Source organism: Microchirus variegatus (genome assembly GCF_963457635.1).
Source record: "Microchirus variegatus genome assembly, chromosome: 5".
NCBI lineage: Eukaryota > Metazoa > Chordata > Actinopteri > Pleuronectiformes > Soleidae > Microchirus > Microchirus variegatus.
This window is the reverse complement of record NC_139806.1, coordinates 36,621,050-36,736,062: the sequence shown is the minus strand read 5'-3', so window position 1 is coordinate 36,736,062 and position 115,013 is coordinate 36,621,050. Positions and strand designations below refer to the sequence as shown.

The 115,013-nt window shown below is 39.1% G+C and overlaps 4 protein-coding genes across 4 annotated transcripts; all 4 read right to left on the bottom strand.

Moving 5' to 3' along the window:
• Window positions 1-2,335: 2,335 nt before the first annotated feature.
• On the bottom strand, window positions 2,336-10,555 carry LOC310926919 (solute carrier family 22 member 4-like; the record flags this gene model as incomplete). The annotated part of the gene is made up of 11 exons (XM_083889131.1): window positions 2,336-2,438; window positions 2,652-2,787; window positions 4,031-4,213; window positions 5,385-5,599; window positions 5,772-5,872; window positions 5,942-6,068; window positions 6,248-6,419; window positions 7,216-7,370; window positions 7,525-7,628; window positions 8,831-9,034; window positions 10,346-10,555. The coding sequence occupies 11 exons, from the start codon at window positions 10,553-10,555 to the stop codon at window positions 2,336-2,338; spliced, it is 1,710 nt and encodes a 569-aa protein (XP_083745257.1).
• Window positions 10,556-16,542: 5,987 nt separating this feature from the next.
• On the bottom strand, window positions 16,543-40,723 carry znf385b (zinc finger protein 385B; the record flags this gene model as incomplete). The annotated part of the gene is made up of 10 exons (XM_083889285.1): window positions 16,543-16,806; window positions 17,026-17,127; window positions 17,261-17,445; window positions 18,054-18,440; window positions 18,565-18,739; window positions 20,795-20,905; window positions 21,149-21,285; window positions 39,286-39,375; window positions 40,315-40,458; window positions 40,588-40,723. 10 exons carry the CDS (start codon window positions 40,721-40,723, stop codon window positions 16,543-16,545), a joined length of 1,731 nt encoding a protein of 576 aa, XP_083745411.1.
• Window positions 40,724-68,534: 27,811 nt separating this feature from the next.
• cwc22 (CWC22 spliceosome associated protein homolog) lies at window positions 68,535-84,763 on the bottom strand (the record flags this gene model as incomplete). Its single annotated transcript, XM_083889758.1, has 20 exons — window positions 68,535-69,448; window positions 69,826-70,010; window positions 70,318-70,419; window positions 70,573-70,700; window positions 70,831-70,983; window positions 71,745-71,822; window positions 74,321-74,381; window positions 74,582-74,663; window positions 75,309-75,404; window positions 75,498-75,560; window positions 75,652-75,858; window positions 76,226-76,361; window positions 76,490-76,543; window positions 77,064-77,232; window positions 77,664-77,792; window positions 77,939-78,193; window positions 78,722-79,065; window positions 79,246-79,439; window positions 79,765-79,821; window positions 84,703-84,763. 20 exons carry the CDS (start codon window positions 84,761-84,763, stop codon window positions 68,706-68,708), a joined length of 3,297 nt encoding a protein of 1,098 aa, XP_083745884.1. The 3' UTR covers window positions 68,535-68,705.
• Window positions 84,764-85,849: 1,086 nt separating this feature from the next.
• Window positions 85,850-105,749, bottom strand: LOC310927462 (protein ITPRID2-like). The gene is made up of 16 exons (XM_083889757.1): window positions 105,694-105,749; window positions 102,785-102,844; window positions 102,528-102,675; window positions 102,326-102,386; window positions 93,830-93,937; window positions 93,266-93,632; window positions 91,963-92,179; window positions 91,811-91,862; window positions 91,211-91,293; window positions 88,861-90,774; window positions 87,996-88,055; window positions 87,702-87,826; window positions 87,499-87,595; window positions 87,074-87,139; window positions 86,675-86,980; window positions 85,850-85,975 (listed from the first exon to the last, which is right to left on the bottom strand). The coding sequence occupies exons 1-16, from the start codon at window positions 105,732-105,734 to the stop codon at window positions 85,868-85,870; spliced, it is 3,813 nt and encodes a 1,270-aa protein (XP_083745883.1). The 5' UTR covers window positions 105,735-105,749; the 3' UTR covers window positions 85,850-85,867.
• Window positions 105,750-115,013: the final 9,264 nt, after the last annotated feature.

Sequence of the window (115,013 nt, the reverse complement as noted above, 5' to 3'; positions counted from 1 at the left end):
AAACATTTTGGGTCAAATTTTTTCTTTCAAATTTTGGACCAAAAATTTTGCATCAAATTTTTGGTCAAATTTTTTTTCAAATTTTGGACCAAAAATTTTGCGTCAATTTTTTTTCAAATTTTTGACCAGACATTTTGGGTCAAAATTTTTTTTTCAAATTTTGGACCAAACATTTTGCATCTATATCTTTTTCAAATTTTGGACCAGACATTTTGGGTCAAAATTTTTTTTTCAAATTTTGGACCAAACATTTTGCATCAATATCTTTTTCAAATTTTGGACCAGACATTTTGGGTCCAATTTTTTTTCAAATTTTGGACCAAACATTTTGGGTCCAATTTTTTTTTTAAATTTTGGACCAAACATTTTGCATCCATTTTTTTTCAAATTTTGGACCAACAATTTTTGGGTCAATTTTTTTTCACATTTTGGATGACAGTATAGTAGTGGAAAGTGGAAATGCTGGTCCTCACTTTGTCTCTTCTTTTACCCGGTCCTCAGTATGCAGCAAGTACAAGAAGGTGTGTGTGTGTGTGTGTTCAGACATTTTGGATGTTTTAGTCTGTGACTGAAGGAGCTAACCTTGTATCTGTGGGTGGAGGCGGTGTTTTTCCCCTCCAGATAACTTGAAACTTTCCTCACATTGGTATAATGTTCTCAGAGTTTTATCGGAGCAAAATACGAGAAAAATTAATGATTAAATTGGCCAATGGGAGTCTCTCTCTCTCTGCACTGCCCTGTGATTGGTCAAATCCTCATATAACTACAGATTTAGATGTGAGGCTGCACAAAAGTCATCTCTCAGATATATGGATCTATATTATGCCTAGGTTATTATGCTATTCTTGATCAATAACATATATCTGTGAAAGGTGATATATAAATATATTTACTTATTAATTAATGTAATTTTTGCAAACCCGGACCTTATTTAAAAAAAAAAAAAAAAAAGAATAGTAACAAAACATATTATAACTGATAGTTGCAGCAGGCAACAATACTCATATTATAACTATTAATTGCATATTAATACTTGTATTAACTGTGCTTACTTGGCACAAAGAATATATTAAAGTAAACTGGTAAAAGACAACCAAAACATTTGGTTAATCGTTTGCTGAATTCACTTCTATGAGGGGTGGAAGTAACACACATTAATAAAAATGAATGTGAAATAAAAAGTGAAGTGGTAAAAAAACATCGGTGTGAATTTAGATTTCATATTTTTTCTTAGTAAAGTAAAGTCTTTATTCTGAAGGCCTAGTTGGCCTTTTCCCGGCAAAACCAGCACAAGTTCATAACACTTCCACCTTGTCCGGGGCGGGGCCACAACATTAAAACACGCCCCTATCAGTTCATACCGGTGATGCGTTCACGTGAACTCAGAAACTGCACAACCCACGTTCACGATCAGAAATCTTTCCTTTAACAACAATAAAACTGTTCATCGTTATATTTCCCTATTAACAACAGAATAGTTAAACCTTAATGTGATTCACGCCACTATTTTATTTCACAGACATTATTGACTGTTTTAATGTATCAATTCATATGTCACATTAACTGTATAAATAAACACTATTCATTTTTAATTTATTACATAACATATTAATGAATAAACACAAACAACTTATTAAACTTGTAAAGTAGCATTAGCATTAGCATTGCTAATACTGAATGCTGCTCTACACTCATGATACATTTCACATTCATTCATTCATTGTCTACCGCTTTATCCATTCAGTTTAAATTCAAATGTATAGTTGCCATTTATATTTTATGATTTGTTATGATTTGGCCTTATATTTAAAACTGTATGAAGTAAATCACAGTAAACTAGATGAGTGAGCAATAATAATGTGTGTGTGTGTTAGATGTTTGTATTGTTTGCATTTCATTGTATGTATCAAGCAAATCCCATAGATATTTTCTTTGTATTATTGTATTTTTATTATCTGCTGTGCTGTGCATTTTAAAATATTCAGATTACTTCACTTACATTCATTTACACACATTGACTTTAATGGAAAGATAATGAAATGCAGTTGTATTGTTATGTGACTTCCCTTTTGAAATGAGGCTTTGCAGGACTTTCCCACATTGTGTGAAACTACAATAAACAAAGGCAGTGAAGTTGTCAGTGAATGCATCACTGCAGACCCACTGTTCAAATTCACCACCTGGAGGAAAAAGAAAGGCTGACATCCTGCTTAACATCCTGACAAAGAGGAGACATGTCATTTATAAACAATCATAGTTTTAGATTTTTGCATAGTTTAGGAGTTGTCAATTTTGTTTGTATTTCTTTATTTATGTACAGTGTGTGTAAGGATTCTCATAATTGAGTTGTGCAGATGATCTCAGGTGCAGTTGTCTGATTCCCAGCTGACTTCCCATCATCCTTTGCGGGAGGGATAGAGGTCCCTGGCCACCTGATCCTGGAAGCCAGATTTAAAGAGTTGCATCATTTGCACTGCCAGACAACCTTTGTTTGCATCATACACTATATGTTGTTGTTGTTGTTGTTATTAGTAGTCGTGTCATTGTTATTATTAGTTGAGGAAAATAACACCCAACCTTTGTAAAAGCCCACTAATACCAAGGAAGAGCATTATTATACAGTATGACACAGTATGACTATGCTGACTAACCTTTGTGGGGGCTTCATCTGTTGGATAGTGTCAGGAAGTGGCTGCCTGAACGTCTCTGGCAGGAAGACGCACAAAAGAACGCTGAGCAGCGACAGAGACCCCACAACGATCCACGGCAGGTACTGATAGAAAACAGCTGGGGGAGAAAATCAGAGTTACGTCATATCATAAAAATGTGTGTATTTGAATATTGAGAATGATCCATGAGCATGTGAATCTGCTTTTAGAGAGTTCTGATACAATTTGGATGAACTACGCTTCCAAAAATCTAACCTACTGTTCATCACATCCCTGATGTCACCGCTGCTTCTAATTACTTCTGTAGTATTTGTATAAAATATGAGTTTAAACCATGAATCATTTGTTCAAACAACTTAAATGTGTAAGATAAAAAAAAGGTTTTTATTCATATAGTACAGGGCTATTCAACTAAAATTTCCAGAGGGTCAGCTTTTCGGAAGGCTGTCCAGCCAGTGGGCGGGTCAACCCCTGTACTACTATTTTGTGTTGCATGTACAGTAAACAGATACAAATAGATAGAAAATTATAAAAATTAATTAGCACTTAGGCCACGATTTATTGATTTATTGATTTATTTATAATAACTGCTAGTTTTGTGCGAAAAGTGTAAGTTACAAAACCACCAACAATATTTGCAAACGAATGACTTGACATTCTTGAAAGTCAGCATCGTCCTGAACAAGGATGCGTTGAAAATATTTTCAAACCTGTTAAGGAATAATTTGAATGAATTTTTGAAATTCGGGAAATGATCCATTTGCCCTGATAAACTTTGACAGTGAGCGGACTTTCTTAAAAAAAAAAAAAAAAAAAGTATCTTGGAATGACTTGAAATTTTCTATAGTAATAGTCGGCATCGTCCTGAAAAAAGGATCAGTTGAAAATATTTGAAAACCTCTAAAGGAATAAGTTTAATGAATTATTTAAATTAGGGAAATTATCCATTTGCAACATTCAGGTACAATACAATTTGTGTATAGTGCAAAAAGGTCACAGTTACAGTACCACCAACAAAATTAGAGGTAACAATATAAACAACATTAAGGTGCAATGGCCACAAAAGGCTATTTTTGCAGAAATATAAGTAACAGTACCAATAATATTCAGGTACAATTGCTGCAGTTGGCTCTTAGTTCAAAATATTCTGGTACATACATAGGCTGCCTACAATTACAGCTGTACTAGTATTTGCCAAAAAGGGACGCAAAGTGTCAGAAATAGGCGAAGCTACGGTTTTATTGGCTTTTTCAATAATACATTCATTATTTATGGGTTAATGGGCCGCGGGACGGTCCAAATTGCTTGAAGGGCTCAGTTCTGGCCCCCGGGGCCTGAAGTTGAATAGATGAGAGTCTCACCGAGCTGCATCAAGTATGGAGAAAGAGAGGAGCCGGCTCTGGAGAACATGGCACAGGAGGACATCGCTATGTTCCTGATGACTGTGGGCCAGATCTCACCAGTAAACACATACATCACTCCAGTGCCGGCCACAAGGCCATATTTACCCAGCAGCACCAGAGTCAGGGTGAGAGCTGGGAGACCTGCAGAGAGGATGGTAACAGCCCGGTCATGAGGGAATCATACAAACAATTGTATGAGTACAGGCAAAGGCTGAGGTTTGTTAGTGGTGTGCACACGTTTGTAATAAGAGGGCTGTTTTTAAGAGTTTGGATGGTTTTAAATGAGCAAAATTACCTGAGCCAAGGAATTAAATGAATGATAGTATTTGCCTGGTTTACAAAAGTTAAGCATGGAGGGCTCCTAGTAATTCCCTGCTACAGTTGAGAGAAGTTTACACTCCTGTCCAATTTGTTTCTACACTGGAATACTAGGGATTACTGGATTGTTCATGCAATTCAGTAATGATTTGCTACATTGTATTGTCCTTTACATCATAATCTGGGACTGTTGCTGAAATTCCACATGGAACTTAAAGATGCATTATGTAATAAATCTAAATCAACTGGCCATAAAATCCTCCTAATATGTCACAGAGACTCAGGAATAATGTTCATATAACAAACTGAACTCACCAACAACAACAGTACAGACAAAATATTTGCATTAAAAAAATTTTTTTGCAGACTGCAAATCATGTTTTGGCATGTGGCGCCACCTACTGCCGTCTACCAATCGTTGCAGTCAGTAGACTCTCAGCTGCCGAGCAACCACGGGTTGCCAGTTATGTCAGAAAACGAAACCTCTGTATTTTGAATTTTAATGTAGTAACCATTTTTGGCCACATTCTTACATATGGCACCTTTAAACATTTCGCTCTACTCTGTTAAATATACTGTAAACTCGTCTCAGGTGTTAAAATGGCTCCTGTGGAAGTTTAAACCTGTAATAAAAAACACAACACATTTCCTCTTAGAGGATTAACAAAGTCTTCTGCTTCTTTTCCTTCTAGTATCTCTGTTGAACTGTTTCTGAAAAGTCAACCAGGCTTATCTTTAGATAGACAGTGTTTAATCTATTGTTTATAATAAAGGTAACAAACTAGAAATGCTAGAAATAAAGGATCCACTGTTTCAAAAGTGAAAAATAAAATATAATTGCACCTGTAAATATGATAATTTTGCAGCTGTGATTATTGTGTTGAGGTGAATTGTTGTTTTCATTTTGAAACAAAATGTATATATAATATATATATATATTTAAAGACAGAAGAAAAAACAAACAGGAGGACATTTATACTTCACAGTAACTCACTGTGTGGAGTGACCTGGATGAGGAACAGTGCTAGCGCCCCCAGCAGGGTGAAGCAGATATATGGCATGCGGCGAGGAAGACTTCGTGCTGCCAACCAGGTGCTAGCAAAAGCTGGGAGCTCAACAGCTGACAACAGGATGTAGTTTAAGTAAGGGTTTCCACTGAGGCTTGACAAGTTGAACGATAATCCAAAGATACTTAAACTCAAAGAAAACCTGCAAACATTAAGATGAATTGGTGAAAGAAATATTGGTTGTGAGAAACTTCAGTATCGGTAACAGCATCAAGACGAAAGCAATCGACAAAGCACGCAATATTAGCTCAGCGATTTAGCCTCTTCTTACTTATCACTGATGAAAACATTTGAATAAAACTGCTGTAACTCACCAGATGAGCCACAGAATGAGCGTGATGTGTCGAACGTTTGTGGTCCTCAGAAGGTCCAGGATGCTGAAAGACTCTGCTTTCTGGGTTGTTGTCTTTTCAATCTGTAAAGAAACAGAAACTACAGCAGAATGGCCACCAGTGACCGTAAGACTGGGGTTCTAGGTTCTTACTTTAGGTGTTAGGAAGATGACCTGTGGAGGTTCCACTCGGTTCTCCAGAGCTGCTGACCTCAGCACGAGTTCTGCTTCCCTCAAACGGCCACGGGACACTAACCAGCGAGGAGACTCTGGAATCAACCTGGTGGACAGAGTATTAAAGCATGCACCACAGAGAAGTTTATATTTTCATGAGAGTTTTTATTTGTATAGTTTCACAGCTGGAGAACTTATGGCATATTTTATTCTTTCCTCCTACTTCAAAAACGTCACTAAACAAACTACTTCCTCATAAAGCACATACGATCTAGCTCATCTTACCACCAGAGAGGAATACAGGCCACACCAGGCACAGCCATGATCAGAGTCAAGTGTCTCCAACTCCTGACCAGATAGGCAGTAGTTGGCAGCATAATTGTTGAAATCACGGAGACGAAGGGCAAACACAGGTTGGAGAAGAGAAGTCGGGTTGAGCCCATCAAGATTTCTGAACCTGTGGAATTAGCACTGTTAAAGTAGAATCAGAGGCGATTCTAGAGTCTGTATAGGCCCTAAGCAAACATCCCCAGTGTTCATCACCATTATGTTATAAATAATCTGACACCAACGAAAAATGTAAGAGTTCAAAATATTTTTTTTTTCCCGAAATGAATGAAATAACCTTGAAAAAACCTTGTAAATTAAAAAGTATGTGAAAATGTAAATGTAAAGAACAATAAAATAGTGTAAATAGCTTTAAAAAACTATATAAACTTAGTAAAAAAAAATACATAACACTGTAAAGAACCCACATTATAAAACAATATAAATATATAGAACAATAAAATACTGTAAATAACTGAAAAAAAAACATATACATTAAGTAAAGAAAAAAAAGATGCATTACACTGTAAATAATTCTCTTCCAATTATTTTCCAACTTGCAGAACGATAACTTCACACAGGTTAAAGTGAGGTGGGGCCTCTTTAGGGAGGTTTACTACTGAGATGTCATTGTTGTTTAAGGGGGACGGGGAGGAGGCTGCTCACTGCACATTTCAGTAAAAACAGCCCTCGGGCTCCGAGTGTCGGGGGGCCCCCTATCAGCTCGGGGGCCCCAAGCAGTTGCCTGCCCTTGCCTGTTCACAAGCTGCGCCTCTGAGTACAATCACAGACGGGCTTGCTGTACGTTGTGTTTTTGTTTGGTTTCCTTTCCCTGTCATCTATACAAAACCTAACTAGAGTTTTAATAATATAAACAACAGAATAACACGTGATGATGAAGATAATGGTAGGAGGAGAAGTCTTACCCAGTACAAATGCAACTACGTAGCCGGAAATCTGACCCATACCCAGAAAAAAGAAGAGCAGAGTGAAGACGGGCCATGAGGGAGCAAAACTCAGAGCAGCGCTGAAGATGCTGACAATAGTGATGGCACCAAACAGAACAGGCTTCCTGCCAATTCTGAAGAACAGACATAACAGAGCGGAGTCAGCATCAACAGCAACATCAAAGAGTCAAAGGAGAGAAACACCTGATGGAGGACATTTTCTGCAAAATCAGTCCATGGAAACGTTACCAAGAAGATTGGAAAGTGTGAACAGAGAGTGAAATGTACCGGTCAGCAATCTGTCCAGAGATGAGGCATCCACACTGTCCTCCCAGGAAGAAGACGAGGGAGGTCAGAGGTGTTTTCCACTGGTCACTGCACACCAGGCTGAACTGCAAGACAAGTGATATACAGAAGCTGACAAGTCAAGCTACAAGCTGGAATAACATCAGACAGAAAGAGTAGAATGCAGAGCAGACATCAGAGTACAACCCTAGACACAAAACAACCATAAAATCAAATCCTGGAAAAGAGTTAATGGTCCAGTGTGTAAGTAACATTTAGGATGGTTTGTGTAACTGTATAATCGCTTTAATATAACATTCATTTGGTTATATGACGCCACCTTTGTGCCACTGATGTTACTACAGCAACATGAAGTCAAAAACCAGAGTGCAAGCGAAGGCCACATTTGATTTCAGTCATTCTCACACACTGCAACTTTAAAATAAAGACCAGTTCCGAGATTGTCTTGACCAGATATATATCTCTGATACCTCATTCCTCGACCCACATTTAGGATCCACTATATCCTAGTTCATTGGACCAATAGCATCCATCCTCTGTGAGATGTGTCTTAGTCCAACTCTTTTTAACTTGGTTTCTCAGAATAGCTTTAAATCTTAAGAGCCAGCGTCTCCAGTGTAACTTCTTTAAATCTGTTTTCAGCGACAGCCCTCAGTGTCCTGCACTCCATCTGCCAAGTTCTGTAAAGTGCATCTCTTTCAGTTTTCCAGAATCTGACTGACAATAATGATCTTTATAAACGGTCTCTCGATGTCTAAGTCCCCCTGATCCCATTACCCTATAATTGTTTCTTGTGAAAATATTCAGACTCTTAAATCCATCCATCCATTATCTACCGCTTTATTCTCCACCAGAGGGTCGTGGGGGTGCAGAGCCTATCTCAGCTGACATTGGGCGATAGGCAGGGTTCACCCTGGACAGTTCATCAGTCCATCACAGGGTCACATATAGAGACAAACAACCATTCACTCAAACTCTCTCAGATTTAGTAAACATTCTAGATTCATTTCCATTTATTTAAGCCATAAAATGCCCAGTCACTCAATTACTAAGTGGATTATTATAATATATTTGTTTTTATTATGACACAGACATTAAAGCAGCAGATAAGAGTGTATTCAGGAAACCCCAGTTCAGTCATTTCCAGTTTACTTCAGGTTAAGTCAATGATTGGTGACATTCTGGAGTTTAAACATTAATATACAGTAGGAAGGAGGATGAATGTTATGGTCACAGTAAAAACAGTGAAAACAAGAATGTCTGCTTATATTATGACTGAAGTCAGTACCTCAGTGACAGCAGTAGATTCAAAGTACTCATTACTGTAGATCCATCCATCTTTACAGTCCTCCTGCGTCAGGTTAGAGAGGAGGAACTCCAGTTCCAGCACAGTCAGGTTCTGGATGTGAATATTTTCCACTGCAGACAGATTCTGGAGCTTCTCCAGCTCATACCGGCTACAGCTGCTCCTCTCTGACCTCCCAGCCTCATTCTGTCCAGGAAACAACATCATCATCATTTCTACTGGGTGGAGGTAAAAAAAACAACCACCAGACCAGACCTGATCGGTTTAAACCAGACCAGTTTTAACCTGAATGAGGATCAAAGACTGGCTCTAATTCAGAACTTTACAGTAAATTATTAGCTGACTGCATATAACATTTATTTATTTAAAACCCAGTATATCCCACAGAGCAGAACGGTAACAGGTTTGCTTTCTTCTTATATAGACACATAAATCCACTATCATTTGACATAAGTACCAAAATGCTGATGCAAATGCCAATAGTTGATGATAGCTGCCTATAATTATCCAAATATATAATTCATAAAATAGATGAATAATTCATACCTTATAGAAGTACCTGGATGTTTGTCAAATTGAACTCTTACTCGTCAAAATACTTCTCGCACAGGTATGGATCAGAAAGAAATTACAATAATGTAACGTCTACTTTTAATCATTTGGGGTTTTTTTCGCTGCTTTTCCACGAGTAAACTGGTGAATCATAACAATGAGGTCAGCAGTTTCTTATTGAGAACACTTGACATTTGTTGATTTGTCTCAAAAAAAATAAATAAATAAAAATAATGTTCATATTCATCACATTGTACCAGGGTGATGATGGTAGTTTAAGTGGCACATTATGCCAAAATGTGATCAAATCAGATTCCAGTGGGACGAGTGACCAGCGACAAGTGATTATTTGGATTGAGGTGAGATAAGAAACATTTGCATGAAGACAAAGAAGTCCAAATGTGAAGGGTGAGAGTGATCCCTCATTGAAAACTCTTAGGTCATGCAATGAAATCTTATTTATAGTTTGTTTGTGTGTTTTTTATTAAATAAAAAAAGGATATAAGACACTGTGTATTGCACATTCTTATATCCTCTGTACTGGAACATCAGCCAAAATGCTCTGTGTTCTAAGGGTTAATAAACCCAGGTGAATATTGTAGAACAATAATTTCTGAAATTAAATATTTTATTTATGTTATCCGGTCACATTTTAACATGAATTTCAGGCCAGTGATACATGCATCAACACAACAGTAGATGTAATGCAATATAATACACTCATGTGTCATATGTCACAGAATAACAATGAGGCACTTCAGTAGTTTTAAGAGTAAGAGTAAACACTTATAGTCCATACAAGGTTAATAATATCAAGACAAGGGGGGTTGGCTACAGTAAAAATGATCATTTGATTAGATTGGAATATGATGAAAAACAAATCTTAATTTGTCCCCATTTTATTGGTCACTTTCAGAATCATTCAGGCTTCTGCTTGGTGCTGACCTGTACTGGGATGCTGGCCTGGATCCAGTCCTGGCTCAGGTTGCTAAGGGCTGGGATAAGGCAGTGGTGAGGAGGGCTGGCCAACAGGAAGATGACGGAGAGGAGGATGTATCCACTGGGAACGGCGGTGAGACAGATCAAGAAGAGAACTCTCCTTTGAAACGGGCCCCAAGTCCCCAGAAACGACACCGACTCCTCGTAACTCTGCATTTTACTGGAAAATTAAACTTTCTTCTGGGCTATTTGTTAGCGACACCCTGTGGTCAACGGTGTTTCAATCACAGTCACAGAAGCAGCCATGACTGTACGTACACAACAAATGTCTTTTGTAAAAATACACTTGGTGTTAAATTTAGGAACATTATTACTCTGTCGAGGTACAATTATTATTATGACGTGGGAAAAAAAATGTGATGTTTTAAAAATGAAGGGCTATAGCATAAAAAACTGTTAATGCAATCTCCAACACCAATGAATTTAAATAGTATGACAGCACACCTGTTGTTGCTGTCTCTACTTCTCATCGCAGGATCTCTCTTTTATCCAGACAAAAAAGAAAACTCCGCCTCTTTCCTCCTCCTTATGACCATATGACAGACAGTTTAACTTCCCTGCATTGGTAACGCCTTTGAGAAATAGATTTAAGTACGACTTTCAAGGCTTTATCTGATTTCTCTCCCTCGCACACATTAAACACAAGAGATAGAAACTAAGCGTACATCGTTTAAATAACTTCATTGACCACAATTGGACTAAAGCGTGTCGTCTTACTCCCCCTGTCTGAATTAACTCATCACTGTAATTTAGTCATTGTGTGTTTGAAGGCTGCCATGCATGACACCAACTGTCCAATCGTGCCTACGAACACTACTGTATGAAGCCTTCTCATCTTTAACTGGCCTGATTATTTATTGCCACAGGAAAGAGAATTCCATCAATGATCAAACCAGTTAAGATCTTTCAGTCCATTCCATTCCAGCTCTGTCTGTTTGTTCATTTAAGACTGTGTACGATAACATTTTTGACAGTAATGAATCAATCAAATGAAAAAAATAACTTTCTCTGAGATCTCAAAAGATTTTTAAAAGATCAACTGATTTGAATTTAGGGAGTCATCACCAAAGCTCCATCTACATGTGCTCACACACCTGGTTATAAACGGAGTAGCCTGCGTTCCATCACTCTTTACTCACACTTTGCTTCTTATTGTCTGTTAACATGTCATACATATGTTCTGCTGTACGTGAGTTTGTGTGTGTGTCACTGTGTTCTATCCAGGACTGAGTGTGTAACACGTTGTCAATGTGTCGCTGTGGTTTAGTGAAAAAGTAACTGTGTTGAGTCATAAGTGTGTCAGAGAGTAAACCACAAAAAGGTCAGACACTGTTGTCTCTGCTGCTGTTTGGCTTCTTTTTTTTTTTTCTGGCAGAAAGTGTTTCTGTAGTTGTTCTGATCTGTGTGTGTGTGTGTGTGTGTGTGTGTGTGTGTGTGTGTGTGTGTGTGTGTGTGTAGTTCACATAAGGACCAAAGTCTGGTCTTTATGGAGCAGAAATGCTCTCAGACTCAAGGACATACAGAAATATTGAGGTCATTCTGAGGCGTCTGCGCTATCATGAGACAAACTGGTGGTGATGAAAAGCAAGTTCGTGAGAAACATAAAAAGTTAGCTCTGATTTTTATAAAGCATCAGTGTCATCACTAATCAACATCGCAACATCATTTTCAGCACAAAACATCCAGAACATGACGTACAAATGATAGCATTTAAAGGTGCATTATGTAATAAATGATAAAATCCTCCTAATATGTCACAGAGACTCAGGAATAATGTTCATATAACAAACTGAACTCACCAACAACAACAGTACAGACAAAATATTTGCATTAAAAAATATATTTTGCAGACTGCAAATCATGTTTATGTTTTGAAATCATGTTTTGGCATGTGGCGCCACCTACAGCCGTTTACCAATCATTGCAGTCAGTAGAGTCTCAGTTGCCGAGCAACCACGAGTTGCCAGTTACGTCAGAAAACGAAACCTAAAAGACCTCTGTATTTTGAATTTGAATGTAGTAACTGTTTTTGGCCACATTCTTACATATGGCACCTTTAAAATGACAGCACTGTAACAATGTGCTAATAGTAAAGTCATAGTTTTTGAAACAGACAATAGTATTATGGTAATGCCATAAAAATATGATTTTCACAAGGTTTTCAGTTGTAATGATTATGGACTAGAATGAACCAGGGCGACAATTTGAAGAGAAAAGTTAACATTCGACTAAACACTAAACACTTTTGCCAAACCAAAAGCATTCCAGCTAAACTAACCTCTGTCTTGGATTACATTCTGAAGTATCAGAACTGGATTAGACTGGACTATGGCAGCTTGTTTAATGGAAATTTACTTTTTTACTTTAGGAAAAAAGTGAATCAAATGATGTGCAACCAGTTCATTCCAAGCATGGACAGAACAAACACACACTCAAACACTGTGATGGCTCCAACAAAGAGGACACGTTTGTTACATCTAGAAACAGAGCTTTATTTTAAACAGTGCATCATTTGTGTTATTTTAATATTGCAACTAAGCTCAGTGTCAACACTCAGACTTGTGTGTAGATACTGTCAGGTCAGTGTTGGTGACAGTGGAGCAGCAGCTGATCTGTACATTATTGCATCACAATGACATCTTTAGAGGAGGAAGTTCACTTGAAGAACTGAGAGCTTTGTTTTCAACCAGATGCTCAGTAAAGGTTCATCAGCTTCAACATGGATTTGACACTTCTTTGACTTCTTACAGTTTCATGTTGATGGAAGTACTGCACCGTGAGAACAAATACTGCATAGATACTCACACAGAGTATCTTACTTTTTTTCGTTATTGGAGGATGGAGATGCTTCAAGTTATTCAGGAAGCACAAACACTGACCAGAAAACACAGATCAATTTGAAACCATAGAAAAACCAGTTTGGTTAGTGACAGAGAAAGTATTTCTTTTCACATACTAAAGATATATGTGGTGTCTTTTATCAGTGAAGTCACATCAAGAAATTGTATTTTCATTCATATTTTTACATTTAATTGGTTTTTAGTGTATTATTTTCAGTAGTTTTACTTCAGTAGTGGTTTTTATCTGTAAATAAATAGTAAATATTTTCTTAAAATACAGGGCAAATAAATATTGTTCATAATGCTTTATACTGTATTTCATTACAATTTTTTGTCTGTTGACAAAACAGTTGAAATTATCTTGATTGTTTAAAATTACACTTAACTTATCCTCTTACCTTTTTATCAAGTTGATGGAATATAATAATTATTAATATGACTTATTGATTGATGTATTTCTTTGTGTTCTTGTATGGAAAAGACTCTCATAAATGACCTCACCATCAAAGAACAAGGAGCTTATTATTAGGGTTTCGAGCACAAGATGTGTAGAAACTGAAGGAATTATTCTTTGTTTCCGAGGCCTTTCCCCTACAACAGAACTCACAGATGTTTTCGACCGCATCAATCCTGGTGGAAATTTACATGTGAAAGTCGTTCGATGAACAAATGTGAAAAATTGGATGTGAGACAAAAACGAAAATCATCTTTCATCAGGTGACTTTTTGTCGTGTTTCACGTCGTACATGGACGAAAGTTGCTGCACGTGTTAATCATGTCAGGATGGTCCAAAAAGTCAATGAGGACTTAGTCCAAAAGGAAGGCCGCCATCTTGGACTGAACGGCCATTTTTTGGTGATTATTGTTGTTGTTATTATTATTATAATAATAACTTTGTTTTATTGTTTTCTATGGTTTCACTTTGTTCTGTGACGACATTTTTACAACAGTCAAACAACCCTGACTTGGGAACGCCAGATCCAAAATTTCCTGCTAGTGCCCCCTACAGGCCGTAGTGGTCATTGTGTAAGTGATGGATGCATGGCAGCTTATTCTTGGGGGAAGTCAGTTTGACATAATCTAAACTAAAGTACATTTTAAGTGATTTCTTCTGAGCCATATTGCATAGTCTTCTTCAGTGAATGCAGCTGGATCAGGCTTCTTTACATTGACTACAGTTCTTGCATAAGATATAGATTAAAATGTTCACTGCTAAACCTAAAACTAATGCAATTATAATGTGAGACAAACTGCATTCATGTCCACCGTGCTGCCTTTTCCAAAGTGCCTTTTATTGTTTCCCTGATGAAAAGTTTTGTTTCAAATTTAGACTAAGACTAGACTGGGTTGTGTCTATGTGATTTGTAATGAATAAAACTTGATTTTAATGTGGTCTAAAAACACAAATAAAGGCTCCTGAGATGATGAATATGAAAATATGCATTTACAAACTATGTGGTAAATGAGGTAAAATACAAATATACCTCAGTGAACGAACATTAAAGACAACATCAGATCAGGCTCCAGGTGGCAGAGTTGATAGTTTGAAAGTTGTGAAAAAGCTTCTGTCAAATATTTACAACATATTTTGTCAAGTAAATAATCAATAAAAGCAGGAACAATTTCTTTTGTAAAAAGTGAATTAAGTCTTAAATTTTTCTTCCTATTTTGATAAAAGTTTGATGTTGTCATCATATGAAAGGGAAAGCTATAGTGATGAGGTTCTAACAACAGTCAGGACCAAAGGTCTGTTTATTTACTGTAAAAAGTGTCAGTGGAGACAACATGGATGAGGTTAAAGCAGAGATGTGGAGACAAACGCAGGAGTTAGAGACAGTTGGGGCGAAGAACATGGACATTATGTTCAATTCATTCAAAAATAAGATACTTTAGTCTTTTCTTTAAAAAAAAAGATTCTTGCAAATACATTAAGATGTGATGCTGTACAGGTGGATGTCAGTGTATAGAAAACAATGTTAATGTACAGAAAGCATGTTAATAGATGACATTTACTGAAGTATGACTTCATAAAAAAAAGATTAATCCTATTATTTTCTAAAGTTTTCATATTTTTAATGGGGAGTGAGAAATGTTCTGGTGTGTGTTGTTCATGTTGGGGCTGCTTGTACCTTTGACTTTTATATTTCTTGAATTCTGTCAGTGATCCTGGAACTTATTTTGCCACGGTGACGTCAGTGATAACGTTGGACTGGTCAAGAAAGACAAGAAACATAAAGATCAGACAAGTTGAAGACAAACTCACACAAAGACACATAATTATTATCTAAAACAAAGCATTTAAAACTCACACTAAACAATCCTCACAAAAATGAGTTCTATGAAAAATATACACTGTATTTTTGACATGTTTTGATAGTTTTCAGTAGGAACCATTATTGCCACTGACATGGTAGAGATGCTACCATTTCTATTCAGAAACACTTTGCTGGTTATTTTTCTTCTCGTGAGATTTGTCAACAGCTACAATAACAAAGAATAACAAAATCCTTATTCTTTGATTTCTTTTTCTTCACGTTGCAGTTTGTTTGCTCAAGAACATGAGTGTGGGGACGTCTGAGGGAGGACATCTTGCATTTGCAGTTGTCATTAAAGCAGTATTTCAAAATGGTGTGCGAGGTCCGCTCCTCCTCCTCCTCCTCCTCCTCCTCCTCCTCCAGGAGGAAAAATAGCTTCTTGTCCCTTGTGATAAAAGTCTTGAAGTGACTGAATTCTCTATTCAGGCATTTGCTCAAACAGAATCAACCCCCTCTAATCTGTGAGGACATAATGTAACCGGAACCAGGCTCTGGGTCAAGAATATATTACAGGCCCTGCAAAATTAAAAAAGTCTGCCGTCTTTGTGTCTTCATCCTGAGTGATTCCTCCCAAATTGTGGATTGGATAAAAGAAAAAAAATCCAGTTTCATTGCACATTTACATGCACAAGTTGACTATTTTATTACACTTTCCCAGAGATGGAACAGTCTGAAAATCTGAAAACAGAAAATGAGCACCGCGGCAAGTTGCTGCTCTCGAGGAAAATCAGAGAAATCCAGGATGTTTCTTTAAAAATACAAACTCCTGGGTTTGTGGTACATGCAGGAATCTTTCATCCTCCTGATCTGATCCAGGCATGAGGACACGTTTTTGTCCTCATGTTTCTTTGTGAGGACACAGTCAGGAGAGAAGGATGCAGGTTTTCATCCGTGCAGCTGTGACGACAGAGCCAACTGGTCTCTTCTCCCCCTGCAGCTCCGATACACCCGAGGTCAGAGGTTGTTGGTTCAGTTCCACATCGCTGCCTCAGTAGGGCGCGAAGAGAATCGATCCTTGGCTCGCTCTCATTGGTCCAGGAGCGGGACGCAGGAAGGAGGCGGTGAAGAGAGACGACGAGGCCGGAGGGCGAGGATGGAGAGAGATGGCGGTGTGGAGGGGAGAGGGGGCGCTGGTGAGGAGGGGAGGAGATGAGAGAGGGGAAGGAGGGAGCGAGAGGGAGGAGGCGAGAGACGAGGGTGAAGGGGTGAAGGGAGAGGAGAGGAAGGACGGAGCGAGGGAGGGTTTGACCAACTCCTTATGAGGAGAAGAGGAAATAACGGAGAGAGGAAACAGGGAAAGAAGAAAAGGAAACAAGGAGAAAAGAAGGTAAAGAGAGAGGAGAGAGGACCAGGAAAAGAAACAAGGATAATAAAAGGAACAAAGAGAAAAGGAAAGTATTACTTATGATGAATAAACTTATTATGATCATATCAGCAAACTTGAATGTGTGAGAAATAGTGATAGAGAGACACTGACTGTGAGAACGCTTCTCTGCTGTTTGTTGTAAGGACTGTATTTGGGTTTACAGGGTTTCCCTGCTACTCTGTCCTTGTGCCTCCTGCTGGAGATGTGCTGCAACAACAGCAAATGCACAGAGGACAGAAAAGACTGAGGCTCACGTGACGAAGATATAACTTTACACTGTGTCTTTTGTTAAATTTGACCACATTACATTACTCGCCGTTATACACGCGGCGTTTTCTACCTGTTTGAGTTGGATCTCAGAGTTGACGTGGACGTCACAGATCTGACAGTGGAAGGTTTTGTTCTGCAGACCAGAGCCTTTCACTGCAACGCTGCTGCCGCTCTTCAGCTTGGCTCCGGGTCGAGGGTAAGCCTTGATGGGCCCAGCGCCGCTACGAGCCTCCAGCATCGTCTTGTGCTTTGAACCTGAGAGCAAAGAAAAAAACACACCAACATGAATATGTGCTGTACGTCAGTGTAAGTCTTACATTCTGTTAAGAAGAAACTGAATAACGTTATTCTTAACTAGTTCAAATAATCGACACACAGAAACACAAAGAGTATAACAACTATGGAATTAAACAACGTGAACAATATGTAGTAGTCTAGATACATTGCCGGGAACCTGACTTTTTAACATAATTAAGGTATGCATTTTGACTAAAAATGTCTCTAGAATGAACTCTGTGCCATAGTTTTCAAAGGCAAACGTCTTAATATGGTACAGAATCAATACATAGCATACAATTAATGATACCTCAGAATTGATTCAATTCCTAAGATTACTCCATTTGACAGAACACTAACATCAAGATGTTTTATCTAATTGAGGATGAAGATTCATGTTGTTGATGTTAATGTGATTTTGTTGGAGGAGAATGGACATAACATTAATGACATACTTCTATATTTAGATAACTAAAGTGATTTAACAGCTTTATCTTGCTACTTTTCCAGAATTTCATATTAAAATCATATTAGATAAGACAAATATACAAATATATGACACAAGCAATTTTCAACTTCCTCCTCACCTGCATTATGAGCCTCCAGCTGAGACAGAGAGTTTACAGCAACTTTGCAGAGAGAGCAGTACAGAAGCTTCTTTGCCTTCTCCTCCTCAGATTCCACTGAGACAAGAACATCCTGAGAGGACGGAGGAGCAGTGGGCGAAGACGAGGTGACAGAGGCTGGTGGAAGCGGAGGAGGAGAAGCTTTGGAAGAAGTGGAAGATGGAGAAGAAGAGGATATGGGGCTCGGAGTGGGGAGAGCAGAGGGAGGGCTGGAGGGAGGAGGCTCACTGTCTGCTCTGCTAGAGGACGGTGAGGATGAGGAGGGAGGAGAGGGGGAGGAGAAGGAGGAGGAGGGCAAGAGGAAAGATTTGAGAAGAGTTGAGGAGTCAGAGAGGCTGGAAAATAAGTCTGGAGGAAGGAGGAGTCAGGAGAAGAGAACAAAAAGAGGAGGAAAAAAAATGTGAAGTCCCGTGACAAAGAACAAACTCACCCCAGAATAAAAACTTCAATGTTAACTGCAATTAAATTCAACCTGCGTGCTGATTGGTGCTGCTGTTAGCTGACATATTAAGGGCGGGGCCAGCAGGATTGCAGCCGCTCCCATTGGTCATTGGTGCAGTGGTTGACAGTTTGGTCTTAGACTTGTTCTCCTGTGACTTGACCTTCTTGGCGTGACGACTGCCTCTGTAATGAGCCTCTGCTTGAGACTGAACAAGGAACATACAACAAATACATTTTCCTCAGTTAAACCAGAAATATAATAATATTACTCATCCTGCAACCTGATTCATTAAGGTGTCTTGTTAATTTAGCCAAAAGCTGTGGAGGGGTGGACCACAGAGGACTGATGTTTCCACAACCATGTGATCCTATTTACATGCAAATAGTTATCTAATTTTGCCTGGAGTTTGCATGTTCTCCCCGTGTGTGCGTGTGCTTTCTCCGGGTTCTCCAGTTTCCTCCCACCATCCAAACACATGCAATATGGGGATTGTCTAATAATTTAAAAAAAAATGATATTTTCTTCCCTCAGTTTTCCAAAATAACTCTGATTGGCTCTTACAATCAGAATAGACGACAACAACGACTGACCTCTCACCCTAGATGTATGGACGTAACTATACAAGTGACAGAGTGACAGCAGCGATGATCGCAACATCCTAAAATTGTCACGCCACTTCTCAAAGTTCTCCCACCTGACAGCAGTCCGCCCAGGTCAGACCCAAAACCGGCGATGCTGGCGGTGGCGCGGTCTGGCTCACCTCCGAGCTCTAACACTTCTCTGGTCCTTTATGTAATATAGGAGCTGTATTTGCAAATGCAAACATGTAAAAATGATCATAACCAAATGTAAAAAGCATTTTTGGAGCGTAGATTGCCTAAAACTCTGTTTTTCTCTGTTTCTCTCCATATACATGCAAACGCGAAATTTTGAGTTTTCAAAACGCAGGGGAAAGTTTCCGTTGCCCGTGCTAGTGTAAACGTAACCTAAATTGACCATGAGTGTCTTTATATGTGGCCCTGATGGAGTGGTGAACTGTCCAGGGTGTACCCCGCCTTTCGCCCTAAGCTAAGATTGGCAAATACCCCCGTGACCCTCACGTGGAGGATAAAGCGATAGAGGATGGATGATGGAAAAGTGGAACACTTTGCATACAATAAAGTACAACATTATAACCAGAGGCATCCACCAGCACTTTCTTTGGAACTTTCTGTCCGACCATGGCCTCGGAGAGAAGAGATAACAGATGGAGATTTTAAAACAGCCACAGTATCTTTATCTGAATGGAGCTGGTTCATCAGTTCAGTGGTGAGTGCCAAGTCATTACAGTTCATCCTTAGCAGATCATGAATTTCACATTGGGTCTTCGGTGACCTGAGTGAAATCTAAACACAACACTTTGTGCATTTCCATTTGTGTAAACACGTGTCGTTTTACCCCGTCAGTGTGTCAGAAAGTACACACTGTAGGTGTGTGTCCTCATGTGACTGAAAACATCCAGACTCAAATTTAACTCAGCGTAATAAACTGTTGACACTATCCTCCTCAGCAGTGATTCCTGCTTTCATGTTCACTCATGAATAATGTTACCACCTTATTAATTATTCATGTTTGATTGACATGTCACCCGCAGCTCGTTCCGTTTACACAGCACTGGGATATTTACAGAATGGTGAGGGTGCACCTGCTCGTATAAAGCAATGGCAGCATTTTATAAGGTTTTGGCAAGTTCATGGGAAAATGACAGGAAATGACACACCAAGGTCATGTTTGTGCAGACAACATAGACACACATGCAGGACAGTTTGAGTCTATGTTGCCTTAAACCTGAGGCTGGGTATAGCTAAAGTAAAAGAAATAAATAAGAATGCTTTTCAATTTCATCAAATTTAGATTTAAAAAAAGAAAGAAAATAGGTAGGTATGGAGAAGTGAGTCCAGCCCTTTTTTTGAATTTACCATTCAGTCATTTGTCACAAATAAAGTATCTTCAGGACTTATTTAAAAATCGCAGTCTTGAAGCTTTTTGGAATAAGTAGTTTTTTTTATGTTTGGCAGTTTCCCCCGCTCTTATCTTTGCTATGCATTGATGTATCTTTGTGGTCATTTTGTGTCTCTTTGTAGTTGTTTTGAGAGGGTTTTTTTTGTCATGATACTTATTTGACTTGAGCATATCCATGAGAAATGTAATGTTTGCCGTTCTCTTAAAGGATCAGAGTGCAGATGAAGAACAGAAATAGTCCCGATACACAAACACTTACATCAGAGTTAAACCTCAGTTGGCAGACGTTACATGAGATGACCTGTTTCTTCTTGGGCACCATGGTGACACCAAAAGTGTGGTTGATGACGGCCTTCTGTACTGGGTCCATCTGGAAACATGCAGAGGTCATAGGTCACCAGAGTGCCTGTCCTGTCTGCAGCTACAACATATCCTGTCACCTTGTCCTGTTACTGTCCCTCGACGCATCAAACACAAATGCACACACACACACACACACACACACACACACACACACACACACACACACACACACACACACACACACACACACACACACACACACACACACACACACACACACACACACACACACACACACACACACACATACCGTGTTGAAGTTTGGGAAAAGTCCAACCGGCGACGTCGTCTCGACAGAAAAGGGCAGGAATGGTTTCACCATCACTGAGGAACCAGTGGCACCAATCAGCCCCGGCAATGCTCCTCCCACTGAGCCACACCCACCTCCTATAAACAAAGACATCAAATTGTGAATGTCCAAATGAACAGTAAATATTAGGTCTTGGAAAAGAAAGTCAGTGTGTAATTAGTGGCAAAACTTCAGTCAGGAAAAATACATTCATTCTTCAGCTGTCCTTACACTGAAGAAAAGAAGCAGTGACAGCACTGTAACTAATCTGTATATATAGACACACAGCCGCTCTTTTTTGGCAGGTATCACAAACACTGTGTAGCCAAAAGAAAGTCTTCCTATTCATGATTTAGGATGATTTTTTTTTTCCCCCACCCACTCTTCCTGGAGATAATTCCTGGTTCTTAGATGTTCTCAGTCTGTCTCGCACACTTTCAATGATGTTCAAGTCGTGGGACAGTGAGTGCTGTTTGAAAGCTTGTGTGTGCATTAAATCAAATTATATTCAGACCATAAAAAGAAAGATGAACCACAATCATAATATTCCTGGTCTGAAAATAAATAACAGTGCGTCTGAATTTGCTGTGCACAATGAAAATGTCAACATTAGATGATTTTACATTCAATTGCCAGATTGTACCTCGTAATGTCTAGTTAGTCTCATAATTACTGTCTTTATGAAAACAGAGTTAAAGGGACACTGTGTAGTATTTATGGGTTTATATGACCCCAAATCCACTTTTTTATACATATTATGTGCTCCTGCATTGTCTAGTCGCTGTATAATAGTTTTTGTTTCATTTTCTTAGCGTTTCAAAAAGTCATGTAAAATAACATGGTCACGGGCCGCTGTTGCATAGCCACTGTTAGCAGCGAGACGCCATGTTTCTACAGGAGCCTGTAAGGACAAACGCGAGAGAACAAAACGAGCGCCGAGACGAGGCTGAGATCGGATCTTCTTACGCGTTTAGAACAGAGGAGCACACATATTTTACAGCGGATAAAGGAACACCAGTACCTGACCGTACGCCCGCACCACGGAGAAAGACGACGAGGACGACATTTGACCCTCTGAGGATACCGTAGCGCTCAGGGAAGGGAGGGGGTGAGCAGAGGAGCAGTTTGTTGTTGTAAATTTCAGCCTCTCCTCTAGATGTCACTATAAACTACTTACTTCACCTTTAAGTAAATTTTAACTTAAATACCAAGCCAAAGCTCTGCTGCCGTTTATAAGGTTTTAACCTGGAGACTTGAGCATCTGCTTTACAGTAACAGCAAGATGAACATATGGGGCTGCAGCTGTTAAAGGCAGAGAGAGGCAATAATATAGAGAAAAGGTGTTTGAGGGGGTGAATGAGCAGAGAGACATAATGAGTCCCTTTGCCACAGGGACAGTAACAGCGGCTGTGATCTTCATCATCTTCACGGGCTTGAATTACATTTAATCAGGTAAAATGTGATCCGCTCTGCTGCGTTCATCGTGCCGTACACAACTGTTAACAAACAGAAATGTGTTTTACGTAAGTTTGACTGGAAAATACTTGAGATTTGAATATAGAAGGATCATAATCTGAACCATAACAAACATGTTTGTTCCCAGTTACATATGGGTGGGTGGGTTACAAACAGAGGATGTGATCAGGTTGAAGTACATTTCTTTTTGTGTTTATTTATAGTCACCACTTATAGAAACCCTGCAGTAATAATATGAATCTCGTAACAACTAATTATGGGTGCAAACAAAGAGCAAATTAATCAGCCTTGACCATGGAGGAGGAGGAGGAGGATGAAAAGGATGAGGAAGAAGGAGAAGAAGAAGATGAGTATGCAAGGTTTGGGGCTTATCTGTCCTTCTATCCTTTTAAAATACACAGTAATGTGGTCTAACTAAAACTATCTGCCTTGTAATTGACTACATTATCAACACCTATTCTCTAAGCATGATATAGCCGTTCTAAGTAGCTTATTATTCATTCATAGCTATTATATGTGGCACTGTAACTGTTTAAACCCTTTTAAAGGCACTAAATGAACTACAACCCACTGAAAGGTGTCAAGTCAGTCCAGGCCAAAGCAGGTCTGGCTGTGGATTAACTGCATGCCACATCGCTGCCCCTCTGAGTTTGTCCACATACAGCACAGGTGGTGTCAGAGTCTGTATTTATCAGCTCTTTATTAAGATCAGAACAGCATGACACACCGCTGTACTGTAATCAAACACATGTAGCTGAGCACAACGCAGCTCAGATCCCTGTCCAGATCTGCTGTTAAGATGATTTATGATGGTAAATACAGACTCTGGCCTATTTTTAAAGATGGTGAAAAGTGTCAGCTGCTTGAACCTGCCAAGCTTCCAATAAAGTTAGAGTGAAGACGTTAGGCTAAAACCATAGGCTGCCGTTACCCAATCCTCCATTAAGAATCACTTAAAATGTCACACGGCCCTCTTCAAGAAAAATAATCTCCCTCATACTATGTTCACCAAAGGAAAACCTTCAGACATAGTTGGCGAATGATCTTCAATGTGAAAACATGAAACATTAAATAACTTCAACCACTTTTAGACAGTAATTCCACAAAAGCATTGATGTTGCTGCACTATTTGTAGAGGTGGCAAAGTTCAAATCCATCTTATTATTTCTCATCCATGCAGCTGGATAATTGTTATGTGAAGCAGACACATCAAAGAGCTGTTTATAGCACCTCAGAAACCTCTCCATCGTCTTGAGGATCACTCAAGTGGCATAAGAACCAATCAAAACCTATCACGAAGCACTGAAAAGCATCTTAAGAACCCATAACGCATCCAAACAGCCAACTGGATCTCCTTCAAGTACCTTAAAAAGTTTCTAAAATAACCCTTTACTATGTCAAGTCACCTGCCAAGACAACTCTCTGTCCCTCAAAGCTCGTTTTCCTGGTCAGTGTTGTACTGATGCATCAGTAGTAAAATGCCAGTAAGGACACAGGTACGTCTATCAGGTACAGGTACGTGATTAGAAGCCAAGGCTAGATTTACACGACAACGATCTGAACAACAAACCAAAAAAAAAGTGGCGTTGCGTTAACTTCCCACTTTTTATTTCACGTTTAGACGAGCGTCTTTGGGTGGAAATCTGCACGCACATGGTGACGCAAATGTGTGTGAAATTTGATGTAGTATGCATGCCAGGTGGCTAGGTGGCGCTGTGAAGCCCTGTAATACAACAACACCAGGAGCATGCGCTGTGTCCTTCTACTTCTCTCTAGTAGCGCTGAGTCGCCCACAGTCAAAAACCAAAACATTAACTCGTCGTAATTGCTGAAATGACTCCTGGATCAGTATCAGAGCAGCTAAGGCGACTTGAATGTGCGACTGATGGATATAATCCGACATGTTTGTTGTTGTTTGTCTGTACTGCACATGGATCTGATGTCAGCATACAGGAGGATAGTCAGCGTGAGCAGCTCAGAGCACACTTTTGCGTTTTCAAACCCTTTAGACGGGAACACGGCGGCGGAGCGTTTTTAAGATTTCCACTCTGGACGGTGGTGCCATTTTTTTGCGCTTTTAAGCCCCAAAAACGCCGTCGCCGTCTAAACGAAAGGCACATCTGATCAAATGTTTTGTCGGTTTCACCCGGGAGCGTTGTTGTGTAAAGCCAGCCCAAGTACACAGGATATACTTCATTATTTTGGAGGCAGATTAATGCAGTACTTTTGTGCCATAAACCAGGTTATCATTTTTCCATGACAACCCAATCCCAATAGAAAAGACATAGTGAAAACAAGATGTTTCTTTTACTATTGCATTCAGAATCATACAGCTTGCTTCCACCCAGCATTAGAGTTCATTAAGTTACTGAATTATTTGTTGTTAGGATGTCAAAAGAGTTCCAAAAATATAACTGATCCGTAGATTCCACTTTTTGGTGTCTTTCTATTGGATTACCTAGCACAGCGGTCAGGCGCCTCCTACAGGGTGGAGCTAGAAACTCTGCAGTGCGTTGATTGGCTAACAGAGAATCATCACTTCCAGGTGACAACATGAAAGGAAAGGAGGAAACTCAGAACCTGATGTTTTTAAACATAAACTAGTCATTATGAGAGAAAGAGACATGCAATGAAGAAAGAACACAAAATGCCAGATGCCCTTCACCCTTCAGGACACTGACACTGATGCTACACACTCTGCTATTGACTCAGCCATCACCACCTGGGCCTGTACACCCCACTGTGGATATGCAAACCAGATCAGGCTTTTCTGCTCCTAACCATACTTTGGCGAGCTAAACTGCAATTGTAAATCTTAAAAACATCCTTAAAAGACACTTATTATCTACTTAAGTAGACATTAAAGACTCTTATTCACCCTGGAATCTTCTCAATGAAACTATCTCAGGAACCCCAAGAACATCCTGAGCCTTCAAGGACCACTTAAGCCAGTACAAATCCTGAGCCTCTATCTGTCTCATCACTGTCTGACCCTTTTTTTCAATGTCAGTGTTCCAGTTTCCATCAACACCTCCCTCAAATATCTGCTGAATGTAGCCTGAATCCTGGTTGTTGTTTTGTTTTGTTTTTTAGCTTCAGATCAGTTAATTACACAGTGTGAACATTACAGTCTGTGATGCTGAACTCCTTTTATTCACTTTATGCTGGAGTGAAAATGGTTTTCAGAATATGTGTGTGTGATGAAACATGTGGTGACAGAGTCGTCTTAATTCTGTCCCTTCTGTCCTCTGAGGTCTGATTACAACACACACCCATACACACACACACACACACACACACACACACACACACACACACACACACACACACACACACACACACACACACACACACACACACACACACACACACACACACACACACACACACAGTAACCCGTCTCTCTTACAGTAAGTTGCTGTTCTAAGAAGCTGCTATAAATACTGTTACACATCTGTTACTGCATTCACATGCGAAGTCTGTAAACCACCATGAGAAGTGAACCAACAATAAGATAAACACGCCAGACAGTTTTATTTCACCATGTCAGTAACTGGTCAAAAGATTTATTGACTCTTGGTTTGTTATCAACAAGTTACTTTAAACTTCCACATTCCATGTGTAGAGGGAATTGAATTTGATTTCATAGTTCAGACAAGTCTGAAAATGACACCAGCTCTGAGTATTTTAGATACTGAATATTACTGGTTTAGGCTAATTTCACTTTGACAATCTAATTCATAGCAGGCTGGTGTTGAATGGAGTTTATATTTAAACTTTAAAATTGTAACTATTGACTGACACTGAGTGTCAGATTGGCTCATCCTTCACAATCATAAATTGGAAACAAAAGTTCACAGTCGACTTAAATTGTCTGCAAATCCTCCATCTTCTGTGCAGCAGTTTATTCACCAAAAGAGTAGGTTAAATGCCAAGCATGTGTCTGGTCAGGTAAACCTGGGCATTACTCATTTGTACATGTGTAAAGTCAATCATATACCAGTAAGAATGAAAATAAAATAATTTGGTAGATACTATAAAGTTAATAAAAGTATGAGGAAACGGCTGAACCATATGAACCACGTATACCAGATGGTTCATTCCATCAGTGGTCTGCATCTTCAAGACAGCTTGAATTGTTGTGTGTCAAACATCACCAGAGTTGTGCTTAATGTGGAAAGTCCACGTGGATTAACTTTGGCCTGGTGAGAAAATCCACACTTCACACTTGATTTAATTTGCATTAAATCAATTCTTCACCTCCATTTTCCCCAGTGCTTGTGTGAGCGAGCCTAAAATCACCGGACCATACCAAACATTCAAACCAATCAAGGGTTTACGGCTGGTGCAGCATTTGCAGCTGGTTGGGATAAAATGGTCTATAAATTATTCTAAACTTTTCTAAAGTCATAGCATCCAGTTCCCTGGTGGTGGTCAGTGTCTGATCTCTGCAGTTGTTACATTTACGATCTGGCTACTGTCAGGGTCAACTCTGGCATTCACACCCCCACACACATACACACATACACACATACACACATACACAACTGTTGCAAACCACCTCCATATTTTGGCAGGTTGGTGGTGTAAAAAGTGTGGTTCCTATTTAATTACTGACATTGTGGTAGTGTATATAAATCCACCAGTTGCAGAAACTGCATTTTTCCTGTTTCTGGCAGGATGAAAACCGTGTTTTAAACAAACAACAACAAACTATTTGGCACTAATTATGAATAATTTAGACGTTGAAATTTGTGACCAGTAACAAGTTGCGAAAACAAAGAAAAGAAAAATACATACACATAGCTACATTTGATTTTCATTTTTGAAATCACAAAGAAGCCACTCTGTGCTTCAAATCACAGAATTGGGGGTCTTAAAATCATAAACTCTCTATTAGAATTTGGGTTATCGCTGTGAAGCGATTCCATGTGGGGTGTGCTGATACCACAGTCGCCCAATCAGCTGCACGTCAAAGAGGAAACACATGGCTACTTTATATGCAGTCGCTCCTGTAGACTAATTACTCTTATTGCTACTTCATTGCTGTTTCACTGAATGCAGACAGACAAGGAAAAACACTTTGCAGAAAAACTAAATCATGGCGGAAATCCTTATATTATGAAATCAGGATTTTCTTCACCTATATGACAATAAACTGATTTTCTTTAGAATTTTGACTGTTTTTGTCCTGACACAATTAAAAATGTCACCTGAAATAAAACGAGTACGCCCCGGCAACCAATTGGCCAATTTACAACTCATCTTTCAACTGCCCTGTGCACGTTGTCTGATGTTTGTGTGTATCTGTGCATGTGTGTGTGAAACAACATCGGTCGTCAAGACTCTCTAAATATGTTAAAGTGGTTATTGAAGCGTCTCAGTCCTTCAGCGTATGTCTGACTGACTGAGATGCTTTAATATCCTACTGCGAGCACAGAGTCATTTAATGAGTCCAGCTCTTCTATTGTTAGAGAGACAACGTTGTTGATCTGCTCAAACTTGTGTTGACAGCGCTGACCTTTGCAGGAGGCAAAACAGAGGATGGTTGTGTGGCTTATTAGCTGCGTTTATCCCACTGTATTTTGTTGCACAGCTTAGATGCTACAAATCCATCACCTAAATAAAACGTGTGGATAGTTATTTTCCCTTTTTCGTGACCAAGACAGACAGAGAAAAATGTCTGCTAAAATCACACGTTCCACAAAATATGTCAAATGTGCTGGGTCACCTCTACACCATCACTTGTCTGGTTTGTGCAAAATGGGTCAAACAACTGGACCAAAGTACAACGGCATGCACGATGGCCCATGATGCTGACCAGACTGTAAATGCAAGGCAACATGGTAACAAATCAGCACGAGTGCCTGTGAAAGGAAGTAACGCAGAGATGTGTCAAGCTCCAGTAGATTAGCAGATTAAAGAGTTTCACAATAAAAAAAAGAGTGTTTCTCAAAGTCAAAGAAGAGTCATTTAACAGGATCAATGTTGAGGGTGCTGACATTAATACTCAGTGACTAAATGGCAGCTAATGTGCCAGAAAAATATAATAATAAAACTTACATCACTTGTTCACCAATATTCAAGAGTAAGCAATCAGTCAGTGACACAGTGGCACAAATGTAAAGCCTGATTAACACATTCCCAGAATGTCTTTCCATGTCTCTGTGGGACTTGACTCGGAAGAACCCATTCGACAATGGGAAGAATCCAAAATGATGCATCGGAGAAAGATTGAGTGTCAGAGTGTTTTTTTTTCTGTGACATAAACGTCACCATATTTTCATCCACACACCGTTTATTACAGCTTCATTTCAAGTCGGCGGGGAAAAGCAAACATCTGGTGCCATTAATCAGACTGTGAAGTGATTCAAGCCGATGGCGTTCAAGTGAATCCAATTGAGGAGCACAATCATTTCTCACACAGACAACAAGAAGTGATGAAAGCTGAGGATGAGGAGGAGGAGAAAGCTATATGAAGAACCTACCTACCTGAAGCAGACGTCCTTTTTCAGATTCTGATTTTCCTTTCTTAAAACTTTTTCTCAACTTTCCCTCTCTATTTATATATTTATTATATATCTATATTCTATACGATATCGATGTGGTGCCCTCGACTGCACTGAGCTAATTCCCCTCCATCTGACTCACTGTGCTGTCGTCTTTTTTAACGAAACCAAAGAGCAAAAGCCAAACACACCCACCACTCACTCTGTGTGTGTTTGGGAGAGAGACGGAGATAGAGAGAGAGAGGGAGTATATCAGGTAACTGGAGAAAGAGTGGCATGTGTCATTGCGATCTGAACCCTCCAGCCCTCCGTGTCAGGTGTGTGCCTCAGTGTGTGTGTGTGTGTTATATCTTAATCCCCTGCAGCCATTTCCTCCAGAGAGTAGAAACTCTATCCTCAAGGACAAATGAGGGGGAGAGCGATAGAAACAGTGAGAACGGACGACCACACACACCATTTACAGATTATATTGGTGGATTAGAGGTGAAATTACCCTGCTGCAGTCACTGCTTTTCTGTGTGTGTGTGTGTGTGTGTGTGTGTGTGTGTGTGTGTGTGAGGGAAAAGATCAGACAGCAGTTGTTGGTTCACACCATCTCCGGTTACAGAGTATAGTGTCCGCATATGTACGTATTTGTTTGTGTGTGTGTGTGAGACAGACGCAGCACCAGCTGCTTCACTGTTAATGTAATAAACATTAAAAATAAATAAAGGGACATATTGTTGGTGGGAATGACCTGAGTGTAACTTTACATGTGTCACAGAGACTATGGATGTGTTTCCATCCAATTAATGTGGTGCCATTGCATGTTTAACCAGAAATGTGTTTTTTGACGTTCAACAGCTAAAAAGATATGATGGAAACATAACTGCTGCTTCATTTATGAACTATTAGGGCTGAACAATTATTAAACATTTTATCGAAATCGCATTACAGTTTATCGCAATTTTCAAATTGCAGGAGGTGCAATATTTGTTCAAGGCAAAATGTGTGTCAAAATAGAATTTTAGATGAATTATTGTCTTGATCTGTAAACATCTTATTCTACAGACCAAAGAGAACGTCTTTGTCTCACAGAGCTGCACAAATATCACACATTAATCCTTTTAAATCTGTTTTTTGAATGAAAGAAGAGAATAATGATGTAAAAAGTACCATTTCCTCTGATATTGCAATCGCTTTTCCTGTCAAAATAATTGCAATTAGACATTTATCCAAAATCGTTCAGCCCTAACTAATATGAAACATTCAACTTTTTGATAGTCACTAAATGCACTTCCTCCTTAAACTGATAAAGGACCGCAATTTATGTGAAGCTACACTGCACAGAAAACCAAATATTCCCCAGTATGTCTGAATAGGTACAGTCGACCTATGTAAGTGTAGGTAAAAGTGAAGCCCTTGTGCGTCTTTATAAAAAAACCACACGGTTCTACATCGTTTGTCTTCTGCAGAAAACACTCTTTGCAGCTGAAGATGAAGCCTGTGAGACCACAGCATATTAATACACCACTGATCCTATTGGGAGGAGAAACTCTCTCTATCTTCATCTGCATCTTAAACATCCCTTATCCACAGAGAGGGAGAGTGGTAGAGAGACATAGACTGAGTGTGGTTTTGCTGACAGCAGCAGTACAAATCACACCGTATCAGTGTTATTATTATGCGGAGATATATAACGAGCCTGTGTGTGTGTGTGTGTGTGTGTGTGTGTGTGTGTGTGTGTGTGTGCCCGTGTGTAAATAGGTCATGTTCAGAACACACACACACACACACACCCACGCGCACACGTGAAGAGCAGACCAATCACAAGCAGGAGAGCTGCAGTCTGATGCTCGGTAGAAAACAGAAGGAAAATACAAGTGGAGAATGAGAAGATGTTGTTTTATTTTTTACTTTTAAATCCTCTAAAGTGAATGGTTCAACAAAGTTTGACGCAGTGAGACACTGACTTAAGTTTGAACCGGGAAAAAAGTTTATATTTATATATTGTACTTTATATATTCTATTTCTTTTTGGTAATGCATGTTTATTATTTATTATCCTTATCTTTATTGTCTTGCTGCTGTAACACTGGAAATTTCCCCACTGCGGGACGAATAAAGGACTATCTTATCTTATCTTATTTATAACGTTAACATTACTAAACTTTGGGCCATCTTCTACCACTAAATCCTCCACATGAGGAGGGCGCTGGTGCAAATCCTCACTGACAACGAAAGGCATCGTCCACCCTTCAAAAAACCCAGACACACACAAGGGGAGAAACATGCAAACTCCATGCAGAAAGAACCTTATTCCAACTGGGTCACGAACCCAGGTCTTCCTGCTGCAAAGGCAACAGTGCTGACCACTACACCAACCATGTGGAACCATATAATTAAATGATGAGCAGCAAAAAGTCTGTTTGTTGCATGTCTTTTTTCCAAGAAAACAACATCCTTGCTTCCAGCCTCAGCTCAGACATAATAGAGACCTGAATCACCCAAACAAATAGACAGATAAATAGGAAAAATAATAATAAAATAACAAACAATTGTTATAATAATAATAATAATTCTTAGTTGCTCTAAATGATGACATTACAGGACAAAATACTTTTACATGGAGAACAATTACCTCACATTGATCAAAGAGAGAAGAACCAGGGACACTGGATTCCTTTGGGTGTCAAATGGGCCTGATTCTAAACAAAAGAGGCAACTCAGCAACTAACCAGTCTGAGCTGCTACTTCAATTACAGCGGGCGACTGTGAGGCCTGTAAACGTCAACACAATGATCGACCGAGGATAAAGACGAGAGAGCTGCGACGAAGCAGCAAAACTGCATCTGCGCAAAAACTTGGGATTTTGTAAGTCACAGAAATGTGTGAAGAGAACAGTGAAGGATGAAGCTGGAGTTCAATTTGCAGAAATAAAGCCAGACCATAGACAAGGAGTTCATTGTGGATCTCTGTCCGTCTCTCACACACACACACACACACACACACACTGCACTGTGGTGATGAGCAGCAGTGTGTGTGTAATCACAGCAGTCACGCAAACTATAATGAGAGGATGTGAGACAGACAGATGACAGGTAGTGCCATGTTCAGCAGACCAGTTTCATCCGTGTCCCATATTCCTAACAATATTGTCTTTGTACAGGAGTCCTCTGGAAATTATCTGTGCAAAAATCATCCTTCATCATCGTTATTGCTAAAACAAAAAACAAAAAAATGGAAATAGTCAGATTTCCAGATTGAACACATGCAAGAGGATCATCACTGATGAGACATAAAAGGCTCCACAGTGTGTCAATGTGTTTGTAGCAGCAATCTGAGAGAAGTTAAACCCGATGTTCCACTGCAGTGGAGACATTTCAATCATTCTGCTTTGACTTTTTAACTTCTGCCAACTGAGTGGGAAAAAAAACAGTAAAAAAGATGAAGCTCAGTTTTTGATATAGAAAAGCTGGCATGTAGAGAAATGAGGATAAGGAGATGATGGCTGATGCATTTTTAGCCAATGCTGGAAATGACTCTATAAATGGGGGTGTTGTTCTGTCACTTGGGTCCAAAGTGAAATATCTGAACCATTATTAGATCGAGTGCTAAAAGATTTGGTTCAACACATTCATGGTCTGGAGAGGAAGAACTATAGTGATTCTCCTCCTTCTTCTAGTGAAACCAATGGTTCACGCTCGTCTAACACTATAGCACCTGCTAATCTAATGGTTTCCCATCAGTCTTTATGTTGGGTTTTAGTGCAAAATACCATAAGCATGATAACACATTAAGTGTAATTTACGGCTAATCTCGGCTAGTCTCACATTCATGTTCTCTGGTTTCCTCCCACAACACATGCAGATTTGGGGATTAGGTGAATTGGTGACTCTAAATTGACCGTAGGTGTGAGTGAATGGTTGTTTGTTCCTATATGTGCTCCTGTGATGGACTGGCGAACTGTCCAGGGTGTGACCCAGCCTATCGCCCTGTGTCAGCTGAGATAGGCACAGCACACCCTGCGACCCTCTGGTGGAGGATAAAGCGGTAGATAATGGATGGATGGATAATTCAGCTACTAACTATAAATATTTGTGCTTATATTCTGTATATTTTAATGAAATCCCTCACATTTCTCAAGATATTCAAGTTTTTTGTTATGTCTATCCACTGAAAAATGAATGGAGATGGACGCTGCATTGCCCTGCCTGTGTACAGGTTACCATGCCAACTGCAGTATAGGCAATCTCAGATTTGTGCACAGACCAAAGGCAGAAGTGTGAAAACTTAGTGTTCACACAACAGAGATGTACATTTTTCTGATTCCCTGCATCATCTCTGGAGTCCACAACGATGGATTTGTAAACTTAAACTTCAGCCTTTCTGAATTGGTAAATTGGTACAAAAACACAACAACCTTTGGGTTAATGTTCTTTTATCTGAAATATATCTGTATAACAATAGAGTTTATAGTAAACTGTAAATATAAAGTATAGATTAGGTTTCTCTAATTAGTGTTAAGTGCTGTTTTCTGTCTCCATGTAACTGATGGTCTATATTGAAGAATATGAAGCAACATAATCTTTTTTTTTTGTTTCTATTTTTATCCATTTTTATCTTATATCATTTAGAAGAGTAGGGACTTAGGACTGCGATGGGGAGCTTTGAACTGTGTTGTAGAATTACAGAACACACAAGATCAGCAAGATTCTCAACTTTGAAGAGAGGAAGAGTCCAGAGGGATTAAGGATCGAGGCTAAGGATAAAAGAATGAGGGTAAGAACGAAGGACAACTTCAAACTGGGATCAAGAGCTGTGGAGGGCAGCTTTACACGGCTCTCATTTAACAGCCTGATCAAATGATTATTATTCGAGGAAGAAGACATTTCAAACCACAATTACTGGTTTCATTCATGAAAAGGAAAAGAAAGGGGGATTCTTTTTTTTAACATTTTCTCCCTGGTGAAGAAACTAAAAATTGACTGTACCCTCCACAAAACACCTCAACACACAAGCCAGACAATGCATGTTAGTGTTGTTGTCCTCAAGTGGAGGAGAGTAAATCAAGAGAAGAAGAAGAAGCTTAGAGGAGAAGAAATGAAGCGTATAAGAGGAGAAGAGGAGCTTTTAATATTTAAATGTTATTAGACTCATGTGAGTTAGTCTCTTCATTTGTAGTGAGCATCATGGGAATTCATATATATCATAAGAAGCTTCCTGCACATCATCATTTATTGTTAAAAGCACCAGCCTTTTTCACATTTTTCTTAACAGAAAGATTAAAGGACGTCACTTTGAGCAGAGAGACTGCAAAGTGAATACAACGTCAGTGTGAGGTTAATGTTTGTGTCATGAACTCTGGGTCACGTTATCCTCCTTCAAAACATACTCACACAAACCAAACATCTGTAAGCAAATACAGTGCAAAGAGATGATCGCCGTGAACTTGCAAAGCTTAAACTGAAGGATTTCCTACCTCGACTCAGGAAACTACTCCACATCATCGTCAACAGGAAGCCCGTTGTTTCACCTACTCCTTTACCCCAATCCTCTTCTCTAACATCTGCTCCCACGATCACAAACCGCAACAAAGACCAAACACAAGCCTAACATTGGAGAATCGCTGTCCCACTATAAACACAGATGAACATGTGTGTATGTGTGTGCGTGAGGATGGAAACTGAGAGTGAGAAAGAGACTAAATGTGAGTCAGTGAGGTGATGATATCCAGGCTGAGCAGTGATGACAGTCTCTCTATCTCAGTGGAAATCCCTCTGTCTCTCTATCTCTGTGCTGCTCACACGCTCTCAGCCAGTCTGAGGCAGAGTGATTCAAAAAAAAGAGAGGAGGTGGAGAGGAGAGGAAAGACGTGGGTATAAACCTCCAGCTCCTCCTTTGCTCAGAAACAAATAAACAAGACAAAAAATTAAATATAAAATCAACAAATTATTTGACAAAATAAGACAAAGGCCAGAGTAAGTGAAGTGTCATGGGTCAAATACCAGAGACTTATAGACTATAAAAAAGGAGGACATTGTCTGCTGGTTTGAAACGTGAAGCCTAAAAAGAACTTTCTTTGAAAGAACGTCTATGAGAAAATGAGACTATTTCTCACTTGATTTATTAATCATCTCTATGGCTGGTTTCAGCTCTTCTTCAGCAGAATTTAATGTCAATTTTGGTTTGTGTTTTGTTCCCATTGTGGGAGAAAATAGACGATAAAGTAGAGCACCATCACCAGCGTGTCATCGAAGAGGTGCCTGACTTCAATCTTTATATACAGTCTACGGTCAGAACTAGAATAGTTCTTCTAACGAGTCTCCCCAGGTTTTACAAGTGTATCTTGACAGAGACCACGTCCATCTAACAAGGTTCAGGACGGTGACACTATGTTATGTGATGTGAGCCAAAAACAAGTATACGCTCAGACGACATATGAAGCATGACTTCATTAAAGCAAAATCTTGATCAGCACACACGAGTGTACTGTACTGTACCACACATGAATATACATATTTTATGGTTATTTCATTTGTAAATCACTGCTCTCGTATAACAATTTGTCCACTGTTGGTCAGAGATGTGTGTGGATGTCATGTGGATACAGGAGCACGGGTTCATATCTGGTCATATATTCCCTCAGTAAAGCCGCACCTTCTTCCCTCTACTGCCCTGAGCTTATTGTCAACCGCAGTCGAGCACTGAGAGTGTGTGCATCTGTCAGCGGAGTCTATTCATACACGAGTAAATCCATCAATGCAAAACCACACATCGGCACCTGCTCGATCTCTGCATCACACACACACACACACACACACACACACACACACACACACACACACACACACACACACACACACACACACACACACACACACACTCTTACCCTGATGTGTGTCTATTAATATCTGTCTATTTCTTAGTTCATTATGGGCAATGTATCAGAACAACAACTTTACCTTTACGAGCCCAGATCACACACATGACTTTTAAAAAAATACCCCAAAATACCTCAACACACAAGACAAACAGAGTGTGTTAGTGTTGTCCAGTACACACACGAGGAGACGAGGAGAGAGAAGAGGAGCTTTTAATATTTTAAATGTTATTAGACTCATGTGAGTTCAGTCTCTTAATTTGTAGTGAGCAGCATGTGGATCATGGGAATTCATTTATTTCATTAGTGTCTCTCTCTCTCTCTCTCTCTCTCTCTCTCTCTCTCTCTCTCTGTGCGTGTGCGCATGCTTGTGTGTGAGTATTTCTTTGAGAGTGCATGCTGCCTCCTAGTGGTCACTGTGGAGAAAACACAACTTAGTATTTGCTGAGAGCAAATAATCAACATTAACTAGGACATCATACGTGAGCAGCTATGAGGAAAATATTCAGATTATTCACATTATATTGTGAACAAAAATGGCCATTAATACATCAGTTACAGGTTATGAAAAATGCATTAAAAGCACTAATATCTATGTATGTTTAGAATGACTTATATTACTAATCAATACAGTATCGCATCAATAAAAATAGACGGGATATTTTCACTACAAATTGAGGAGCATATGACATATATTGACATTCGTCCTCCTGCAGCAAAACTGTTTGCATCTGCTGTGATGTCATCTGACCTAAATGCTGATAGGCTGCTTCGTTGGCCAGGTCACTGTCTTACACACGCGCACGCGCGCACACACACACACACACACACACACACACACACACACACACACACACACACACAGGTTCATACAGCAGCTGTAATTACACACTGAGTCTGTATCAGTGTACAGGATACAATAACACTGATTAAAGTTTAAATTAAAGATTAAATCCCTCTCCACCGGACACACACATGCACAAAAAGACAGACACACACACACACACACCAGTGTATACGTGCACGCACACACACACACACACGCACACAAACTTAATGGTCATGTATTTTGCTCTTTCTCACTGTTTCCGTCTGTGTCCTTTATGTGATGCTCACTCAGCCATGTAAAGCTCTTTGGCCTGAACTCAGCTCCTGCAGGCCTGGTATACAGTGTGTGTGTGTGTGTGTGTGTGTGTGTGTGTGTGTGTGTGTGTGTGTGTGTGTGTGTGTGTGTGTGTGTGTGTGTGTGTGTGTGTGTGTGTGTGTGTGTGTGTGTGTGTGTGTGTGTGTGTGTGTGTGTGTGTGTGTGTGTGTGTGCGTGCACAGTCTCATTATTGGGACTTAATGAGGACTCATAATATACATGATAACATCTTAAGGTAAAGGCATGTTGGATGGTTCAGATGAGGTTAGGGTTAGGCCAGTGTTAGTTATGCTTAAGGTTAGTGTAAGACTCCAGGAAATGAATGTAAGTCAATGCAATTCAGACTGTGCATGTGTTGTTTGTCTTCCTGTTTCCTGTACCTCATGACATCATTATCCCACATACTGTAAGTACATGTGTTTGGAAGTATTTCTTTTATTTCCTTGTAGATTTTAGAAGTCAGTGTTTTATTTAGTTTTGATTTATTTGTTGATGATTTAACTAATGTTGCCTTGTGCAGACTGTCAGTTCAAGTGACTCATATACAGTAAAGGTGTCACCACATTACATTTTGTTTTTCAAGAGATACTTTAAAGCAGTGAACACCAGGCATAATAATGTGATGATGAAAATCACTGCAGAAAATCTGAAGATCTTGGAAGGTCGGTGTGGTTTCAGAGCAGATCTGTGTCCCAGTTTAAAGACCTGCTGTTGCTCCACTTTACCTCCTTTACATCTCACAGCACGCTTTCACTCTGATGACCGACAGTTTGACTCTAAGAAACTGGGTCTGAATCACTGAAGATAATGTGACTCTGTTCCGTGGTCATTTAAACACAGAAGCACAGAGGGTCGAGCTAAGTAAGAAACTTTAACTGTTATAATTTCACCAGCACCAGACTTTGGAAATGATTTGTATCATGTAGTTAAATGATTCATAAACATAAACAAATATTACAACTAATATAATAAGATATAGAATGATAAAAATCTGTATTGTTTGCCAAACACGGTATTGATAATAAGAACATGTTGTGTCCTCTCATCATGTGATTATTCTTTGGTGCAGCTCACTTTCACTCTTAATCCTTGCATGTTGTTGACATGTGAACATTTACTCTATAGCATTGGTTCTCAAAGTGCGGCCCGGGGGCCAATGGTGGCCCGCAGAAACATTTCTGGTGGCCCGCAATGAATTACAGTTGATAGTTTTAATCCAGGAGCTACTAAATTTGGACATTACTGGATACAGATCAATGAGTGTAAATTGTAGAACTGTAATCTGGTCATTCAAATGATTACACATGGGATTTCTTTCTTTGGCGGCCCTCAGTCCAATGTTGGGTTCCTAAATTGGCCCTCAGGTATCAAAATTTTGAGAACCCCTGCTCTATAGGTTCAATGTTTATATGTTTACATATATCACCTTTAAATGAGTATTTTCCACTTAGGAATTGTAATTCTTGTTTGAGATTTAGAAGATATGAATACAACTCTCATATCTTTGCATTCAGTACGACTCTCCTGCTAGCCGACACTAAGCTTATCCGTACACAGTGTGCTTCGTGGCATGAGACACAGTGAAACATTGTCCTAATTGTTTATTTGGATCCCCATTTTCTCTTCCAGGGATCCAAATACGTCCTGATGCAGTGTGTGAAGAATTCAGGGTGGCAACTATCATTTCAATGACAAAAGAAATGAAGACATTTGACATTTAGAAAACATTACAAGAATGTTATGCCGACATGGAGCCAGGTCAAAAAAAAAATGGCTGACCAAAGTGTGCATTTATCCTTCACAATCTGAGACCAAGTGCACACAGATATGCACATGCATGAACACTCTGACCTCTTCCAGAGGGGCAGCAGCTGTTGACGATGGATGAGCCAAAGTAATTCTCACTAAGCAGACAGACATTTGGACAAATGAATGTCCTCTTAAGCTCTAAATGTCCCTGTGGTTTCAATATGAGCTCTGTGATGCTGTTTGCATGCAGCCAACGCAACAACTGTAGTATTTTCTTCTCATACAGGTAAAGAATGTACATGCATGTCAGGAGTCTCTGTGGTGCTGTGCAGCAGGAGGAGTTAAAGCACTGGTCCTACCTGCAGCTGTGCTTGATGGAGCGTTGAGGCTCGGGGTTGGAGTTAGTGCTACAGACTGAGAGCTGAGAGTTAGAGTCCTGGACTGAGCTCCTGTTGGAATCAAATATATTCCCATTAAAATACATGAAAAAAGGTGACAGTAAAACAAACTTCTGTTACTACTGCTGCCAGTACATCATCTGCTACTCTTTTATTACTGCAGCTGATGCTACCAGTGCTACTACTGCAACTGCTACTGTGATTGTTTACTTTAAGGTGTAATGACTAATATTTAGAACCATTTATAATTGAGTATGCTACATATAAGTATGTGTTTTTTATGTGTACAATCATTTTAAGATGTTTCCGTAGCCTTAGAATGACCCTTTGATAATATCTCCAATAATTTGTAAAATATGTTTCTCATGGATATTATATATATATATATATCTAAATAGATATATAGATATATATCTATATATATATAGATATATATGTTTGTTGTTATGGTACCTCGTGCATATATTTCTGAAAATGTATCCTCTGACTGAAACCTTATGTAGTTATTTGAATTATTATTATTATTTTATTTTTATTTTTTTCCGTTGTCTGTCTGAAGAAAAAGATAATAATAATTAAAAAAAAAATACAAGTGGATTTAGTCTTCCAGTTCAAAAAAAAAAAATCAAATAAAAAAAAAGAGCCTTTTATCTGTAATTTAGGCAAAGGCCTTGCTTTACAGAGGTCGCCATTTTGTGCCGTGATGTTTATACAGCAGGCAGACACACAAGCCTGTCTGTTATATTATCAGATAACGTGTTATGTATTTCTCAATGTTTCAAATCTATATTTTGAAAAACACTGACAAAAATCAATATTTCAAACAAACAGCCAGAGCTTGATTTTCCCATTTGAAAGATGAAGCTGACAACACAAATAAAGAACTACATTCTTTCTGGCATGTGAAAGTCACCATAGTTCACTGACATGATTGTATTGCCTTTTTAATTAATAGTACTTGAGTCACGTGACATTATGGTCATACTGTACCTGCTGTACGCTGTCCTGTCTCTCCAGCCTGACACTGTCTCACTCTCCGGAGGTGAGACCGGCCGTTGTAGTGCAGTTGGGCCTGAGCATCAGACGTCAGCTGCAGGTTACATACTTCACACAGGGAATAGGCCACTCCCTGACCTGGGTCAAAACAACAAGGGTGGGTTTTTACTGTGGGACCAAACTACAACAAACAGTCAGACTTAAGAAGATAAGTATAAAGATGAGTCAGTGTGTTGATCTATAACATGTTCTGTGAGGGTCTGTCACCTCTGGACTGAGTCTGTGCAGCAGAAAGACTGATGCTTCTCTGTGTCGATGTGTCCATCAGCTCCTGACACATCCCTCCCAAGGCAAAGATCTGCCCAGTCTCCAGGAGCTGAGAGGAGCTGAGAAGAGTCTTCATCACTGAGGAAGAAGAGAAACAGACATTAACGTAATCATCAAGTGTTTTTTTCCATGAAATTAAGGACTTTATTCTGTTTTCTTGTTTCTGATATCAGTACCTGACCCAGATTCCACAATGTTGTTTCATCTATGTTTTCTTAGTTCTCAACTATTCAGTATACGTCCTCTCTCTGTCACTTTATTTGTTTTGCCACTTTCTCTCATGATATATAAAGAATTCCAGCAGTGTTTCCTAGCCTATGATTGTGTTTTTCTATTCCCTGGCACTGCCTTTTTGCCTGTTTTGATTCTGAGTGTGTACTGTCTGTTTTTGTTTGGACTGATTCACAGTGTATTGATTTTTTTTTTCTTTGCAAAGACAGTTTTATTCCAATCCTCAATCTGAGTTTGCTTTTGGTTTCCAATCCTGTCAGACAAGTCTTAGCATTCAGAGAGCTTTAGTGATTTACCTGGATGTGGGCAGTGATGATGTGACTAAACGGTACAATAATAACAGATATAAAGTACTTCTTCAGTATTTCTGTCTCCTAGACATTTACACACAAAAAAATGTCACTGGAAAAAAAAGGCCAGACCACTGCAGGTGTAAAACAACAATGATCTATGACATAAAGTGCTGATGTAAAGGTGACAGCACTCATGATACGATATGCAATACATGGCCTACGATACCAATAATACCACAATACAGCTAATCTGTAATAATCAATATATTGCCAGACAATCTCATCGCGATAAATCACGATATCTGTCTGACTGAAGAAAAGAAAAGTGCAGGATTTCTCTATTTATTCTCAACATATAGAGAACAAAGTGCATGAAGTCTATGTATTAAACATGGATGTGGCATCTCTTAACTTTCTCCACCATTATCCCGCTGTTAACTCCCGCTTCTTCAATTTCTGCCCAAGTCTCACTCATTCATCTGAGCATCGCTGTTGCAAGGAGACATCAGGTGGTGACGCCTGGCGAGTGAAACGGACAGGAAATGTTTACTTGTTAATTTATTACTTTAATTATGGATATGTGTGCTGGTGTATGGATTATTGTATTCCGTGAGGAAGGATGACGTTATATCACCAAATTTATATTTTGACGGTACAGTGAGAGTGATGACGTAAAGAGCAAGTCCATGACTGTGTCCATCTGCTGTCCTGTCTGTACTGCCAAGTCACATGAACACACACGGAAAATATGTATATATGTACTGTATATCAACTCACTTCAGGTATTTGGAGCCCATTAAGAGTGTGATTCACCACTGAGGAGTGCTACACAAGACACTATTATCTAAAGGTAGTTCTTTCATTTCATATGATGGTACTTACTCTTACTCATGCACATGTTCATGCACATGTTTATACTTATTTCATGCATATATATTATTTTAGTTTTTTGGTAATATTTATTTACTATTTTTTCTTATGTATATTATACTTTTTAAAACATTTCTTTCTACTTTATGCTGGTATTTTTGAGTGGACAGCAAAGTAAGAATTTCATTGTACAGGGAAATGTGTTTCTTTACTGTGCATAATAATAAACACTTTGAATCTTGTATACAGTAGCAGCTACTGGTGGTAATGAGGCACTGCGCTGAAGAGCTTCTGTGGCAAATGTGTGAGTGAATTTGTACGTTTAAGGCAGCAGTACTTCTTGATATGGATAGAATTACTCCAGGGAACTGAGAAAAAAGGACTACATACATACTGCCCTTCTCTCTTTCTTTCTCCCAGCTGGTTATTAGTGGGTGACTTTGTGTTCTGCAGACAGCTGGTTAATCTGCCAGGAGTCTGCATTGACATCCCTTCATTTGGACAACCTGACGTTAACCCTTACCACAATTCAAATCTTAGCCCTAAACTTAACCAGCTCCTCAGAAAAGAGGTTCTGCCTCATGTGGAGCAGGTTTAGGTCTCATGAGGAGTAAAGGGGTAACAAATACAGGTTTACACACACACACAGACACACACACACAAACCGAGGAAGAGATCCAGCTGATGCTGACATCAGCTTTAGCGAGAAAAGGATTAAATATATCTGCTAGGAATTACACAACACAAAGAAAAAAAAAACACACACACACACACACAGTATATAATACATATATAGTGTAAGAAAGAACAAGTCAGTGAGCTAAAATGCAGTGAAAATGAAACGTGTGCATCTTTTCTTTTATATGTGTGTGTGTTTGTGTGTGTGTGTGTGTGTGTGTGTGTGTGTGTGTGTGTGTGTGTGTGTGTGTGTGTGTGTGTGTGTGTGTATTAAGAGAGAAAGAGTCTAATCCAAGCTGACCAGGCAGTCAGTAATCAGAGAGGCCAGCTGTGGGTTATAATCTCACACACACGCGCACACACACACACATACACACAGTAACAATATGATTCCTGACTGAGGAGAAATATACTCCTGACGTTGTGATGAAAGCAGCAGGTCTGTGCTGCACAACAACCTGCAGAAATAAAAGCTCATATTCGTACTTCTTTTAAAGAAAGAGAGTTTCGGTCTCACCTTCTCGTCTTTAAAGTCAAATGTCTGGTAAATAACAGTCTTTTCATCTCAGAGTCTCAGAGTCTCAGAGTGAGGCTTCAACTCGCCAAGAGGAGAGAAACTCTGACCACGAGAAACCTGCAGGTAGAGGATTGTGTGACCTGAGCTAATACTCATAAATACTCATAAATACTCATAAAATATGCATTTTTTTTATTTATTTTCCAAAAGAGTGATGAAAACATTGGCTTTGTGGAAAAACCCCCAAAACAAATTTGAACAAAAACAACGCTCCATCACCTCTAAAACTCACCAATGGATTCATTATTTAAGATGCAAAAAACAGCCTAAAAACATATATTTGTGTTTTTTTCCTCAATTATTTGTAATATTTATGCTCGGCTAAGCAAACTAGCTTATATAGAATATAGTACAGAAATACAGATATATACAACTTTTCTCTTACCAAGACTATGATTATATACGCTTGTAAAATGTTACATTATTCATAACTTACATATTCATATTATAACAACAGTTCTTTGTTTGTGCACCTGCTGTTGAGTAAACAAAACAAGATGGTCAGGAAAAATGTAAAAGCTTAACTGAAGAGAACCTCTTACTTCATTTTATTTATTTATTTATTTCTAAATGTATTAATTTATTCCTCAGTTTCATTATCATATCAGATCAATGTAACTGTAGAAAAATATGAACTTTCACCACTGCAAGAAAATGACTGACCTCCTTTATGCCTGAATGTGTGTCAGCTTTTCACTGCCATGCATTGTTTCTTTGACCTCTCAACTTGTCTGACAACACGAGAGATCACTAAACACGGAGATGCGAGGTTTTCCCTGCATCTGTCAGAGTGCGTTGTCTTGTTGTTTTATCTCGCGTGTGTCGTCGCTCGCACACTGTTTTTGATGACAGCAAGTGCACGAGCGATGAGTTCAGAGGACTGGACCAAGTCACTGAATCTCTGTTGTTGTAAAAAGGCGACAGAGAGAAGAGAGAGAGAGAGAGAGAGAGAGAGAGAGAGAGAGAGAGAGAGAGAGAGAGAGAGAGAGAGAGAGAGAGAGAGAGAGAGAGAGAGAGAGAGAGAGAGAGAGAGAGAGAGAGAGAGAGAGAGAGAGGTCACTAATGTATGTCTCTTTTGCCTGAGAGACTGTACAACAAACACACACTGTGACCTAAAGGGACGACAAGAACTAAGAAACTAATGGAGATGTGACAAGACAGAGAGAGAGGATTTAGAGTGGCTGTCTTTTACCCTGAGGCCAATAGCTGACAATGGTCGCACACGCACACGCGCACACACGCACGCACGCACGCACGCACGCACGCACGCACGCACGCACGCACGCACGCACGCACGCACGCACGCACGCACACACACACATTGACCAGCAGCAGCAGAGATGCTTTAACAAACTATGAGATCCAGTTTGATGGGTGTATGTTAGTTCCTGCAGGAATCTGAGATCATGGTGCAAACTCAAAACCTCCAGCTTGTAATGTTACGCACTGATATAAACTGTATTTATGAAAAAAAAAAAAATATATATATATGTATTAATGTTTTATATTTATATATTTTATATATGCATAAATGCAACATTCAAGTATTTACTTCTATACTCTAACGAACTTAATTAACAAAAACAAGATAATTAAAGTGCAGCCTTTGTGATTTGCATCAATCTGAAATCAGGACATAAACATCACAGTTTGTTTACAAAATAAATCTACTAAATACAATTTGCTGAGGCAGAATAAAGATGCACAAAGCAGTTAAAAGATTGTCTGATTAACGATGAAGCAGACAAAATTTGAATTAGTGACATGTTGGTGTCTGTGTGATTGGTATATTGGTCTTACAAAAGCAAAACATCCTTACTGCTCAACAGAGAACAGAGACGAACATCTAAACACAGTGTATTTAGGTTGTTGTCATGTTGTTGTTGTGAGGTCACATGATGCTGGATCAAGCATAAAAAAGTATAACTATGTTTTTAATCAAATTTTCTCATTTTCATTAATAAATATTGATTCACTCATTCATTTTTTTTTTTTTAAATAAATGTTCCTTTTATATGGATTTGGACATTCATTTGGAAAATACCATTTTAAAGTTGAGGCGTGGCCGTATCAGTATATGAGTGTGTTGAGCTCACTAAGCAGCGTGTCTTCATCTCTCTACACAACCATCTCAGCAGGAGCAGGACTTTGATGCCATATGGGCCAAAAAAAAGAAAAAGCTGCAGCATATGTGCTCAGTGCATCTTCAGATGAGGTGACCAGTGTCTCTTAAAGGGGAACTGATTTCACACATGAAGGTATATTTACAAAGCCAAATAGAGCTTTATGTGTCTAAAGAAGAAGAAGCTGCACCTCAGTTGATCACTTTGAGAAACTAAAATGAAAAGATGTGAACTTGAAACTAAAGTAGTGAGTTTCGCTGCAAACCATCTGTGCTGCTGTCTGGAGGCTCAAAGTTACATTAGCAACAACAGGCTGAGTGTTATAATTTATCAGCTGGTGTTAAAGTTGATACTGGTCCATATATCAGACTATATACTGTTGTGGTCTTGCTCCAAACCCTTGGTATCGTATTTGACTGCGAGCTTAAATTTGATTTAACCCTGCAGACAATCTACCTGCTGAGGAAGGTGAACTCTTTTAATGTTTGCGACCAATTTTTTACTGTTACTCTCTTTTATGGAGAGTCTTCTAACCTTCTCTTTTATTAGCTGGTTCTCTTAAGGACAAAAACAGCCTGTGTTACATTGTGAAGACCTGCTCCAAGATCATTGGAGTCATTTTCTTTTTCTTTACTCTCTTCCAAGGCCACCTCCATTGTCAGCCACCAGCACATTCTAGCTGATGAGTATGAGGTGACGCCTTCTGGTCGCAGGTACAGTGGACCACACAGACTGCTGAAATCATCAGACACAGTAGCTGTCACATTTTAAACCTAACATTTTAGACACATTATGCATTGTTTATTTATTGAGTGACGAAAGAAATGTATTATTTGACCAAGGTGTCAATGACTTCATTGTCTGTCAGTCTGTTGATGATAGTTGTTAAAGCTCACATACAGTGTTCCTGTTGCACATATATGTTAGTTATGGAGGTCTACTTACATACATTAACTTGTTTTTATGCTCAAAAACCTCCTAGTTGCTGTAAACGAGCCGATAGAAATCCTCTTTTCTGACGATGTTTTTCTGCTGCGAGATTTCAGAGTGAACTTTCACCCCCAGAAGACAGAGTCTTGTGATTGGCCAGTACTATCCAGCACATCCGCTCTCAGAAGCGCAGCGCCCCCCTCTGGAACGGTGGATGCACTGCTCCTCATTATCAAAACATTGTTTTAACAGTGTTTAAAAATAGCTTCTTCACGACTCCCCGCCTCAGTCCCTTTGACGACCTTTGACCCAGAGTCAGACCCAGAGTCAGAAGACACTGTCGCTCGTGAAACACCTCCACAACGGACGTTATTCTTCTTCTGTGGTTCAATGTACGCAACCGGATGTGCCCAGACTAGTGCCCGGAGCAGGACGATCTGCTGTTCAGAAGAACCGCTGTTTACGTAACTATTACAGGATTTTCAGTGATCTCGTTGAGCCTGAGATTACAATAAAACACAACGTTCTCAGCAGTGGCTGAACTGTTTGTTTAGAACCTTCAGGGCTTCATTAACAAGGTAATGACGCAGATACACACCAAAAAAACAGCGTTAATTGAAACTTCCGGTCTAGTTCCGCTTTAATTGTTAAGGACGGCTGAATGTCATGCAGATATGTTGGGCTGCAAATAAATTGCCCTTTGGGGATCAATAAAGTTGTCTGAATCTAAATCAAACATTACTGCTAATTTGAACTTGTATCGACTGTTCTCTCTCCAACAGTCAACAACAGGGGTAGGAATTGAATTTGGATCAATCTCAGAAACTGATGCAGAATGTGTTTATGCAAATGTTAATCCTCTCGTGAGCACAGCTGACATCATGTCCTATTTACGTAGCGCGGCAGGCTGTCGTCACGGTGAGGGTTATTCTGTCCGTCTGACCTTCACTTCAGGACACGGTGACTTCTGTCTTTAAATAAACGCTCTGCTCCATCAGGACGTGACTCTCTCTCGCTGTTCGAGGTGAAACTCCACTTTTTTAGCAAACAACGGTGAAGACGTGAGGTGACGTGAGACCAATGACACTGAACACACAGAGATTAAAGGCTCTATCTGGACAGTCCTGGAACAATTACATTGCAGTACACTAACAGAGTATGGTATTATCAATCTGTACATTCACACTATCACTGTATACTTCTTATATGTGAATTGTATATACATATTTATATATTTGCACTTTTCTACTCCTCAGTAGCACTATTTATGTATTTATTTATTGTTTATTTATAATACTCACTGTGATTTGATGCCAAACTTCATTTCATTATACATACATTAGAAATGCTGTACTTTTCAATGACAATAAAGTTTAATCTAATCTGATCTTGTTTTTTCCCTAATGCAATTTCCAGCTTGGTAATAGTGTGGCATAGTATTAAAGAAATATAATAATAATAAAAATACATACAACAGTTAAGTTATAATAATAATAGTAATAATAATTTGCAAATCAAAATTGATAATTATCATATTTAAGGTGAAATCCATTCTCCCACACACACACACACACGCATGCACACACACAGATCACTATAGAAATAAAATTGTTTTAACATAATACGACTTTCCAGTGTCAAAATCATTGCATTATTAATTATTAATGCGCTGGAAACAGAGTGACAACAACAGAATTCAGTCATTAGCAGCCACATACACACACAACTGTGTGCATGTGTGTAAAGGTGTTAATATTCTGTTTTAAGAATATGCAGCAGACAGTGATAGAGGAAAAAAGAAGGAATAATGAATTCAATGGAATATTAATAGGTTCATGTGGGGAAATAGGGCTGTGGCTGATGATTATTATGTAATTTAATTATTTGTTATTTGTATTATTGTTTATTATTTGTTTATTTATATGTCAGGAAATTGTGAAAAATTAAAATCGCTGTTTCCCAAACTTCAAATTAGCAATGTTCTCAAATACTGTATGATTTCAATATGCTGTTTTTCTGATTTATTTTTTACATGAAGCAAAGAAACATAACCTATTCACATTTAAAGAAAGTATACCCAAAAAAAAGTATACAGTTGTTTTACTCATTTCCAGAGATAAATGTGTTAATTGATCATCAGACAGTGGATCTGAGATGATGGATTTTACAAAATAAATAAAATTGACAAAAAAAAAGGTGACATTAAAGTCACTTCCTTCCAAGAAAATAAAAGCCCTAACATTGCTTTGTATAGTGTTTGACCATTTGACCGAGTGGAGGAAAGAATGGGTGAAACTGCCCTTTAAGCAGCTGAAAGAACATAAAGAAGAAAAACAGATTCAAACCATTAAATCATCAGTGAGTTGATGATGGTGAGTTAATGAATATTTGCTGCAGCTCAAGCTAAATCATGCTTTCAGTTCAGGCCTGAAACTAAAAAGCTGCTGCTTTCTACAACAGGACAAGGATCTTGACATGAACATCTACCATGAACAAGCTGAAGTGTTTTGTTCTCCTGCCTTGAACATAACTGCAGATTTGTGGAAGATCTTAAACATGCTGCGTGTGCAAGACACAGCCTACAGATAACTGAGGATGTTCTGCATATCATGTGGAATTAAATGTATGTTTGCTGCAGAGGTTTGACTGAGTGTGTATCTCTTACCTTCAACAAATGAATGCCTTTCCAAAATGATGCATACAGCTGTGATAGTTTCTCTGTTGCTGAAATGTTAAGTTCAGGTTGAAAGGAAGAGATTCATCAGCATTAAAAAGGATATGGAGTTCATCTCTGCACACTGTGGTTTGTTATTGCTGAGATGGAGGAGGAAAAAGCAGCAGCAGAGGTTGCTCTTAAAACCTCTATTGTTGATCTGACTTTGTTGTGAATATAGCGCTGAGCTTTCTTTGCATCTGCCGCATCCATTTTTTTTCTTATTAAGCATTAAGATGAGACGCTGTCTGTGCAGTTAATATGAGGCAACAGCCAGAAGGTTTATTTGGCAAATAGAACCATGAACCTAAGAGCATTTCTGTGGTTTTAACTAATTAACAGTTTTATCTCCTTTCCTTTTTAATCTGTTTAAACACCAACATATGTGTTTTTTTAGAGGCTTTACGACTATGTCTTGGGAGTATTTTCATAATGTGAAGTTGCCATATAATTAGTGGAGACTTGCGGACGTTTCTGCACCCAACCAAGACCCAATCCTGCTATAAATGTGACTGTTGGTGGAATTTTTCACTTTGGACAGAGCCAGGCTGGTATGGAAGCTACGCACAGTTTGTCACGTAGCTTTACTTTTCTCATTGTGCATTTTTGTTCCACTGTGCACATCCATTAGTGTCAATGTAGCACTATTGGAATCAGGTGTAGGCAAAAAGAATAAGAAAAAAAGTCAATGTAGTCTTACAATGAAGTAAGAATATAGACGAGTCACCATCAGCCTCCTCTGGTTGCAAAAGAAGGCAGTTTAAATCAAAGCCAATGGTAAAACGAGGCTTCTCTTTTGATTTATAACATCAGTTTACATTTCCCTTTAGATTTATGGTCTCAATCAGTAGCTTCAGGACATCTTCCATAGAGCATGATGTGAGTTTTGTAAATTACATTTCCATTTTAAAGGAAAATAGCAGATAGGAGTGGACACCAGTGTGATTGACAGCTGGTATCGCCTGGTTGCAGGTGATGTCTGTGAACATCAGGCTTCAAAATGAGAGATTCAGATTGTGACGACATGAAAAAGCTGCCTGGTGCAAGGATTTCATCCGAATAACTGTGCAAAAAAATTAATTAACAATCAGCGTTTGCACCTGATTCTCTTTTTCCAGTCTGAACAGGAAGCTTCAGAGTCACTGAGATAAAACAGATGTTCATCTGATTCATCAGGGATTAACACACACATACACACACACATAAAGAGAGAGAGAGACGGAGAGAGATTGTTAAAATGGAATGAGAAAATGAAGGATTTTATCAAAATGTCCTCTATCACTTTTAATAAAAATAATGTTTAAACCCAAGTGGTCAGAAATTAAAGGTGGACTTTATGACCATGCACTGTGTAGCACACACACACACATGCATACATCACACTGCATGTAGGTTACCCAGCAGGCTGTGCAGGATTTAATGGGACATGATTGGTTGATCCAGAGGGGGATTGTGGGATTGCGATTATAATCCAAAGATAAGTGTGTGTGTGTGTGTGTGTGTGTGTGTGTGTGTGTGTGTGTGTGTGTGTGTGTGTGTGTGTGTGTGTGTGTGTGTGTGTGTGTGTGTGTGTGTGTGTCATGTTGTGGGAAATTAAATCTGTTTACACAGTCACATTATGAGGACTGTGTGTTCAGTTAGCATAACAGAGATTTCCACTCATTCTTCTGAACATCGACTGACAGTCAACTGACTTCATCCTCCTCTCACTGAAGTCTCTGACCTCTGACCTCTCTGACACGCCAGTGAAAAGTCAAGCAGGTAAAGAAGATATAGGCAGACAGCATATATGACACACGTGAAAACACCCACACACATCGTTTTTTGTTTTTTTTTACAAAAGCCCACAGAACCATGTGAAACGAGTAGCATCACCATGTTGTGATACACCATATACAGTGGTATGCAAAGGTTTGGGCACCGATGTAAATGTTCATGATTTTCCTTTATAAATCATTGGTTGTTTTGGATAAGAAATGTCAGTTAAATATAACATATAGGAGCCAAACACAGCAATATATGAGAAGTGAAATAAAGTTTATATGATTTGCAGAAAGTGAGCAAGAATTATTTAAACAAAATTAGGCATGTGCATAATTTTAGGCACCCTTGTCATTTTAAAATAAACAATTCCTTGTTCAGTGTGTACAATTCAGCAACATGTATGGATGTTTTCATTTAAGTTGCAGCTGAATATCCCTCAGCTCACCTTCTCTTCCAAGTGTTTTGGAGAACCTATGTAGTATTCAGTTAGTGTCAAAACTCAAAAGATGTTTAATTTGTCCATTGTGGGCTATTTATAAGGGTATTTACAAGGGTATAAATATTTTATCTTCAATTTCTGCCAAATGAAAACAATTTCACCTGAATTTTACACACTGGACATTTAAATCTGTTTGCACCGAGTTCTGCTTTGTGATTTGGTGCAAATGGAATTCAGCCATCACTTGCTATTTTTTATTATTATGTATACTTGTGTTTTTACTGCATGTCAAAATGTCCTGTGTCTCTGTGTACAGGTGTTTCTAATATAGCGAGTACAGAGTGTACAGTGATTTGGTTGCAGGTACACATGACAACCCAAATCCTTCTAAAGTCCACAAGAATCCCTAAAATGTAATAAAAATCTGCAATATCCGGACTACGGCTGGTCCAACTCTGTCTCTCCCTCAGTGTCTGTATTCACTTTGCGACATCTCAACATTACTACTGCATTTCATCCAGAAACAAACATCTACAAAAGTGCAAATCTAATAATATTTCTATCAACCTCAGGTTTACGCTGAAGGTAAGATGGTAAACGCGGTATAATGCAGCTGCACATGCAGCATCTCAAGCGTATCCACGGTGGACGATGAGGTCTCGAGGCCAGTGTGTGTCCAGAAAATATTAACCTGGCCCGAAAGACGAGAAGACCACTATGACATGACTTCCTTCTCAACATGCTGACTCATCAAACATTTAACAGTCGCCTCACTCAACTAATGGAAGAAGAAACACGAGACAAAGGCACAGAAATACACACCTTGAAAGGCAGGTGGACACAGTGATTAGTTTTTACTGCCTAATTGTCTTTTGGACTCTAACCTAAAGCTGACAGAGACACAACAGAGGGCAGGAGGATGTATATGGTACAGTGAGCAAAGTTGTGTCTTAGTTTCAACAAAACGTTCTATATTATTTATGTGACATTGTGTTTGACGATATTATATCATAAACAAAGCTGATCCACATCTGACAGCAAATCCTTTTATTTATGACTCTGGCCTTGTGTGCACACACTGTGTCCTTCTTTCAGACCCAAAAATATGTTGTTATGCGATGAACACAGACCGAAGCATGATGGTGGAGCAGAGATTTAGCTCCGCTGTTACAGTTTCAGTGTGGACTGAGGTCTTTAAATAAAAAAATGTTAATATAATGCAGTTGTTTTTGTTGTTTTTTAATTGTAGCAGGATTTACATTAATGCTTATTGTATCAGTTAAAGGGCCAATGTGCAATATACAGTGGTATGCAAAAGTTTGGTAAATTTTCATGATTTTCCTTTATAAATCATTGGTTTTTTGGATAAAAAATGTCAGTTAAATATATCATATAGGAGATCAAACAGTATTTTTTTCTTTTTCACATCCTCCTTTTGCAGAAATAACAGCCTCTAAACCATGACTAATTCTGTTTAAATAATTCTTGCACACTTTCTGTAAATCAGATAAACTTTATTTCACTTCTCAAATATCACTATGTTTGTCTCCTGTATGATATATTTAACTGACATTTCTTGTTTTATAAAGGACAATCATGAAAATGTACAGTGGTCACTTAGAAATGTTGTTAGTTTTTAAGGAAAAGCTCTTTTTTTTCAATAAATATAACATTAAATGAATCAGAAATACAATCTATACATTGTTAATGTGGTAAACGACTATTCTAGCTGTCTGGTTTTTAATGGAATATGTACATATGTGTATAGAGGCCCATTTCCAGTGTTCTAATGGTACATTGTGTTTGCTCATCGCGTTCGAAGGCTATTGGATGATTTGAAAACCCTTGTTTTGCTGGTTTGAAGGGCAAAATTATTATTTTGAATTAAAAAAATCATTATTTCTAATCTTAATCTTATATTTTCTATTTATTTTGCTACTCTTTTGATGAATAAAAGTGTGCGTTTTAATGGAAAACACAAAAAAAATTGTATAGGTGACCCCAAACTTTTGAACGGTAGTATATGCTTGCATAGATTTTTAACATTTTATGTTTAAACATTCACACAAAACTGATTTATTCCCTGTTTGAGAATCTTAACTTTTCAAGGCCCAAGGCCACATTTCTCCTTCCAGAAGCTCCTCTCTGTTTGCTGCACAAGATAAGCTTGCGACGTGACAAATATCTATATAAACTATGTAATTTTCTCTGTGCCTCAGAGTCATATCTGGATCTGCCTCTGAGCTGTTGTTCATCTTGATTCTCTCCTTGCAAAGAAATAAACTGCGCTTCAACAATCCATTTGATACTCAAGCTTTTCCTTTCTCGTCGCACACCTTAACACAAACTTTTCCACAACACACTGGACCTTAAAATGTCCACAGACAACATATTCATTTTCAACCAAAATATCTGATCTCGCACTATAATATCCACTTGCAGTAAACACAGCATTTTTCATGGATATTTCTAGACACTCACAGACACAGTTCTCGACAAAGATGAAGGAAACACAGTCGTTAAATTAGCCTCTAACATAAATCTCAGCTGAAATGGTTTTGTTAAGTTTAAAAGTAAATAGAACATAGAAATGTAGATGGTGAGGGACGTTATCGTCCGACTTTCTGCAGCCTCACTGGTTCATCTCCTACTTCCTGTCGCCTCCCAAGTGATGACAGTGTGTAATTGTGTGCGTCAGTGCGACCTTCACAACCTCAGTGTGTGTGTGTGTGTGTACAATACCTCAGAGACATGAATCGTACGGAAACACTTCATCACTGCCGCCCTATTTACACACACTTTGTCTTTCACACACTCGTAGTCGACTTTTCCTTCGAACACTCTGTCCCTTTAATACACACTTTCTTCCTCCACACACACATCCCTCTGTTCTCTCTCTCTCTCTCTCTCTCTCTCTCTCCACCAATTGTGTTTTTCGATAATCAGCCAATCACATTTCATTACAATCATCATTTCCACTTTGTCACATGAAGGCAAATTAATTAAAACTTCCAGAAAAACGCAAGGAGTTAAAGGTGCAGACATCACATGCACACACGCACACGCACACACACACACACACACACACACACACACACACACACACACACACACACACACAGAGGTAGCGCCATAAATCACAGCAGACAGAATGGGAGTAATGAGGGGTGGCTCGCTGTTACTGCTGTGTTCTGACGACTGCACCTTGTGCTGGTGAAACACACACACACACACACACACACACACACACACACACACACACACACACACACACACACACACACACACACACACACACACACACACACACACACACACACACACACCTGTAATCCACACAAACTGTGATCCTCTGCAATAATAGACAAACATATCTCTGAGGGGAAAGTACAGATGTTTTTGATGATCGCTAACACAAGTGGTAAATACGTAAGCGTCAGAAACAAAAGTGAACATCGGCGCTTTCTGCAGAATCAGATTCTACAGTCTGTGTGGCGAGGGGTCACTGTGGGGGAGGTTGAGTTGAACAGACGTGCAGCAGAGGGTCATGAACACCCAAAATGTGCCCAATTAAGGCAGAAACTACCGGTGTTATGGCGTGGGGGTTGGACAATATGGCCAAAATATGTTTAACTGGTCAATATCAATGACTGTCACAATATTATGTCAGATATGAAAAGACGAAAGTTGTCTTTAAACCTCGTTATGGAAAAGAAATGACTGAAATGAATGAAAACACTTGTTTAAAGCTGCAGTGTGTAACTAGTGAGTAGTTGATGTTATTATTCTGCATTAAAATATGAATTGATGGAATATTAATGCAATATTCAGGTCATGCCTTTTTTAAAAGTAAGTAAAGTTTATTTATATAGCATTGCATTTTGTTAACAATTTAGATTCGGGAACACATTCACCATGAACTAGGTGCTTACTAACATATATAAGTAGCATACTAGCTCTTTATTAGTAATATTAAGCACATATTAACACATGTCATATTAGAGGTAGAAGAAGGTTATGTAGAATAAGGTGTTAATACATGCTCAATGATTACTAATAAAGGGTTAGTGTGCTGTATGTTAGTAAGCACCTAGTTAATGGTGAACATGTGTTCCAGCACTCTTTACAGTGGCCCAAACACACGCAGAAGGAGAAACGAGCTGCGTATTCACAAACGAATGCGACGCGAGAAACATGCTGCAAAAGTAACAGGATCTGCAGAAAGACAAAACACATGCATCGACAGAAACACGCCGCTAAATACAACGCGATGCAAAACCGACAAACACCCACAAATCCCAAAAACAGCAGCAGGAGAGAGGGACACAGTGACTGTTCACAGAGGAAAATCACAAAGTGCTGTGAAGGAAAAATAAGAAGCCATACTACACATAGTTTTCAAACACAAATTAAAATCAAACCTACGTGAAAGCCTGTCAGAAAATATACGTTTTCAACTCCCTCAACAGAGTCTATACAGCGCAGGGTCAAGGGGAGTGTGTTCCATGACCGAGGGGTGGCTGCCTTTGATTTGATGACCTCAAGGAACGAGGTGGGGAGTACGGTACAAAGAGATGGCAAATATAAGGTGGGGCTTTGGCTGTGCAACGCTCTAAAAAAGTTTAAACTAAAATCTGAAGTCCAAAATCAACCAAATCAGCCAGTGAAGGGAAGTTAAAACCAGGGTAATGTGCTCCCTTCGCTTTGTCCCAGTTAAAAGACTTGTGCGATAAAAAAAAAGAGTAGTGATAAAGTTGTTGACACACAAACACACACACACACACACACACACACACAGAAGCACAAACCATTGTTTGTTAATTACGTGTAATTCTTAATTATTACACAGGCTGTTTATGGGAACATGGGATTTACAGTTAGGGAAGAATCAGGTGTACATTAAGGGTTAAGGGTTTGGTTGTGTGGTCAAGCTCAGGGTGAAGGTGCTAGAGAAAGCATTATGTCCTCACTATGATAGAAATGAAACATGCGTTTGTGTGTTTGAGTGCTAGGGTGTGTGTGTGTGTGTGTGTGTGTGTGTGTGTGTGTGCGAGCGAGCGAACGGTTGTGTGTGTTTCCTCTCAGTAGGTTTCCAAACTAATCTGTCCTGACGTAACAACATGCTGCTTCTCAATCTGCCCACTGCTGGAGTCCTGGCACACACACACACACACACATGCACAAACACACACACACACACACACACACGGTGCATCATGCTCTATAAATAGGTAACATTGATTTGCGTGGAGGAGAACAGGAGTGAATTACATGTGGGACACATCTATCTTTGCTGTAAAACTGGACAGTTTAAACTAACAGGCTGTTAGTGCAGACTTAGAACAATTGACGTTTTATTAGTGTGTCCTAATGTCCTTTAAAGGGACACTGTGTAGTATTTATGGGTTTATATAACCCAAAATCCACTTTTTTATACATATTATGTGCTCCTGCATTGTCTAGTCGCTGTATAATAGTTTTTGTTTCATTTTCGTACTGTTTCAAAAAGTCATGTAAAATAACATGGTCGCGTGCCGCGGTTGCATAGCCACTGTTAGCAGAGAGACGCCATGTTTCTACAGGAGCCTGTAAGGACAAACGCGAGAGAACAAATCAAGCGTCTCTTTACTTGTAGCTGAAGTCCCGCCTCCTCTCTCTCCGCTTCGTCTGCTATGGCCGCGGTAGCTCCGCCCTCTCCCTCGCCTCACGAACCTCATCTGCTGACACGGAGAAAGACGACGAGGACGACATTTGACCAGCTGAGGATACCGTAGCGCTCAGGGAAGGGAGGGGGTGAGCAGAGGAGCAGTTCTTTGTTGTAAATGTCAGCCTCTCCTCTAGATGGCACTATAAACTACTTACTTCACCTTTAAGTCAGTCAAGGGGCTGTTTAGTCTGCTCTAAAGGTCATAAAATCCACCAGCTCCTTAGAAGCAGAAGCAGAATCTGGAACAACTGGTTAATATCATCATATATGTAACAGATATAGAGTGGTACAGTTAAACAGCAGATCAATATATACCAATGTCCAACAGCTGTTTAATAATGTTGACCAACAGGTTTTTTCACATTTTATCACAGTTGTCACGTCTGTGGTGTCTCAAACTTGGATGAAAATGCAAAACAAATCTACCTACAGCTATAAAAAATGACTTGGTGAACATGAGTTAAACAGCAGGTTTTTTGGCCTCTCCTCGGTCCTCACACAAAACCAGGTTAAAGTCCTTTTTGTTGATGTATGAGCTGTGTGGCTGTAACACTATAGTCAGCAGTAACCACACCTGCATGTACTCGTCTCCTTCACCTCACACAGCATCTCTGTTTCATCCATCCAGTGACTTCACACTGATACAGTCTAACACGCAGTTAAAACCACCTGAAAGTCACTTTGTTCCAGTCGTGGTGTAAAGCGTGAGCCAATGATGGTTGTTTGTTTTCACAGAGGTCACCTCCGTCTGACAAGGTTCTTTCTTTCAATTTGACAATAATCTAAGTGTGAGTGTTTGTCCTTGTCCTCCTCCCTCTTCAGCTTTAGTCCAGTTGATTCGCTTTTACGACGCACAAGACACTAAATTAAGATCCGAACACCAACCAACTGAGACCAGCAGGATGAAGGAAATAAAGAGCTACAGGGGCAATAATAAAAGTAGAGAAAGAGATTATTATTTAATTATCCATCCATCCATTATCTACCACTTTTTCCTCCACCAGAGGGTCGCGGGGGGTGCTGTTCTCTTGTTTTTTCTTCATTTAAAATTGTCAATGCACTATTTTAACATGCAGTAAATTGCAAATAACTGACCAATTCACCTAATCCCCATATCACATGTTTTTGGACTGTGGGAGGAAGCTGGAGAACCTGGAGAAAACCCACGCACACACGAGGAGAACATGACCACTACACCAACCGTGGGCCTATTATTTAACTAATGGATTTAAAAAAGTAAATAGAGTAGAAAATAGGACGGAAAGGAAAGGAAATGTGAAACACACATAGAACTCGTCATTATGTCACCTGTGTGAAAATTAACATCTCACTGAGAAATGATGATTCACACAGGCGTGTGTGTGTGTGTGTGTGTGTGTGTGTGTGTGTGTGTGTGTGTGTGTGTGTGTGTGTGTGTGTTCTTGTACTTGCGGTATACTGAGGACCAGTGAGGGGTTTTTAACCAACAGAGTGAGGTCATTTTTACGGCGTGAGGACATTTTGTCCGGTCCTCACTTTTTTTTCACTGAAATCACTTCCTGAGGTCGTAAACATGTTATACTATTTTAACGTTTTTAACAGAGGTCCTACAGTTGGTACAAAAACCCCGTTTTCCAGCACCTGGTGTTTCACACACGTTTTGCTCTGGGGCTCCACCTGCAGACATTTTATGGTACTGCACCCAGTAGTTCTTTATAAGTGTCATTCATGAAGTAGATATTTGTGTAATTGTGTAAATGCTGGTCCTCACTTTTTCAACACTTTTGCCCGGTCCTCAGTATGCAGCAAGAACAAGAATGTGTGTGTGTGTGCGAGAGAGAGACAGAGAGAGAGAGAGCTCAATGTGTTACTATAGGACCTTTTCTGACAAAAACACTGACCTTCAGGACCAGTATAGTCCTCATTGAGACCAAATCCTGGTCCTAATAATAATAATTTCTTGAGGAATCGGTTACGTTTCGGGCTAAGATTTGAATTGTGGTTAGATTAAGGTTAGACACTAACTGGTTATAGTTAAGGGCAGGATAGGAATAAAGCTTAAGCCTAGTTTAGGCTGTCAAAATGAAAGGAAGTGGAAATGGAAGTCAATGTGTCCTAACAAGAATAGCTACAGCAAACTGTGTGTGTGTATGTGTGTATGTGTGTATGCGTGCGTGTGTGTGTGTGCGTGCGCGTGCAGGCTTTGTCGTGGATTATCTGACAACAATGAACATGATAAATGCACAGACAAGATTACACTGTCTGCATGTGTTTCAGCCACTGTATTTCAGCCCCGTGTGACACATATCTCATTTGTTTTGATGTGAATCAATCAACGAGGCGGAAACAATTAACTATCACCAATTACAGCACAACTGTTGTGTTTGTACTTTCTCTATGAAGGAAAATGCTCATACTGCGATCAGTGCAGGAACGACTGATAGTATCAGTCATTAGATGTTGAAATGCACGTTTTATCATGTATTACCTTTATCTCGAATGTCCCTGTTGTGGGACTAAGACAGGACTTATCTTATCTTATTGTGAAAATCACACTCTAATGACTACACCTGTGGTCATTTCACACACACCCACACACCCACACCCACACACACGCGCACACACACACACACACACGCTGCATACTGAGGACCGGGTTGCTGACAAAGTGAGGACCAGCATTTCCACTTTATAAATCAACACAATTACAAATATCTACTTCATGAATGACATCGACAAAGAACTACTGGTTGCAGTACCATAAAATGTCTGCAGGTGGAGCCCCATAGCAAAATGGGCTGGAAAACTTTTTAGATGTTTTTTTTGTTTGTTTTTTTTTGGTCCAAAATTTGACAAAAACGTCAAACTATACTAGGTCGTCCAAAATTTTAAAAAAATAAAATAAAATTGTTGCTCCAAAATTTGACAAAAAAGTCATACTATACTATGTCGTCCAAATTTTGAAAAAAAAATATTAATAAAAAAAAAATGTGGTCCAAAATTTGACAAAACAGTCATACTATACTATGTCGTCCAAAATTTGAAAAAAAAAAAAAAAATTGTTGGTCCAAAATTTGACAAAAAAGTCATACTATACTATGTCGTCAAAAATTTGAAAAGAAAAATTAAAAAAAAATTGTTGGTCCAAAATTTGACAAAAAAGTCAAACTATACTATATCGTCCAAATTTTGAAAAAAAATATTAATAACAAAAAAAAATTTGGTCCAAAATTTGACAAAAAAGTCATACCATACTATGTCGTCCAAAATTTGAAAAAAAAAATTTAAAAAAAATTGTTGGTCCAAAATTTGACAAAAAAGTCATACTATACTATGTCGTCAAAAATTTGAAAAAAAAATTTAAAAAAAATTGTTGGTCCAAAATTTGACAAAAAAGTCATACTATACTATGTCGTCAAAAATTTGAAAAAAAAAATTAAAAAAAAATTGTTGGTCCAAAATTTGACAAAAAAGTCATACTATACTATGTCGTCAAAAATTAAAAAAAAATTAAAAAAAAATTGTTGGTCCAAAATTTGACAAAAAAGTCAAACTATACTATATCGTCCAAATTTTGAAAAAAAATATTAATAAAAAAACAAAATTTGGTCCAAAATTTGACAAAAAAGTCATACCATACTATGTCGTCCAAAATTTTAAAAAAAAAAATTTAAAAAATTGTTGGTCCAAAATTTGACAAAAAAGTCAAACTATACTATATCGTCCAAATTTTGAAAAAAAATATTAATAAAAAAAAAATTTGGTCCAAAATTTGACAAAAAAGTCATACCATACTATGTCGTCCAAAATTTGAAAAAAAATATTAATAAAAAAAAATTGTTGGTCCAAAATTTGACAAGAAAGTCATACCATACTATGTCGTCCAAATTTTGAAAAAAAACACTAATAAAAAAAAAAATTTGGTCCAAAATTTGACAAAACAGTCATACTATACTATGTCGTCCAAAATTTGAAAACAAAAAATTTTAAAAAAATTTGGTCCAAAATTTGACAAAAATCATACTATACTATGTCGACCAACATTTGAAAAAAAAATATTAATAAAAAAAAAAATTTGGTCCAACATTTGACAAAACAGTCATACTATACTATGTCGTCCTAACCCTACATGTAGTATAACATGTTATAGCAACCTAAGGTAGTGATTTCAATGAAAACAAAGTGAGGACCGGCCAAAATGTCCTCACTCCGTAAAAATGACCTCACTTTGTTGGTTAAGTTGGTTAAGTACAAGAACACACACACACACACACACACACAAAAAGCATTAATATCACAGTTAAATCCTGTGTAATCCTGGAGATCAACATTTACAATGAAAGAGTGACTTTTCTTCAGACAGACAGTCAGGCAGACAGACTGACAGTCAGTCAGACAGACAGACAGACAGACAGACGCTCACAGACACTGTTTCATATCTTAACAAAGACAAACAAAACAGAGAGAAGTGAAGTGAAGAGGATGAAGGAGACTCACCAGAGGTGATGGACACAAGGATGGATGAAGAAAGTAGAGCTGAAGCTGAATCTGCTTTGATGCGCTCAACTCCGCAGCTGCCGATCATTAATCAATAATAGTCAATATTCGTGCGCGAGCCCGAGTCTCCGGTCCGTCTGTGAGTCCGCGTGCGAGTTTTGATTGATCAGTCATCGATCAGTCATCGATCATCATCCACCTCTCAGGTCATCACTGTCCGGTCAACTCTGTGTGTGTGTGTGTGAGTGAGTGTGTGAGCAGCGGAGAGCCGCGCGCCCTGCGCCGCACAGAGCCAAGCCGCGGGAGTGCGCATGCGCAGCACTCACACACGAGAGAGAGAGAGAGAGAGAGAGAGAGAGAGAGAGAGAGAGAGAGAGAGAGAGAGAGACTTAAATTACTTTCAATAAAAGTAAAAGAATCTGTGTGTGTGTGTGTGTGTGTGTGTTACATGTTAAATGACGTGTGTGTGTGAGTGTGAGTGTGAGTGTGAGTGTGAGTGTGAGTGTGAGTGTGTGAGTGAGTGTGTGAGTGAGTGAGTGAGTGTGTGTTACATGTGTTGAACTCAGGAAGATTCTCAACAAAGTTGTTACCAAACGTAAGAATGAACACATGAACACTGAGGCCGCCGCCCACCTGATGACATCATCACCTCACCTCACCTGTGTGTGTGTGTGTGTGTGTGTGTGTGTGTGTGTGTGTGTGTGTGTGTGTGTGTGTGTGTGTGTGTGTGTGTGTGTGTGTGTGTGTGTGTGTGTGTGTGTGTGAGCAGCAGGTGCTGCTTGATTTGCTTCCAGTGTTGTTGTTGTTGGCAAAAAGGACAAAAATCTATTTAAGAACAGTAAATAATGGCTGAAACACACACACACACACACGTTAGAGTCACTATCCTTTCAAGGACTCTTCAGTTGACATTCATTCATTTGGTCAAACTAACAAGTGTTATTAACCCTGACCTTAACTATAACCAGCTCAACTTAACCACATTTATATACTAACATTAACAAGAACCTATAAAAATGACCAGGTTTTAGTGGTTTACTGGTCCTGACAAGATCAGTGTTTATGGCAGAAAAAGTCCAAGTGGAAAAGGTCGCACACACACACACACACACACACACACACACACACACACACACACACTCTGTATTTACTGTCAACTCACCTGTGCCTGCTGTCAGGAGGTGTCAGGTTAAAGGATCATTTCACACTTCCCTGCATCTCACTAAAGTAAAGAGTTCTGATGAGCAGCACCTGATTCAGGAGTGAGGTCATAACAGTTTTCATTCGTTTCAGTTTGGACTTTTTGTTTTTAAATTAGCTTGTTTTAATTTGTTTTAGAGTGGGTTTGCTAGTTTTTATTTATATTTAAATGCTTAGTTTTAGTTGAGTTGATTCTAGTTTTATTTATTTTTTTGGAATATGGAGTACTTTGCGCCAGGTGCGAGATTCAAAAAGGTTCAACCATCCCTGAATCAAATATAACATACAAGACGATGTGCATAATACTGCAGAGGTTAGCTGCAGTTAAGTATAAAACAATATAGCCAACAGATGAAAGACTGATGAAAATGCATGAGCAAAATAAAAATAATAATAATTTTGAAAAAGGACTAGAGGTTTAGGAGAAGATGAACTAAGATGAACCAACTCAACCCAACAACTTGCAAAGACTTATGACCCACATTGTAAACAAAAACAAATGAAACATATTTTATTATATGAATGAAAATGGAGACGAAAGGTTGGTGTAGTGGTTAGCACTCTTACCTTTGCAGCAAGAAGACCTTTATAGGTAGTTTTATTAACACACAATTTAGTTTCAGTTTTTTTATTATTATTATTTATATTTTTTAACAAAAAAACTAGGTTTTTATAATCATTTCAGTTCACGAAAATATTTTTTTTAATTCTAGGGTTTTTGTTTTTTAAACTATAATAAACCTTGTTCAGGAGTGTGTTCTTCTGGTCAATGATGATGATGATGATGATGAAGAGCCACAGGGAGAGACACAAAAACAATGGCTTCATTTTGTGGTCAAGTCTCTTTGCAGTTCTTTCAACTTGTGTTGTTTTCACATTGTATTCTTTCGAGCTTGTTTTGAGTTTCATAAAAAGCAGCTGGAGCTAAAGACGTACATTAGAGTTTGTACCTCAGACTAAACAGTCACTAAATCAGCACTGAAGACACACGAGCAGAAGGTAAAATCATGTCAAAGAGCTGAGGCATTTCACACTGATGCTCTGAAGGAGACAGACCTCCTGTCTGTGTCTGTGTCTCAGCTCACTGACTCATGTCCATGTTTGTTTCTTAAAGAAAACTGAAGATCTATGACTGATCTGTAAATAATAATCAGGCTGATTTGTCGCAAATTATTGAACCAATATGTTGTAATAATACTCAATTATTTTGTAATCATCTCAAAATTCAGTCCATGGTGTGGACACAGTGGACACAGTGGACACAGTGGACATAGTTTTCGTGGTGTGTTCACGATCATCTAATGTCTGTGTTTGAACAAACTAACTAACGACTGTCAGTTACCTCCGTGCTCGTGCTTGGCCTTGCTGCCCGTTACCCAGAATGCCTTGCAGCTCCCAGGTCCCAGTGGGTCTGTTCCATGTTCCTCCATTTGCTGCCGCAGCAGACCAATCTGACTCCTTTGGCTCCTCGGGACATCCAGCCAATCACAACGCAGCACTGCAGCGACCCACTTACACACACGCACACACACACACACACACACACACACACACACTTACGTGGGCAGACATCGTCCCCTCTCACCTTGAACGTCACATCAAGGTTGTACAAAGACACAGCAGTGTGTGTGTGTGTATAGATGTATAAATAGATATATAGATGTAAATATAGATGTATATGGTGTAGATTGATAGACAGTTAGATAGATAGATAGATAGATAGATAGATAGATAGATAGATAGATAGATAGATAGATAGATAGATAGATAGATAGATAGATAGATAGATAGATAGATAGATAGATAGATAGATAGATAGATAGACACATACATAGATAGACACATACATAGACACATAGATAGATAGATAGATAGATAGATAGATAGATAGATAGATAGATCGATAGATAGATAGATAGATAGATAGACACATACATAGACAGACAGACAGACAGACAGACAGACAGACAGACAGACAGACAGACAGACAGACAGACAGACAGAAAGACAGATAGATAGATAGATAGATAGATAGATAGATAGATAGATAGATAGATAGATAGATAGATAGATAGATAGATAGATAGATAGATAGATAGATAGATAGACACATACATAGATAGACACATACATAGACACATAGATAGATAGATAGATAGATAGATAGATAGATAGATAGATAGATAGATAGATAGATAGATAGATAGATAGATAGATAGATAGATAGACACATACATAGATAGATAGACAGACAGACAGACAGACAGACAGACAGACAGACAGACAGACAGACAGACAGACAGACAGACAGACAGACAGAAAGATAGATAGATAGATAGATAGATAGATAGATAGATAGATAGATAGATAGATAGATAGATAGATAGATAGATAGATAGATAGATAGACACATACATAGATACATAGATAGATAGATAGATAGAAAGATAGATAGATAGATAGATAGATAGATAGATAGATAGATAGATAGACAGACAGACAGACAGACAGACAGACAGACAGACAGACAGACAGACAGACAGATAGATAGATAGATAGATAGATAGATAGATAGATAGATAGATAGATAGATAGATAGACAGATACATAGATACATACATAGATAGATAGATAGATAGATAGATAGATAGATAGATAGATAGATAGATAGATAGATAGATAGATAGATAGATAGATAGATAGATAGATAGATAGATAGATAGATAGATAGATAGATAGATAGATAGACACATACATAGATAGATAGATAGATAGATAGATAGATAGATAGATAGATAGATAGATAGATAGATAGATAGATAGATAGATAGATAGATAGATAGATAGATAGATAGATAGATAGATAGATAGATAGATAGATAGATAGATAGATAGATAGATAGATAGATAGATAGATGAAGTAAGGAACCATATAGAGTTGCACAAACCTTGATAGATAAGGTAATATATAACTGTGATCCATTCATCCATCTTCTGCCACTTTATCCTCCACATGAGAGTTGGAGCTGTGCCAATCTCAGCTGACATATGGCAATAGGCAGCGTTCACCCTGAACAGTTCATAACAGAGTATTAAACATGGTATATGGTTCATAAAAGATGTTTCACTCTGCAGACAAACAATTCATTTGCAGAGTGAGTGATTTAAAGCTACAGTCAGGGTCATTAAAAGTGTTGAGAGTCTGCCTCTGTCCAAATGCACCATCTCCTCTAAGCTTCAGTAATTAACACAGTAGATTCATTTTTACCAGTGGAGTCATTGTACCAGGACAGATTATACTCCAGCGTTTCCCACTGCATCCTCGCTGGCTGGAGTCAGGGTTTGGATCAGGTTCAGGTTCAGGTGAGCGAGGAAACCTGTCAACAAAGAAACAGACATCAGCACAGAACTGTCAGTGAAACAGCGTTTGGTCATTTTTACACTTCAGTGCAGGTAATTTAGGCTGAAGAAACTACAGGAGGCTTTAATTAGGAACAGCAGGAGCTGAGAACGTACCCTATAAACAAATAAGCCAATTACATTTTTTAAAAGAGTGATTTTAGACTGTGAAGACTTCATAATATTTAAATGCACATCCTGTTTGTGAAGGTGGTGTAAACAGCACTGCAGTCACAGACTCACCGGTTCATGCTTTGTGGGCGAATACGCACTAAACACCTTTGTTCCTTCATGTCAGTGGCAGCACAGATGTTTGATGGAGAAGAGACATTCAGTTCACTTAAATATCACTGATCACAGAGACGCGTGGAGAAAGCAGCCAGGTGTGGAGGCAAAGCTCAGACGCTGAGATGAAAGTCACTCAACTGTTGACATCAGCATATTCTGAGCCACCGGCGCCAGCGGAGGTGTTTACAGTAAACAAAAACACAGAATTAATGGAAACAAAACAAAGCGACCTTTTACTATGAGGGGCCGTGTAGGCCATAATTCCTTCTTCTTTTTTTACCTCTCACATACACAATTTTACCTCACACATACAATTGTTTTACCTCTCACATGTAATGTGTAAAAACATGTAATGTGAGAGGTAAAACATTTAATGTGAGAGGTAAAAACATGTAATGTGAGAGGTAAAACATGTAATTGTGAGAGGTGAAAACATTTAATGTGAGAGGTGAAAACATTTAATGTGAGGGGAAGGCCTTCCGGTCATGTGACGCAAAAGCAGGAACTGTGAACAAGTAACGCATCATGGTGGCTGGGAGAGAACGAGAAACTTCACAATTCTCAATGTGATTTCAAAAAGGCAAATATTGTTTGTTTTTTAACATCCTAAAATAACATGTAAAGGGGATTTCCCACAAGCTGCAGCCCAATGCTGTTCTAATAGCTGATCTAAATGATTTATTTACTAATAATAAATTCATTAATTACCTTTTATAAATTGGGATGTTCACAAAGTCCAAATCATTTCAACTTAAACACACCATGCTGCTGAATGGAGAAACTTACTATGTAGTCCATAACAGAGTCTTTATATGTTCCATCTTTAATAGATGTGAAATAAAGTAAAGGCCATCAATGGTTCTCAGAAGATTTTCAGTGTACGTTTGGTTCCACTTTTGTTATTGTTCCTCAAGTCCTGTCACGTTATTGAGCTGAACCAGGATGGATTTCAGTGGATTAACAGCAGCAGTAAATTCTCCGTGTGTGTTGACAGAGCTCGTCATTTACACGATGATGTCAGCGTGCGTGTTTGAATATTTGTAACAGCTGCTTCCATCTGTTCAAGTGCTTGATAAGTCAGGATGTGAATAGATGCCAAATATTGTCATTTAAGTCCATACATAACAGAGTTAAAGAGGAACTGCATAGTTAAGTGAAAGAATAGTGATCGGCACCTATTATAAACTATTCATCTCTGTATTTTTGAAGAGAGATCTTCAGAATCTCCAGAATTTAATGCCACATTGTCAGGTGTTTTTTCTTTCTTTATGGTTTAAATTAAGTTACGGCAATTGATTCATTGTAAAATAAAAAAATAAAATAAATCAGTATCATCAGTAGATTAACTATTAAAATGTCACAGCCACAGCAGTGATATCATGAGTCACATTTCTCTGGAGTGCTCAGGAGAGGGAGTGACATAAGCCACAGCTGTAAGTAGACATGGTGGAGGCAGAGATCAAGTTTGTATGAATCATATTTCCACAAAATATAAATTCAGGTTCTTCACAGCAGCATCCTGCCAGTTTTGACAAAAGGACATTCACTATATCATTTAAGTTTTGCTTCTATTTCTCTTTTTTTTTAGCTTCAGTGTAATTGTCCAGAATTGTTTCTTCCAATCGATGCTATTATTTTGCACTATTTTAGTTTTTACTGTTTTCCTCGCTGTGTCTTTATTGTCCCACGTCTTTGTTTATTAGGTTAACTGTGTTTATTTAATAGGTTTTTTTATTGCTTTTTTTTTAATTACGCTAACTGTAAGACACATTTCCCCTTGAGGGACAACAAAGCCCTGAACTGAACTGAGATTAGACAAAGAGCTGCATAATCTCTGCAACTAACAAACTGAACTGGGTATTGTGTAGATATAATGAGCAAATTTATGTGATGAAGAAGAAATGCTGATCATATCGACTGATGATGATCACTAACCAGATGTGAATCAGTGTCTTCTTGGTATTCCTCTTTTCCCGACTTTAAGATAAACTAAGCAAAGCGCCTGCTGGCTCCAAATTTCATCAAGTGCATCAATCTTCTCATCTCATCATTATTTCTTTTGTTACTTGGATAAAAAGCAGATTCCTGTGACTTCACAGTCACACAGAACCGTGCCCAGATGGTGAAGAGCTGGAAACACTTAAAACACAAATTAAAAAACATCTAAATCAACTTTAATGATTTTTTTTTTTTCCTCATTTCATCAACAAAACAATTAAGAATACAAAATATAGACAGAAGAAAAGAAATAAATGGGTCCCGAACAGCAGAGTGACAGGATGGGGTGAGGGAGAGAGGGACAGAAGGAAAAGATTGACTTTTGGTCAGTCATCGGTCCATCACTGCTTCTTCAAGATGGAGGGATGACTTTTATCTCCTCCTCCTCTCGTGTCTTTCCCTGTTCCTGTCTGTGTTCTCTTTATTCCTCTCTCTGTCCACATCTTTCTTCTCATCATCATCTCGTTCCCTTGCTCGTTCTCTCTCTCTGTCCCTCCCTCTGTCTCGCTCTTTCTCCCTCTCACCTTCTCTTTGCCTGCCTTGAACGTCCGTTTTTTGTCTCCTCTCCGCCTCTCTCTGAGGCTCCTCGTCTTCTTCGGTTCTTTTGTCTCGTCCTCTGCGGTGGGTTCCCTCGCGTGGACGCTCGTGCTCATCGGCCTCGCGTGCGCGCTCACGCTCCTGTGGCACACGTGCACGCTCATTATCATCTGCCTCACGTGCGCGCTCACGCTCCTGTGGCACACGCGCACGCTGGTGGTCATCTGCCTCACGTGCGCGTCCGCGCTCCTGTGGCACACGTGCACGCTCATGGTCATCTGCCTCACGTGCGCGTCCACGCTCCTGTGCATGCTCACGCTCCTGTGCCTCATGTGCACGCTCCTCATGTGCACGCTCACGCTCCTCATGTGCACGGCTCTTCCCGTGCTTCTTCGCCTGCTTCTCACCATCATCTTCCTCGTCTTTGTCGTTCTTGTGTCTGCGTTGCTTCTTGTCAACGGGCTTGTCCTTTTTCTTCTTGTCCTTCTCCTGCTTCTTCTTTTTCGTCTTCTTCATCTCCACACTTCTTTTCTCTTCTCCTTTTCTCCTCTTCTTCTTCCTGTGTTTGGCATCCGAGTCTGGAGAACATAAGGAACAATTACTTCACGCTTTACCTTCACGCTCTCACTATTCTGCCCATTTCTAGTTAGACAGGCTTTGTTTTTATTTATTTCAATTCAAAATCACACCAGAAAATTACAGCTCACCTTTTTACCTAATAATAATAATAATGTCACATTACAAGATTAGAAAACCTTGTGCAGCAGCAGTACTTAACTCTGTATGAAAATATTAAATAGCCGACTGTCAAAACAATTCTACTTTACAAAAATATTCTACAAAAAAATCTGGACATTTGCTCCGGTCTCAACATGCTACTCTATTTGAGATCTGGTCAATTCACATTAAGGCCTTTACTTCCCAAGACAAATATCAAAAGGAAATATGCACACACCTGAGCTGCTGCTGCTGGAGGAGGAGTCAGAGTCCGAAGAGTCCGACCCGCTGGAGGAATCCGAGGACGAGGAATCAGAGGAGGAGGAGGATGAAGAGGACGACGAGGAGTCAGAGGATTCGACTTCCTGGTTCTGCGTCATGATCATCTTTGGAGCGTTCTTCAAATGTTCCCTCAATTCGTCACTACGAGAGTGAGAAAATTGATGCGGAATATGGTTACGTTTACACAGTGAGACCACACATTGGCAACCATTCAATTAAAATGAAACAACAGCATTAAAACCTGTTCCATAGATCAATCAGACTTTATTTTTTATAGCATCTTAAAGTGCTTCTTAAGACTGGTAGCAGGTTTGTTTATCTATACCACTGGGTTCCAAATGTCAAAGTATCCACTATAATTCTTAGGTATGAACCTTACACAAGCCAAACACAAATGATGCTGTTTAGTGTGTCCACTTCCTTACGACCATTTGTAAGTGTCACTTACGTCAGCCCTCCCAGTCCGATGGAGGTGAAGAAGTTGATGGCAAAGCGTGTGTTTCTGGGATTATCACGAGGAAAGAGACCTTCAAAGAATGGCTGCAGAGTCCTGAAGGCACACAAAGGAGCGTACACTTTCATTTAAGCTTGTGTTGTGTTGGATTTTATCATCATCATCATCATCATCATCATCATCATCAGCATGTCATCAAGCAACCCATTAACAGCTAAGAACAGTGTCTGTGTGTGTGTTTGTTCATACTGGTCTTTGAGCCTCTGGTTGAGTCTGGGCAGGCCCATGTAGGCACACAGCTCCTGGAAAAGGATCTTCACAAAGATTCTGCTGGACGATGTTGTGGTTTCCTCGCTCATCCTGACACACTCCAACACCTGGTGGACAGTCACAGACACAGCAGACAAAGTTAGAGATAAGGTGACTATGAGAGGGCGTGATTGTGAACACTGTTGGGAGTAGACTGAAAGTGTGTGTGTGTGTGTGTGTGTGTGTGTGTGTCCTTACACTCCAGGGAACAGAGTCTGTGTAGAGCAGGTGAGCAAACAGTCGGGCCACGTTCCTCAGTTTGTTGGTCTCCAGTCGGTGAATTGTGTCGTACTGCTCCATGAAAATCCCCTCAAAACTCTCCATGTACTCCTTCTTCAGCAGACAGAACCTCTGCACACACACACAAAAACAAAGTGAGGAAACATCATAGACGTAATGCATCCCCTAGATCCTAACCCTAACCTTAACAATCACAAATCACCTAAACCCAATTCTAACCCTAGCCCTAAAACCAGGTCTTAACCCTGAAAAACCCTTTGTGCTGTTGTTGTGGGGCAAAAACTACATTTTGGCACAAATACTTAGTGGAATAGTTCTAAAAAACATTTGTTCAGATTTATAGTGTACAGACACATAAAACAGTGTTGCCCCTAGGGGTGCAAGAAAACACTGATACAATAATATTGTGATATTTCATGGTCTGAAACTGTATCGACTCTTGCAAGCTCTGTTTCAAGGAAATAAGAAAATATTATTGACGGTGACGGAGAGTGTTGTATGCAAGCCTCTGACCAATAGTTAACAGCAGGCTTTTGACCATTTCACTCCCTCCCCTCCTTTCACTCAGTGGACAAAAGAAAATGGTATATTGTTTATGATTTGAATATATTGCCATGTTTATGGTGTCCAAATATACATGGTATAGTCTACCCCGTATCAGAATATGTACCAGCACAATCTGATGAGACACTTTAAGATGGAACAGAGTGTTATCTCTCATCTATCCATCCTTTTTCTACTGCTTTATCCTCCACAAGGGTCGCGGGGGGTGCCGTGCCATGTTTATTTAATCATTTGGACAAACCAATCCCTTAAAGTAAGCCCCTTAACTCACAGGGTTTTTAAAGAGAGTGTGTTTGTGCATGTCTCACCCCGGCCAGTAGACCAAAGAACTTCTCATAGGTCCTCTGTTGAGCGCAGCAGTCAAGGATCATGTTACACAGCTCCTTCTGCTCACACAACCAAAACACACATATGTCAGTAATACAGGGGATTACAGACATTTATACAAAACATTTAACACATCAAAAATACAGAATATGTGATGACATATTGAACATTCATATCATATCAGTCACATGTCCCACTCCTCTGCCAATACATCGTCCATGATCAATGATATCTTTTAACCACATTCCAATCAATCTTTTAATCCTGATGCCATCTGATATTCGATAGTCGCTCTTTTAAATGTGTTTTTTTGTATTTTGCCTTTTTTGTATTGTCTCTTTATCTCAAGGACTTAATCTCAACTCCTATACTATAATGATTAGGCAGGACCCTGGTCAGTTATGAATTTTGTGTGGCTCAAAGATGTTTTTACTTCCGACACCTCAGTCAGTTCAGTATGTTTGAGAGCGAGGTTCTAAGAAAAATATATCTAAGGATAAACATCCTCAAAGTGTGTTTATGTGTGTTTGAGCACATTCCAGCTGTTGTGTCGAGTGATTCATTCCTGATGCGGATGAAACACTGGCTGAGAAGGTCATCAGCTCTGACCTCTCTCACACACACAAACACACACACACACACACACACACAGAGAGTCCCCATGTTGTGATTGTTTTCATACATCAGCAGTTCACAGAGTTTAAGTTCAGGTACAGAGTGATAAGTGGAGGAGACAGTCGTCTCCACAGTCCGTATGCGTTTGACCTGACGTCTATGTTTACAGTGCAGTCACGTGAAGGTTCTGAGGAAGAGGCTTACACCGTTTGTTTGGCCAACACATCGTTTAAATCATGAGAAGTTAAACATTTCTGCTGAAAATCTAAGTTGCTCTGTTGAATTTTCAAAAATATTGAATTTAAATAGAGTGAAATATGAAAAAGGTTGGAAGATTGGAAAATGGAAGTCATCACACTAATAGGCAATTACAGCGGCGTTCTTCTGTTTTGAAATGCATTTGCTGTGACACACAATACGTCTCCATGCACAGCTAAGAACAGACCAAACCAATTAATTGAACAGCTTCCTTTGTCCCAGTCGGTGGCAATATGCTCTTACTAGTATAAGCATTTTCCAGTTGACCTATTGGGTCACAGACAATAACAAAGTTAACCGGCGGCAAGTTGGCATCATGTCAAGACAATCTGTGTCTTCCTACCATCTATGAACTTTATAACTTTCATTCCTTAAGCTGGCAAAGCATAAACTTTCTCTCCTCATCAGTTAACAAAATGTACCAGCCTCGACTTCACAATGATATTTGTCTTCTTCTATGAATCAGCTTTCTACTTCAAGGTCAAAGCCTGAGGGTAGGAACTGGGAAACAAACGAGGTTGATTCCAACTGGACATATACATGATTCGCCTTCTTCCTCCTCTACATGTATAATAATCACACAACAAAAATGTGGTCGGAGAAAAATGCCTGCATATTTTATTTTTTCATCCTTTCTCTTAAAAATAGAACTGAGAGTCATACCAATTAAATTCAGGACAACAAGCAGTAAAAGTAAAAGGAGGGATACAATTATAATAACGACAGCCATATCTAAAGTCTCTATTTGAAGAAACTCATCTCGTCTTTAGCTTAATAACCTTAGAGATCGAAAGACAAGACTTGGTCCTGTCATAACCCACTCCTGTTTGAAACCAATCTAACAACCGATCACATCTGACGGTGACAATTTTATTTTCATTAGACTAAGTTTGCCTGAAACAATACGCTGGGTGTGTCCACAAGAAGACATGCAAACACAAACACTAGAGGTCCACAAAGACGCAAAAGGCATTTCTGTTGCATGGTATTTGCCCCCAAACCACACATACACAGAGCTGAACTGCAACTGTCAAAGTCTGGGATTTTTTTTTTTACCATTACACAACTTGACTTTAAGACCACACAACTGCACAGACACGCACACAATCTGGAGTATCAGCGCCACCTCCTGGTCAGCAATGAGCTTGAATAACAAAAATTCCCCTGTACAATTGGATGAGTTTGGCCAAATTATAAATATGTAAATGCAGAAACACAACATTTAACAAATACTTTAATGTTTTTTTGTATCATAATAATCAGCTATGGAAATGTGTGAATAATATATTCATGAATTTTCTGAAGATTAACATGTTCTAATAAGAAAACACCAATGTAAAGAAAATGTAAAGTATAAAATGGTTACACTATATGAAAATGTTCATATCCATCTGCAGAACTTCAGGGTTTTGATGACTTCATATTAAGTGTTTTTAATATGAAGTTATTTTAGTACATTAATAAACAACACCATACAATTTGCATAACGGTTTAATAATATGGAAGTCATGAAAGACTGAGCCTTTGGATTTACGAAAGAAACTGAAAACAAAGTCAGTTCTCTGAGGGGGAAATAAATTCACATTTGCCATCATTGATGTGTGTTGTATTTCTGAAGCAGTCTTTTATGTCAGCCGTGTGTGTGTGTGTGTGTGTGTGTGTGTGTGTGTGTGTGTGTTCTCACCGTTTGGCTATCAGGAAAGTCCATCTTAATCAGCTTGTGGGCACACTCCTCAAAGTCCAAACTACAGGAACAGACACACAGTTACTGTGAGCTCTTCTTCAATTAAACCATTCAAGTAGGCCATACACATGCACACTTTTAAATACTAGCCCAAGTCCATCAAATATAGCAGGAGCTGTAAATAACTGACAACATCCTGTGAGACAACTGAGTCACCGCTCACTAAGTGTGCATTTCAAAAGCATTACTGTGTGTAAATACCTGGACTGTATAGCAAGGTAGATGGTTCTTCTGAAAGCGACCAGGTTGACTTCGGTTTTGTCAAAGATGGTGACCTTCTCATCTGAGGGAAACACAGACAGAGGAAGACATAAATGATGATGGACCATGCTTTAGTTTGGCTGATAGATCATGTAAAAAAAAAACATTTATATCATCATCAGTGACTCACACTTTGTTTATAATGTCTCAAACCAACATTTATAACCACAGTGACTTAACCATTACATCAATAAGAGCAGTTCACAAGCACTGCTTAAAAAAAAAAAAAAAAGACTACAAGACTAATTGATTATTAGCACCTTATTTCCCCCACCTTGATAGGTGTGAGCAGACAGTACGAGTGTTCTAATCGCACTTGCAAGTAAAAATAGATGTGCGACTAGTTAAATATATTTAACTTCCTATCCATTGGCAGCTCTGCCCGTTAACACGTTTACATGGAAAAAATGAAAAGGAAAGGGAAAGAGTCAGCGTCAAGTGTGACAAAAAAAATAAAACTGAACTGTCTGTGTGTACCCTGTACTTCACTAATTGATTCAGGAGCTTCATCTGGATGATGGAGGTTCAGAGTTTATTTATAGACGACAAACACTGGTTTGATATTCTACTTTCGCCCAAGTATAAAAAGATGCATTGAAAGTGCTCCATGTTTTCTGAAAAGCAGAGATAAATAAATAAAATCGAAATCAGTGATCATTTTTCTCACCTTCGTCTACCGCCTCATTCTCCTCTTCATCGTCTTCATCTTCTTCGCTGCCGTCTCCATCCTCCCCCGAATCACTGCTGCCCTCGTCCAGGATATCTATGAGGAGGCAGTGGCAGGTGATTAGTTAGACTGTAAATGAGGTGACTGCTGAACTGAACATAAGTGAAATAATTAAATTAAGATTCTTACCCTTTTTAATGGTTTTGTATTTCTCTTCATTGTCCTGGAAGTCTGGATCCAACTTAAACACATCTGAATAAACACAGATATACATTTGAGAAAAACTTAAACACACTCTTATTACTGCACAGAAAGTGATGACAAAAGGTCATCCAGATCTTACTAAGTTGTTCCTCAGCAATGTACTCGTCCTCCAGCGGAAGCATGTGGGTGAACTGGTCGTCCTCGTCCACCAGGTCCAAGCCATCGGGAACCACTGGATGATCTTTGAAGCCATCTTTTCTGATCGCAAACATCACCTCAATCATGTACTGGACTCTCTTATCGATGGTCGACTCATGGAGGACGTTCCTGAGACGCTCAAATATAGCTGTGAAGAAAAACACACTAAATTATATATTTTTCTGATAAACTGATATTTAACTATTCAGACCGTGAGAGACTAGAAAGGGTTTGGGGACACTATTGCTTTCTGGAGGGAGTCTGAGAGGAGCTCTCCCCTATTTCATAGAATACAATGAAATTACAAAGTGTTTGTAGAAAATACAAGGTGGTGAGTTCTGTGTAGTAATGTCTCAAACACACTCAACCTATTGCTAAAAAGTTATCACTCGTTTCAAACTAGCTTGATCATTCGGACATAAAATTAATAACCAAGAGAGGAATTTAAGTATAAGCAAATAAAAAGGGAGCAACTCCTTCAACTTTAGCAGCAAACGAAGTAAATTGCAGTTTACCATTGATTCCTCTGGGGGAGACCTCGGTCAGTTTGAGTCCACACTCCTTCAGGAAGGAGATGGAAACCTCCACGCTGTCATCAGTCGGTCGCTCGAGCAGCAGCGTGAGCATCTCCAGACACAAAACCTCATGAGCCTATGGATGAGAGACACAGCAGCAAACCAAAGAGGGGAGAAGAGAGACACACATACACAGAGACCATTAGAGCAAAGTATCAACATTCAAACTGTTCAGTGGTATTAAAGTTATACGGCACAACATACCACGTTCTGATTGATGAGGTGAGCAACAAACTTTGAGGCGGTCAGACACTGTTGCTGGTAAACAAAAGACAGACTGGTGTTAATACATCAGGGACAATAACACTGCTGTTTCATAAATCTTCCAACATAAAACATCAGCAAATGGAAAAACAGGTACAACTTGTGCTTCCTGTATTGTCAGAAGGATGAGCTCAAGTCTACTTGCGGTTATTTACCCATAAACCATTTGAATTTTGAAGTGGTTAGTAACAGTTTTTTCAGCTGTGTGACCAAGTCAGAAAAGATATGTTTTATAATTTTACACAACACTGAAACATTGAAAACCATACAAATATAGCAATTACTATTGCTTGCGTTGATTGTTGTGCTGCTACAAACACATATAGTAATGTTTATTGTGACTTTTAGGACTGAAAACCCATCCATTATCAATGCTGTCAGGAATTGTCTGTATATTCTATGATCCACAAATGAACCTTGTTTTCAACTATTTCGATCAGTTACTAAACTCAATTCATTCCTCTGATTACCAGACAGATGTGTCGGCTAATTGGACAAACAATCAGACAAAAACCTTGAGGTTGCGGCGGTAGCTCCTCCTGAAGGTCAGGATGAGGCGCTTCAAGATTAGCTCTCCAATCTGAGGGAACTTGGAGTTGATAATGGCAACGAGGGCAGCATAGACATGAGTGAAGGTCGGAGATGCAGCCTGCGCCTGCAGCACTGAGCGAGATAGCAAACCCCTGACAGATACATGAGAAGACGGTTACATAGACAGACAACACATGACCTCTTAAAAGTGACAACATCCATAAATGCGCTTCCATTTAAAAACACCCACATTCTGCACCAGACATGCTCACATTAGTAAAACTTTCTGAAACAACTGCAGAGGAGGGAATGTGCTTTGCACTACCTGAATGGACTTTTTTAGGAGTGTTATATATTAGATCCGATATGGAGCTGAAACGCTCGTACGGATGAAGATAGTTTTTGGATGAAAATTTAGCTCTTTTCTCTTTTGTGGGGCACAAGAAAACCAAGTCAACATAATGAACCACACTAGTTAAAACATGTTTGAAAAAGACAACAAAGCTAAGCTATGTGTTACTAAAGAATAATTATGTTGATATTTAGATTTTTTTTAATATTAGAATACTGCTTTGAAAGTTACCTCCCCCTGACAACGTTCTCCTGCAGCAACTCCTGGATGATCATGACAATGTTGGACACGTTGACTTTGTTGATCAAACCGTTGATTGATTTCTTCAGAGCCTCCCAGCTCATCCTCTGATAGGCCAAACTACACAGGAGCAACAACAACCATGCAAAAAATTACGAGGCTATAAAGAAGTTGAGATATTGTGAAGACTCGGATCTACATGAAGAACAGATTTGATCTGAGCTATGTGGAGTTGAGTTCACTAAATATGATAAACGCTCACTCACCTGTTCTTGTCTGTGATTTGCTGCTGCATCAAACGCAGCTTGGCGGGTGGAATGTAGGCTCCACCAGTTCTTGTCAGGATGGGATCAATCTCCTCTTTCTTTTTCTTGACCGGAGGCTCCTCTGCTGCCACCGGCTCCTTGTCTGTGGCAGAGGGAGGCGAGCGCCCACGCCTCCTGTAATCTGACTCTGCATCCCGATTGGTCCGTCTGTTAAACCGTCCGTTCCTGTCATCACGGTGATCATCATAGCGATCTCTGTGCAGAGCAGACGAGAATATGAGAATAGACCACATAAGATGTAAGCAAAGTTTACATGGACATTAATGCAAACATGCCAGTCTGAATACATCCCATTTAGGAAGAAATTTTGTTCTGGTTGAGAGGCGGTCTCCACAGATCGTTATTGAGATCAGGGTTCATGTAATCGTTGTTTTGATCATGTCTACCTGGTTTAGGTTTGTCCTCTGTAAATGTAAATGTACATTTCTGTAAAAATGGCAGGAATGGGAGCAAAAAACTGGCCTGGAGCTGATGCAGTTTTCTTAATAGAGAAACTAGTCAAAATGATATAGGGCAGTACATTAAGTACATGGATTGATGTGAATGTCCTCCTGCCATCTTTCCCTGTTTATCAATCAAAGCAGAAATCAATGAACTGCTGAGCCTGTAGCTTCACGACAGAGAACAGAAGAAAAAAAAGTGTTGTTTGAGGAACCTATGCAAGGGAGAGCCAACACTAAACATGTTTTTATCCAATTTTAATAAATGATTGTTTCTGTCTACCTGGCATAGCGTCCTCTGTCATAGCGCTCCCTGTCCCGCTCTCTCTCTTTAGACCTGGATCTGTCTCTTCCTCTGGACCTGGATCTGTCTCTTCCCCTGGACCTGGATCTGGATCTGTCTCTTCCTCTGGACCTGGATCTGTCTCTTCCTCCGGACCTGGACCTGTCTCGTTCTTTGGAACCAGATCTGCTGCGTTCTTTGGAACCAGATCCACCACGTTCTTTGGACCTCGACCTGGATCTGTCTCGTTCTCTGGATGTGGATCTATCTTTTGACCTGGATTTGGATCTAGATCCGTCTCGCTCTATTGACTTGGATCCGTCTTGCTCTTTGGACCCGGATCGCTGGAATAAAAAAAAAAGACAAACATTAAGGCCACTGATTGTCACAAATGTAAGCATTCAGGTTTCTCCTTTATATTTTTAAACCATGACTCTCACAGAAAACCCCATACATTAACATGACAACATTCACCTTAATAAAAAACATAAAGTGCCAATAACATCATTATTATTATTGCTTACTTTGATCTGGGCCACGCTGCTCCTAATCTTCCTCAGTGCTCCGTTGTGTTCATCATCTTCATCACTACTACTACCACTGCTGCTGTCTGAGCTGCTCGAGGCTGGACTCTTGGAGGAGCTGTGGGCTGCAGGACTGGCCTGTGGCTTATCTTGGGGGCTTTTCTCAGTCGAGTCAGTCACTGATGGTCTCTCTTCTGAAGCCAATGACACAAAGATGAACATTAGCATCACATGAACTACTACAACATTGAGTGAGGGTGGTAAAGTTTGGGAACAACAGTGGTTTGAGTGGGACGATTATGGAAATCATTTTGGTCAGAAAATCAATCATGAAGAGTCTTTCATAAACAAATGCAGTCGTTGCAGGGAGAAACTGTGTATGAAGGTGTCTTTCTTCCATCACTCCTTCTCCTTGATGCTTGCTGCTCGTTAGGCCTAATGACTCAAATGGAACTGGGAAGGGATCATGCAGAAGGGCGTTTTAACAAACATTAAGCAGTGACAGTGGATTTTACTCACCATTTTGTTCTTTGGACACAGAACTGGGACTTTCATTTCTGTCTGGAGAGTCCATACCTTGAAAACACATCCATATTACTTTGATTATTATGTGTTCTGTGTAGGTATGTTTATGTGCAAATCAAACATGTACCTTTATCTTTCACCATTTCTACAACAATTCATACTTCAAATGGTTAGACTGATTTAGGACATTATTGCTCATATTACAAATAATGTAAGATAAGTATAAGTTTGAAATATTAAACTTCTACTGAAACTTTATACGAATAAGAAATTAATTGAGAGGGCAGATTAAATGCAACAGTAATTCTGTCAGTTCCCAAATCTTTCACCACAAGTACACATTTTGAAGTATGCGTTGTGATTTTGTCAGGGTTTTTTTGGCCAACTCAATCACACTGATGTCAACCTCTTCTACCTCATATACTATCATGTTAATTTTCATTATCTATGTAAACAACAAAGGTTTATTTTGACAAGGTAAATTGTGTTCACACTCGAAGTAATAATCACTAACAAAAACCTTTTAAAATCACAAAAGTGCAAACATGTTTCATTAAGAGTATGTTCAGAACTATAAATGCATGAATGAATGAATGGATGAATGAATGAATGAATGAATGAATATAGATTGACAATCTTTTCAAGACACATCTTTCTTCCTTTCCTTAACATAACTTTTCTTTATATCATGATTTTAACTAACAAAACTAGCGAGGTGTTTACTTCCTAGTTTCAATTCCACAAATGATGTGACTGTTGCATGAGTTTTGATTAGATCACTCCAGCACATTTATGTGACCAGCATCAGATTTTTATTTGCTTTTCTTCATATACAGTATACGCACAATTTAAAAATGCTTTTGTACATTTCGCAAAAGCATTTTGCAAATTCTACTGTGAGCCAAACCTCTTTCCAAGACTTTCACACAAAATTCTTGGACTCATCAAAGCCTGGAAGTTTATTACTAAATGATAAATGAATATTAATACTTCGAGATGTGAACAATCTATTTGTTACAGAAAATTAAAGTTTCACTGTTTTTTCGATACATTAATGTTGATGATAGACTACTTGATCTATTTAATGGACCCATTTATTTGGTGAGCGTTAACGGAGAGATATACACAGAATATAATATACACACATGATTGAGACATCATGGTCACAAGTTCAACTATCACCCCTGGCTGGTTGTACTCAATTGTTAGTCGCTTTGGATAAAAGCGTCTGCTAAATGACATGTAATGTAAAGATTGTGATTATGATTAGGATTAAGTATTATGCAAATGTGCCTCAGGTGGTATTTGTAACTTTAATGTGGAGTTAAAATGACGATTTACATGTTATTGGCTTACTGGTATATAGCAGTAAAAAATATAATCCGACTGTCACAGTAAGTTTGTTCAATCAAAGCTACGTTTTATCGCCATGTGTGTTAGGATCATCAATCGTTAGCTGTGATGCTAATGCTACATTTACTCCACAATATAACCTGATACTTATTGCGATTAGAGGAGTGAAAGAAACAGACGACGTTTGTCTCGAGTAACGCTTTTTCGGTCAATCTTTTTTTCAAAGTTTTAAAAACATTATCTCACCGTTCCGCTGCCCAATTGTTCGAGCCTTCGGTAAATCGATGTCGTTTTCGTGGCGGAAAAGTTCTTACACTGCTTCCGGGTCATGTCTCTATGTTTAAATGGCGGCGGTTCATTTTCTTTTGCGTCGCCCTCTTGCGGTCAGGATGATAACGAGATAACGTGCATCATGGCTTTTCTATGTCACCTAATATTATTTAGTAAAGTAAACAAGACTGTTCTGTGTTAATAAAGTAATTAATTGTTTAGTTTATGCATTATACACACACACATATATATATATATACATAAATCTTGAGTTAAAATTTGAAAAAATACATATTATTTGTCGAATTTATCTGGAAACCCCCATAAAAGCTTTATATGTACAAGGGGTATCAAACTTAAATTAACTACTAGTCTGGTCAAGAGGGAGCTGTGAAGAGGGGAGAAAGTGTTGAGTAGAAGGTAAACATTATGAGTTTAAAATGATAACACAGTATTCCATCGTGATTTCATAGAATTTCAAAGTAAAAGTGCTTGTTATTTCACAATGAAAACACATTTATGATGCAAAATGAAACTATTATAAAAATAAATCTAAAACTAAAGGACCACTTCAAAAGATACAGGTGTTTTGTGTGTGTGTGAAATTATGTGTGTTTGCTAATTTTCAGAGATAAATGTGTTATTTGATCATCAGACAGTGGATCTGAGAGACATGTCTCATTCCCACAGCAACAGAGGAAGTTGGGATTGAAAAAAAAAAGAAGAAAAGAAATAAAACTGACAAAAAGTCGATACCTGAATGACTGCCTTCAAAGAAAATAAAAGCCCTGTACTGTTCTTCACTGTGTTTCTGTCAATTATAACACGTTTTGTGAGTAAAAAATAAAATACATTTAAAAAGGCAGGTCTAATTGAATCTAACTCTGTAATAGAATGTGAATCAAACAAACACAGCTGCATCATAACTGTTTTCAGTTTACTCTTCATTTGACCAAGTGGAACAAATGGGGTGAAACAGCTCTGATATCTGTAATTAAAACACCAGACAAGCTTATATATGTCATTTAATGTTGAATGTAATACATTTAATAATGATGCGGAAAAAAAGCCCTCGTCTTATTATTACTATTGTAAAACATGTTGCATGATAACATGATAGCAAGTGGTGGAGTGCATGTGATCGATTGGGATTGTGCATGTTTGACACCTTTGCCTTGGAATAAGCATTTTGTAAGTACTTTAGGGCAAGTGCCTAACTTTACTAAGTTTAGGTGGACAAACCGGTCAGAGCATGTGTTTTTGCATAATGGAAGAGGAAGCTTACCAAGCAAACAAAGAAACACACCGTACTCTCCGGTATGTGAAGGCCACTGTAGGAAAAGGAAGGAGCGAGTGGGATAGTCCTCCATCTGTTACAATCTGCAGTGTCACCACTAGATGTCACCAATTCTTACTCACTGGACATCAAAATACCACGAGAATGAAGCACCACAGCAGATCAGTCACTCTGCCAAAACAGCCCTGTTCAGAACGCCCTGTTTTGTAGTATCTCTTTAAGTCCACCTTAAAAAAGTAAAAAGAAACTTAAGGTACAGGAAATGACATCAGCCTCTGTGGCTGGAAGTTTGTGTAGAACTCTGTGCTGCACTGTGGGGCCAAGAATAGAACGTTTCCTGGACTTCCTGGAGTTTTTGGATACTGTTGCCCTCGCCAGCACTCTTGCGTGTTTTAAGGACAAAGTATTTAAATGATTAAATAAGGTTGATTTTGTATATTTCCCCTTTAACATGGCCCTTTGCATGGCAGATGTTTTGACAGCTCATCATAGGAAAAGCACGTGTGTGAAAGTGATGATAGAGAGTGTTATCAGTGACACCAGTGCTTTTCCTGCTAGAACATGTCAAAATGGCTGCTGTGGAAAAAAAAAAAAGGGGGAAAGCGAGGAGTTATGAGGCAGTAAAAAAGAAACACAAGATATATTATATTAAATACAAATTTTATACAAACAAAAAAATGTACAGTGATGTGCAAAATACTTTGTATCCATCATTTAATACCATCCAGGCGATGTCTGATTAGTCCCAAAATTAATTTTGCAACGCGACGACGACCACAGAAAAACAGCACAGTAGAAAAGAGGTAGCACTCGCGTGTACTGAAAATAAATACGTCTTTATTATTCTGATCTCTACAGAGTGATCCCTCCCTGCATCCCACTGACATCGGTACAAAACACACATCAATAGAAATTAATAGACACCAACAGTCAAACAGTTAAGTGTAATTAAAAGTGTGTGAAGGATCCTTGATCAGTATAAAAATATGAAGAGAAGGAGAAAAAGGACGATGAGCGTCTGAGCTCACAGTGAGTGTTTGTCCAACACGGGTGAAAAACACGGAAAAAACAAAACACAAAGTCAATAAACGATGAAGAGAATCGAAGATCAAAGGTCAAAAATTACCTAATTATTTGAAGAATTCACATGATTGAAGTTAAAGTTCACATTTAGCTCTCGTGGTGACACCTAAGCCAAACCCACATGCCCAATAAATACTCCAGATTATAGTAAGTGGACCTTTGATGGTGATTTTCTTCATATTGCTCCCACAGATCAACGAATGAACACTAATGTACATAAAGTTCAGCTTTCAGTAGAAAATATCAAAATACCTAAAGTGAGTCTGTGTGAATGTTTTTTTTTTTTTTTTGCAGAATCGTTATTCCTTATTAAGAATAAAAAAAAGAAGGGACTGATGGAACAATTTCACAGCTACAGTGTGCGGCGAGTGTTCAACCTTAGCTACTGAGACTTTCCTGTCTTCACTAACGGTCCATACATACATTTCAGGTGACCACACATGGATGATGGTCAGTGAATGATTGGTTTTGTGGATTCTATGTAAGAAAACCAGAGTTTCTATTGTGTTAGACATTCAGGTAATGCAGTTTGCACTGAAGTGGTAGCGGATGTCTAATCACATCTGAAATGTTAGCAGTGATTTAGTGATAATTTATTAACTATAATATTTTGTCATTAGGAAAATACCACTTTTGTATTATTGCACAGACTTGTCATCAGACAGCGTGAAAGCTAACATGCTCACGCCGCTAATATTTGGGCGATGCTGCCCTCTCACTGCTCTGATTGGTCATTATATCATCATCACCGCCGCCGCCGCCACCGTCACTATGACAACTTGCCAAGACCTGCTGCAGCCATTAAGCATCCTTATGACCTCTAAATCTGACCCCCACTCTGACCTCACACGCTAATCTCGTATCACCTGCTTGTTTACAACCAAAAAGTTTCAAAGGTCCAGTATCTAACATTTGGGATATGTGTGTACAGGTGTCTGCCATCTTGCTCTTCAGCTGGACCACACAAACATACCACTGGGTGATGGCCATCGTAGTTACCCCAACACACCTGGAGTTGTTGTAATATGCAGTCTCAACGTTATGTCACCAATACATACACACCGGACCCTTTAAAGGAACAGTCACACATAGAAAAAAAAAGAAGAGATCTCAAGATTTGTTAAGCCTAGCTTAGCAAAATGACTGGAAGTTGGGGGGGAAAATACAGCCTCCAATAACACTGTCTGATGCACTGAGCATGTACAGTCTTGTTTACAGGGTTGGCGATAGAAATGTAGTAGCAGCAGTTAGCAATGGAGCTATTAGTTAGCCAACACTGCTGAGGGGTGTGAGCGAACCTCATGTGTACCGACTTTTTCCAGAAGACAACCTCAGTTTAAAATGTTTTTTCACTGTATAACAGTGCTGTGATGGGGGTTTTACCTATGTTCCCCGGGTCCTATGTTCCCCGTTTTCCCCAAAAAAGGTCCACTTTTTATGTGACAGGGGAACATAGGACCCTTTTTTTGAAAAAGGGTAGGGTTAGGATTAGGGTTAGAGAAAGGGTCCTATGTTCCCCGGTCACATACAAAGCGGGGAACATAGGACCCGGGGAACATAGATACGGTCCCCTGTGATGTCACATCAGAGAAAACTTGGATATTGACAGAATCCGCTGTGAAGGAGATGATGGTGATGATGATAATGAGGGAATGTTGACCGGTGCACAACAGTGCTCACTTTAAAACAATCTGAACACCGGTCCTGTGAAGCTGAAATGTGCGTGGAATGAGTAACCTTCAAAAATAACAGCACTCAGTTTAAACCCTCAGCAGACAGAAGGGAATGGCACTTATTAAATGCACAGATTAAAAGAAAAATAATCCAAAGGTGCTCTTTCTCCATGACGATAGTCGTCATTGTTGTCTTACCAAGGACCGTGTGCTCTCTAAGAGCAGAGCGGGCTACGAGTGAGGGTGGGCGGGGCTTCATCACATGTAAGTGTTCATTTTAGCATCAGTGTTACAGACATACAGTGTTACAGACAAATAGTGTTCCACGCAGACAGTGTTACTCGGCTTTACAGTGTTATAGACAGACAGTGGTGCTGCTCAGGCTGAAGGCCAAAATAGCAGCGCTCTACTGTTGCAATGACTATAGAGGGTGTTGACTGACGGTCAGGGACGACTCCCGCGTCGAAACGGCAGCCAGCAACTCACTTAAGATCTCCCGCCGGACCTCCTCCGTTACGCTTTCTCGAATCTGGAAAACACGGACGGAGGCGATGAAGCACTTGCGTGAGATAATGGTACAGCTGAGATTCTTCTTTCTTATTTGTGTTTGACACAAAGTTTGAAAACACAGCAGCCTGCATCTATGAAGAAGCTCAGAAAACCAATGCTTAAAAAAACGGACACAGATAACGGTCCACTTAAGTTAAGGCATTGTCAAAAGAGACCACAAAGAGTTTCACAAGTAAATTATACTCATTGTAAAATGTAAATACTTATTGTCCCCACCCATTTGAAGTGTCACAAGTGTAATAAGTGTTTCTGTTCACAAAGGCCAAACAGAACATGCACAAAAATTGCCAAATAGTACGCACTGCAGCTTTAACTATAATTACCCATTCTCATCTAACTTCTTTCATTTGTTTATACTTACATTCACTGTATATTAACCCATATTTCCAGATTGTCTACTTATTATTGTATTTTATTTTTATTTTTATTGTTTATTTTATTGTTTATTGTATTGTTTATTTTATTTCATTTAGCTTATTGTCTATTTCACTGTGTTATTTTATTTTATTACATATTTTATCTTATTTATTCTTCTTACTTTGCACAGAGCATCTGGAACAAAAACAATTTCCCCCCGGGGATTAATAAAGTACTGTGATTCTGATTCTGATTCTGATTCTGATTTAACTATAACATAAAAGTGCTAACACACTGTTACCTCTCTGATGAGCTGCTGAAGATTCTCCGACCCGACTCCACCTGTTGGTATGTCCTCAGGAGCTTCTCCCTCTCTTACTCCCTCCTTCCTCTCCACCTCCTCTTCCTGTGCGTGTGTTCTGGCTCGAGGTGGAGGGACAGGTGTGATGTTGATGGACGCCCGGTACACGCCTTGTCCCTGTTCTCCGTCTCTTCCTCCCCCTACGACCGGACTGGACGATCGGGAGGAGACGGTGGTGGAGGGAGTGTGACCATCGTAGCTGAGCTCTGATTGGAGGAAAACCTGCTCTCTGAGGAGGTCTGACATCTGCACAGACAAGAAGTAATTGTTTATTTAGATATTTAGCATTGTTAGCTTAGTGTAACGTATGTTTGCACATGTGCGAGTGTGTGTGCTGACCGGCTCCATGGCTCTTAGTGCAGAGGCGGTGGACAGATTGTCAACACTGCTGTCTCTGTGGAGACCCTGAGGAGGTGAGCAGGACAAACAGCATTAGATTTGTAAATTTACAATGTCACGTGTTTGCAATGTAACCATTATAAACACGAATGTGTTTACTTAACATCATTGTCCAGTACAAACGTAAAGAAGGAGGCAACAAGTCTCTGTTTTTAAAAACAAGTTTGAAGCTAACCTAAGTTTGTTGTGCAGTGCTAACATCTGGCTGTCACATGCACTTAAGTATATCAAAGTATCATCTGCGTACCAGTGGACAAAGATGGATATAACCTGTGTTGAGTGTGCATACTTTGTAGTGTTAGGGTTGAGTGTACTGTATGTACTGTATGTACCGTACACTGTGTATGTGTTTATACTAGAAATACCCTGTGTTGTGTCAGTCGTTCTTCCAGCTGTTGTTCCAGCTCCTGTAGTTGCTCTCTAACGGATGATCTTAGAGAGTGAAGTTGCTCCACCTCCAACCTGGACACATACATGCGCAACAGGTTTGATTTCTATCACAGCGTGACATATGAAGACACCGTTCAGATGACTGTGAGACATGCGTCTGTTTGCTGTAATGACTCACCTGTCAGCAGGGCTCAGGTGTTTGTAGACCTGAGCTTGCTGTCTAATGATTGACAGCTCCAGATCCATCATCTGACTGCGGAACAAGTTCAGACTCCACCTCTTGTGCTGAAACTCTGCCAAAGACTGAAAAAACAGAAAGATGCGTCATGATGTCTACTAGACCCTATATATGATTTTAAGGAACTATCAATGTTGAATTTCAAACACACTTTTACATACACCAGTCATTCACTAATGAAAATATAATAAAATATATATAAGTATAAATAAGGCTATGAGGGATGACAGTTACCTTTTGGCTGGAAACAGCAGATGTGTGCTCACTCAACATGTCTGGAGTGTTGGCTCGGTTCTAGATGGAGGGAACATATGTTTAATATAATATTCAGTTTTGACAAAAGCCAACAAACTAAACAGACAGATGGTCATACAGATTACAAATAAATATTGATGTTATTTGGATTGGAATCAGAAATAAAGGTAAGATAATAGGGAAAATGCTTCATGTCTGTTTGCTCTCTTGCCTGGAACTAGATGTGATAATTGATACCATTCTCGTGTCTTTATGCTAAATATGAAGCTACTACCTTCAGCTAACTAAATAACCCACCCTAATAAAGTTAAATTACTACGCTGTTATATTTTGTATATTTTCTGTGAGGGAAAATCAAAGAAGCAAAAAGTGTAAAAAGAACAAAGCACTGTTTTAAACTGTTAATAAAAGGGGGAGGAATTATTAGCTACATCGTACATTCCCTTTCAGATTTACCTCCATCATAAAGCAAACGTTTTCTGCCCGTTTACAACCTTTATGATTGTCTGACTGCTGGTGTTTAGATAATTAGCAAAAACATGGACATCTAATTTGTAATATATTCATTTTCATTTGTTTTTTTGGTTGATACTAATGACTCAGATCTCTTTTTTCAGGGCCATAAGTAAGGAAATATTTTCAAATCAGATTTGTGTCATTTCAGACTTTCTTCCAAAAGATCAAATATATATGGAATATTTAGCAGCACGTTGCTTTTGCAAGGCAGTCATGTTCAGATGCAAGATGCTTGTAGTTAAGAATGTGAACTGTCAAATCTGATCTGTAATGAATCAGATTTTAATTGGATCTGAATATAGCCAAAGACTGAGATAGAATGACTAACCCGGCTCAGACTCTGAACTGTTCCTCTGATATCATGCAGAACTTTCCTTAGCTGCATCTCAGTGTTGGATGGGCCATGGCTGTGTCCCAGACCTGGAACAACGGGAGAAGGGAACCCTGGGTGGAGGCTGTTGCCTTGGTCGAAAGGTGAGGCCAAGCCTGGGAGGAAGCCTGGAGCAGGGGGAGCAAGACTTTGGTGGAATTCATGCTGTGGGGGAACCAGTGGATACTGGGAGGCAGTAGGGGAGTAGGGGAATGCTGGGTGGGGGGTTGTGTTGTAGCCAGGGTAAGCAAAGTGAGGTGAAGCAAACTGTGAGCCATAAGGTGAGGTATGGTATGGTGACTGATGACTGAATGGATGGTTATAGCCCTGGTGGTGTGTTATGGGAGTATCGGAATGCGGGCTACCTAGATTGATGTGTTGAGGAGCGATGGAAGAAGGGGGCTGGTGTAAATTGGAGAGGCTACTGTGCAAAGGGGCAGTGGGAATTGGAGGCTGGTGGAGACTGCTCAAACTGGTCATTGAGTGACTGTAGGGGTAATGAAGGTTGGGTAGACTGGTATACGGCTGAAAAGGATAATGCAGAGGGTTCACAGTGAAGGGGTATGGGCTAGGATTGCGGCTAGAGCTAGGACTAGGATGTGGGCTCGGGTTTACATATTGAGTAGTAGGAGTAGGATTTGAATAAGAGAACATCATCTGCCCCTGATTCCAACTTTGTTGGTTTTGGTTGGTACAAGTGTTTTTTTGGAAGTGGCCTGGAGGCTGCTGATGGGATGAGAGATCTGGGAAGCTTTGAGTGCTCCAGCAGTGGGAAGGGCCACTTGGTGACCAATCAGGAGGAGGACTGGAGCTGCTCAGGGAGCAGGATGACCTCAACAGGTAGCATGGAATGGGGTTCGGTGGGATGTAGGCATCTGTGCTTAGCCTCGGGGCTTGGTTGTTAGAGCTGGTTGATAAAGCAGGGTTTATGGTCAGAGTAGACAGACAGTTAGTTTGGCCTCCCTCTTTCTCCTTCTCCACCTCCACTTCTTTCACTTCCTTGTCCTTTCCGTCCGCCTGGGTGTATCTGAAAGAGTATCTGGGAAGGGTGCAGGATGTCTGGCCTTGTCCAAACTGGATCCTGACAGAGGACACAACCGTGGCTGGGGAGAGGATTGTGGAGGGCAGAGAGGAGGACCTTTGCATTGTGATGCCACGTCTTCCTCGTCCTCTCACTGGGCCTCGGGGTGTGTCAGTGGAGTCGATGTGCATTCTAGTCCTGCTCAGGTAGCTCTGTTTGGCTCGTTTCAGAGCACCAAGAACTGGAGAAGATGGAACAGGAAGTAAACCTTCATCAAAACTGTGAGATAATGCAGGCTCATCTTGAGACGTGTCCTCAACATCCTCTCCCGCTATAAGTGGCTCTGTGTCTGTGTTGGTCTCCGTCTGGTTCTCAGTGTGTTGTGGTTCATTCTCTGCAGCAGACATAATGTGGGGAACCTCTGTTTCTGTGTCTGGTAGTGGTTCAATTTCTGGATCCAATTTCGTTTGCATTTCTGTTTCTATTACTTGTTTTGTTTCTGGTTCTGATTCGGTCTCTTCTTGTGGATCGGTTCTGTCCCCCTCCACAGCTGGATTCTCCTCCTCTTGGATTTCGTCCTGCTGCATCTCTATTGGTTTGTTCTTGGGGAAATAGTGAGCTGTGTACTGTGGAATTTGCTCTGAACGTTCACTGTCCCCATCTTCTTCCCTGGAGCTACTCCTTCCATCAGCCGCATCAGCCGCATCAGCACCACCAGGCCCTGGCTCCTCCTCTCTGCAATCTGTCAAATCAAATGCTGGTTGGTCCATGGCAAGGGGCGTGGCCACGTCTTGGGATGGGTGTGATGTCACAGTTGTCTCACTGTCACAGCTGTCACAACTTTCCTGTATCTAATTAAAATGAACGAACAGTTAATTTGTAGTTGTGGAAGAAGGACAAGTACAAGACAACAAACAAGAAAATTAAACTCCAGGACAAATTGAAATCAAAGCACATTGGTCTCATTGTGGTCTCTTAGTGGAAGCTATTGAACACCCTGACACCTAAATTACAGCAAAAACATTGCAAAATGTGTTTTTGCTGAAAAATGTATTAATTTGATCGAGGATCAAAGGACTGAGGATGATGGATGCTGTTCAGTTTGCTCATTTAAGGTAAATTTTGCATATTTGCTTGTTTTAAACTGTTGGCAAAAACATGTACTAAACTGTCCAGACACTACTGATTGGTTTTACATGTTGTTTCATATGATATGAATCCCGCACATATGAAATCATTTGCTGCTCCAACGTGACGACCCGACAGAGAAACGGCACACACTCATACCTTGAGGTAGCTGTTGGAGTCTGCTGAAGGCTCTTCAGCAAAACCACTGCTGTCCGACTGCTGACTGACTGTCCTTAACAGATCTAAGAGAGGTAAACAGATAAGAGACCTGGGATTAATCCTGCAAAATCCCCATTTTAATTCACTTGAACTAATCATGGAGGCTTATTTACCAAAAATTAAAAATCTTAATATTTGTTTATGTTTATGACCTCTTGCAACACCAGGGGTTTGTAGCCCACACTTCCCGAATCACTTATATATACAGTATACACATTCTGGGCAGAAAGATTTGTACTCAAAAACATAAAGAATTATACTTACTAGGCACAAACTACAATACTGATGAAAGACAAAAGCAAGTGTGTGAATTATATGATTATGTCCCAATCTCAGCTGACATAGAGCAAAAGGCAGGGTTCACTCAGTACAGGTCACCAGTCCATCACAGGGCCATTGTATACAAACAACCATTCACTCTTACACTCATACCTACGGTAAGCTTTGAGTGTCCAGTTAATAATTGTATTATTATTATCAGTGTTGTTATCATTAAGAAACTAGTTCTGAAGTCAAAATAAGTGACGAAGGTCATCTGACCTGTGGCTCTGGAAGTTCTGGATGGCAGAGCCTCATCCTCGTTACTCTGGATCTGAACGACACAAAACAGATAAAGAGCTGATCAGGATCACATGACCTAAAGAAAAACATGTCTGAGTGGATTTATGCAGAGACACCAGACAACACGGTACCTCCTCCATATCGAAGGACTCTGCGTTTTCATTACGGAGCTGGGCCAGCTGAGGTGGGGTCAGGGTCTGAGGAGCTTTCACTGGGGTTGAGGTCAGACTCTTTTCCGCTTTGACCAACCGAGGTTCCACTTCTGTTCTTTGATTGGTGGACTGAAGATCAGCTGAGTCTGGTTGACACTCTCCATTGGTTGTTGGTTGAGTGTGGCTCTGTTGAGGACTGATAGGAGGTCAGATGTTAGTCAACAACAACAATACAGACGGGCGGTGGTGCAAACCACAGGCTGAGGTTGGAGGTACTTAATTTCCACCAAAAATACATTATTATTATCATTATTATTATTATTATTATTATTATTATTATTATTAATAATAATAATAATAATAATAATGAATAATTTCCACCAAAAATACACGTGTTGTTTAAAGCTGCAGTGCATGTTTGCAATGTTTTTAATCTTTGTTGTTGTTGATAATATTCCACCTCTGTATGGTCTTCATGAACTGAAATAATTTTTATTCGTATGCTGCATCATGCAATGAGCTTTGCCATGCAATACTATCAGAGCTGACTGAGGGAGAATGTGTGTATACAGCACAGGGGAAGGCAGGGAAATAAGCATTTATCCCATCAAACTGTTAAATGACAGTGTTTTTTGAAGAGTAGAAATGACTTCTGAACTTTTTTGTAGATGCTTCTTTGTGTTTACAGTCACACTCTAACCTGTTAGCAGCTGTTTTGCTTCACTAGCTCAATGTTTTTGTTGCCTCTGGCTGTCGGAAAAAAAATCAAATGAATCACTTCCAGGCAACACAAGATCTAAACACTATATACTGAAAAACACTGACAGAGTTGTGTGGAGCCGATAAGCTTCAACAGAATTGTGTGAACTCATTTGACAATAGTAGAATGTGACAGACATTGTACTGCAAAGTTACATACTACAGTTTTCATGCATTCATTGTCTACTGCTTTATCCTCTACATGAGGGTCACGGAGGCTGGTGGAGCTAATCCCAGCTGGCATAGGGTGAAAGACGGGGTTCACACCAGACATGTATGTCCATCACAGGAGACAACATACAAAGGGAAAACAATCATTCACTCTCACATTCACACCTATGGGCAATTTAGAGTGTCCAATTAACCTTTTTGGAATGTGGGAGGAAACTGGAAAGGTGGTCGGTCAAGAACCCAAGTCTTTTTTCAGCAAGGCAACATTTCTAGCCACTTCCCAAGAAAGTTTTTTGATTATTAAAATACTGCATAATTTAACCAAAACAACAAGAAAAAAGTCAAACTGTACCTGTTGTCGGTGAGGCAATCCGTTTCTCCATCTCCATTGGTTTCTTCTGTAACAGTTGCCAATGAACAGCTGTCTTTTTTGCGGTTATGTTTCTGGCCGGCTGTCTCCACCTGGTGGTCAGGACTGGTACCGGGAGACTCCTGTTCTGGACCCGAATGCCCAGTGTGACCATTAGTGAACATGTGATCAGAAGGCGTGTGTCCATTCAGCCGTGTTTGTTTGCTCGGTGTTTGAGCTTCGGGTGATGCAGCCGCAAGCAGGTTGTGTTTGGTGATGGTTTTCTTGAGGAATTTGGCGACATTCCGAGCTGAGCTTCCTCTCTTCAGAACAGGCGATGGCTCATCAGGTTTTTCTTCTACTCCATCTCCTTGGATAGATCCAAAAAGAACAGATCAGAAAAGATTAATCATAATATTTAATTCAGACTAATTAATGGTAATTGAAGTTCAAATTCAAAAGTGTATAAGGATGAAGATCACTACACTTTTAAGTTTACATTGTGAGAAATATGGAATAAAAGCCACAAATCTGAAAAATAACAAATCCACAGTTTGAGTCGGTTACCTTGGTCCTTGGAGCTGATTCGTTCAACAGGTTGACCAGAGACCTGACTGTAGAGCTGGAAGAACTCGTTAGCTACTGTGGTTAAGACCTCGATCTGACGGAATCGACCTGAGGGAGGGAGAAAAAAAAAACGTCACAGAGAAGCTTTGAAGGCCATACGGAATTGACAAAAAAAATACTTGTCAATTTCGGAAAACTATAATGAAAACCATAGATGTAGCTGCTTTCTTGTTGTATGTGTTTTGTCTGGCTAGTTTCCAAAAACATCAACAATGCATGTCAGTGTAAAATGTGCCATTTCCTGAATAAAATAATGATAATGACTGACTAAGTGGCCACATTTAGTGAAGATCAATCAATCAAGTTGAGTTGAAATCAAGTTTATTTCAAGTTACAGTAAGCTGGCATTAAGTTGTGTTTAAACAAATTATTATTAACATAAAGACAGGAATACCAATCTGTAATGCATGAGAACCAATCATACACAAACACTATAATAACAAAGCTTTGTCCAGGTGTGAATGTAGCTTCATATTTTGCCGGCTTTCTGAGCAGCTGAGAACCGACTTAATCACAGCTGCAATGAGTTTAACATAATATCTAACAGATTTGACCTGATCTGACAAGAACGTTTGGGATCAGACCAGCTTTACTGTATGTATTGGAGGACACTAATACTACACTGACCAATCTATAATCAACACTTTCTTTTTTCTTGATTTGCGTCTTTTTTTTAGGATATGAGGGCATGAATTACAATATAGTAGGTCTTTACATGAGTAACTTTGACTTGAATAAACAGAAACACCAGAATCACATCACAAAACAACATTTAAAGAAAGCAACAACGTCCAAAGAGCTGTGACAGGCTCATCGCATTTTGCTTAAAAATATTTGCTTAATATAAACTACTCGTACATCAGTTTGTGCTACTTTAAGTGAGGCCAAAGCTCCATCCTGATGCAAGCAAATGAACCTTGCTGTGTTTACAGTTGGTGACCTTAAAAAGGAGAACAAAGGATGTCCTAGAAACTTAAAGACTGGCACTTAAAAAAAAAACTGGCAGCGAGTAGATGAAGAGGCAGATTAGTTGAAAGTCTGAACATGTCAACATCCAGCTGCACAGGCAGCTCCCTTTCTTCTCTGAGTCAGTAGATGTTTCCTGGAGTCACTCAGATTATTTGTTAAGCACTCCCCCCAAAAAGTATATATATATTTTACAATTCTATCATTCAGTCTCATCTTCAGCTAATTAATGTGCGTTCCAAACCACTACTGTAAGATAAATATTAGGAGAGGGGCGCATAAGCAGCAGGTAAATCAACGTCTCCGGGTTGGCAACCACATGAGAGGCAAAAATAGATGACATTTAGAATGATTTGCAATAATTTGAACATGTGCAGGTGGGTGTAAATTCTCACAGCTTTATCAGAAAATTCAAATAATGCACTTACTACTTACCTACCTATAATATTATCAAGTATGGAGTAATGAAGAAGTCAATGTGGGACATCTATTTACTAGAATTCAGCAAATTATATTTAATACACTATTTAAAAACAGATCATATAAATGTCGGCCACTTATTGACTCTTATATTTGTTTTAAAAATAGTTTCTCCTTCATTAACTTCATGTGCTATGAGGGTGAGAGAAATCACCTCATGTTGACTTATATTGCGACCGACCACAGTCATCTGAGCCTTCTTTCTTCTTCTATGGTTATGCAAGTCATGCCGTCAGTCTCATCTTCAACAGGATGATGACTTGCATACTTTCCTTCCTTCCTCCATCGCTCGCTGTCTAAATACATGTCAGTCTGTTATGAAACACAGACTTCTGTCTTCTGTCCGTCGCTCTGTAAACGCCTCATAACTTGCTCTAATATTATACAGCAATCCAATAGAGAACAGGCTGCTCTCTTTTACTGGCTGATCTGTGACCTCATACCTCCAATCCCAAATCTGCTGGTTAGAAAATGTCACTGGTGCCACTCATTTAGATCACTGCTGTTTGGAAGTAAACAGCTACACTTACCTACCTATAAAGTAGGTCATTAATTCTGCATTTTAAACACTAGGAGAGAGTGTAAATTACACACAACAATGATCCTGAAGTGAAAGTCAAGTACATATATTTGCATATGCATCGTAACCACAAAGCTAGCAGCACAGCCAAGATTCAGAACACCTCTAAGGCACATTCATGATGAAAACCTGACCTGAGCTGACTTTAGACAGATGTTTTTTTCTTTGCTTGCAACCACAACACTTATCTATTATTAGTTTCAGCTTATTCTACTGCCATAAAATGGACAAAAACTGCAACTGCACTTTTAAAACCACCTACAAGATCTTGAGATCCTGCAAAAAAAAGTTACCACATATTAAACCAATTATTGTGTCGACACTACAAACCACAGAGTCAAACAGCTGTACGGCTGCGTCAGTCACATCTGCATACGACTACAGAACATGAACCTCTTATTAGAGCAGCCATGTGTGACCATTATAATACAGTGCGTGTGAGTGTGTTTCCTGTCGACTGCTGACTGTGCACTAACGCTCATTCTAAGGATCCTCAAACAGGAAGTGAGGAATAAGGGAAAGCGACACGTACGCCGTCTTTTTACTACTCTTTGTCCCCAGAGATTTGTTCTGGTGGTGAGAAAAAGCGCTTGCATAACAAACAACAACAACACACATTACACACAACCTCGCTCACACACACTAACGCACACCCACATGCGCCTGGGATCCAGGGAAACGATGGGACAGTATGAGAATGTTCTGGAAAGAAGAAAGCTTCCAGGAACCACAGACAGACCAGAGACTGTTAAAGGAGCAGTTCACATTCAATAAACAGGTCCGGTTCTGATACAAGTTGACCAAGCATTTCAATGAGTTCTAAAGCATTACACTGCTTATGACGCAATACTATTATTAGATTACATATTGCACTGAAGGTATCAGTCTGCTTCAGACAAATACACACACGCACGCACACTGTATTAACGCCAGAAGTTTGACCATGTGTTTAAAAGTGAAAAAAGGGGTTTCAACTTCTTCCACACACTTTCATCATCTCTCATCACGTGCATCATTGACCGCTTTCAAAGGAAAGACTGTCCCAAAATATGCACCATTTTCCTTATCATATTTTATCCGGCTCTTTGAAGGCACTTTAGATTCTTATCCATGACGCTGTGTTCAGGGAGGCGTCCGATTGGTCCCAAGGTAATATTGCAGCACAATGATGATGATGACCGCTAACAGACTCCTACAGACGCTCAGAGACGAGAGGAACAAAGTGTCTTGAAACATGCTGTGGCCCCTACAGAGCCCTGATGTCAACATCACAAAGGCAGTCTGAGACAAAAGATGTGTACGTAAAAAATTGTGTAATTTAAAAAAAAATTTGTTTATACCAAATGTGAATTGATTTGTTTTTTTTTCTATTTACAGCACTTTGAATTAGGTTTATTGACAAATAATACGCTGAAATACTTCAGTCAGCATTTTATCTGAAGAACACAGAAACAATCTGGATTGACTCAAGCCAAGCGTGTTTTCAAACTCCTGATTATTTGGCCTTGTGTGACAGCTGTCACTCAGACTCAGGTGTGGGCTAAACAGCTGGAGTGAAAAACTAGTAGATGGCACCATTATCATAACTTAACGACAATCAAATTAATCTGCTGATGACAGTTTAAAAACTCTCATTATAATTTGCCTGCAGAAGGATATTACTACATGCTCATGCATGCAAATCATTTGGTACCAGTAAAGCATGTAAGCAGATAATTACAAGGGATTCCCCTGATCAATCGGCAAAAATCCCCAATCGTTCATGTAATATTTCAACATGAAATGCTCTTTTTCTCTTCTTTTACCTCTAAGTCGTTTACTCATAACGAGTGGTCGCTTTATGTCTGAACTCTTGAGGATACGACCACATAAATACACACATCAGACAACTTAAGTGCAGACGGAGTGATATGCTGAGCCCACGTGACCTCTGATGATCCACAGAACAATCACCAAAAGGGTCTAATCAACAAATTACCTGAAAAATGTCACGTCTGAATCGTTTGTGCAACACAAACACATATCTGTCATAGCTGAATGCTTGTTCGGTTTAGAAGATTGTTCTCTGGTTCTCTCACCAACAGCTCATGAATTAAGAGTATTGATATTTAAGACCAGTGTTGGGTAAATTATTCTTCTAACCCTGTCCACTATTAAAAGGTTACTCTGGAGCATCCATAATAAGGTCATTTCACTCCTTATATAACTATAAATAACTCAGCTGTTACTGCCCCTAAAGGACCAGTGTGTTAGATTTAGATTGAAGTCTTTGCTAACAAACATGGTGACACAACATGGCAGAATTAATGTAAGAGGAACCACTTTGGTGGAATATAAAGGTAGCAAAAATACATAGTTCTTAATTTGCAGGTGATGATTAATAAAAACAGATCCCTCCTACATTCTACACATTGGACCTTTAAACTGCTCCAAATGTAACCACGTTAGAACCCAGGACCATTCTTCCCTTTTCATTATTAGACTCCCAATTTCAACTGACACCTTTCAGAGCCACAGACGCAGCACAACAAACTCAGAGGTACAGTCTGTGCTGCTCCCTGCCAATGTCCTTATGAACGCTTCCACAGAGGGGCTGTGTTTATGTAACAGATGTTACTGTGTGTCTGTGATGCAACAAACAGCATTTGAACAAATGCTTTTTCAAAGTCTCTTATTATTTTCTTTTGATAAGCACTTCAGTAGTTTTTTGGTCATGAAGTGTTTTTTTTTCCTCTGGCACTCCTCCCTTCTCCTGACTCCTGACTTAGTATGCAGGCCTACACACCCATTGTGACTCATTTAGTTATCTGCAGATAACAAGAAGGTTTACTTCTGATTGTGACTAAGCATTTAGAAACAATACGTGTCTATGTATGAACAGTCACAGCCACTCTCAGGGTTTCTCTTAGACATAAATCTAACCTGGTAACCTACTTTTTGCACATAAATATTTGGGCTAAATTATAAAAACAAAGAAAAAAGAATCCGTAGCCAGACGATTGGCCGTATGTATGTATGGCTTTCAGTAACAAGGAAGTTGTGTGACATTCCTCTAGTCTGCACCAGAGGTGAGATTGTGATGCTTATATTAACATCTGCTCCCCTAACCCTGCAGTTTCAGCACATAATATAGTTCACACATATATTGGAAATGCAGCCACAGCATGAAGTAAATGATAGCAGTTCATTTATAACCATCTGACAAATACTCGTTCAATATTTACAAAAAAACAGCTTGGCTTCCTCAATAAGTTTCTGGGTGTGGACAAATGTTATAAAAGAGGGAATTTTATTTGAATTGTAAATTCTAAGACAGAGCTGGGATCATGTCACTTTTGCACCAGTCAAGGTAACTGGACAACATATGTTTGGTTTGATGTTTATTATGTGATTTGGGGTTTAAATGGTTTAACGTTATAACATTTATACAGTGGAGACTCCGAATAGTTTCACAATGTGTATTATTTGTTAAATTGTTTATTAAAAAGAGTGTTGACGCATTCATTTGAAAGACTGCAGGTTACATAAAAAAAGTTGAACTAATCTAAAAGCTTAAGGAAATGTGTCACCATAGCAACAACAATCTGCTATTGCAACAAGTTAAAGTTAAGTTTTTAATCCAGTTGAATGCTGGTGGAACAGGTATTGTCAATCAACACCTTTCTTGATCTTAAAGACAACATTCACACATTCATATAATACGCCATCCATATATTTACACACCACTGGCACCAGGCATCGCAATACGGGGATCAGCCGCTTGCACAAGGACACACACATCTACATGTGAACTATAGAGACGAGGATCAAACCACAATCTTTCTAAGCCACAGTCGCCCGCAACACCAAAAATATGAACGTGTGAAAAATGTGTTGGAGGCCGAGTGAAAACCTTAGGGGCAAGATTTTTTTGACATGTATCTACAAAAGAGAGCAACAGCAACCAGAAGTTGAAGAGCAAAACCAAACATGAAAGAAAGAAATTCTATTCAACACCAAGTCCACATTAAAGTAAAGGAATCAAGACCACGTGCTGAGCAACACTCATCAATTGTTGTTTCACAAACCAGGACCAGTGATGAGCCAAACTGTTATCATGGCAATCAATCTTTAAAGGGCCTGAGATACATTAAACTATGGAGTGATTCATCTTCTCAAACACAGAGGATCTTTGGTTAAGCTGATTTTTACAGCACCAAGGCAGTTAAACTGTCAAGAAGAAGAGATTCAGCTGTGTGTGTGTGTGTGGTGTGTGTGTGTGTGTGGGGGGGGGGGGGGGGGGTGTGTGTGTGTATGTGTGTGTGTGTTCAATTAGCGATCCAATATCTTCATGCAAACACGAGTTTGAAAATGAAAATGGGCCAGAATGTTAGCCCAGCAGGTCTGTGTGTGTGTGTGTGTGTGTGTGTGTGTGTTCTTGTACTTGCGGCATACTGAGGACCAGTGAGGGTTTTTAACCAACAAAGTGAGGTCATTTTTACAGAGTGAGGAGATTTTGGCCGGTCCTCACTTTGTTTTCAATGAAATCACTTCCCTAGGTTGCTATAACATGCTATACTCAATTTGTCCAAATTTGTTTTCCACATTTTGGACGACATATGACGTTTTTGTCAAATTTTGGACCAAAAATTTTGGGTCACATTTTTTTTTGTCAAATTTTGGACCAAAATGTTTTTGGTCAAATTTTGGACTAACATTTATTTTGTCAAATTTTGGACCAAATTTTTTTTTGTCAAATTTTGGACCAACACTTTTTTTGTAAAATTTTGGACCAACACTTTTTTTGTAAAATTTTGGACCAACATTTTTTTTGTCAAATTTTGGACCAAAATGTTTTTGGTCAAATTTTGGACCAACATTTATTTTGTCAAATTTTGGACCAAATTTTTTTTTGTCAAATTTTGGACCAACACTTTTTTTGTCAAATTTTGGACCAACATTTTTTTGTCAAATTTTGGACCAACATTTTTTTTGGTCAAATTTTGGACCAACATTTTTTTGTCAAAGATTTGTTTTCAAAATTTTGAACGACAAAGTATGATGTTTTTGTCAAATTTTGGACCAAAATATTTTGGTCAAATTTTGGACCAAAATCTTTTGGTCAAATTTTGGACCAAAATCTTTTGGTCAAATTAAAAAAAAAAAATTTTGGTCGACATGTTTTTGGTCAAATTTTGGACCAACATTTATTTTGTCAAATTTTGGACCAAATTTTTTTTTGTCAAATTTTGGACCAACACTTTTTTTGTCAAATTTTGGACCAACATTTTTTTTGTCAAATTTTGGACCAAAATTTTTTTGTCAAAGATTTGTTTTCAAAATTTTGAACGACAAAGTATGATGTTTTTGTCAAATTTTGGACCAAAATATTTTGGTCAAATTTTGGACCAAAATCTTTTGGTCAAATTTTGGACCAAAATCTTTTGGTCAAATTAAAAAAAATAAAATTTTGGTCGACATGTTTTTGGTCAAATTTTGGACCAACATTTATTTTGTCAAATTTTGGACCAAATTTTTTTTTGTCAAATTTTAGACCAACACTTTTTTTGTCAAATTTTGGACCAACATTTTTTTTGTCAAATTTTGGACCAACATTTTTTTGTCAAAGATTTGTTTTCAAAATTTTGAACGACAAAGTATGATGTTTTTGTCAAATTTTGGACCAAAATCTTTTGGTCAAATTTTGGACCAAAATCTTTTGGTCAAATTTTGGACCAAAATCTTTTGGTCAAATTTTGGACCAAAATCTTTTGGTCAAATTAAAAAAAAAAATTTTTGGTCGACATGTTTTTGTAAAATTTTGGACCAAAATTTTTTTTTTTAAATTATGTTTTCCAGCCCTTTTTGCTCTGGGGCTCTACCTGCAGACATGTTATGGTACTGCAACCAGTAGTTCTTTATAGATGTCATTCATGAAGTAGATATTTGTAATTGTGTTGATTTATAAAGTGGAAATGCTGGTCCTCACTTTGTCAGCAACGCAGTTCTCAGTATGCAGCAAGTACAAGAATGTGTGTGTGTGTGTGTGTGTGTGTGTGTGTGTGTGTGTGTGTGTGTGTGTGTGTGTGTGTGTGTGTGTGTGCGTGTGTGTCTCGGACAAAAAGATCTTTGTCCTTGCTGGCGGTGTTGTCCAGGCAATTGGCAGAACAGCTAAAAGGGTTGAAGGACCCCACAAAACACCACATTACACTGAGAACAGGACACACACACACAAACACACTCTTTGAACTCCACTTCCTCTGAGTTGGGACATGAACCTCTGAGCCTCTCATCAATAGCATGTCTAATCCTACGCCCTTTGGTAAAGATGTGATCAGCTAAAGTGGTTTGGGTTAAGGATGAAGACAGTGGCACAATGACACATACTACACCAGATGCAGGGGCACTGTAAACATTGTGCAGGTACTTACTCGTCAAAGCGTAGTTGGGGTTCTCCAGCTCCATGCGCTGCATCTGGGCTCCCAGGTAAACCTGCAGGTGATCCATGGGAAATTAGAAAAACAACTGGCTAATTCTGAACTACTAAACATTCATTGTACTGTGCCTAAAATACTCAATTTGAATTTATTTAATTTAACGCTGGCAGTGTTTTCACACTACCGTTGTTAATACCTTGATGTCGATGCCTCGTGCGGAGGAGGAGCCGTTCAAGAACCTGGAAGGAACCTTGGAGGCGAGGTCGGGTTCTTCTCGACCAAAGCCAAGATTTAGTAAAATTTCTTCAGGATCCTCCTCGTAAAGGTCCAACAGCTCTGACACACTGCAGACACACACATAGACAGACGGTCAGGCACTCGGTCAGTAAGTCATTCAGCTGGTTAGTCATTTAGCTGGTGAGTTAGTCTGCTGGTTAGTTTAGACAATCTAACCACAGGGTAAGTAGGACTTCCTCTGGGTGATCCTCTGTGTGCTCCATCACCTCTGAAACTCTACGAAAACACAGACAGCCAGTTAGTACTTCTCACACACAGCTCGCCGTGAGCCGGTTAGTGTGTTTTAGTGTGATTATTGTTTATAGTCAGTGAGGCGGGTTAGTAAGAGAGATTGTTCTGCTTTCCTGGAGATGGCAACAATGTTCTGCCTCTGCCCAGCTCCTCAAAAAACCCAATAGTTAGACACCAGTACAAACTTGACAAACAGGAAAAGATCATGACTGCAGTCCCTCCAGGAGATCATCTATAAAAACTACAACCATCATTGTGTTGTTGTTGTTTTTAACTTGAATGTACAGTATGCAGGATTCTTTTGGCATTATTGAGTAGTACACGTCTGCGCCTCCTCTGGGCTCTAAATACTTAATAACTTATACTTATTTGTGCCATGAAAGGAGGCATATCAGAGAGTGACATAATGAGAATGTGACCAATCACAAGGAAGTTCAGAGAGAGTGGACTCCTCTATTGGCTGATCCACTGCATCTGTTCAGTAAACTTTCCAGTGCTGCAGCACAGTCAAAAACTGCCTAAAATCCTTACATAACAAGAGTCTAAAAGAGGGTCAGACAATAAATGCAATAAGGCACGTGATGAGCATGTGATATTGCCTCTGGTCACCTATACTGTTGACAAACAAGTGTGTGTCTCTGTGCTCTTCTGATGTAAGGAGTTCAGGAAGGACGGCAGTGATCCAAAATGTTAACAACAATTGCATGAACTTCCACAATCAACTATTTTCCAGCTGTCTGCTTGAGCTTTAAAATGTTGGAAATAAAGGTCCATTATTCCATTAGGATTTCACTGGATCTCCAGAATGCCCCATTTACAGACTGCTAGCCACTATAATTAGCTAATCAGGTAATACATTTGCAACTTGCTTTTCTCTTGAATATAACAGGGTAACCTTACTGCATACACGCCATAGTACTACCAAGGCCTCCATTATACAAATTCCTAACTCCTAATTCCTTTGTCGCGGCGTCAACTACTTTAATTTCACAGCCTCAGTGTCTTGTTTCAGTGGCAAAGCTTTCTCTGAGCTTAACCAATTTTTTCTGCTGAAACATTTACAATCATTGCAACGTCTCACACAAACTGCAGGGACTGATTTTCATTAATAAGTAGATCAGAGATTCCTGGAAGGACTGCATGATGCAGTAAACCTGGGTTTGTATTCAGCGCTGCCAAAACAACAGACATGTCATTTCATGTTATTCCACTTTGACATAACAGGTGAGCAGATACTACAGCTGTTAGTCTTTGAAGCTAATAGTTTTTATTTGACAGTGAAGGTTTAGATGAATGTCAGGAGGATGTGCACGTTTGTAATTTGCTATAAAAACAATTATTATAGCCCCGGCATTAACAGTGAAAAAGGGTTTTAATCACAGTAATCTTTCCTCTTAATTCCCACATTTAAAAGTTTTTCTGAAGCTCACATGGGTTTTAGAAACAAGAAATAAATATCGTTCCCTATTGAGTTGGAGGGTCATTAGATACAGCTAAATTTACAAAACACGTGAAATACAAAATGAGCATTAGAGCAAAATGAGGGCTTTAGATTTAGTCCCGCATGATTTAAAGTAAAATTAGGAAAATGTCTTGTGAGGGCAATCGAGAAATAGTTCAATGTTCATATATGGGTTACTTAATATATGGTTTAAAGAATTGCGGACAACATATCCATTACTTTGGCTGAAGTGACTTTATAACTCTGTGTTTCTCTCCATCAGCGCTTTGTTTTGCTTTCTAACGCGAATCTGATGGTTTTCATTTTGAACTCTTTCATCCAGAAACATCTGCTGCCAAACTACACTGAACACTGAACACAGCCCAGGAGTCTCTCAAATGTTCTCACGTTCATCACAAGACGGGTTCCCATTGATGCGTCACAGCCCCTTTCAACCAGTACACACGATAATTCACCATTCACCTTTAATTCTCGGAACACCACCCAAACCCTGCCACCATCAGCCACACCTTCCACCCACCGCCAACCAGTAATCACAATCCTAAAACGCAAATATCACCACCAGTCCACCAGCAATCATCCAAACACTCGTCTACTAATGTTTTAATGAATTATGAATATAATTATTTAGGGTATTTATTTAACAAAACCTCCTTCATTGAGAACTTTAGGGAAGGTTTATCCCCATTATTTCTAACAGAAAAGTGACACTTTGAGCTGTTGCATGATTCAAACCAGTCAAAGGGGATTTGAGATAAGTCGTATTACCTATGACTTTAGTCTACTCCATACTTGACGAAAGAGAGTTTAAAAAACATCAACATTCAGTCTTTGTGAGGTAAAAGAAACAAAGGTCAGTTTACTGTAGCCTTTAACATCACTGTGGATCCTCCCTACATTACTTCACTCACTACGTAAAACCCGATCAGCTTCATCATTTTCATGAATGAATGCAGTCAGGGTCAACCTCCTCGTGACAAACTGCATTAGCTGTGGCTTTTTTTTACAATGAAAACCATGAAGTGAAACAGCAGCAGTATGACATGTTAGCTTAGCATTAGCTGTTGGGTTAGTACAGTACAGGCCAGGATTGGCGACATTAAGACAATGAATACAATCCATGTTCAAACTAGCGTTTCAGAATGAACTAAATTCAGTGTTTAGATTAAGGTTCGGGTTAGATTAACAGCAACATCACTGGCAACAAAAAAATATATACATAAAAGCAAAAACTAATTACAATTGGTTACTGCTACAATTTCACTTCCATTTCACTGGTTTGAAGTTTCTAACAGCGTCTCCAGGACTCGCTAACTGACATTACTGCATTACGTCCAACACAATCCTCCATGAGTCTGGACTGAAGACTGACCTGGATACTGTGCTGCTCTTCCCAGATCCTGTCGAGTTCATACTTCTTCCTCTTTCCTTATACTGACTCCTCTTCTGATCCGCAGCGAGGCCAAAACTAAACATGTAAACAGGAACATTTGAGTTATCAGTCAGTTATTACTTAATTAATGACTCTAAACGATATATTATTTAAACTTTAAATCTTGATAATTTAGCCCAATTTGTTTTAATTGTAATTTTGTTAGGCTATAATTGCATCTCCCTCCCACATTCTACCACCCTAATAAAAATAGAAGTGGCTTCTTCCTTTCAAATTTTACTAGATTTTCACATAAAATGACAATAATGTTATCAATAGTGTTGCCATACATTTTCTTTCATCAACATATCAGTCAATGAATGTATCTCAACTCTTCCAGAATCCCGACATGACTGCAATAATGCTGCAGTGAACTTACCAGGAATCAGCTTTCTTGATACTGGACTGAAGATGGTTGGCTGCAGAAAAAAAGCAAAATTATGTGTCATTAAAAATAACGTCCAACTGCCATGGCTGTCACTTAAACACAGATCTCTCTCGTGAATTGATTTTAAGATTTTAATTAGTCCAAATTCCAGCGTCTTTGTGAATTCAAAATGACATTCACCATAAACTGTGTGTATACAATGGATATTTGATTTCAAACCAAAAGCAGACAACTGTTCATTTTACTCAGTGCGGTGTTCTAAATAACAATGATAATGTCAGACGATTACACATGTTTAACTCTTCTGTCATGCAAACTACATGATTAAACTTCATTCCGTCAGAGAAGTGAACGTCAGCAGCAGCAGCAGCTGCAGGTGTGACAGCTGATTGCTCTAACAGTTAAGGGGAACCTGTTGAGACCTGTTCAGCTGCCATTGTGTGTCTGAGTGCATGTCTCTCTTTTCACTTCATTTCAACTGAATATATTCTTTGAATCCAAAGAAGTGTTTTCTTCTTTGACGGACAGCTGGATTACAGAAGCCAAACAACATGATGACTTGCCTCTTTACACTAATTCAGTTATTTACTTCCATCCCATTCACCCATACCATTTTAATTTACTAATTCACTTCCATATTATCCCCACCTTAGCCCTTTAATCCCCTCCCATCCTGTCCCGATAATGTTCAGCATCATTAAAGTCCACCGGAACTGTTCATACGTGACATCTCTCAATGTGATTTAGGCCTCAACAGTAAGGACAACAAAAGGAGGTGCAATTTATGCTGACAGAGGAAGCAGACAGTGGCACTCAACACAACAAGAGGTTAACACTTAACCCAGACATAACATCAGATTTTCATCCTAATGTCATAAACAATCACAGAGCTTGTTCAGACAAAATGTACATTATATACAATAGGGATTTGTTGAAAGATGCAACATGAGAGATGTAATACAGGTTTGGAATCATTTATGAAATTCCCTCACATTTTGCCCAATGCTAACTCCTTATCCATTCAATGTTTTTCTTTATTATAAAAGTAACTTGGATACATATTAGATCAGGGGTTCTTAAAGTGTTGATAGCTGAGGCCAATTTAGGAACCCAACATTGGACTGAGGGTCGCCAAAGGAAAAAAAAACAGAAATAAATCCCATTTGTAATAACTTTAATGACCAGATTGCAGTTCTACAGTTTAGCGTTAAGTAATATAAGCGTTAAATATAATGTAATTTAAAGGTGCCATATGTAAGAATGTGGTCAAAAACAGTTACTACATTCAATTTCAAAATACAGAGGTCTTTTAGGTTTCTTTTTTTTTCTGACGTAACTGGCAACCCGTGGTTGCTCGGCAGCTGAGACTCTACTGACTGCAATGATTGCTAGACGGCGGTAGGTGGCACCACATGCCAAAACATGATTTCAAAACATAAACATGATTTGCAGTCTGCAAAAAAAATGTTTTTAATGCAAAATAATTTACAGTACAAAATAATTTACAGTGCAACTGTACTGTTGTTTTTGGTGAGTTCAGTTTGTTATATGAACATTATTCCTGAGTCTCTGTGACATATTTGGAGGATTTTATGACCAGTTGCTTTAGATTTATTACATAATGCACCTTTAAGCATTAATATATTAACGCTTTATAATTTACTGGGTAATTACCCAGTATTTTGGCCATTGTTCTTACTTTCTAATTACAGGTTAATACCAAGTAACACATTTCTGTTACCATATATTTACTGGGTAAATAGCTAGTAATTGGGGGCTGTAGCTACCTGCTTATTACCAGCTTATAACACAATAATACACTAAAATTCACCATATAGAAACCAGGTAAATACCCAGTATTTTTGTTTACACTTATTGGTCTGTATCCAGTAATGTCCAATAAACATTTAACAAGCTTAGTAGCTCCTGGATTAAAACGATCAACTGTAATTTATTGCGGGGCCGACAGAAATGTTTCTGCGGGCCGCCATTGGCCCCCGGGCCGCACTTTGAGAACCAGTGTATTAGATAAAATAGTATCCTTCATTGTCTTCTATGAATGTACTGTATATAACTGAAGGCTTTTCTCCTGCTCAAACTGAACTTTGATCTACCCGACAACCAAACCTTGAAGAGGAATTCCTTCTTTCCTTCATTTTTGAAAACCAACGTATCCATATTCTTAAGACTTATGTTAGAAGTAGTAGAATCTATGGATACTTTTGAGTTTTCATGCAAGTTTCCATCATATTAGACAACTGCAACTATGTTGGCACTCCACCAACATTCCAACAGTTTCTGATCAGATCTGCCTCTGACCTCTGACCTCTCAAGCATCGACTCATTAGCATCCATTCAGTCCTTGATTCCAGCGGCTGAGACCTGAAACATGTCAGTGTTCAGCAACATAAAGTCATTACAGTCTATTGTGCGCTCAATAACAAATGCTCCCTCATGCCATCAGAGCCATTACTGAGGTATTCACAGCTTATCAGAAGAATGATGAAAAGACACGCAAACACACCGCGAGGACTGTCAATCATGCATGCGTTGTATTTCCACACCTCTGCCACTGTTTACTTATCCTCCATAAAGAGGCAGGACTGAGGAATGAAGATGGAGCAGAGTATCACACACTGCTCTGTGGATACGACTGACACTGTTATGATTGTCAGACATCACAAAATGCCTTTGGGGTTAAATGTAGTTCCAAACTGGCTGTTTGGAAAAAAAGGGTGCGTCAATCCTGACTTACAGAACTTTTTTGTTTAAGAGGAATTGTTCAAACTGTTCAGAGGTGATCCAAAGAACAGCTGCTGCAGAAGAGTTTTAACAGAGGACATTTTCAATCATCTTACATAAAGAATAACTATCGGCCAACCCCCCTACAGATATACTTTATTTCTCATTTGACATCCAAATGTTCCTTTTGGTTGCTGCTTGTAGTTTTTCTGTTACTTTAATTTTCTTCCTTAATTCAACCTGTCTCCAAAATTGTTTCAAATGGCTATTTGATCAGAAACATTGCTTTGCTGGGATATTGCAAATGTCTTTAAACTGATACATTGATATTATTTCTGATTTTTTTTCTCTACCTGTATTTATTATTGTCCAGATTTTTACCGGCTGCTTCTTACAGCTCAATAAACTTCCCTCTGGAAAGGGCGACCAGAACAAGTATGGTGGACAACTCGAGTGTCTTTATTCTAAACACAACTTAATACACTACTTAATAGGTTGTAAACCGGCAAAGCATACGGGTTCTGATGATAATTTACAGACGATGACAAACAAATAAAGGATTAGCTGTATACAAGAAGCACTTTGGTCATCAAAGCTTTGACGACGACTGCTTTGATGACAATCGCACTTCGATTACGCACTGCACACGCCGAATAACTGCTAGAAAGAAAGTTCTCCAATTATTGTATTTCACAAACTTAAAAAAACTATTTTGTCTGTGGTTTAATTGCATGTTTGTTTATCTCTGAAAATCCCATAAACAGAGTTGGGAGAAACGCAAACAAAGCAACACACAGCGTATTATCCAAAGATATATATATGCTGCATCCTCTGCTCACTTTGGCTGCCTCACTCCGTGATTCCCCCCCCCTACATGGTGTGGATTCTATTGTCACTCCCCACTCTCTGCTGTGCTGAGCTTGGCATTTCCATGTGGGGAGTGATGTGGTCAGAGCCAACACACGTGCAAGACGACTGGAGAAAAGTTTGTTTCAGGCATGTGTTTCCTGCTTGTTCTTTGATACAGTTGACAATATTTAGGCACGTTCCACGTCTACATTCTTATCCAGCACACAGTAATCAGACACGCATCAAATGACTGCTGTGTTACGACCACACACATAGTCATCAATCACTTCAAGGACAAGAACAAGAAGTTCTGCAGCAGATAATATAGTATCTATTATTACAAATGTATTTCCAATGTCTAAAACCTTTGCACATTACTAAATATTTAACTATTTAATGATACTTATTAATCAACAGATCTGTTCAATACCATAATCACATTTTTTAACAGGCCTCTGTCCAATTACAAATAAAATCTAGCTTCTGTTAATAGCCTCATTCAGATTATTTTTTTATATAAATGAGTTGCTCACGTTGCTCAGTCCACATTAGGTGTAATATTTAAAAATGTGATGTTTCAACATTCACAATGGAAATCAGTCACACCATCAATTAATGGATTGAACCCCATGCAATTATGAATGAGTTTCAGTCACACTCCACAGCATTTTACCAATTTTACTCCAGGATTATTCCAGTGTCAGTTAGACAAATACTGAATTATCTTCAGCAAATTCAGTGAAAAGGTCAGTGATTATCCTCAGTTTGACTGACAAGTTAGCAGAACTGCTGAGAAATATAAAAACATTTTGGCTGGAGAGGAAGAGGCATGTTTGCTCACTTAGGTCACCATTAATGCTATGCTTTTTCTTTTAAAGTCTTCTTTTTCAACCCCACTTCAATATTTCCATTACAGCAAGGTTTGAAGTTAATGATTAGTTGAATGATTTGATGTTAGGGTGCAGCTCTGCCAAAGTCAACCTTCTCCTCTGAGTGACGAGACGTCAGCAAAATGTCATTGGTTAAAATACAGAATTATCTGACTATTAAGGGAAACTGTTCACAATGAGCAGAAATCTCTAATCTTGTTTGTATTGTTTGGTTTTTTTTTTGCACTAACCTTCAGCTCCCAGTGAAAGGTCATCTTCAAAGCTGCAGCCGTTCTTCAGCACTCCTGTTCTCACACATACACAGTACACACAGAAAACAGTTGTGAAATACTCTCACTAACAAAGTAGTATCAATTAAGACGGATTTCTTAAACATTTCTAATAAGCAGACGTTTAGATAAAAGCTACGATGACTGTTTGCAAGTACGCAGTCATAAACCTAAACAGTCTGCAGGTCTTCACAATGTAATAAACACAGAGAAAATGTTGATTACCTCTGTTGGGAGAAGCACTCTGATCATCTAGAGAGGCTCCAATGGGAGTCCTGGACATTGGATACAGAGTTACACATCAACCCAAACCATAAACTGACAATTTAAAACACAAAGCTCCAACAGACCACACTATCAGTGAGGTCAGGACGGCTCTTAGAAGCATACACAAATGTTGCAAAACTACAATGACCAGAAATCCCAGTTTGCCTGGGATTTTGCCAAGACCCAGACAAATCACACTGTCATCAATCAATATTCATTAGCATGTCATGCATTATTTTAAAATGTATTATGCTGAATTGTTAGCCACATTGAATGCCGAGTCTTTTGGTGACTGGTCCATGTTGCCGTTGCCTAGCAGCTGTGTTTTCAGACCAGACCGCCGAACATACTTATGCACACAGGCCTAAACAACTTCTAATGTTGTAAACATGAGCTAACAAGTTTCCTTTGAAAGCAGCAAAAGTGCCAGTCAAGCTGTAATAGTCCAAGCAACCCAGGTTAACTGTCAGTCAGGCCAAGTAACTCAGGAAATTTGGCTTTAGGGTTAAGGGTTACCTATTCTAGTGCTATTGGGTTTAGGCTGAAAAACATATGCCAAGTAGCTATTAGGATAAGGACAAAACCACTTTTTGGACTATCCCCAAGTACAGTAACCCAGGTTAACTGCCCATCAAGTAAGCTTATAAACTAGTTAACACTTGCTCAGGCAAAGCTACTCGTGTTGATATACCCACATGTAAAGCAGTCTAAATCCTGGTCTTGGTTGACTAATGATCTCAGAAGCTCTAGTTACTAGACAAGGTACCCTAGGTTAATTTAACTGACAGGTTAGTGAGTCAGTGAGTGTGAGCTGCAGTGTGTGTACTCACTCCATGGAAACACTCAGCTGTTACACAACCTGCAGCTCTTATCAATGGGACAAACTTCATGGCACGGTTTAACTCGCACACATGCAGATGAATGGTTGTGTAACCTTATGCAGCCGCAATGTTCACTAATCCTCCCACTTTCCACGGGGCAGCCATGTTGGCCACTGTCCCCGGATCAGTGGCTGTTGCTATAGTTACGAGTGATTCTGATTCTGCTGGTCATGTTACCCACAGTGATGTTGCAGAGGACAAATTAGAGCCTAAAGGTGGAAAAGGCTGTGCGTGCGTGTGTTTGTGTATGCGTGTTTATGTATGATAACAGTGTTGACTCAGCAAAAAGAACACCTCCTCTGTTTACTCTGCTTTCTTTTTCTCCAGACTTTTCCGTCTTCCGTCAGCTCCTTCCTTTCTTTTTTCTTCCTTTCTCGATAGTCCTAGCTCTATGTGCCCTATCTCTAGGTGTGGTCAGCTTTTTTTGTGTGTTTGTTCTGTATGTTGTACGTCTAGGCGTTGGCTGCATGTTGGTTCTACGTCAGTAGCTGATAACACTGCGCCTAAATACACACACAGCTTTAGACTCTTAGAAAACATCAATAAACCAGTAAGCAAGAAAACCAGTAAGCCAATCAGTCATAATACAAAGGACCACGCTGCCTGTTTATCATGTATTTCACTGTTCTGATCACAACTGGTCAGCGGTCAAGAGAATTAATTAGCAGCAAATGGCTTCTAAAGAAAAGAATCCATCACGTTCAATGGTTATTCAGATGACATGTAGATTAAAGAAGGACATTAGAAAAACATTGGTATGGTCATTTAATCAGATGTTGAATAAATACTGTACCCGCATTCTATCAGCCAGCTGGTGATCTTGTTAGGAACTTGGCCTGACAAAGAGAGACAGATGAGCATGTTAAAGTAATAAGACAGCGACACAAAGCAGCATTCAACAGTGATTATACAGAGCCATAAAACTGCCGCTAGATTCAATATACAACTCTCAACCAATTTACAAACTCATCTACATCCAGTTCCTGTCCACACTGCCAAAGCTGCCACTAATGACATTTTCATTATGTCTCAATTTGTCAAATTATATATATAATGGGTTGCTTGTGAAAATGTCTCTCAAAGCGTAAGGTGACGCCTTCAAATGTCCAAATACAAATCTTTATAGAAGACATGAACGGATGACTTAAGTAAAAGATTCTCGATGGTTTTGGAGCCTCTGCCTTTTGTACTCCTAGATTCAGCAGTGCATCTTGTTCTTCATGAATTGCCCTGAAATGCTTTCCAAACAACTGTGATGGCACTGTCACTGTCCACTTCACAAAATGCATTTGCAGTCACAGGTGTGTTATAACAAATTGAATGACTTGATGTTAGGGTGCAGCAGCCCCATCAAAACAACTCTCGTTTGAAGTTGTCAGTTAAAATACAGAACATTTCCTCATCCACTGTCCTGCCAGATAAGGCAAACATGTATAATGTATTGCTTATTATTTCACTAAGCCCCAAGCTGTGAATCAAGGATCCCACTTTGAGAATCACTGACTTACGATAATTAATCAATTACCAACAATTACCAAAGTCAAAGTATCCAGAAAAAGTGCACCTTTTGAACAAAAAAAGTGAAGTGATGAGGGTCCAAAAATCATTCACAGTTTATCCTGTGCAGGTCAGGTATATTTTAACCAATTTCACTAAAAAATGCAAAGTAAAGAAATCACCTAAATCACAAGCATTTATCATCTGGACATTAGAGATATCTTTAACATATTTAATGACTCTTGGTCTGATTGTTTTGAGGTAAGAGTCTGAACAATGGTATGGCTACAAGAGTGACACTTTCTGTATCTATGTAACAGGATGCATCTGCAACAGTTGAACAAAGTCTGTGATCATAATGACATGACAGATGAGTAAATATTTGCCTGATGTCACTTTTAAAACCACAATGATTGTTGAAGATGTGGAATCATTTCTCTCATGTCTCTTTCAACTTTTATATCACTATTAAAATAGTTCTTGGTTTAATCTCTTTATAATTTATTGTAGATAATACGAACATAAGCAGAATATCCTGTGTACAAATGATCCAAATATCCAACACTCTGATAATAACAGTATACAAACAGATCATCTTCTGCAAAGAACTGAAAATGTAAACTATTTCAAACAGTCCAAACAGTGTCTACAGCACCCACCCACTTCTGAAATATGCCATAAAAACTATACCATTCAGTTTTTCATTATACTATCTTCTCTTCAGCCATGTCATGTTACTTATTAGCCAAGATATATGGTGATACTGGTAGACCTGTCTGACACAGACACTCTTCAGCAGTGATTATGCACTCACCTGAGGTGTGTGCTCCATGGCAGGAAAGTGATATATTTTAAATATTGTGTGAATGTGGAATATTTTAAATATAACATTGAAAATGTCCCATTTACATCACTGCAAGCTCAGGAAAGCACAGTGTTACGGTAACATGGCAACATGAAGCAGCATTTATCGGTGCCAAGAGGTGATCTCAGTCTAACCTGGTTCTTCTGAGGGTCTCTGTTCATCTCCGTCTCTCAGTTTCTCTTCAGGACAGTGGTGGACACCGTGTTCCTGCTCTGATTCGTGCCAGATGGAGTCTTTGCTCTGGGCCCATGCTCGGCGCCGCAGAGAGGCTATGCTGCAGTTTGGCTGCTTCCGGGGATCTGAGAATCAATTAAGCAAACAATTTGTCTTTCAGCCTGAAATGTCAGTCAGGTTTGGCAAGTATTTAACCTGACAAACAGAAACTACAGCTTATTCAGTAAAAAACTTTGCATTTCCCCATGGAAATGGATTAACCCAAGTCAAGCTGAGTGATCAGAGGCATCAGTTCTTGCCCCACATATTAAAGTCACCTGTTTTTTTCGGTCCACCAGTTCATCATCGCACAATAACTACACGAATGAGCCAGAACTAACAACATAAGCTCAAGACACACAGTGGCAAAGTAAAGTGGTTTGAACCAGTCACTTACAA

Excerpts from the sequence above, each read along its gene's own strand:
- LOC310927462 (XM_083889757.1), bottom strand. The coding sequence starts at position 105,734 with ATGAACTCGACAGGATCTGGGAAGAGCAGCACAGTATCCAG. Across the intron at positions 102,845-105,693 it reads AAGAGCAGCACAGTATCCAG|AGTTTCAGAGGTGATGGAGC; the intron begins GTCAGTCTTCAG and ends GTGTTTTCGTAG. Across the intron at positions 87,827-87,995 it reads CTGCTGTTTCCAGCCAAAAG|TCTTTGGCAGAGTTTCAGCA; the intron begins GTAACTGTCATC and ends CTGTTTTTTCAG.